The 144,179-nt window shown below is 42.0% G+C and overlaps 1 protein-coding gene across 4 annotated transcripts; it reads left to right on the top strand.

Moving 5' to 3' along the window:
* The first annotated feature begins 39,179 nt into the window (after window positions 1–39,179).
* On the top strand, window positions 39,180–107,413 carry LOC147623085 (U1 snRNP-associated protein usp106-like). 4 transcript variants are annotated; one of them, XM_086821135.1, is made up of 15 exons: window positions 39,180–39,406; window positions 40,494–40,546; window positions 40,821–40,989; window positions 72,461–72,524; window positions 72,813–72,892; window positions 73,169–73,319; window positions 89,025–89,086; window positions 89,196–89,261; window positions 90,592–90,650; window positions 105,047–105,128; window positions 105,694–105,740; window positions 105,832–106,035; window positions 106,362–106,442; window positions 106,535–106,594; window positions 106,929–107,413. In XM_086821135.1, exons 1-14 carry the CDS (start codon window positions 39,260–39,262, stop codon window positions 106,566–106,568), a joined length of 1,299 nt encoding a protein of 432 aa, XP_086677261.1. In that variant the 5' UTR covers window positions 39,180–39,259; the 3' UTR covers window positions 106,569–106,594; window positions 106,929–107,413. The 4 variants fall into 4 exon arrangements, with proteins under 4 accessions (XP_086677261.1, XP_086677263.1, XP_086677265.1 ...); XM_086821137.1 differs by having other exon boundaries at window positions 106,368–106,442; window positions 106,929–107,302; XM_086821139.1 differs by having other exon boundaries at window positions 106,368–106,442; window positions 106,535–106,570; window positions 106,929–106,975.
* The last annotated feature ends 36,766 nt before the right edge of the window (window positions 107,414–144,179 follow it).

Here is a 144,179-nt window from a genome sequence, read left to right as displayed (position 1 = left end):
CATTATTTCAACTATAAAACGACCCCCTAGCTTATTTGAAATACATAAATTTTTCTTGTGCAAGGCATGATACTTTTTTGATAGAATTTAGTGCATTACTAGCTTTGGGGTACACAAGTGCATAACCTAGACATAGAGTACTCATTTGGCATCAAAATAAGTACTATTGGGACTTGTGCTACTCCTTGGGATCTTTAAAACAACTCATAGTCTTCTTAGAGGGAGGAGGCCTTCATCTCATCTACATTGGGTTCTACATCACCTAATTCAATTAGAAAGGTACTAGAACCCTTTTTATTCAATTTTTGAAATTTTCTCATTTCTTTGTAAATTGCTAGTCATTTTTTTGGAAATTAAATTTTAGGATAAAAGAAATTGATTATACTCAATGCTAGACTAAGACAATTGACTAAAGATTGGAGGATTAAATGAATTTTAGGAAGAGAAAGAGAGAATATCCAAGAAGCAAAGACAAAGAAATTGCCCAACTTGTGCTAGGTGTGCATGAGTAAATTAAAACCAATGCTAGGCTAGAAATTTAGAATCATTTTAGAAAGCTTAAAGGCCAAAATATAATTATAGGATAGAGATGTCTTAATTGTATAGAGAGAAAGAGAGAATATCAACAATAATGAAGATAAAGAAATTGCCAACTTGTGCCAGTTGTGTATGAGTAAATGACCAATGCTAGGTTAGAAATTCAGAGTCATTTTAGAAATATTAAAAGGCCAAATTATAAAAGCTTGGATATAATTTGATGATGAAAATTACATATATTCTAGAGAGAGAAGATCCAAGACCGAGAGAGAAAGTCTAAATAGGCGTAGCAAAAATAGTTTGAATAAATTATTAATCAAGTAGCCATAGGAAATGCATAATGCCCTTTTTTTATAAGAGAGGAAGGGAATTGACCCATATAAAGGTGGGAAAACACCGTTGTAATTTTTCATGAAGAGTTTTACATTGTCTCACTAGGATAATTGCTCAAAAATGACTAAGACTTAGTTAAATGAATAGTGAAAGAAAGGAAATTACAACTGAATAAAAGAGGATATGAATCCTTAAGGAGAAATGGGATTAAAGGCTAGTAAGACTATGGTAGAATTCATTAAATATATATGGTTGTCAAGTTGTTGGAGACATAAGCGAAGAAGTCCTTAAGAATGGGAAAACTTGAATGGAAATTATGGCAAGATATTTGAAGACAAGTATGCCATTTAAAAGTTTCCGAGTAAAGAAGTCCCTTAGATTATTATACATAGTTGTGCACCAAATTAAGGTCATAATACTCTTAGAGACCAAACATGATAAATCAAGGATGAATCTAAAATAAGAGAGACTATGTAGATTGGCCTTAAAAGGACCCCCATTGTACCTAAAAACTCTAGCTTAATAAAGTAAAGATGAATGACTACATGGTTAAGGAGTTGTAATCTCCTAAGGGAATTTGGGTATGACCCCAAAAAGTTAGAAAAGAACATCTTGAGAAGACCTCACTAGGAAATATATGTGGCTAGAGGAGTTCTACTTACTCGGAGTATCAACTGGAGAATTGTGATGTCTTGTCAAGCTTGTGATTGTTCACTACATCAGATATGAGTATGATGCATGCTGCTTGAATTCATGTCTTGAAAACAACTATTTTGGACACATATATATGTGTTATTTGTTTGTGGAAGTCTGTAAATATAACACACAAGTTCATGGATTGTCATGTGGATGTCATCCCACAGGGTGCATCACACACATCGGCAATCGTCCAAGACATTGAACCCTCATAACCAAACGTGGGTGTGCTCCAGGGTACAATTGGTGTGACGGACAAGGAAACAGCTCTAAATTGATTATAGGCAAGGTGGAGCCTAGTGACCAAGTATGCGTACCGATACTAGACATACATGGCCACCATTGACATCGAGTACTAGAGTGTGCGAGCTTCTAGGGCTAGTAATAGCTGGGGTGAAGCAGTCCTTGGATAGTGGGATTCCATGACTATGGTGGATGTGAGACATATGTGGGGCTCCTCTATTCTTCATTAGGAAAAAAGGGAGCTCATTTTGGAGCCTTTTACGGTTTGGAAAAATAAGCTCTCAACCAATCAACAGAGGGCCAATGTAACGTTGGAAATTCACAAAAATAAGAGAAAATAGATAAAAGAAACAATACTTTATGTAGGTACAAGCGTGCTACATTAATGTGGAGATTGGTTTTTTATTCTCACAAGATCTTTGGACATGAAGATAGAATCTAGTCTGACATTTTCTCTGACAAGGGCCTTCCTGCTCCCACCTTCCTTTGAACTTTGAAATGTTGTGCTGCCTTTCCTTCGAAAGGTCTACCATTCTAAACCACTGCCTCATTGTGCAGCAGCCTCTTCTTTTCCAAAACTGCTCCCTTGATCCTGTTTGGCTTAGAGTAAGATGTTTCTTGTCAACTGTCTGTCTGCCCACTTTCTCTTTCTTGAAACTTCACTTTATTATCTCGTTTACATTACTTTGCTGTTGTTACAGATTCACAAGGTCTCCATGGTGAATAAAAACTATGGCCGTTCTTGTGGAAGACGCTATGTGGGATGATAATGCTATGAAGGCAGAATTATACCACACATCCTTACCCTATCGACCTGCTTCTTCTATTTCTTCGGTAGAGAATTCAAGTACAGTCAAAACGGAAGGAACTTGGGAAAGGTTTAGTGTTTCAAAAGGAGCATGGGTGCTCATGCAACCTAGCAAAAGAAAGAGACCCCAGACAAAAAACATTTTCTTGGCGTCATGGAAGGGAAGAGTACGAGATTTTAAAATCACCAGAGGGAAGATATCAGTGAAAGAAGTTTTGATTCAGCATGTGTACATGCATAAAGAACTTGTCTTGCAAGACTATCCAAATGATCTTCCGCAACACAGGCCTAATTGTATATTTTTCTATTGTGGTTTTGTTCTTTATGAGGTGTATGGATTTTTAAGATGAAGCTTTCTTTCTTTGCTTATTGTCATTCTTGTGTTATTTTATTTCAGATTTATACCCTTCATCGTATGAGACATGGCAAAACATCGATTATATTCTGGGATTTATAGATGTTTTGCATGGATCGATAGGAGAACAACAATACCAAGGTCGATGTGCAACAGAGCTAGCTCAATCGGGTATATTTTTTACTGATCATTTTTATCAGTTGTTGCTAGACAATGCTAACACACATGGTGTGTTAAGAAAACAAGACCTTCCGGCATGGAATTCAGTGGATTGGCCTCTCCCACATTTTAGTGTTACAGAGGCATATAGGGCCAAGCTTTTCAAAGAAGTACAGAAAGCTCTGAGGCCCAATATTGCCACAAGGATAATAAAAATTTCTTTATGCATGCCTCTCACAGTTTTTGTAGACTTGTTTAATACCTTTCCAGTGAAGGTTTCAAAAACAATGTTCACAGTTAAAGCAACAAGTCTGGCATGCATGCCACAATTTTTGGATAAAGGTTGGGATAAGAAGATATGTAGTTCAGTGTTTTGTGAGGTTGTCCAACCTTCTATGCAACTGAAGTACCTGGTTGCATCACAAAATTTTATTTTTTCTTTTTATTATAAGCGCAGTCGAATGCTAGGCACAAAACTGGTCCCAATGGATCAAGATGAAGATTCTTTTGGTGCAGAAAATAAACTTCTTGATATTGATGTTGTTGAGAATGGTGATGTGCTAGTCAATATCTCATTAAGACAATGTTGCTCCCTAGCTCAATTGCGCAATGACATTCTGTTTGAGACAGAAGGTTCTATTTCAAAGGACTTTTTATTTATCTACAACAATAAGAAGGTACACCATCTGACTTATCCTAGTCTTATTAAGCACTGCTATTAGTTTACTTTACCCTATTATTTCATATTGCTTTTTTGCAGGTGCTCAAAAGAAGAGAGAGTTCAATAAAATGCAAAGACAGTGAAAATTTAAAAATTGAGATAACACAGACTCCATAAACAAAGGTATTATATTCAATAAAGTAAAATTTTGTACAGAAGTGTTTAATTGTATATGTAGAACATATTCTTGACAACCATTTTCTATTTATCTACAACCTGATCCAGAGGCTGCTCTACATGGTCCAAGCTCACCGTATCATCTTTTTTTGGAGAATCTGTTTTTTGCTGCTCCATCCAGTCCTGTACAATCTCTTGGTGCTGCTCCATTGTCTCCTCTACTGCCCCTAGAGCATCTGTTTGCTGCTGCTGCTCCATCTTCTCCTCAATAACATCAGCAGTAGTAGCAGGTCCTTGTTCCTATGGCTTCTCCTCATCAGCACTAGGTCCTTGTTCCTATGGCACCACATCAGCATCATCTGTGTCATCAAGGTGTATGACACCTTCTCGAACTTTAGAGCTCTCACCCAACTCGACAGTAGCTGGTACAATAGGTTTGGGGGAGGCATACTTCAAAAACTTCCAAATTGTATCAGCTCTGAAACTATATACATAGTTCGAGCTGAAGCTATCTTCTCTCATCTGCAATGGCATATGATGATTTAGAACACTTTGTACCAATATCAATTATTTTGAAGCTAAATGAAAATTATTTTTTCTTACAAGGTCTGGCTATCCTATCTCAAAATAGCTTGAAAGTATATATTTGGCACTGATCAGCACTCTCCAGCCGCAGCTACTTGAATCATCTTGTTGTGGTGTCTGTACAGTTGGAAAGATATGTTAGAAACTATTAACATCTGAACAAAACAAAATTATTCAATAGGTTCAAAGGCATAGCATGAAATAGACATCAGTAGAGGGAACGACTTTCTACCTCTAAATTTATTAGCTCTATTGAATCCAAAAGATTGACATTAGGAGGACAGTGATCCAATGCATCTAGAAGCCTTCTAATACAACTGCAATACATATAATTCAATTAGTGTGCATTAAATCAAAATAATGAAGTTTAAAGTTAAAAATAGCACACACACCACTTACAATTTCAGCTCTCTGTGTGTGTTTTTAAGAGAGTTGAATATAAAGCATTGCTTCTGCTGGATGTCAATAGAAGCAAAGCTCCAGTGGTCACTGCGTAAGGAAAAAAGCATTAAGAAATCAAAGGCTACAAGAGTTCTCAATCTTAAAGAAGAATCCCAAAAGAAGTAATCACCCACATACTTGTTATGGTATGGAAGTAGCAAAACATCGATAACATCAAAATCACAGTGTTTGAACCAATTGGAAATATCCATGGGAGATTCCTTTGCATCTCTTAACTTGAAGGAAATGGCAGGATCAATAATATGAACTGTATGCTGTACAGCGTGGTTAAGCCAGCTTCTCATCATGCTGCATTGGACCAAACAATTAGGGTAGGGTGTAAAGGAGGTACAAGAAGGATTGTTTTGCAAACAAATGTAAAATAAAAGACACTTACTAGAGCATTGCAAGAATGATAGTATCTGAGCAATACTCATTCTTATGAGCCAATACTGCCAGCATGGTTTTGTCAAGTCAAAATTATTCACTGAAGTTTCATCCTCAATATGGACAACTATGTTAGGGCCCAGCTCCTGCAACCTTCTCTGTATCTGCAGCTCCCTCTGTACAGTCTCCACATCTATAACAGATTTGGATTCTTTTATTTGCTGCTTCAGTGACTCCTCATAAGCAGCTTTTCCTCTGGTGTTCTTTGAGTGGGTTACTTCAACAACCTTAACCTCATCTACCTTCAACTTTCTTGTAGGTGGAATTAATAATATGTCTCTCATCTTGATGTCCTGCCATTCCACAGGATGGACCAGCTTGTCATACCTCCATCTCACTCTGGACAAAGTGTTGAAGTCTTTGGCCATCAGAGTTACCCTGTGAGCATGGGCTGCTACCAGCATTGCATCTTCAAAATATTTCTCCAAGTAATCCTCTGCCATTTCCTGCAAGGAAAGAATGGCAGTCCTGATCCACCTGAAATCAAGGTGCCAACTATCACATATGTCTTTCACTAGTCTCTGAAAAGGTGCCTTGGGGATTGCAAAGCCTATAGCTTTCTGTTGCTTCCTGATCTCCTTTAGCACACCTGCACCATGTTTTAATCTCTTGGCCTTTTGCTGGAGCATGCTCATTGGCTTCCCCTTCCTGCCATGTGCAACTCTTCCCTTTGGAGGCACACTAAATTCCTTGATACCTGCCCCAGCTGCTGCTGCTGCTGCAAGCCCTGGCCCCTTGCCAGCACTCCTTGCAGTTGACTTGGCCCCTTGCCATCACTCCTTGCAGTTGACTTGGTTCTTGCCATCACTCTGACAAGCTGCATACAAAGCAATGGAAAGAGATTACAGCCATGGAGAACATGGAATGACACAAGAAGGCAATGACAGGGGTGGATGAAGCAACATTTATAAATTTGCAACAAAATGCGATTTCGACAGTTTGAAATTCCTAACAACTCACTCTCGCGTTTTCCTACAAATACCTAAAGTAACATGCTGGTATATTCCTACAGTGATTTCTCTGTCTTTACAACTAAATACAATATGGATTGAGTTTATGCAAGGAGTGTACAGCCATGGATAACTTGGAAAGACACAAAGCCACAATGACAGGGGTGGATGAAGCAACAGTTTTATATTTGCAACAAAACGCGATTTTGGCTGTTTGAAATTCCTAAAGCCTTCTCCTCGCGTTTTCCTGCAAATTCATGAGGCAGCATGCTGGAACATGCCTTCAGTCATTTCACTCTGTTTGCAACTTGATGCAGGATGGATTGAGTCTATGGAAGGCAAGAAGTGATCAATCTCTCACTCAACCAGCCTAATTCAAAAGTCTTCCTGCTTGTGGTTGCAGTGGAAAAAGCTAAGGAATGCATATAATATTTATCCTAATATCTAAGCTACATCACATCCCAAAAGTATGTGTGTTATACTATTAAACAAGAAGATAAGGATATAGAGAGTCTTATTGACCTGGAAGCTATCTGTGGGTGTGCTGTGCTGGTGATGAGTACCCTGTGCTGGGGGGATGAACCTATGCTGGTCAGGATGCTGATGGTGCAGAGTAGGGAGGTAGGGAGGCAAGAGAGCTGAGAGGGGAGGGCCAAGATAGGAGAGATTAAAGAGGAGGGAAAAGATTAGTGCAAAATACAAACAAAGCAGCTACTAAATACCACACGTGTGGAATGGAGTCATTTTTTCACACGTGTGGATGGGACCCAGATCTCTTGGAGTTTGAAACTTGGCACATGTGAATGGGACACTTTTTGCCTTGGAACTTGTGCCAATCATGATTTCATAATCAGTTCCATAACCACTCTTCCCTCCCCGTCTTTCCTCCCTGCCCAGCACCCTCCCATCATCCTTTTCCTTCCCTCTCTGATCCCTTCCTACCCAACACACTCCATCCAGACTGCAACCTGCCTGAAGACTACTACCACTGCCACATCTCCAGGTTACCTAGGCTGCAGCTCAAGTTTGCGAGAGAGCAAAAGATTCACCCCCCACAGCATGGAAAAGGAAAAGAAAGGTCAGAGTTCTATATTCTTTTCAATGTTTTATGATATATATTTCTTCCATCCATAGAATTCTTGATGTCCAGATATATGGGCAATTCCCATACACCACATCCCATATCCCAAATTTCCACTAAGCTCCAGCATTTCTTGTCACATGTCCCAGTCCTGCTGTCAAAGAATCTTACTACCCAGGAATCTGGTACATCACCCTAGGATTTGATTGGAGATGGATATCCATAGAACCTAGAAGTTTGCAACAAAATGCGAGGATAGTGCTTAACATTTTCCAAATGGCCCTATATCGCGTTTTCTTGCAAATTCCTATATTTCTTTTAGTTTTCATTTCTTCCTCATTGTTTTGCTTTCTTTGGCCCTGGGGAATTCTTCCTAGTATCATCTACTGTCCAGGAATCTGTGAGATGATCCTAGCATTTGATTGGAGATGGATATCAATAGAAATGGAAAATTTGTAACAAAATGCGAGGAGAGAACTTGACATTTTCCAAATGTCCCTACATCGCGTTTTCTTGCAAATTCCTGTGTTCCTTTTAGTTTTCACTTCTTCCTCATTGTTTTGCTTTCTTTGGCCCTGGGGATTTCTTTCTTGATGATGAGAAAAGTTTTTGCTTTGGAACAGTTGATTCTCAGGCCCCTCCTTTCAAGAGGAAGCTGGACTTTTCTGCTACTATACTTAGACCACAGCAATCACCAAGTGAGTCATGTGTGCTCATGAAGGGAGTTGTTTGGTGATATCCTATACATTCCCTAATTGCATATGTCAGCATATAGAATTCATGATATATAAATTTTGGTTCAGACAAAAGGAAGAGACTTGAGCAGAAAGTTGAGTCTTCCCTCTTAAAACAAAAGGAACCAGAAGAGGACAAATCTCCATATTTGCCCCTATTTGACTTTCTTCACAAATGCAAGGCTCAGAGGAACTTCCACATCCTTAGGTAGACCAAATTGCTGGGCATCCATACTTTTTGACAAAATAGGGAAGGTGGTTGTAGATGATATGTTGTTTTCACAGAGACATAAGAATGCATAGTAAGTTATAAAAAAAAAGAGGATCACACTTAAGTAAAAGAAGAAGACAGAACTTTACCATGTAGTGAGTTATATTGCAGGCTGTCCACGCGTCTTTCATTGACTTCCCAAAATGTTTAATTGCCTCTTCAAAGTTCTTGTAATCACTCTTTGTCCATGTTACATTGTCACAGAACATGAAGAGTTGATCAAGAGACCTCCACGCCTCTGCCTTCACATTTCGTGCTTCCCCATCTGCCTCATGATCTTTCACGATATTATGGACTTGCTTCCACAATCCATAATTAATCCTTGAAACTGTTCTACCTTGCCTTACTTGCTTACTACTGTGTTTGGGTCGAGACAAGAATCTTCTTGCCTTAACACCACCAATAGAGGGCTTGATTGGTACCTCCTTGCCATTGGTAGACTTTTTAAAATCCTTTGTGATATGAACATCACCTCCATGCAGACCTATATCGGATAACACTTTTTCCAATGCTTGAAGAGCATCCTTTCTATTTTTTTCAGGACGGAGTTTCCAAGCAAATCCAATATACAAAAATATCAATTTCTCAATAATTTGACATAGACCATGCAATGTGCATATGTGAACATTACATAGTGGAATGTCAAGAATGGCCTTGAAGTCAGGGTCAACTTTATCTCTATTAGGTGCTCTCTTCCACCATTTGGAATCCATTACTTGAGCTGATTCTTTGCAGTAAAGACAAGGAGACTTTGAGTTGCCTCCTTTACTAACGTTATACATGCACTTAAGTGTTTTAAGATCCCCCGCCATGTGCCACTCTACTTGAAAATCACCTTTTCCTGCAACATGGAGATTCTCTCCTTGCACTTGTCTTTTAATTATTCTTGGTATTTTCGTGTGGTGAAACACCCAATCTAGTGTTTCATGGTCTTCTGTCTTCACCTGTGATTATAGAAAACAAAAGTCTTACTATAAAAGATTTGAAAACAATGACTAAAATCAAGTACGAAACAAAAAATGATCATACCTGGAACGAGTCTAACCACATGTGTTTCTCCAACTGCACACTAAAATACTTCGAACTCGCTTCAGTCAATGATGTATCAAGTGCTCCATTCATCAATGTAATAGTAATCCTTTCCATTTTCTTTTCCTTTACAACCTCACACTCATCCAGTTTGATAACAAATTTCAAAATGCCTTTGCACTCCTCAAATGTTATTCCATAAAACTCGACCATTCTTCTTTGAAGTTATTGTAGATCTACAAATATATTGTTCCAAGGGTCATACACAGTGGTTCCTTTACCACCATGAAATATTTCTTCAATATGGATATATTGCCCAATAAACTCATCTATACTTTCATTCAAATGACCTCTTATCCTCCACACGGTTGCTGGATTTGGCAGTAAATCTCGTTTAATCCTTTGATCTCTCAAAGTTGAGGATATCGCATGGACAATCGAACTATATCCCTTCTTGCTAACTCCACTAACATCAAGAGCCTCTTGGATTGTAGTGCCATCAACTTGATTATTGGATATAAAGTCCTCTACAACATTGCGTTTGATTGTTTTGTATTTTTTTTCTTCAATCAAACCTTTCGCTACACTACAAGAAAGCAATCCTTTCATTTGTTTAATAGGAAGAAGGTTGGGATCCATATTTTCTTTTGCAGGCTCCAATAGTTTCCTATAGTAACAACAAAATATGCCTATATCATTCAACACCTCCATTCTTGTTTAGCGTTAATGGACAAAATAGATATAGTCGTTTGAGAGCCTTTTTGAGTATACAAAATGAAAAATTTTAAACTAGCCTTGCTTCCTGAATTCTTCGCTTGCATCCACCAGTCCGAGCCTTCAAATTTGCAATGTTTTTAATCTTCCTGCTTCGTAGTCTGTCTCCAAGCACGGTTCTCTTCCTTCTTGCTCTTATCAACTCTTTTTTACTCTTTGAATGCTCCTCAATTTCATTCTGCTGCTCCAATTTTGCACGAATGGCTATCTCTTGCATACTGGCCCCCTTTTCTTGTAGGTACATCATTTTATATGTTTCTGCAAATGCAGACTGTGCTGAAATATAACCAAGAAGTTCATTTTGTCCATCGCCCGCAAACCTCAGTAGTGTGGTTGGATTGACAAATGGAGGTGTAGAGTTTTTTACTAGACATTTTGGATATATGCTTCCATTGCACCATAAGTCAATATGTTGAAGCCCTTCTCTTCTCATATTTTCCCGTTGTTTGTTGAGCATTCAGCACCATATCCTTTCGTCTTTTTTGTGCTGGAGCATATTGTTCTTCTAAGTCGATGTGAAGATGGTGTAATCGCTTCTTCTGAGATTGTGACTCAATAGTATCGGCCATTTTTTGTGCTTCTCACGTTGCAAAGTTTGCTTGTCAATCTCATAGTCTTTTTGTAACATGAATCGTGGAAGTGTGGCGGTACCCATGGATTCTTTATGAGAGGCCTGCACACGTCATCAAAAGAGATGCGGAATCTTCGGGAAACCAAAAAAAAAAAGATATTTAATGCAAAATCGTGTTAGTTAGACAAAAGATTATCTTATTTCTTTCTGAACTGACAATTTTATAGTCCTTACTAACAGTTCAAAGCCACGTTTTTGTATTTTACTATTTTTGAGGTCTTTTAGGAGAGAAATAAATCAAAAAATAGTGAATTTCTTACAAGGCCCCAAAATGAGCTCCCTTTTTCCCTAATGTGGTTTTTATGACTATGGTGGATGTGAGACATATGTGGGGCTCCTCTATTCTTTGGTTCCACCAAGATTCAGGAGTGGTCGGGCTCGACAATGTGTGTCGTCTTGTTGAGGATCATGGTTTTGATGCAAGGAGACATGTGACATTGATGTGTTACTTTGTATTATGTGATTAGATATATGGAACTTATGGATGTTATGTGAAAGATTCGTATGCTGTCATATTTTTATGAAAAGAATTATTTTCAATGGAGTATGTGTGCAAACTCTGTTAAGCAGTGAAGTGTGAGATAATGACAATTTAAATTATAGGTATATAAGTTTACACCATCTCCATAGGCCCAATTGGTGAACAGAAGAATTGACCCATGAGATTACATAAGGCTAGTCTAGGAAACTGGTCTAAAAGGATCAAACACTAGAAAGTGGGTGTGGCATGGTGGACTTATTTAGGAAAGGGAATCTAGAATCCCTAGGAGGATCGAGGATCCAATGAGTAAACGAAAGTTTAGAATTAGTTCTCATTAATGAAGCTTAAGGAATGAAAATATAATATGTAAATGAATGAGACGTGATGTGATGTAAATGGATGTGGATGTGAATGTGATAAGATGTGAATGTGATGAGATGTGAGCGGATGTGATGAGATGTGATGTGATGTAAATGAATGTGGATGTGAATGTGATAAGATGTGAATGTGATGTGAGGAGATGTGAGTGGATGTGGATGAGATGTGATATGATGTAAATGGATGTGGATGTGAATGTGATGAGTGTGATGATATGTGAATGGACGTGATGTGATGTAAATGGACGAGAATGAGATGTGAAGTGATAGATATGCATGTGAATAAATGGATGGATGTGGACATATGTGAATGTGAATGAATGGATGGATGTGAATAAATGGATGGATGTGGACATATGTGAATGTGAATGAATGGATGGATGGATGTGGATAGATGTGCATGTGAATGAATGGATGGATGTGGATAGATGTGAATGTGAATGAATGAGACGTGATGTTGATAGATGTGGGATGTGATGTAATGTGGATGGAATGAATGTGATGTGATAATGATAGATGTGGATGGAATGTATGTGATGTGATGAGGATGCAATGAATGTCATGGATGTGAATGGGTGTGATGGATGTGAATGGGTGTGAGGAGATGTGAATGGATGTGATGAGATATGAATAGATGTGATGAGATGTGAGTGGATGTGATGAGATGTGAATGGATGCAATGAGATGTGAATGTGATGTGATGATATCTGAATGGATGCGATGAGATGTGAATGTGATGTGATGATATCTGAATGGATGCGATGAGATGTGAATGGATGTGAATGTGATGTGATGATATCTAAATGGATGTGATGTGATATGAATATGATATGATGAGATATAAATGGATGTGAATATGATGTTATGCGACGTAAATGGATGAGATGTGATGTGGATGGATGTGATGTGATGAGATGTGGATCTGAATGAATATAAATGAATGTAATGTAATGTGAATGGATGGTTGAGATGTAAGGTGGATGAATGTGATGTAATGTGGATCTAGGTAGATGTGAATGGATGAGATGTGCATGAATGGATGTGATGTGATGTGGATCGGGGTAGATGTGAATGGATGGGATGTGATGTGAATGGATGATGAGATGTGGATCTGGGAAGATATGAATGGATGAGATGTGATGATGAGGATAGATGTGATGAGATGTAATATGATGAGGATAGATGTGGATAGATGTGATGAGATTTAATATGATGAGGATAGATGTGGATAGATGTGATGAGATGTAATATGATGTGATTGGATGAGAATGGATGAAGACGATGCGAATACATATGACTGGATGTGGAATAAGCAATGTGAATTGATGTAGAAGAATGTGGAATAACGAGAAATGATGTGGAACAATGTGGAAAAATGAGAGTTCGTTAGAAACTGTATTTATGAAACCTGTTTTTAAATTATTATTTTATGTCAAGAATGCTGGGGAAGCATTTTGACCATCTTGTGAATGAGGTCATGGAGACCTAAGTGATAAAGTTGCAATAGCTGACGGAGAGTCAATGGAGGACGTCTCACGTAGCAAGGTCCGACGGGCCGAGGTCTTGACCAGCCTCGGTTCGATTTAAATGGTGAGCTTCCGGTACGATGGATGAGAGACCAAGGAAGCGGCCTATGAGTGAAGCGCTAGGTGACCTGCGAAGGAGCCTAGAGGTTGCTGACCATACGGTGCTCAGGCTCTGGGTCATCAAAGATACCCACGCGTGCATCAAGGAAGAAAAACTAAAACAAGGAGTTAGGGTTGTTTTTTGAACTCGGGCATGGATCTGGTTGATTGGCCTTGTTGGTCCTTAACGGATGAGTCCATGGCTCTTTTATATGGATCTATTGGTTGATCTTGTTGATCTTCAACGAAGAGTCCATCTGGATTTTTCTTAAGTGATTATAATTCCAAGTACTATGAGCTAGGAACCATTGAAAAGGCCCCTGAGTGAGCAAGCCGTGAGCGTTCTGGTTGCCAATGATGCTATAGGTATGCTGAGGAAGAAATGAATGGAATACTTGATTATATTTTCGAGTACTATGAGCTAGGAACTATTGAAAAGACCCCTGAGTGAACAGGTGGTGAGCGTTCTAGTTGCCAATGATGCCATAGGTACACCGATGAAGAAATGATTGGAAATTAGAATTCAAGCTGGATATTTTGGAGGATTATGATCAGTGATACTAAGGTTTCATTAAAAGATTGTTTTAAAGATAGCTGAATCTGTGAAACAAGCAATTTCATATTGGGTGTGTAAGTGGTGTGACTATCTTGAAGTTTGCTTGAAGCGCCGGCTAGGGGGCCTGGGAACTCTTTTCCGTGTGGTACCCGGGGTAAAACATAACCAAATTTCTAAATGGATCCTATCACTAGAGTGGTTGGGCGGTTGGGCTGACCCATGGGATTGGATGGGGTTAGGCTGAATTGATGGATCCCTAAAATGAGACTCAATTCTGTTATGTTACGAGCGATAGATGAAGTAATAGTCTTTGTTCTATGGAAAAGAATCAACGGCTATGTCTCTTGATGAGGAAAAAAGCATTGGTCTTTATGATCCAAGTGCAAGTCTCTTCCTTGATCTAACCATGTGACTTACGGGTTCAGTCAGATCAATTTGGTTAGTTAAGGCTCTTGACTACGTTAGAATAAAAATATCCTAGAGGAATTGCCTGTCTGCTGGATGAGGGAAGTTTTTCCGAGTTTGGTTTTGGAAGAACCGAGGGATTAGTCTTTTGTCCGGATATCCGTGGTGGGCGAGGCCCCGAGTGAGAGGTTCTGCCCTGCGCAAGAAGTGCTACTTCCGCTACTAGCACCCCAGAATTCGTGGTGCTCTTGACTACGTTAGAATAAAAATATCCTAGAGGAATTGCCTATGTCTACTGGATGAGGGAAGTTTTTCCGAGTTTGGTTTTGGAAGAACCGAGGGATTAGTCTTTTCTCCGGATATCCGTGGTGGGCGAGGCCCCGAGTGAGAGGTTCTGCCCTACGCAAGAAGTGCTACTTCCACTACTAGCACCCCTGAGGGATTAGTCTTTTGGAAGAACCGAGGGATTAGTCTTTTGTCCGGATATCCGTGGTGGGCAAGGCCCCGAGTGAGAGGTTCTGCCCTGCGCAAGAAGTGCTACTTCCGCTACTAGCACCCCAAAATTCGTTGCGCGTGGAGGAGGCAAGGATCTTTCAACAGAGCGAATTGGCTGCAGCAGTGGATCAACGAAGAAGCAAGAAATGTCAAAAATTTATGAATAACCAATAAAAGATTGTAATTGTGTGATGAAAATTCATACAAATTGATATTCACCATAAAGATTCATAAATTGTAAATTTATTCTTCAGATGGAAGTATCGCAATTGTATGGAATCCCTGACTTGCTTGAGGCCTAGATATGATGGTATTTACCTTATAGCTCCAAGGACCATGACTACCTGTATATACCGTGGGTATATCTGCAGCTCTTTACTCACAATATATACGAGTAAGTCTAAGACCTTGAAGTTATAAGCAAAAATGCTATCCAGAGGATGAATTTAAATGCTAGTTGATATGATTTTAGAATTCTGGTTGAGAATCGATGAGTTGATTTGGATTTTGATTGAAAGATGATGATTTCTGAATTTTGGTTGAAAGAAGATAAGTTGAACAAAGCCACAATGAGGATGAATGGGACGAATATTAGTGATGATGTTAGTAATTGGAATGACGATTATGACTTCAGCAAATCACTATGAGATTAGTGGATTGTGCTCTGATGTTAACCTTTGACCCAATGGATCTAATTAAGGAATGACAAATTGAGAACTTGCATAACTGAAATTCTCGTGGAGGAATGTTCAGATGAAATTTTCGGTCTAAAGGATCATTATTGTGTTAAGGATATGAATGATATATTCTGAATGAATTGTTCTCTGATAATGAGTTATGTATGTTCTTCTTGTAGAAGGGATCTTTATCCCAAGATTCTGTGTGGGTTGACCAGACTATAAGGAACCCCATAATCAGTTGGATCTTAAGGTGAAAGAGTTTATCCTCCAGCTGCAAGACGAGGACATCTCGCATTTTTTAAGTGGAGTAGGATGTAAGATTCCTCCCTCCAGCTTTTGAGGAGAAAAGGTATAAGAACCTCCCCTTCTATTCTTGAAATTATTCCCCTCTCTGAATTAGAAGAAAGATCTTGTTTTACCCTGTTTTAGCCTAGAGAGAGAAAATATCTAGAGAGATAATCCAAAACATTGAGATATCTTTGAATATAAAAATCCTCCTAGTGTCTAAAATGGATTCCCATAAAATAGAATTCAAAATGAACTTTCCAAGGTGCATTAGGAATTAATCAAAAATGTGTATAAGCGACCTCAGCCTAAGGGTCTACATTTTTAGAAATTTTTGGATTATGGTCCAATGAAGGTTCCAATGGGCCAATTGGATTAATCCAAGTGTTGGGATGAGATAAATCCAAAAGAATAAAAGAAAATGCCCAAAAATAAGTAAATGCTCACATAAGATGAAGAGTTGGCTGAGTACAAGGTTTATTAGTTAAAAATTATGAGATATTATTTAAAAAAATGAGATATTTAGAATAATGATGCATTTTTGACACCTTAGTAAGGAGAGAGGGACTCTTGAGGTAGGTGCCTTTTTCACATGTGTGGAAGGGTTTTTAATTCAAAAAAATTGTGATATTTTTATCTCTCCTCTCTCCTGGATCTAACCAAATCAAAAAGGGAGCCAAACTAGTCCAAATCTTGTCCAAATTGAGTCAAACTGAACCTGGAAAATTCTAGAACCCAGTTGGACTTGGTTAGTGGCCTCCCTCACCTATAAATAGATCCTCAATAATTTGTAAAAAAATATTGGAGCTATAATATGCCAGTATTATATTAAAATAATCATATTTTCTATTATCTCTTAAAATTTCCTCTCTCTTGGGAGCTTGGAGCTCTCTCTCTCTACAAAACAACTCTTGGAGTTGCTCTTCTCCTCTTGGTGGACCAATTGATTGGTCAGGGGCTTCACTCTGCTGCTAATAGAGAATTAAGCCAAACTTGGAGGTAAAATCAAATTTTATGGTTTTTTCCAATTTATCTCAATGACTTTCTTCTTCTCAACCCCTCTCAAGCTTGAGAAGCTTTCTAAATAATTATTTTAATTCAAATCAAGCTTTCCCTTAAAGTATTAATGCTTAATTAAGAGAAAGTTAATCTTTAAGCTTATTTGTAATGCTTTCTTTAAGTAAATCTCTCTCTCTAAAAGAATAGCCATCTTTATGGCTAAATCCCTTGAAAAAGGATGCTTCTCAATGATAGTCTCTTAATTCAAAGCTAAACTCTAGGCTTGATAAGCTAGAGATTAAGAAAATGGTATTTTTATGATTTTGTGTTAACAAAATAATGGTTATTTCTTTTAGATTATTTATAAGTATTTAAAAACTACTTTGATTGATTCTAAATGAGAAATAGATTATCCTATCAATTTGGAAAAAGAGAAATAATATAATTAGCTTAATCTAGTGGGATAATCATAATTAAGTTTATGATTATGGTTAAAATTATGATTTAAATTCATAGTTTGATTTTAAGCATAAAAGAGGAACTACTATCATATTTTCATTACAAGCTTTTATTCTTTAGAAAAAAATTGAGAATTATCAGTAATACCAGCGAAGCTATGCTAAAATTTTCAGAAAATAATACATATCTTATTTTTATGCATAATGCTAAAAGAGGACTTCCTACCATATTCTAGGATTGGACATCATATGCAAAAAGAATGATTTTCATCATATTCATGAGAAATAAATTTTTTATAATTATGCATAATTAATTGATTATGAGAAAAGGGTAATTTTTGGTAAATTTATTTTATGCAAAAAGAGGAATTCCCATGATATTTGAGATCCAAGTAATTAAATGGTAAAAGATAAATTTTTGGTAAATTTATTTTTATGCAAAAAGAGGAATTCCCATGATAATTGAGATCCAAGAAATTAAATGGTAAAAGAGGAATTTTTGGCATAATTCAAATTATGAGTATTTATCAAAAGTGAAATTTTGAGTATTATTAATTTTATTGGAAAGATGGGTAGAGTTGATTTTTGTAAATCTCATGAATCTTTTACTGGAAAAGAAGAATATTGAATATATTTTAATTAAGAAATTTAAGAAAGAATATGAAAATATCCATCGAGAAAACTTGGATAATTCTTATTTAGGAAAGGGAATCTAGAATCCCTAGGAGGATCGAGGATCCAATGAGTAAATGAAAGTTTAGAATTAGTTCTCATTAATGAAGCTTAAGGAATGAAAATACAATATGTAAATGAATGAGATGTAAATGGATGTGGATGTGGATGTGGATGTGAATGTGATAAGATGTGAATGTGATGAGATGTGAGTGGATGTGATGAGATGTGAGTGAATGTGATGAGATGTGATGTGATGTAAATGGATGTGGATGTGGATGTGAATGTGATAAGATGTGAATGTGATGTGAGGAGATGTGAGTGGATGTGATGAGATGTGGATGAGATGTGATGTGATGTAAATGGATGTGGATGTGAATGTAATGAGATGTGAATGAGATGTGATGATATGTGAATGGACGTGATGTGATGTAAATGGATGAGAATGAGATCTGAAGTGATAGATGTGCATGTGAATGAATGGATGGATGTGGAGAGATGTCAATGTGAATGAATGGATGGATGTGGATAGATGTGCATGTGAATGAATGGATGGATGTGGATAGATGTGCATGTGAATGAATGGATGGATGTGGGTAGATGTGAATGTGAATGAATGAGATGTGATGTGGATAGATGTGGACGTAATGTAATGTGGATGGAATGAATGTGATGTGATAAGAATAGATGTGGATGGAATGTATGTGATGTGATGAGGATGCAATGAATGTGATGGATGTGAATGGGTGTGATGGATGTGAATGGGTGTGAGGAGATGTGAATGGGTGTGATGAGATGTGAGTGGATGTGATGAGATGTGAGTGGATGTGATGAGATGTGAATGGATGCAATGAGATGTGAATGTGATGTGATGATATCTGAATGGATGCGATGAGATGTGAATGGATGTGAATGTGATGTGATGATATCTGAATGGATGTGATGTGATGTGAATATGATATGATGAGATGTAAATGGATGTGAATATGATGTGATGAGACGTGAATGGATGAGATGTGATGTGGATGGATGTGATGTGATGAGATATGGATCTGAATGAATATAAATGAATGTGATGTAATGTGAATGGATGGATGAGATGTAAGGTGGATGAATGTGATGTGATGTGGATCTAGGTAGATGTGAATGGATGAGATGTGATGTGAATGGATGTGGTGTAATGAGATGTGGATATAGGTAGATGTGAATGGATGAGATGTGATGAGGATAGATGTGGATAGATGTGATGAGGATAGATGTGGATAGATGTGGATAGATGTGATGAGATGTAATATGATGTGATTGGATGAGAATGGATGAAGACGATGGGAATACATATGACTCGATATGGAATAAGGAATGTGAATTGATGTAGAAGAATGTGGAATAACGAGAAATGATGTGGAACAATGTGGAAAAATGAGAGTTCGTTTTTAGAAACTGTATTTATGAAACCAATTTTTAAATGACTGTTTTATGTCAAGAATGCTGGGGAAGCATTTTGACCATCTTGTGAATGAGGTCGTGGAGACCTAAGTGATAAAGTTGCCAACAGCTGACGAAGAGTCAATGGAGGACGTCTCGTGTAGCAAGGTCGGCCGAGGTCTTGACTAGCCTCGGTTCGATTTAAATGGTGAGCTTCCGATACAGTGGATGAGGGACCAAGGAAGCGGCCTATGAGTGAAGCGTTAGGTGACCTGCAAAGGAGCCTAGAGGGTGCTGACCATATGGTGCTCGGGCTCTGGGTCACCGAAGATACCCAGCATGCGTCGAGGAAGAAAAACTGAAACAAGGAGTTAGAGTTGTTTTCTGAACTCGGGCATGGATCTGGTTGATTGGCCTTGCTGGTCCTCAACGGATGAGTCCATGGCTCTTTTATATGGATCTGTTGGTTGATCTTGCTGATCTTCAACAGAGAGTCCATCTGGATTTTTCTTAAGTGATTATAATTCCATGTACTATGAGCTAGGAACTATTGAAAAGGCCCCTGAGTGAGCAGGCGGTGAGCGTTCTGGTTGCCAATGATGCCATAGGTATGATGAGGAAGAAATGAATGGAATACTTGATTATATTTTCGAGTACTATGAGCTAGGAACTATTGAAAAGGCCCCTTAGTGAACAGGTGGTGAGCGTTCTGGTTACCAATGATGCCATAGGTACACCGATGAAGAAATGATTGTAGATTAGAATTCAAGCTGGATATTTTGGAGGATTATGATCAGTAATACTAAGGTTTCATTAAAATATTATTTTAAAGACAGCTGAATCTGTGAAACAAGCAATTTCATACTGGGTGTGTAAGTGGTGTGACTATCTTGAAGTTTGCTTGAAGCGCCGGCTAGGGGGCCTGGAAACTCTTTTTCCGTGGTACCCGGGGCAAAACATAACCAAATTTCTAAATGGATCCTATCACTACAGTGGTTGGGCGATTGGCTAACCCATGGGATTGTATGGGGTTAGGGTGGACTGATGGATCCCTAAAATGAGACTCAATTCTATTATGTTACGATAGATGAAGTGAATCCTAAATAGTCTTTGTTCTATGGAAAAGAATCAACGGCTGTGCCTCTTGATAAGGAAAGAAGCGTTGGTCTCTAGGATACAAGTGCAAGTCTCTTCCTTGATCTGACCATGTGAGTTACGAGTTTGGTCAGATCAGTTTGGTTAGTTAAGGTTCTTGACTACGTTAGAATAAAAATATCCTGGAGGAATCGCCTATGTCTGCTAGGAAAGGGAAGTTTTTTCGGGTTCGATTTTGGAAGAATCGAGGGATTAGTCTCTTGTCCGAATATCCGTTGCGTTGCGCGGAGAGGGCAGGGATCTTTCACATATAGTTCTCTATAGTAGATTTTCCATTTATTACCATGGTTGTTAGATGTTGGTGTACTCTGTTATAAAGTAAGACAATACCCACACATGAGGATATAGAGTGCTTTGCACACTAGTGAGATATGCACCAGTGTCATTTACTTTTTGCCACACTGACATAATAAGCCATACCATGGTGTTAGAGATAATGGTCGATAATTAGCAACAATGAGGAAATTCAACCCTTCAATTCCATTTCTATAAAGACTTCTTCACATGAGAAGTTTTGTGAATGTTAGAGTAGTGTTGTACACCATCCCAAGAGGTGGTGAGAAATTCGGCTTGAAGGGCAACAACCTACTAATCCTTGTCATAAGAATCTTTTCATTGTTTCTGTAAGATGAAGAAATGTGAGCAAGTAATTTGATCTAATTCTCACATGCTTCATAGGTATTTAGTGTGTGGCAGCAAGGTTTTGAATGGATTTGTCTTGCGAGGGTTATTGCCGTTGGGTAAAGAATGCATTGTTTTTCCTTTGTCTTATTTGAGGTTATAGATTTGTGTGATGGGGTTCCATTTGGCTCCATTGGGTGAGAATTCTATAATAATTATTATCTCAAGATCTCGTAGAGCTGGGCTTTTCACATGGGTTTAGAAACCTAAACCACTAGAGTTTGCCTTCAAGGTAAAGTCCAGGCAAAGTCCAAATGAACAGATCTTGGTGGAATCATCGATCCTTCCCATCACAAATTCAATTGAACTTCCGTAGATACTAAATGGGATCTCCAATTTCATCAATTTTTGTCATCATCCTAACTCTGAACCTCTAAAGTATTATGTTTTGCCCAACACTAAGCTTCTAGGTATTATGTTTTGCTCAACTCTAAGCCTCTAGGTATCATGTTTGTGGAAATTGAAATACAGAGCGTTTGGACCATTTAGAGTGTCTAAAATCACCCCTTAAGGGTCAGTTCGAATTGAAACCATCGATGGGGTAGAAATGGAGGGATATATCAACGGACGTAAGCTAAAAAAATATTATGGACCTTTGACCCAAGAAATGCTTAAATAAGAGCATATTCCAAAACAAAAAAAAGAGCTAGTCAAGGAAAACATCAGACAAGCTCAAGAGGAAGCCAAGGTAAGGGAAGCAAAAGCAAAACAGAGACTCCAAGGGAGAAGGCTACTTGTGAACATGTCTTCACTCACCTTGCTTGAAGAGGATAACCTAGATATTGAGCTAGCATACCTCAGTGTAAATGTCTCTACAAAGGGTAGACATACAAAGAGCATTGCATTGATTGATACGGGATTAAGTCATAACTTGATTTCCTATGAAACATGGGTAGCTCTAAACAAACCCCACCTAGAAGTAACTAGTGCATAGGTTCGCACTGTGCATTTATCAGTTATGCAAACAATGGGATTTTTTAATGTTAACATCTCCATCAAAGATAATCCCTTGGTTGGAAGGTATTTGTTATGCCTGCAGGAACCATGAAAGAGGAGATGATTCTTAGATGATCCTAGATTTGTGCAAGCAACAACTATCACATCCAATGGGAAAGACGGGTAGTACAACTCAACAATGACAATGACACGATCACCATCCCATTATGGAGTCTCTTGAATAAGGGAAAGCGGAGTTACATGCAACAAGGAGCCACTGAATTGATGGGGCAAGCAAAATAGAAGAATCAACAAATCAGGCATCCACCTCAACCCAACATCACCATTCAAGAGAACCACAGAAAAGGCAACGATTGTATCCAGTCATACAATAGTGGGTTCCCCAACCCTAGCGTCAAGCCCCTAAGGATACTATGATAGTGACAAAACCTTGTGGGGCAATGACACAAAGCTAATACAAGAGCCAAGGGGATCAAACTAGGGAGAGAAAGCCGCAACCCAAGCATACCCAAACACCAATTGGCATTCAAAAGAGGTGGGTAAGAAAAGACATACTAACAGCACAAGGCTACTATCAAGGAAATGTAGACGTATGGATACCAAAGCCCAACAAAAGAGGTGGGTAAGAAAAGACATACTAACAGCACAAGGCTACTATCAAGGAAATGTAGACGTATGGATACCAAAAACCAACACAAGATCCAATGCGGCATTTACCTCCAAAGGAATAGAGGAGAGCCATATGCATAAACAAAATCAAGGCCTAGATAGATCAAGTGTCAAGGCAGCACCAAAATTGGTCTGGAAGAAGAAAACCAATCAACCAAGTAAACAAAGGAGTGTGACACCTCCAATGTCACCCACCAAAGAGATCAAGCTGAGCCAAATTGTGGACCAAGGTAATGCAGATGTGCACCCGCATGCACATGTGTGCACACACATGAAACAAAACAAGTTCACCGGGATATTCAGTAGACGTACTCCTCCACTGAATGGAAGGAAAAATTAGAAGTTCTCACTCAGAACTACAACGACTACAACAACACATACCCACAAGCTCCCAAGTACAAACTTGGTTCCCATAGCAATAAAAGGAAGGAGGGTGACAATAGTACCTAGCTCCAAGCAGTAACTTCAATTGGGTATAAGGTAAAGGGGTATGAATTTCACGTCGTGATACATGTTCATACGTTTCACATATACAATTCTACTCCTCTAAATGCATATCATGTGGCCTTGGAATGTTTGAGCATATAGGACTCCATAAGGTATCAACATTTGCATGCATAAGGGAACACGGTTGTTTCATGCCGTGAAACACTTCGGGCTATTTCACGTCGTGAACCGCCTCATGTCAGGACACACCATGAAATGGTCAAAAAGCTTTCGCGAATTGTTTACAAACATGTGGCATGCCCAATAAAGATGGCTACCACCAGTGCCGGCGGGCTAAAACATAAATAAGTCATCTTTCCTCTTTCATGCATTGTCTTTGTCATTCTTTGAGAAGGTCTTCTTCTCCACCCACTGCTCATTTGTGATCATCGTCTGCACTCTGTCCTCCCAACATTTTGCCACATTTGTTTCTCAGGTTAGCACTCTATGCTTTACTCTATGATTGATTCAATCATCAGGTATCATGAGTTTCTACTTGGAAATGCCTATTTCTCAAAGAACATGATGCTTGCATCTGCTTTCGTTCTTTCCCTTTTTTATACTTTTATCTTCCCATTTGCTTTGTTTCCATCAATACTTCCCCTTGCACTCACAAACAGATGAGGAATTGTAACACGTGAAATAGCAGTCTGCTATTTCACGGGCAAAACGAAACCCCATCTACACTTTCACAGAAAATAAACCGATGTCCTACATCCACCTACTAATGATAAATCGCTCACGCAATAGTGCAAATCACTTACATACGTCAAAAACTTTCAACCATGAAATATACCCTGCTAGTTCACGAAACTATTATTTCACAAAATAGATGTTTCACGGAATAGTTGTTTCACGAAATAACTGTTTCACAAAGCTGATATTTCATGGGTTAACCTCTGACGAGTTAACTTTTCATGGGACAACCTCTCATGAATTAACCTTTCACACGGGTTAACCTCTCACAAGTTAACCTCTCATGAGTTAACCTTTCATGGGTCAACCTCTCATGAATTAACATTTAATGGGTTAACCTCTCACAAGGTAACCTTTCACGGGTTAACCTCTCACAAGGTAACCTTTCACGGGTTAACCTCTCACGAATTAACATTTCACGAGTTAACCTCTCATGAATTAACATTTCATGAGTTAACCTCTTAAGAGTTAACCTTTCACAATTTAACCTCTCACGAATAAACATTTCATGGGTTAACCTCTCGCAAGTTAACCTTTCATGGGTTAACCTCTCATGAATTAACATTTCATGAACTAACCATTTCACGAGTTACCAATTCACGAATTAACCATTCCATGCCTACTACCACTTTCACGTCGTGACACATCACTTCATTATTGTTGTTGCTCACCTTACTAACTCTTCCCATTATACGTCACCAATTAACGCACCACTCACACACGAGCTCCTACCAGCAGGCAACAATGATTGATGCTCTATTGATAATGTTATAGATGGCATCCTCGAAAAACTCTGACCCAAAGTTTGAAGGGAACCTGGCCGTGACTCAAGCCAGCGCCACAAGATCACTGGCTATGAAAAAGAAGTGAGCACCATGAGGCACCAAGCTGACATATCTTGGTCCTTATGCATAGGATTTAAAGGCGACAATGCTCCAAAAGGCAAACATCCAAACGGATCAAGGAAATATCCTCTTCCAATACCATAGCCCCAAGTGCGTCAAGATTCTCAAGGACACAGATGTGCTATATAAGCTGGAAAATGTGGGGCTGGGCAAGATGGCAGAATTCCTCAAATCATACGACATGAATACAAAAAGAGGAACAATAACAAAGCCGGATAGATCTATAGTATAGGTACACATCCCCAAGGGGATGATACGAGAGGCACTGCAATTTCCCCCCCATCCCATCACATGTTCATCCCTTAGATCAAATGCCAATGGAAGACATGCTAAAGAAGATTTCATATAATTCAAATGGGGCTAAATATGAAAACGTCAGGGAAGAACTAGATGAACGAGCCTACCAAGCCATGTCGATGATCCTATAAGTAAAAATAGTGGGCAGGTACAACAAAGTCCCTCTTCACAAAATCGCCAAGGTGCATGAGGAGAAAACAAAGGATTGGGCATGGTTTACAAGGAGATGGAAAACTACCTTAGGTCTCACAAGTCAAAGGTGTGCAACCCCTACCTCTCACGAAGGTCCTTAACCATGCCGGCAACTTCCCAATACCCCCAAGGCCCTCAGGAAGAATATTTATCACATGCCCAGCAAGGGGTCATAGAGATTCTTGCAAACCTAATAGAAAAACTACAACAAGGACAAGTTGTCCTTAAGGATACAAAGAAGCTTGTACAAGAAATTGCCAAGGAAGGTAAGAAGCCACGGAAATCCAAAAAGATGAGAGGTAGCCTCCAATGAGTGGAAGTAGAGACCAAACACTTGGAAGAGGAGGTGGCCAAGGATATTACTTCATATCAGGCAGCGCTGGCAAAACACCAAGCACCATTGAACCACCCTTGACCCCCAATTGGGAATGGAAAGCATAAGCTTCACATAAAAATTGTCCTCGGATTTCGTAGTTCCAGATTCAGTACTCCCAACACCACCTGCCAGCCCCGCCCCCTTGGTTTTCAAAAATCTTTCCCTTCTACATGATCCAGTACTCTCAGATCTACCAACCTCAGGAAATAGGTGCACCCTAAGAACAGGAAGAACAACAATTGCCACAAGGGATTGTAACACATGAGAACAAAGAAGCCTCATCACAACATCCAGAAGCTGCTCGGGAAGAACAAGAACCAGAGACTGGCAAGTGCAAAAGGATCGAAGAAGGTCCCAGCCGAAGTAAGAGAAGGAAGCTGGACTCAAAAACATCCAAGGTGCAAGATCCTTCTTCGACTATATGGAGATGACTTCGAATGCAGATACTTTGCTTGAAGAGAACATGGAAGGATTGGATAAGCTGCTAGAACGCCAATTTCATGAATCAGACGGCTCAGCCTCAACAAGTTTAAATATATGGTCACAGGAACAAAGGGTATGGCATTGTCACCTGTTGACCACTCATATGCTACATGATAGGAACACAAAGTTATGGAAGTAGATCCAAGACACAACTGACAAGCTACAAGCTCTCAAAGATCAATTAGCAACCGACGCCACACACAAAGAGGTCATCACATTAAAAGCTTAAAGGTAGCCAAAGAATAGGAAGCAAGGTTGCAAACCATTGAAGGGCACAATCAGCTATTAAGCAAGATCATAGTCAGAACAACCAAGGAAAATGAAGAGCTCAAAGCACAAGTTGATGAAGCAAAGGAACATCTCCAGAAGGAAGTGGTGCACACCAAAGAGAAGGAGGTACAACACACACAACAGCTAACGGATGCACACGCCACATTCCAAGCTAAAGAAGAAGGGTATACACAGCAAATCAAAGAACTCAAGGAAGCAGTTGCTGCCTCGGAACATAAAGTGGTATTAAGAGGTGATGTCATTCTTACTACCCAGCTGACATATTCTTTTTCAAGTTACACCCCATAGTGCTCAACCTCCATAGTTGGTGTCAAGTGTTATGACATTCTGTCATTCTCAATGATAGTGTCGACAAACTTGACCTGTTCATGCCAGATGACATGCCATCCACACCAGCCAACTACAAGGTTGTTGCTAGATGGATTATTAGCCATGGGTGGGTTGAGGTTTATGACACACATCAATATCTAAATCTTTCTTAATCAACCTTGTATCATCCCTTGGGTATCATAAAACTTTATAAAAAGATACAACATAAACATCTGGAGGCCATGCTTATACTAATGTTAATTATCATTTTGACCATGAACATATTGTATATCCTACTATAGCCCAAGAAGAAATCCCCGACCTTCATGAATTTCTGAAGACTGTGAAACCCCCTCAGCCTCCACCCAGTTCAGGGGAAGGTCAGATGATACCCCATGACCCTCAACCTCCGTAACTTACCCTGTGTTTACTTCTCTTTTAAGTAAACTACTAATCCCTTTCCTAGTGTCTCTCCTACTAACAAAACTGAGGCAGATTTTATATTCTCTCATTACTCTTCTGCCCCTGTTGAATTTCCCACTAACCCTCTCAACCCCGAGGAGTTGTCGACAACAACACGACAGCTCGATGAGGTACGTAATCTACCTCCTCTTGATAATTTACAAGCTTTTATTGATGCAAATGTCATTAAGTCTTTATCAGTTGTAGAATACGAGGGCCTCATTCGAGCAAGGAATCCCCTCCTAAAGCCCAAATTGATGTTCGAAGTGTTGATGCAGATTACACCCTTTGAGCAAACAAGAAGAATCTTGCTAGAGGCCTACTCGACCATGGAATCCAAGCAGCAACCATATGTGCCATATCCTCTACGAGCCCCAATGCCTGACTTTGCAGAGCTGCTACCAATGGGAGGTGAAGGCACTTTGTCGAAAAATGTGGCAAGGCACACCAAATTGGCAAACCCACATGTGGTTGACCTGTTGGAAATATGCATCATCACATTTATGATCAGCTATTATTTTCATAAGTGGCGCAAGCAGCACATGTACATACATGGGGTGGATACAAAGCAATAGTTACAGATGATACCAACCCCCGCCTAGTGGACTTTGGAATACAGCTTGACTAGCGAAAGGAGTATCTCATAGTGTCATAGTACAACTTTCAGTACCAGTGCTCCCTGCCCCAACACAAAGAGTAGACCCACTATATATGCCAATCAAAAGGCGGCTCACTCCTTTACAGTTCCACAAGGCAAAGCAACAGGATTCCCACATTTTGCTATAACTTCCCTCAGTTGTCACCCCATCAACATTTTAGGATATTACCAGTCAACGAAATCAGATGCTGACGTGGTGGATACGAGCATAGCGCAAAATACTAGATCCCGACATAGTGGCTACCATTAGATTTTTGAAGTTGATCATAGTTCTTATTGATCAACCAAAAGAAAGGTATAATGGATATGAGGCAGAGTAGTAATGCTTTGACATGAACAGAGGCGCGGATGAATGAGAAATGATGCTTTACCATCGTCTCAAGTGTCTACCAAAATACATGCATGTCACATTCGAAGACATGGTAGACACCGGGTTTTGGACATCACACTCAGCATTCTAGAGAACCCTCAAAAAGCTTCAATCACCCTATAGCTTCTACCAACATGAGTTCGGCGACCAGGACTTTCGACCTAGGTAAAGGTTATGAGGACAAAACCTACATCAAGTATAGGAGGGGATGTTAATCCCATTTTGGATTAACAAAGATGCTCCTCCATTTGAGAACATTAATAAGTGTTATGTAAAGGCACTATAAAGGTTGTACATTACTGGCCAGCCAAGGTTTTAGTTAGTAAGTTTTGGGCGCCCGAGTATGAATAAGGGCCAATTGTATATAAGGCAATTTCTCATAATGGAAAGACACAATCCCCCTTTGTTCTATGAGAGCTCTTGCTTGTCGAGAGAGAGAGAGAGAGAGAGAGAGAGAGAGAGAGAGAGAGAGAGAGAGAGAGAGAGAGAGAGAGTGTACTCTAGTGCATGTTCCTCTTCTATGCATGCATGTGGGAGAGTGAGAGGAAGATTTCCTTGCTTTGTGGTGTGAACGACTCCACGGTGACAGCATGGAGGTGCAGATTGGAGGAGTGAAGCTTCCAAAAGCGAGCTTAGAGAGTCTCAAGGGACATGAGCTTGAAGCATTGGTAAGTACCCAATGATAGTTATTGTCTATTGCTTCTTCCGACTGTGGATGTGTGGAGTTCCTCTTGGGAGGTGCGGTAGCCCATAACACACAATGATAGGTAGTACCATGGATTTGAAAATTAAATACACCTCCCCCCTATAGTGAGCTGATTATCCAAGTAAGCACCCAATGAAACAAATGCCAAGGCATTGTTATAAGAGCGTATATTCTTCCTATATTCCTTACTTGCATTATCATTACCAAGTAACATATGAACTAATGTAGGAGGAGGATTTTCCAAAGGCAGTAAAGAGATGTTTCCACTTGCACAACAGTATTTGCCCACATATTGTCGAAGCTTTCTTGAGGCCTCACATTTCCAAATTAGTGCACCACAAAAATGGCACTTATAAGCAAGGTTCCCTAAAGAGTGAAGAGTACGATCTCTGGAACATAACACCATGGTTGTTGGGTGCTTAACATTATAAGCAATTAAAAACACATGCCTTATAGAATGACATTGGGATTTAATACCTTTCACATTGCCATTGCCAACAGCATAGGAAATAGGTTGAAAATTATCAATACGACTAGTCTCATATATAGGTAGCTCATTTAAATCAAAATAAATAGGGCCTCCTGCCATGTCTCTATGTCCCTGAACATTATGATGTTTATTGATGATAGGTTCTTGGAGGACCATAGCAGTAGGAGCTGCTCTGTTACCTGAATCTAGGTGGCTTCTAGCATAGAATTCTCTATGCTCCTCCTCATCTTCAACCCTTATAAATGTTTCAATTTTAGTTACATTAAAGTACTTCGTTAAATTGGCATCGATTTGTTTTTGAATGCAAGCCCTTGTTTGCGAACAATTACGTGAGATACGCGTGTTGCATCCAAAATTCAAAGCTGACAAACTTGGTTCAAACTTAGGTATATATAGTTCCTGACCATCTTCAACCTCCTTCAAAAAACAAGAAAGCAAATACTAATTTGCTTTTTATAAACATTCTTATCTTATGACATTTATTATACTTCAAGTGTCATTATCCTAACGTATGATTTTAGACCCATATATCACACATGTGACCACATTCTCAAGGAGAGACTCTACACATGCGCAAACATGATGTAATTATTAGAGAAATTTATAATTAAAAAGTGTGCCTACTATCAAATACAATCCATTTACATCTCTAATTTCAGTGTATGACACTAATAAGTGATAACCTCTCCTATCAAATACAATCCATTTACATCTCTAATTTCCATGTATGACACTAATAAGTGATAACCTCTCCTATCAAATACAATCCATTTACATCTCTAAACTCCATGTATGACACTAATAAGTGATAACCCCTCTCCATCTCTCATCTTTCTTTGCTAACAATGTATTACTTCAAAGAGAGAGAGAGAGAGAGAGAGAGAGAGAGAGAGCAAAAAAAGCCCCTAGAAATATAAAATGTGTTGAGAGACAGAAAAAGAAAGAGCAAGAGAATAAAATAGAAAGAGAGATACAAAGACTTTGAGAAAATAGAGAATTCATAAATATCGCCACAAAGAGCCAAAGCTAGAAAGTTGCAATACAATTTTTCCCTTGTACAAAAACATCAATACTCTCACAAAATCTCTAGGCAACTATCCTAGTATCTAGCATACAGCTCATCTTTTTCATAATAGCATTGAGTCGATTTAATGGATATCTTTAGACTCAAAACCTCCAAGCCTAATGTACGTACTTGCTCTTTTAGAGAATCGGCTTGTTCTTTACATTCCCTAGTACATCCGCCTAGACATTCCCCATGCAAATTTACTGTAAAGGAAATCATGTCTAGTTGGTTGCCTCCATATGCGACCACTACTATCAAGAATGTGATGAAGATTATGTGTCAACTCATCTCTTCGCATATCTCCTCTTTGGGTGCCACTTCCATGAATCTCATCCCAAAGGGCAATGAGGTACTCCTTGCAACCACCTTGATTTTTCTCAGTGCGCTCGCATATGTCCGTGATAGTTTGTAGACGTTTAGAACTTGGCTGTCCAAATGGATACATTGACTAAGCAAGGTGTTTCATAGCTCGATATTCATAAACTCATGTGGGGTAGATAAGCTACTTCATAATTGGAAGCTCCATACGCTGCCACTACGGCATTTGAGCCGTTATTATCATTTTGGATCTCCATTTGCTGAAATCCAAAATGAACATCTTGAGGCTCTCCAGACATCTCTTTATATCTTAGTCAACATATAACATAACCCTAATAACCCAACTATATACCAACCCTATATACATGTAGATACCTCGTAGTTGCAAAGAAGAAACAATGTATACTCTAGCGAGCCATATAATTGTCTCTCCAAAAGTCTAAAGTTAGCAACCATAAAGAAAGTTCTTTACTTTTCAAGCAAATTTCTTTATTGTTTTAAGGCTAATATAGCTTAAATAAAAGTACTAAAATAATTTAGTGTATGCATATTCTTGTAGGCCTATATATTCTCTCACTAGAACTCTCTCTACAATCAAAGGCAATGGTCTAATAAATAAAAAGTTTCTAGATAAGCCAGCCTTGCATATCAATATAATAAACATTCAATGAGACAGAAAGAGATATAGAAAGTATTAGAGTATCATTCTCACATTAGCATCCGCTTCAACTCCCTTTGAAGTTTGACCCATGGATTCAGAGACATTATTTTGAGTTCTCCCCCAACCATTTTCTCGTCAATCTCTTCCATTGTGTCCATAGTGCCATGTTTCATCAAATCCTCCCCTTCCATATCCTCCATTGCCCGCATGTAATTGTTAACCCATTTCTAGGGTTAACAAGAGCTACTACCATTATTTTACATCAATGAGTCAAGGTAGATACACCAAAAGGTCATACATTCAAGATATGAAGCAATGGTGTCCATATCTATAACTTGGACGAGCGCCCATAATGGTCGGATGGAATACTTATGGCGATTTCCACTTCAAGAGCATGTGGTAGCAAGTTAGGATGAAGTCTCAAGTGATGTAATTCATGGATATATTCTGAAAGTAGTCATTGTAATAGCATTAGGCCTCTTATGAGCCTAAAGTACCCGATTGGCCATGGTTTAAGTAAGCACTTATGGCCATGTATATAAGTGAATATCTCTCATAATACAAAGAACTCTCCCATTGTGCAATAGAGTCTTGCTCTTGCTAATATCTCTCTAATCCATGCTAGTACACGTGTGAGTGAAGTGAGGTGAGAGGAGGGACGAGTACACATAGTGTAACATTTGTATTTTATATGCACATACATACATACACGTATATATGCACATACATACATACACGTATGTAACATTTGTATTTTATATGCACATACATACATACATACATACACGTATATATGCACATACATACATACATACATACACGTATATATGCATGTGGGGTGTATGCACAATAATTCTCGTGGATAATGGGGGTGGAAATAGTCTCATCTTGATGGCCTAGTTTAAGACTTACTCTCTATTTAGGTAAGACATCACTCCCATCGGCGTCCGAGGGGGGTGAAACTTTGCGAGAAAGTCAGCCATCAACATGAGACTATTTTCATCCCCATTATCTGCATGAATTATGGAATTTCAAAGGAACATACGTAGAAGAGGAACACGCAAATCTACATTTTACTTTTGTATGTGCAATAACTATCAAAGGTGGAATATGGTGACTCACACACACACACACACACACACACACACATTTAGATACATGTATTCTTGTAGATACATGTATCACATAGATCACAGATGGATGTACATGGACAATCACATGCTAATTTGTAAAAAAAGGAGAAAATGTTACTGTGTAACAATTTGTGGCATGATTCTATTCCTTAATTATAAGCCCATGAGTAGCAACATGCTAGCATGTCAAGAGAAGGAGGGTGTTTGATTCTTTGAGTGAAGTTACTATTAATGTTTGTATATTTGTTTTCTTAGAATGAGTGTGGAGCAAATTTGCAAGAGTTTGAAGAGAGTATATTGTAAAGTATGTGTTATAAGGTTATGTGGTATACACACACACACACACACACACATATTCAAACATGCATGCATGCATACACCCCACATGCATATATATGTGTATGTATGTATTTACATGCATATATACCCACCTACCTATGTACATATATACATCCTCATGTTAAATGTTTTTTAAATAGAGAGCAAGTCTTAGATGAGATAATTTCCATCCCCATTATCTGCAAGGATTATGGTTCATACACCCCACATGCATATATGTATGTATGTATGTATGTACATACATATATACCCACCTACGTATGTACATATATACGTGCATATTTGTTTTCTTTAAATAAGTGTGGAGCAAATTTGCAAGAGTTTGAAGAGACTATATTGTAAAGTATGTGTTATAAGGTTATGTGGTGCACACACACACACACACACACACACATTCAAACATGCATGCATGCATACACCCCACATGAATATATATGTGTATGCATGTATGTACATACATATATACCACCCTCATATGTATATATATACATACTCATACTTATTATAAAAGTTATATGGCGGTGGCGAGAGAGAGAGAGAGAGAGAGAGAGAGATGATGGAGGCGAATCGAATTTGAATCCTCCTTAGTATGTAGCAAGCCTGGATGACAGGCGGCGGCAGTGAAAGCCGGCCTACAACCTAGGTGTGGTGGCGAGATGAAAGCCTGCAAGCTTGCATGGGGTGGGCGGTAGTGGCAGGTCGACATGGGGCACGTTTGCAATGCATGAGAGAGAGAGAGAGAGAGAGAGAGAGAGCTCACCAGACAGCAATGATGGAGGCAAATCGAATTTGAATCCTCCTTAGTATGCAGCGAGCTTGGATGGAGGGCGAGGTAGTGAAAGTCTAGGCGATGGTGATGAAAGCCCACAAGCCTGCATGGGGAAGGTGGCGGTGGCAGGTCGACATGGGGCACGTCTGCAGTGCATACGGGCGGCATCAGATAGGCTAGCAAAAACTTAAGAGACGTGGCATCCGGTCGGGCTTCTCCGGTTATATTATAGTAGATACTAGATAGTATATTATAGTAGATAGTACATATTTGTATGCCTTGTTTGGGTAGAAGTGATAGGGCTTCCTCCTTGGCTTAGACCTATGCTCCGTGATATAGCCCAATCCCTAGGTTCTGTGTTATACGTTCTTGGTGATGAGATAGGAGGGAGGTAGGACAATAGTGTGTGCTTCACTTGGAATCCAGCTAATGAAATTCCAAAATCTATGGAGGTGGATTTAGGTCAATTGGGTAAGCTTGATTTAGGCCTAAATTTTGGAACTTTCCCCGGTACTTGCTTTAGATGTGGGGCCTTTGGACATATTGCCAAAGACTGCCTTGATTTAGAAACTATGAGGGACGAGGTAAAAGAGGTTAATCGGGGGGAAGTGACAAAGAGCTTTCTGGAATCTCAAAAGAAGGAGATTAAAGGGAAGGAAATATTATTGGAATCTAGGGAAAACACGATGGAAGAGGGTTGGGCTAAGGTTAAAAGCAAATCCAATGTCAGACAGACTAAGGCTGAGGCTAGGAAGGCCCAACTTAATCGGAGCTCCGAGAGTAAAAAGAATGGGAACGATGAGAATCTAAGCTCTTTCATTTTTTCTAACCCTTTCAACCCACTGCTTGAAAGAGATAACCCTATGATGGTAGAACAAAATACTAGGCTGATATCGAGTGAAACGAGGAAAGGTTCGTGTGTTGTTCAAAATAGCCAGAGGGATGATGAGGAAGTAGAGATGGTCCCAGAAACTGCCTTAGCATGAAGAATACTATAGAGTTTATGGGGTGCACGTGGAACGTGAAAGGGATTAAAGATAAGAGGAAAAGTGCTTTTTTGGGAATTAGTGAAATCGTGGGGACTGTCAGTCTTGGCTGTACAAGAGCATAATCTTTTTGGAAAAATTTCTAGAATAAATGTAGCTTCAACGATTGGGAAATCTTTTATGGTGTTGTTAGTTTAGGATATAGTGGGGTCATGACTCTAGTTAGGAGAGATCTTAGTCCCAATGTTATAGCTAATCATCCTGAGGGAATAATTTTGGTGGTTGAGATTGTAGTAATGGTGAAAGAATATGGATTATCAATGTGTATAGGGCTCATAATCATAAGGTTAGGAGAAATATGTGGAATTGGGTTGCTAATTTAAATGCTCAAGTACCTTGTATTGTGCTCGGGGATTTTAATATGGTGGAAAAAGTAGTTGATAGATGTGGTGGTAGTTCTGTTCTTATAGGGAAGGAAAAAGGGAAATGGGAAGAGCGTAGAATGGGGATGGGGCTCAAGGATAGTTGGTATCTGTGTGACTGGAGAGACAAACACTTACTTTAGCCTTCAATATTTATCTTCCTCCTCAAGAATTGCTAGAGTTTTCTTTAGTCAGCAGGCTTCATGGGGGTACCCCATACTTTGAGAGTTCTAGTGAACCGTAGTTCTACACTCTCTGATCATCTTCCTTTGGAGTGGGGTCCTATTCTGATGGGGCTGACATGGATTTGTCTCATTTCCCAACAAGGAAATTGAGAGTGAATAACCTACTCTTGAAGGATCCTCTCTTTGTGGAGTATACAGAAGAAGCAATTAAAAAACTCAAAAGGAGAAAGGGGCTTGATGGCTCCTGGAAGCAATTTGGTAATGAGATGCAAGGGATCATTAGAGCTGTGGGTAAATTGAGGGCTGATGAAAGGAGAGGAGAGAGAAGAAAGTGGACTGCTTTGTTTGAAGATCTTCTGCTAAAGAGGCAAACTATAGGGCTGGATGCTGCTGACAGTGAGTTGTATTTTAAGTGTCAGGCCAATATTAAAGCTGAGGAGGATAGATGCTATAGAGAACATGACTATTGGACTAGAAGGAATCTTTTCAGCAACAGTAGAAAACCAGACAATAGGCTTTTTAAACTCCCAAGGAAAAAGTGTGATAATGAGATTGTGGGTAATATTCTGGATGAGGATGGTACTCCTATGAATGATACTAAGTCACTGGCCTTGAAATGGGTAATTTTTTTGGGTTCAACCCTTAGTTTGAGAGGAGGACTGCTCTTTGAGGAGATTTCAAGCTGAAGATAGATTGCTAGGTCTTCTAAGACAAATGGTGGACCCTAACAAAGCTAATTGGCTAGAAAGAGATATTGAGGTTGATGAGTGCTGGTATGCCTTGCTAAAGCTGGGGAGGGACAAAGCACCAGGTTGGGATGGTCTTTCAACTGAGTTCTTTATAGCCTTCTTGCCTTCTTTAAAAGAGGTGGTGGGTGACATCTGTAAGAAAGCCTTCAATTCAGGTTTATGGGACAAGGTTTTTAAAGAAGGGCTTGTAAAGCTCATCCCTAAACAAATTGCTTGTAGTAGCAGGTTTGGGAATCGGAGGCCTATTGTATAATAATTAACAGTGATGTACAAAATTATGGCTAAAGTGATTGCCCTCAGAATCACTCCTGTGCTGCAAAATGTTATTTCAAAAAAATAGCATGGCTTTATCAAAGGCAGGTCCATTTATGATAATATTTTTGCAGCACTACTGGGAAGGGATGTGGCCATTAAAACCCAACAGAAATGCATTATGATGCAATTGGACTTAGAGAAAGCTTATGATAGGATTCAGTGGTCATTCATTGCTAGGGTGATGGAAAAATTGGGATTTGGAATTAAAATGGCTACATGCATTTAATCTTTCCTTGGGTGGATATTCTAAAGTGTTGCTAATGGTAGAGTTGTAGGGGGATTTGAGATTAATAGATCAGTTAGACAAGGTTGCCCAGTAGCCCCTTGCTTTTTGCTATTGCTTCCCACCCTTTAATAATGTCATTAGAACTAGCATGCATTGAAGGGAAGATTACTGGTTTAAAACTCAAGCACAGTGAACAACTAGTAATACAATGTTTTGTTGATGACTCTTTATTATTTTTAAGGGATGAGAACAATAATAAGAGATGGGCCCTAGAACTAGTGCAGGAGTACACCAATGCCTTTGGTTCTAAATGTAACATTCTGAAATCTAGAATTATAAGTCTGACTAAAGACAATGGCTTTGATCTTCAAAGCTGGGGTTGTGAGGTGGTGCAAAAGGGCCATATTGTCAGACTGCTTGGTGTTGGACTTACTAATAAATAGTTGGTAATGTGGGCCATTAATAGATTTTTGGATAAATTAAAGAAGTGGGAAGGCTTTGAAAGTTTATTTCCATAACAGGGTTGATACTTGCAATTCAGTTTTGAATGCTTATGTCATGTTTTTAAATCCTGTGCTAAAATTTGGAAAGTGTCATTGTAAGAAAATCATTGGCCCTATTAGAGATTTTATGTGGAGAAATGGCAATGGTAAGAAAAGAGTCCCTGCTTGGCTTGCTTGGGATAAAGTGTCAGTTTCTAAAAAGGAAGGGGGCATTGGTATTATTCATTTGTCCACTCATTGTGTTGTCAGAAGGACTCTGATGCTCCCTAGGTTTTTATCTCAAAATGCCACTTGGGCTTTAATGATGAGGGAATTGGTGGAGATGACTGATGTTATGGCTAAGGGCAGATGGGGGAACTTAAACTAGAAGGATAAACTTTTCTCATGTGCCTCTCTCAAGATCACATGTTTATATTTTTGCAAACTGCTATTATGCAATTGCTGGAAGGATAACTTGGGTTTCTTGGTTTGGGATGGTGGTGGAAGGGTAACATGCAATTTCATGCTGTCTTTGGGTTTATGGTGGACGCATAAGGTTAGTCCCCCTCTAGCTTCACTTGATACATCTGTGGCAAAGAATCTTAACAATAAAGGCATTTGATATTTGGCTGACTGCTGGGACAGGGATCTGGCTGGGTGGAAAGAGGTGAACCTGTTATCTTTGGAATTTCAGCTAACTAGGCGGGAGAGAGACTTGATGGCTCAGGTGTTGGAGGTGCTGCATAGTGAATTATGTTCCACAACAACTGATACTTCAGTCTGGATCAAGGATTGGACTTGGATCAATGGTGTTAAACTAAAGGAGGGTAAAACTAGGGACATTTATGCACTAATGAGAAAGGGGGATGCCAATGTGTTGTATTGCAATAAAATATGGAATGTAAAATGGAGTTCCTCTAGTTGGAAAAAGAGATGGAACTTGATCTAGGATTGTCGGGTTTCTAAGAAATTCCAAGTTTTTATGTGGAATGTATGCATGTGGGCATTACCTATTGGTTATAAACTGCAAAAGAGAAACATGGCTAGTGGCATCTGCCCTAGGTGCAGGTCTTCAATTGAAGATGGCAAAACATGTGTTTTGGGAATGCCCAGCTATAAGGAGCACTTGGTGCAAAATGATGACTAAATGGATAGAGAAGGGAATGGACATGCAAACTTATTGGGGGGACTGGATACTTGGTAAGTGGTCAGTCAGTGTGATGAACTCAGTGGGCTGGTGTTTAATATTATTAGAACTTGCATCTTATGGGAAATCTGGACTAGCAGGAATGCAATTGTATTCTTGAGGGCTACATGTACAGGATTGCAAGAGTTAGAGCTGATGCATAAATGTGTGTGCATGTGTTGGTCTGTATGTAATGTGAATAAAATTAGGTCTCCTGGATTTGTTGATTCAGAATCTGCAAAGGAATATGCTTTGAATGTTGCCCTGATTCTTGATAAGCTTCAAACATACTAGGGTTCTTCCCCTAATGATGGATTGTTGGCTGCAGGTGAGATGTTGGGTTGAGAAGAAAAGGCCTCCTAAATTTGGACCTAAAACTCAGAGGTGGTACCGCAAGGAAAAACAAACTGATCACACATTTGTTGCCTTTATTGAGAACAACCCGGTTGGCACAGACCCACAGTCAAAGTTTGGTCAAAGCGAGAGGGAATGCTAGAAAAACAGTCCCCCTGTGGTTGCACTACAGATGCCATGATGGAGGCTGGGGTATAAGATCTCTTGGGAACAATCTTGTTTCTTGTGTGAGGATGAAAGATGAGAGTTTTTATGTAAAATGGTGAATGAGGTGAAAAAAGAGTAGTTAGTGGTATTCTGGTTCTGGTTGAATGACTGCTTTGGAACAGTTAATATAAATAAATATTATTGGTCCCCAAAAAAATATATTACAATGACAAATAGAAATGATGTTTTTTGCACATATTTATTTATAAATTTGTTTGCGGAAAATATCATGTATCATAACGCTGAGAACTAAAATGTAATGTTATTAAGCTCAGTCGCTGTGGTAGCAGTGCCCTAGTCGGCACATCATGGATGCGTTTAGGAAGCAGCTCGACAGCCTGATGGGTGCCGATCGTAACGGGGATGTGCAGGTGGTGAAGCGCAAGTACTATGACAGGGATGTGTGCCGCCTCTACACAGCTGGCCTCTGTCCCCACGAGCTCTTCCAACTAACGGTCAGGCGCAAACACACACACAACCCTCCCCCCCACACATCTTTCTCCCCGCGGTCTGTTTCTACAATATAACACCACACAGCTTTTTTTAATTTTGTTTTGCTGGGTGGGGTGGGGCACGCGCGGAGTTTGGGATTTTGTCTTTTCTTTTCTTTTTTTCTGGTGGGCATTCTATGCATATGTGAGATGTTGCTTTATTTGCCATTTGTCGCCAGATATTAGTGAAAGTAGCTAATGAAAGGGTCATGCGTGCATTTGAGCTCTAATTTGCATATTTAACATTTTGAAAGGGGTTGGGTTATGATTTTGATAACCTGGTCTTCATTACACACTTAGTTAACGAGCCATGCCACATGCAAAGAGGGAAAGAAAGGGGTTTTTGTTAATGTGAGTCGTTTAAGCCTCCTGAAGAAGGCACACTAACTGTTGTAAGTACACCACACTAACTGTTGTAAGTACCCAAGAGCAAAGTTGCCTTTAAAAGGAAACTGAGACGTTTGAAAGACAACAAGATATGAAATTCAAAGAAGCTTGTACTTTTGCTCCCAAACATGGCCAAACGGGCTAGGTCAAGATTCAAAAGTTATGCTATAGGGGTCATAGATTGTGTCTAATAAGGGCATGCACAGTCTTCAAGCCATTATCTTCTCTATCCCAGATGACCACCTTCTGGTTAGATCACTCAATTAGGGATGCCATCGCACACAGTCTATGATGCATTATGGAGTTAATGTGCTGAAGCTTTGTAAGAGTTTTCTGATGGAGGTGTGCAAGCCTCAAGGTTTGGAATCCTACTCTGGTGAATACCAAGCACAGAAACTAGCCTTCCTTCGCAGATTCATGGGCCACCATAGACCATGTAATGCTTGGTTTACTAGTGTTATCTACTCAGAATGATTTTCAGCCTTGAATGTTTGTCCAAATCATGGTTGGAGTTGCATCAATGCAAAACAGGTCTTTAGGCATGCTGGCGTTTATCAGCACTTAGGGAAGGGTTTTTATAGATGTCCATCTGATTGGGAAAGAGTATCAGACAATTCTTATTATGAAACTGATTAAGATACAATTGAAATTGTTTTTTTTGCAGAAAATGGATTTGGGTCCTTGCTCAAAAATCCACTCCTTGCAGCTTCGAAAAGAGTAAGCCAAATTTAGCTTTTATCTTTACTTTGACCTCTTGAAGGGGTTTTGGATTTGATTCTTAGTGTTATGCGAAGGGCTTTGTGTGCATCAAGCGTTTCTAAGGCTCGTTATACAATGTCTCCCTGCCTGTTAGCTGGAGCCATCTAGAGATCGCCTGTCAGACATGGACATGCAATTTTGCTGGTCCAACTCCTAGCCAGTCACATGGGCAGGGGGTTTTGTAACCTTCCATTTGACTTTTTTAATTAACAGCTGCCTTTACTCCATGCAGATACGAGGAAGCTAAGGCGAAAGGAAAAGATAATTATGATAGAGATCTAGAGGATGCTCTGGAAAGGCATGTTATGGAGTGCGATCGGAAGATCATTCGGGCATTGAGGCGCCTTGATGACGAGGATGCCAAAGCTGCTACTGCAATTGCGGTTTCGGTAGTGACTAAGGTATTTCATTTTCCTTATAGGTTATTTGCTATTCTTAAAAAAGAAGAAGAAAAAGAGACTTCAAATACAAAACTATTTAACCATAGAAATGTAACATAATTTTACTACACAATCTAATATATAATCGTTCGAATTCTATTCATGATAGGTGTAGCAAAGGTATTGATATAACATAATTATTATACGATTTATGTATTATATTCTTCATATGCTATCAAATGATTACTCCATTTATGATAGACTTGTCAAAGGTATTAGCTACTATTTATGTATTATATTCATTATATTACTGTTGATAATAGGTTTGACAAAATATATTCTAGAGTGTGTATCAATATATTGTATAGTATATGTATAATTACTACCACGTGCAGACACTTGTGGAATTTTTTTACTTGGTTAGTAGAGAATAATTGTTATTTCTCACCTAATTGTTGAAATTTTCTACAATTTCTCACTTTCTCCCAATTTAGGAACCGTAATTTCTTCCTTTCAACCTCAATCGCTCTAATTGTTGAAATCTCCTAGCCTTTTTTGAAGTTTTGACTTTTTTTGCAATTTGATTTGGTTTGTCACTTAGAAACCTCTCCATTTCATACATAGACACGAAACCAAAAAAAAAAACATGTTGAAACGACGAAACGTTTTTGAGTACTGCAGCAGACAGTTGTGTACACCATATACGTGTGCAAGTAGGTTGAGATGCCCTCTATGGGTTTATGTGCATGCTTTATGTAGGTGTATTATGTTGGTCAATTGGGCCTGTAGGAAAGGTCGACTTGCATAGGTCTGGTCGTGGGCTGGAAAACACGTGAAAAGGTGTGCATAAGATGGGCACCTTCACATGGGGCTCTTGCCCTAGGGCGTAGGCACCTTTCCCACCCATGGCCCCCTTTTTGGATGGCCAAATGGTTTGACCAAAGGCTTCTTTGACTCTGTATATATGTCCCCTAAAGCAATGATGTTGTTAGTGCCTTTTGTTGCAAGGGTTCACATGGGCCAGATGGTGTCAAATGGCTTTGACAAGACAACAGGCACTTGACCAAGCGGTCTAATAAGTGCCTCGGGTGACATGACATGTTTACACCATACATGAGGATTACAATTATGTGGATGATGGGCATCACATTGCAATGTGTTGGATGCACATGATGTTGCCTATCCCTAGGTGATACACCAGCGACTTGTCCCTAGACTAAGGCTGACAATGAATATGCTTGGTGGCCGGCCTCAAGGTCTTGCACTTGCTGGCAAAGTATGTCCATGTGGCGTCCAAGTGTGGTGATGCATGTGACTAACATACTATAAATAATAGTATATGTATAATAACATACTATTAATATAACATTCAAGCGGTCTAATAAGTGCCTCGGGTGACATGACATGTTTACACCATACATGAGGATTACAATTATGTGGATGATGGGCATCACATTGCAATGTGTTGGTGTTGACTATCCCTAGTTGATACACTAGCGACTTGTCCCTAGACTAAGGCTCACAATGAATATGCTTGGTGGCCGGCCTCAAGGTCTTGCACTTGGTGGCAAAGTATGTCCATGTGGCGTCCAAGTGTAGTGATGCATGTGACTAACATACTATAAATAATAGTATATGTATAATAACATACTATTAATATAACACTCAATATTGACAGTAGTATGGTATTCATTACATAATATTATTGTAATATTGCACGATGCTGACTATCCGTTAGGCGGTACAACGGTGACTCGTCCTTGGACTAGGGCTCGCCGCTCACAATGAATATGCTTGGTGTCCAGACTCAAGGCCTATGCACTTGTTGGCAAAGTATGCCCATGTGGCATCCAAGTGTGGTGTGTGACTAACATACTAAAAGTTATAGTATATGTGTAATGACATACTGCCTTCGTGAATACATTTGCCAGGTTGTCCTAAGATGGACAAAAGATAAGGTTGATGTCACTTGCATGTAGCCGCTCTCACATAATGATAGTGAACCTCAATGTGCTTTGTCCGTGCATGAAACACAGGATTCCTGGCAATAGCCAACAACCTTTTCAAGCATACACACTCGACTGTGGTTGTGAAGATTGCTCTGTACTTAGCTTCACAAGATGATGTTGCCACATGTAGGTTGCTTCTTGTAAGCCATGAAATGGAAGAATTGCCTAACAAAAAGCTATTACTACTTGTGCGTTGTCTAGTGTCAAAGTTGTGAGCCTAATCTGAATCACTGTAAGCTCAGTGGAAAATCACCCCTCCTAGCATAGAACAATCCAAGTGATTGTGTGCCCTGGAGATATCTCAATATGTGCTTTACAGCTTGCAAATGCGTTGTACCTGTGTTGTGCATGAACTTACTCAAATGATATATCTGGCTTTGTGTGGCACAAATAGATAAGGCATCCAACAGCTTGGCTATAAAGAGTAACAGCAAATGGTTGCTACTAAGCCTCAAACGCCTCTCAACCGGAGTGGCAATAAATAGGCTTGCTATCCTCCATGCAAAACCTTTTCAAAAGACCCAAGTTGGAAGAAGGCGCAGATTCAGGCTCTGGAAGAACGTACCCGTTCTCCAGCATTGCGTTTTCCATCTCCTCGGCCTTAAGCAGCGGTTTCTACCGCCCCACTACCTTGAGTGACTCGAAGACGAGTTCAGGGGAGCGCATCAAAACGCGCAACCAGTCCTTCAGTTTGCTAATAGAATTTCGACTTTATGTTTGCAATTAGGCTTATCTGATTCGGACAAGAAAGGGCAGTTTTTGTATGGCCTTGACACGCACATCCAATGGGAGGTGCGTATGTTTAGGCCAGCCACCTTCGAAGACGCACTCTCGCTTGCGCAGAGTGCATAAATGAAGCATAATGGTGGCAAGCCCAAGACTTCCCAGCCTGCTTCTCCCAAGGCTACCGCCTCGGGGGGCAAAGGCCAGAACCAGACGGGGTCTTCCCCATGACAGAGCTTGGGAGCCTTTGGCTCCAAGAACTCGAACAATGCGTCTAAGGGCTTGGGAGCCTTTGGCTCCAAGAACTCCAACAATGCGTCTAAGGTTACTCCAGACCAAAAAGTAGAGGCAGGCAAGACAGGTGGTAAGTTGAGTGCCGAGGAGATTTCTCAGTACAAGGAGGGGGTAGATGTTTCTTTTGTCATACAAAAGGACATACTTCTCAGGAGTGTCCTAAGAAGCCTCCAAAGCCCGCCGCCGTTGCCTCCACAGCTTCCGTGGTGAGCTCAGCTCCCACACAGACCCCAGTTCTTCAAATCCCGGTGCTTCAGTCGGAGCAATTATTAGCTGGGAGCTCGAAGATAAGCAAAAGGGCGCCCATGACCAGGAGTATGAGCGCAACGAATTGCTCAAGTCCTTTGGCTACATAGGTGGCCAGAGAGTTGTTGTCTTGTTTGACAACGGCAGCATGGAGGATGTGGTCACGGAACAGGCCGCTAGGCGTGCCCGTTTCGTCCTGACTTTGGTGAACAAACAGGTTGAGGATTTTAGCACATGCATGACAACAAGCGTCAAGTATGAAGCTCTAGGTGCTAAGTTAGTTATTCAGGGCATAGAATTTGTGCGTGATTTTATGGTTGCTCCTCTTGTAGAAGCAGACATAATTTTGGGTGTTAAGTGGTTTCACAAGTTTCTTCCAGATGTCAAGTGGGGCAAGCACACGTTCTAGATCAATCGGAATGTGTCAAACGCCCCAATGACCATTAAGTGTGAGCCAGGAATTCCGAACTTTTTGCTCATAAGCCACTTGCAGGCTAAGCGAGCAGTCAGCAAAGGCGCATAGTGTGTGATGATATACATCCAGACAGCCCAGACGGTGGCCAGTGCTTCCGAGAAGTACTCGGCTCTCCATGAAAAGTTCCAAAAGATTTTTCTTCGGGACAATCTCCCTCCCCAACTCCTCCCGTCCAAACCGGAGGACCACAAGGAATAGGGGCCAGCCCATAGGGCTACCCCAAGTCTTAGTGTGGGCATGGGGATGGTGTGAAACCACCCCCATGAGGGCCAGGAAGGCCCTGGTTGAACCCACCAGCCATGGAGAGGCTGTAGGACAGCCCTAGGGGCATGCTAGGGGCAGCGTACATTAAGCATTTATATGGCTATAGGGCATGTATGGGGCAGCCCATACAGGCTGCCCAGCCCACAGACTGCCTGCAAAACAGTGTCCAGCCCCTATAAATTCAGGCGCATGATGCCCAGCCTACAAGGGAAAAAGGCGCAGACTTTTATGTGTGTTTTTCAGCATTTAATGCCGATTTAAAAGTCATGGACAAGGACTGAAGCTGGCCGCCTGTTTATCTACTGGCGGACTGCTGTTGGGGAGTAGTATAAATAGAAGAGCCACAATTCATTTGTGTTATCTCATAATTCACCAAGTGCTCAAGCAACCAAAGGGCCAGGACAACCAAGGGCTTGCTAACGCAAAGGGGTGAAGGACTGCAGACAAGGGCAGAGATTTCTTAGCCAAGAAAGATCAAGGTTTTCTGTATTTTCTTTTCAGATTCACATCATTCTAATAAAGCAAATACACCATCCGTGGTGGGGGCCCTACAGAGGGTATTTGGGACCCGTTACTGTGTCCTCTCCTCTCTCCCTCTCTCTCTCTCTCTCTCTCTCTCTCTCTCTCTCTCTCTCTATTTTTTGCAAATCTTCATTCAGTTTTGTGCGTTAATTCCGTCGTGAAAAGTGTGCTGATTTCTGAGCATTGAAGTTACCGATCTTCCTCGAAGCTTCCGCATGTTACACATCATTCTGTGGAGGACTCTTATCACCCGTACTCGCCGCATGCGGAAAGAGGATAGAGACAAGGATCATGTTGGGGCTTTGGCAGATAACAATCCACCGTTGTCTGCTAGGACTGAAGATCAGCAGGATATGGATGCCTTGATGAATGAGCTTGAAGAGCTATGTGCTTTGCTAAGTGACCAAGATGTACCGAGGGTCATTGAATCAAAGTCTCATGTCAAGGCTGATGTGGTCACTTTTCATGCAATTGTCCAACAGATGGGAATTGACAAACCTCGAGAGTTGGCTGTTGCTTATTTGAAAAGTTGTGGCGATGTTGTTTCCGATGATGAGGGCAAGTGGGTCTTCACACGGCAACCTCTCAGGCTACCGTGTGAAGGGAATTCCGATGATGTTGTGAGAGGGCATGTAGCCCGCACCAGTGATGTGAGAGGGTATGCAGCCCGAGCAAGTGATGTAAGTGGGCATGGAGCCTGAGCAAGTGTTATGAGGGGGCTTGGAGCCCATGCAACAGATATGAGGGGGTATGCAACCCGAGGTCGACACGTAGCTGGAGGGGATGATGAGGGGTTTTCAGCCCATTTGAGAGATGCAGAAGATCTTCATGCATTGTCGGTGGTATCTCCACCTTCTAGGTACATTCCTGCTCTCAGAGTTCCATCCAAAGTGGAGGATGTTGGACGGGAAATCAGCCCTAGACCTGGGCACCGTCGCCATCGTAGACACGAAGAGGAGGATGATGTTTTAGAGCGTCGGGATGCTCGTCACAGCAAGAAGGCCAAAGAGTTCAAGTCAGGGGACAAGGACATCAAATTCGAGAGCTATAATGGAAAGCTGGATACCACCAAGGCACTTGCTTTCATAAGGCAGTTTGAAATAGCCTTTTGCACTGAGGACTTCACCGAGAAATCTATGCTCGGGCATGTGGGTATGCATCTTAAAGTGACTGCACAAACGCAGCAAGAAGAAGGCTGCAAATCTGTGAAAAACGCAGAGGATAAGGGGCTGTAAATAGGGCTAAATCAGCAGATGAAATCGCTGAACCGGGAGCGATGATACCATGAAAGAGTGCACAGAGTGGAAGCAATAGAGCACTAGAGTGTGCTGAATAGAGAGTGCAAGAGAGAGAGAGATATGGAGCAACTATGCTGAATATACTGAAGCAATATAGTCCCAAGCAAGAGACACAAGCAGTCTCATAAGTGAGGGAGCAAAAGATATACAAGACAAGATGAAAAAGTGAGAGGCCAACCCACCTATTTATAGGTGGGGAGAGCTGGCCGGCTGGAGCTACATATGCTGGCAGACTGGACATCAATAGCTGGCCGACTGGGAAAAAACCTTAGAGGCTGTGAAAAATCCCAAGTTTATTCTGGAGAGGTTTGTTTGACAACATGGGTACAACTCTCAAGTTTTCATCTTCATTTCATCCACAAACAGATGGTCAATCGGAAGAGGCTAACTCTACAGTGTTAGATCTTCTTAAGTGTTATGTGTCAGAGCACAAGCAACAATGGAAAAAGTATCTTCCTTTGGTGGAGTTTGCATATAACAACACTGTCCATACCTCAACGGGCAAGGCGCCTTTTGAGATTGTGGAAGGAGGGAAGAAGGTACCATCCATTTTGCACACAAAGGATAAGATCTTTGTGATGGGGAGAAAACAGCAATTACATACACAGAGAAGCAAGGGAGAGAGAGAGAGAGAGTTGTGGGGATAAGTCAACTCATGAGGCATGAGTGTGTGACTCCCCTATCACACATGTATATTGCACTAGTACACACAGTGCACTTAGTACATTAAAAGTACTAAGTGTACTATGTACTATAACTTATGGGCTTGTACACACTATAAGGGTGGGCATGACGCCTTTACCCCAACAACCTCCCACTTAAAGGCAAAGTGCCCTTAAGTAAAGGAAAAGAAAAAATCAGCATGTACATGATAATATACAAGGCCATATCAAGGCTGAAACTGGCCTCATCCAATGCCCATCAAGTGTCTGCAATGAGCAAACCGCTCCGGAGGCAAACTCTTCGTCAACAGATCAGCCGGGTTGTCATCCGTATGAATCTTAACAAGCTGAATTTGCTTGTTCTCTATCACCTCTCTGATGAAGTGATACTTCACATCCACATGCTTCGTCTTTGCATGAAAGACAGGGTTCTTTGCCAACTGAATGGCACTCTGACTGTCACAATGCAACAATGGAATATCCCCTGTATAACCCAAATCAACCACTAACCGAGATAGCCATAATGCCTCCTTGCAAGCCTCTGTGGCTGCAATATACTCGGCCTCTGTAGTAGATAAGGCAGTGCACTTCTGCATCCTGGATATCCATGACACAGCACCTCCTGTGAATGTAAATACATAACCGGTAGTAGACTTCCGGTTATCTGGATGACCGGCATAATCCGAATCCGTGTAACCATGCACCAATGCATCCTGTTTGCCAAAACATATGCACATATCCTGTGTGCCCTTCAGGTATCTCATGACACCTTTCACTGCTTCCCAATGCTTCTTGCCAGGGTTGGCCATGTATCTAGAAACCACTCCCACTGCAAATGCAATGTCCGGCCTAGTAGCAACCATGGCATACATGAGACTGCCACAAGCTGAAGCATACGGAATCTTGGCCATATCAGCCCTGTCTCTATCCGACTGTGGGCTGTCCATAGCACTGAGTTTCACATATGGAGGCAAAGGAGTACTAGCTTTCTTCCCCCCGTCCATATTGAACCTCTGCAAGACTTTGCCAATGTATTCCTTCTGAGACAAATACAACACATGCTGATTTCTGTCCCGAAGTATCCGCATACCCAAGATGTGATTTGCATCACCCAAATCCTTCATATCAAAGGTTTCATGCAGCCTCTTCTTCAATGCATCCATCTCTTTACGAGATTTCCCGGCAATCAACATATCATCAACATACAAAATGAGAATCAATAGACTGCCATCCAAAGCTTTCTTGGTGTACAAGCAGTGATCTATGTCACTTCTCCTGAATTTCTGAGATTTCATGAATGTATCAAATTTATGATACCATTCCCTTGGTGCTTGTTTGAGCCCATAAAGACTCTTTTTCAGCTTGCATACAAGCTTCTCCTTTCCACTTATTGCATAACCCTCTGGTTGCTGCATATATATCTCCTCATGGAGATCACCGTGAAGAAAAGCAGTCTTCACATCCATCTGAATCAAGTCCAGATCATCATGAGCAACCAAAGCCAACACAGCTCTAAGTCAGGTCAATTTGACCACTGGAGAGAAGATCTCATCAAAGTCCACACCATATTCCTGCTTGAAGCCCTTAGCCACTAACCTGGCTTTGTATCTTGGCTTTGCATCTGGTGCAACTTTGAGCCTGTAAACCCATTTGCATGGCAAAACCTTCTTGCCTGCAGGCAAATGCACCAACTTCCATGTTTCATTTTTATGCAGAGAATCCATCTCTGACTTCATGGCACGCTCCCATAGAGCTTTGTCTGCCCTCTGTAAAGCCTCCTTATAACATGAGGGCTCCCCACAGTCAGTGAGCATCAAGTAGTCAACCCCTGGAACAAACCTGTCAGGGGCTCTGGAGGGTCTAGTGGACCTCCGTACCCAATGACCATCATTTGCAGGTTGCTGTCCAGCCTGCATATCACCCATTGGTGGCTCCTGTTCCATGCCATAAGGCTGAAAAATCATGCCCGGTATCTCCTCTAACTGTGGTATATCCATAGGGATATCTTCTGCCATCTCTGGCTGTCCATTTGGACCATTTTCAGCACCATTTAAGGGCTGGTTTTCCTGCTGTAATGGCTGATTTACAGCCCTTTGTTGTTGTCCATGATGTCCATCATCATCAAAGATGACTCTGCCAGGCTCCTGTTGCCTTGCAGGCTCCTTATACATGCATGTTTCATCAAAAATGACATCATTGCTGCGTATGATCTTTCTATTTATGGGATCCCAAAGTCTATACCCCATTTCACCTCTGTCATCATATCCTAGGAATATGCATTTGTGAGACTTAGGATCAAGTTTGGTGCGCATTTCCCTGCGTATGTGCACGTACGCAACGCAACCAAACACTCTCAAGTGCTTGTATGACGGAGGCTTCCCTGTCCATACTTCTTCTGGCACTTTCCCACCAAGCCTCGTGTTAGGTGACCTGTTTATAAGGTGAACGGCTGTCATAACAGCTTCAGCCCAAAAACCATGAGGTAATGCAGCATGTGACAACATAGAACGGACCTTCTCCTGTATGGTCCTGTTCATCCTCTCTGCTGTCCCGTTTTGTGGAGGATCATAAGGAGTAGAGAGCTCCCTCTTGATGCCTTTAGCATCACAAAAGTCCTGAAACTGTTTGGACGTATACTCTCCACCATTGTCGGAACGCAAAGCCTTCAGTGTTTTGCCAGTTTGATTCTCAACATGAGCAACAAACTTCTGAAACACTGAGAATGTATCACTCTTCAAACGAAGAGGATAAACCCACACCTTGCGTGTGGCATCATCTATAAAAGACACAAAGTATTTTGCCCCTCCCAAAGAAAGCTGAGGCATCTCACATACATCTGTATGCACAAGCTCTAACTGAGCATCTTTCTGTCCAAGAGCTTTCTTGTGGGGGCACTGTAGTTGCCTACCATATATACAATGCTCACAAAACTGAAAACTTGAAAACTTTAGAGAAGGCAAGTAACCCAAACGAGACAATTGCTCCATTCCCTTGACACTCATGTGTCCCAACCGGCTATGCCACATAGAGATTTCCGGCAGCTCGGTTGCATTTACATTAGCATGGTGACAAACACCTGCATGCATAAAGTAAAGAGTGTCCACCTTAGAGCCTCTGGCAACAACCAGTGAGCCCTTACTAATTTTCCACTTTCCACTACCAAATGTGGTAACATAATCAGCATCATCAAGCTGTCCAGTAGAAAGCAGATTCTTCTTGATCTCAGGCACATGCCTGACATCATGGAGCATAAGCTGTGAGCCATCTGAAAATACAAGCCTCACATCACCTCTGCCAAGAATTTTGCATGCATGGTTATCACCCAAATAAACCACTCCTTCATTGCCAGCAGTATACTTGACAAACAAGTCTGTGCAACCTGTGACATGAAAGGAGGCACCTGAATCAATGATCCATGAGTGCATACCATGACCACCTGTAAGAAGTGAATGGGCATCAAGTGAAGACGTAAATAGGACCTCATCCTCACTGCCACCTGCATGTGACACATTGATTTCTTCGATCTTGACTCCACTTTTGCCCTTTGGCTTTACATCTTTGGCTTCATCCTTCTCTTTGTCTTTGCCTTTTCCCTTTTCCTTTTGATCATTTTTCCATTTGTAGCATTGCTTTTTAATGTGTCCCTTCTTGCCACAATAATGGCATTCCAAATCCTTTTTGGAGCGAGACTTGCTCCTTCCCCTTTCTTGGCTTTTCCCCCTTTGCTGGGATCTCCCACGTGCATTCATTGCATTGGACTTTCCAACAGAGTTGTTTTTCCTGTTCATCTCTTCTTGAAGAAGAGCACCCTCAACATTTGCATATGACAGCATAGCATGCGAATTGCTAGTGGCTGTCCTGAATGTGTCCCAACTCTCTGGCAAAGTGCATAACAAAAAAGTGGCTTTGAACTCATCGTCCATTGCCAACTTTTGATTAATGACTTGGCTGACAATACCATTAAACTCATTGAGATGGGCTGTCATAGAAGCCCCTTCCTTCATCTGAAGGCCTATGAGTTTCTTCAACCAATACACTTTGCTTGAGGCACTTTGTTGGGCATACAAGTCCTGCAATCTCTGCCACATTCCCCAAGCTGTCTTCTCTTCACGAATGCTGAAAAGTAATGAGTCTGACACAGACAACATGATAGTAGATCTTGCCAGCTCATCCATATCTTCCCACTCTTCAGCAGTAAGAGAAGCGGGCATCACACCCCTTTCTTTGATAGGCTTGTGCTGCTTTTTCTGGAGCAACACATTGTAGCATTGGGTTTGCCAAATATCATAGTTATGCGAGCCTTCAAGCTTCTTGATGTGAAGCAATGAAGAGCTTTCACCTTTGGTTGCCATAGCAATATGCAACCTGTAAATGCCTGACTCCCTGCAAATGTGCAAACACTGCACCAAAAGATGTGCAAATACTGCACCCTAAGCACACAAAGTGCTCACAAATGTTCTCCCAAGCTTTATCTCCCACTGCGGAAGCAAGAATGCAACTTTTCTCCCACTTTATGTGATGAAAACACCAAAATCTGGTTGCTGCAGATTTTGGACAGCACCTTAAATGTGCTCTTTTGCCCTTCCAAAGTACTGTACAGCAGTACCAAGTGCTCACCTGTAATGTACCAAACCTGTCCCGGCAAGTACAGCAGCTGAAATTGAACCTTTTGGTCACTCAAAACAGTGTACAGCCATGCCAAAACATGCACAAAGGTGTGCCAAATCTGTACCAGCAGGTACAATAGCAATAAATGCTCTCCTGGCTGTCCAAATGAGTGAAAATCAGACTTTTACAGTCCTGTATACTGCATACAACAGTCCCGAACAGAAATTGGGCAAAAGCCCCTTGACTGCAAGCTGATTTTTGAGGATTCAAGGCATAAATGTCTTGCCTGCTGCTTTGCCAAGCTCAACAAGCATACAAACTTGAAAAGCCCCTTGATTTGAGATCAATTGCTGATCATACATGGTACATTGACGCACATGAAGGCATCCAGAGTGTTCACGATGCTTCCTCCTGGCCACATATACATCAAATACATGAAGGCCCCTTGATTTACAGGCACATTGAGTGCTTGTAAGGCATCAACACATTATCCACAGCATCAAACGCGATTGCCTGCATGCAAATCAACCAAATCGGCACAAAAGCCCCTTGATTTGCACTGCAATTTGCTGCAATTTTTCCCAAATGTGCGATTTTTCACATCATACAGCATGTATGAGTGCTTAATTGCACAATTACATCAAAAGCCCCAAATTTCGACATCCAATTTCCTGCAAATTGATCCTGATTTGACCAATTTCCTGCAAATTGATCCTGATTTGACCAATTTCCTGCAAATTTATCCTGATTGTGACCAATGTCACCCAATTTTGCCAATTTTGCTCAAAAATTGAACAATTCGGCGCTTGTATCTGCTCAATTAATGATTGCACCTGCTCAATTGCAAATCCCAAGAAAAAAAATTGAGGCAAATACCTTGATTTCTGATTTTTCTCAATTTGCAGGCTGAATTTTGATTGTAGATGCTGTTGCAGGAGAGGGGGGCAATTCTTGTTGATGTTGCTGCAGAAAGAGTGCTGCTATTGATGCTGATGCTGATGCGTTGATGGAGAAGCGCCTGCTGTGCTGCAGCTGATACGCGTATGCTGGGCAGCCCTTGTCCACGTCACCTTCTCTCGAGCCCCCCTTACGCCGGCGCCTGGTAGCCGGCTTGTACTGCCGCGAAGAGTGGCCAGCTTAAGCTGGCGGTGGCGCTCAAGCGAAACGCGTGTGTATGTTATGGCGAAAAGTCAAGAGTCTCGACGGGTGCAGCCAAAACAAGAACCACGGCGGCCTTGTGTGTTCACCTGTTTCGCCTAGCGCCAAGCTGACGACTTGCAGTCGACTGCTCTATCCGCCTTGTGGCCAGCGTTACACGGCGCTACAGGGAAGCGATGCACGTGTCCTTCTTAGGCTCCGGAACAAGCTGCAGCTACCGACTGAAACGGAGCCTGTCACGCACGGCACTTGACTCTTTTTGCTGCCCACGAAAAGCTCCACGTAACCAGTGTTGCACAAGGGCGACCAGCAGTTGATCTCTCACAGTCGATGATCAGAGAGACTCTCTTGCATCAACTGGCTGCTGAGCGCCAACGCCTGCTATCAAGGAGAAGAGGGAAGAGGGAGGGATAACTAAGCTCTGATACCAGTTAGGGTTAGAGTTAGAGTTCATTCATGGGAGACATACACAGAGAAGCAAGGGAGAGAGAGAGAGAGAGAGTTGTGGGGATAAGTCAACTCATGAGGCATGAGTGTGTGACTCCCCTATCACACATGTATATTGCACTAGTACACATAGTGCACTTAGTACATTAAAAGTACTAAGTGTACTATGTACTATAACTTATGGGCTTGTACACACTATAAGGGTGGGCATGACGCCTTTACCCCAACACTTTGAGGCTGATCAGTATGTGGAAAATATGGATGAAGCTCATCGGAGAGTTAAGTTGGCACTCTAGAAAACTCAGCAGAAGCAAAAGAAAGCCGCAGACCGTCACAGACGTGCATTAGAGTTTGCATTGGGTGATTGGGTTCTTTTGCGCTTTGAAAAGGCTAGACTCAAGAAGATGAAGGGTAAAGAGCGCTTATTCCCTAAGTTGAGCATGCGTTATTATGGGCCTTTTCAGGTATTGGAAAAGATTGGTGAGGTGGTCTATCGCTTGAAGCTACCAGATCACTGGAGGATTCACAATGCTTTTCACGTGAGTCTCCTGATGTATCAGATGAGGCTTAGCCGGAAGTTGAAGAACTTGATGAGGTTCTTATTCCAGAGCAGATACTGGCACATAAGGAAAGAAAGGTATGAGGTAAAGTTTCCCGTCGCTATCTTGTGAAGTTCAAGAACTATTCACCGATGGATGCGAAGTGGATGGAGAAAGGTGACTTAACAGATTCACCTCAGGTTTTGCAGCTTTATCTCAATGCCTTTGAGTTGGAGCCGACTCTTGTTGTGGCTCATTCAGGTTCAGCAGAGCATGGGTCTGGAGCATTACCTGATGCTCAAGAGGGGGGTAGCACCTCCACTCCCTTGATACAGAGAGGCTCAGATGACATCTAGAGGTCACTTGGTGCAGTTTTTGTCTCACCCGAAGGTACTGATGGCTGACAGTACATCTGTTTATGGGACTTCTATGATATATGTGTACTAGTCACATTGGATGTTGTGGTTGTGTATGGTTCACAGTGGTATACAACTTGGACTACTACTACGCCATTGGTTTGCAGTGAATGATGTTACATGTGCATGGCTTAGAGAGATTGGGACGCTGATCTTGCCATATTGTATATTTCACTTTGGATGTTTTGTTGTATCACTAGAATGCAATCGAGGACGCTTGCCATTTTTCAAGAGGGGGGTATGTCGTGACCCTGTGAAAAGGAACAGCACAAGTGTGGGCATGGTGGTTGCTGAGCAAAAATATTAAATGATTCACATTTGGGGTGCCCGGACAGAGAGAATGATGTGTGGACATCTCCAGGTGTGAAGGGGGGAACAAGAACATTAATATTTTAATGTTTTATTCATGGGTTGTCCCTAGGCCTAAGTGGCCTCTAGGGAACTTTAATATTTATTAAAGTTGGGTCCTAGGACAATTTTGGAGAGAGGCCACTCCACTTTTGGAGTTACACGTCTCTCTCATCTCTCTCTCTCTTGCTTTTTGGGAGGCGTGCAACCTACGTGCAAGTTCTCAAGCGTGGAAAAGAGAAGAAGACTGTCGACTGTTTGGTTGCTGTTTTTGCTGGAGTTTTTGAAGACCAGGCCGTACAACCAGGCCGTACAGCTCTGTACGGACAGCAGGTATTGTGTACGGTTGCAGCAGGTCAGGCAGCTGTTACTCTGTTGCTGGCTGTTGCAGGCGGCTGCAGTTGCAGTTTCTGGCAGCGCAAGCAGGTACAGCTGCAGGTACAGTCCACGTGGCAGTTGTACGGCCGCTGGTGCAGTTGTACGGCCGCAGGATAGGTGCAGGCGGCGCTGGACAGGACAGGTGCAGGCTGCGTTGACAGATACAGTCAGCAGGCGGCTGCTGTTTGGTACTGACCAGTACAGTACAGGCGCCTGTAGAAACCGTACAGGCGCCTGTAGAAATTGTACAGACAGGTACAGTAGGGTTCTACTAACCTGTACGGGCAGGTACAACTGGTTGCAGATCTGTTCAGACCTGAACAGTAGGGAGCAGTGCATCTCCAGCTGCAGGCAAAGCTTTCCCAGAGTTTATTTGGTACATCAGATAAGTGGTTGCAAGAAGGCAAGTACAGACTGGTACGATTGGCTTCTCGAGTGCAGAACCACGTGCTGATTTGGTAAGCTCTGAACTCGTCCATCTATCTTTCTTTCCATTGGCTTATGTCTGCTGCAGAGTTGTGCTATCTGGCCCCTTGTGAGAGGAGGGGTATGACAGATTGAAAGGGTGGAAACAGAGATTGGACAGTGGATGTATGTTTATGCTGAATTGTGAAACCATGTACTTGGGATATGCCAGATGTGTGCTCAAGGTTGCCTTGTTGAATAGTCTTGGCTGATCAGAGGGAAACACAGAGTGTTGCTTTTGTGGGACACAAATCTGTGTGAGAATCCTCTATGCTAAGAGGTATTGTGGGCTACCAGATTGGACATACAGGTGTAATCTCCTGGCTGGTTTTGTTGTACTCAGCTTTACATCTTTTTGAATTTGAATAAAGAAATACCGAAAGGGGCGCCAAGCTTTGGGGCCAACAGGTGTCGTTTTCATTTCAGATTTGGGGCACTCTAGCTCCAATTAAATTTGTTTTTATATCTGGACTACAAGTGGAAGGGTGACTGCTAGTCTACCGCACTTTGGTTTCTACCAGAGGCCGGTTTCAGAGATCCCGAAAGGAGCTGTCCCCTTCGTGCCTTTTTTCGATTCAGCCGAGGCCTCCCTTTGGATAGAGTTGGCCACCCTAAAAATATGGCTAAAAAAGCAAGTTAGCCAGCTAAAAATGCTTGGGGAAGTCACTTTTAGCATCTTCAAACTTCCTGCCCAAGTTTTGTATGTCAGATTTGGCCCTCAACCATAGGTGCCCTCGTTTGTCCATGACTCCATGCCCAAACAATAAAATGTGCGGCTAAATTTTAATGATGTCTGAACACATTGACTCATAAACCTTATAAGTCACATAAATGATTAAAATCCCATGATGCTCATGCTTTGAGACCATCTTTCAGGCCTCCCAAGCCTTGAATCCTTCAGCCTAACCCCTTGTGTGGAAAATCCCCGTTCTCACCTTGGTGCTTCTGGTTTTTCCCCAAAACATTGATCAAAGTTGGTGAAGGGACCAGCGACATCCCCTCCGTCTTACAAGCAGTTGTCCACGACTGTGTAAGTCTTTTACCACCACCGTATTCGTCAAATGTAGCAAATCCACTGCGGATCTGTAGTATCCAACGACAACCATAGAAAGGAGGTAATCATGTCCCAAATAAATGATATATCTCCATATAGCTTGCTTGTAGGCTTGATTTATAATCCACAATATCCATATGAAAAGAGTGTTCAACAGGGGCACATAAATCCAATTCCATATTTTGAGGATAAATTATGTGAATCCATAAATCCTTAGACCAAGCTGTCTACCGCTCATGCTCTTTATGCATGACTGCTTCAATAAAGTTGTTCTAGTCTTGAGATAGATGTCTAAGAAAAGTATAACAATATCTCGGTCCTTCCAAGATCTTAGCTCTTTCCTAGTCAACTAGAGAAGCTGAGCTCTAATACCACTGTAACCGATAAGATCCGGTCTAGAGGAGAAACACTTCAAATACAAACAGAGTTTACAGCAAGAAGCCACATAATATAAAGAGAGAGCACACTGAGTGTCACCAGCCTGGACATTTCCCAGTATGAAAGGGGTCTGGTGGACTCCAAGATATCTAAATATTTGGAAAGTACAAGCTTTGGGAATGGGGGATTATCTTGGAATACAAAGGACCAAACTCCTAAACTTTAGGAGCGTTGCTATTTTTGGCCCGGACTGCGATGGAGATTCTGTTCGCGTCATTACATCTGGAATTGAGCATATACCAAGAGTTGGCAAAGTGCCTATGACAAAATGTCTACTAGTTGGGATATTTTTAGAGGTAAAGATTATGGGAAAACCCATCTCTTAGATTGGGACATGTGGCAAGAAAGTGGATCAAAGTGAGACAAGTGGCCTCACACTTGTCACTCCAGCTATTGTGTGGCTCTCCACTTGTCATCATAGCCTTCTCTTTCCATTTTCACTCATGGGAGCCCCAAATCTATAAATTGGAGCCCTCTTTCTTTATTAATAGAGGCTCTCTTGCTGCACACTAGCCTCTACCACTGTTACAGGCTGCCCTAATGATGGCTACTCTCTTTCTCTCTCTCTTGAAGGCTGCTCATGAAGAATACCGGCTGTTGGGGACTGTTTTGGAGGCTTCCATCGTGAAGAAATACTGAAGGCAAGGGTATTTAATTATTTATTATGATTTCTAGCCATTGTACTTGTTGTACCAGTCCTTGTACCTGTTATACCAGCCACTGTACTAGCTGTATCAGTCCTTGTACTTGTACCTATTGTACTGTCATTGTTCTTGTTGTACCAGCTTTCGTACTTGTTATACCAACCACTGTACTTGCTGTACCAGCTAGTGTACCGGTTGTACCAACCATTGTACTTGTTGTACCAGCCATTGTACTTGTACCGGTTGAATGGAGAGTTGTACTTGCTGTACGAGCTCTATTGCATGAAGACCCGTGGTTTTTGGGGAAGAATCAGTACCCACACGGAGGTATATGGATTATGTTGTTGGCTCGGCATTTCTACAGCCTGTGTTCCGGCTTGGTAGCTCGTGTTGGGTTGTGTTATGGCATTTGTATATGGATAATCCGGCGTCTACCGTGGGGAGAGTAAGGCCCGCAAAGCTTGTACATGATATTATTCTCCTTGGGTAATAAAATACTCCAAGGGGGGGGGGTCGGCCCATTCCGGCCTCTATGCGGTGTCACATGTGCAAGCTCCATTTTCAGCATTTGTGGATGTTTTGTCCAGCTTTTATGTTTCATGCAAAGTGATGATGGATATGTGTTAAGGTTGTGGCCATGTTTAAATGTTTTAATATGCATTGATGGTATCAATAAGTGTGTCAAAGGCCCTAGTCCCTTGGGCACCCGTGAGTTACATTGGTATCAGAGCATAGGCTTTCTTGGAAGCGGAGGCTTCCTTCTATCAATAAGGAAGAGAAAAGATCTCAAGTAGGGACCACACTTACCATCATTGCTGTTAAGCATGGCCAGCCGCTTCATAGCTTATGAAGCAAGAGCGTGAGCAATAGACAGCTTGTTAGTCTAAGGATTTATGAATTCACAAAATTTTATCTTGGAAGTGTGGAGTTGGCTTTATGTGCACACGTTTAGCACTCTTTCCATATGGATATTGTGGATTATATTATCAAGCTTACATGCAATCTATATGGAGATATATCTCGGGATATCTTAAGGATATGGTGAGGAGATATTTCTTATGGCTTCATGATCAACTTGGCAAAGAAAAGCTAAGTCTACTTTGAGTTTGCAAAGTTGGTGCTTTTGCTATTTACTATGAAGTATTTTTGATGTTCACTAATCCTTGTATAGCCATGCAAGGAGAAAGGTATTGTTGTTTGCCTTGAGATGGTTTCAGGGAAACATTGTTTATGGCTCCCTTTATTGGGATGGATTATATCTATGGAGATTTCTTTGACGAGATTTATATAGATATTGGGCTTCCCAAGCAATTTCTATGGACGAATCTGTCCGAGTTTATAGAGAAGAAATCTTTGAATATCTCATGGATATGATGCTTTTATGGATAAACTCCACCTCTACTCTTGTGGTTAGCACGGAGTATGTGGTAAGAGTTATGGTATACAAGGATTATGGTATACAGGTCTATGGATTCCTGGACTTCTTTTCTAGGGATTTGGATCTATCCTCTGGTTTATGGATTATTCTTTTTGGCTCCCTTTATTTGGGATGTATTGGACTTATGAAACTCATGGTTCATATACCCTGTGTAGTGTTCTCTTGTCCTACGTGCTCTCTTGAAGATTGTTTCTATCATGTGGGTGGAACAATAGAGAGCAGATGGAAGGGAACATGGGCACTTCAGAGGGTAGTGTCGAGCACAACATTTTGTGTGTAGTGTTCTCTTGTCCTACATGCTCTCTTAGAGATTGTTTCTACCATATTTGGGTGGAACAATAGAGAGCAGGTGGAAGGGAACATGGGCACTTGAGAGGGTAGTGTGAGTTGGTAGCCGAAATGCCTACAAACTATTGGTGGCCGAAATGCCTATAAACTATGTGTAGCAAAAATGCTTATGTAACACCAGGCTATGTATGCCTGCGAGTGATTGTTTTATCTTGTTACTTGAGCCCACCTCTCATCCAAGGTGTGTGGTCAGAGTACCAACACGGAGTGCAAGTGGTAAAGTGGACATGACGCCTGGTTGGCACGGGACTTATGTCTATGCCAAGGGTCATGTGGACCGATGCCTTGTTGGCAGGAGACTTATTTTGTCTCGTCCATTTACTTGGGACATGGATTATGATATCTGGACTTATGGGACTGATTTGTCTCGCCCATCTACTTGGGACATGGATTATGATATCTGGACTTATGGGACTGATTTGTCTCGTCCATTTACTTGGGACATGGATTATGATATCTGGACTTATGGGACTGTTTTGTCTCGCCCATTTATTTGGGACATGGATTTATTTATTTTTTAAGCCATATTAGAATCACTTTCTTCCTATACAGAGGCCAAGAGGTTCAATGTTCATCTCACCATGCATGTGGATTCATGTTGGGATTGTGAGAGGGCAATTCAATGAACACTGCACCATACACGTGGATTCGTGTTGCGATTGTGGAGTGAGTGTTTCATTGTTTCTACACCATGCTTGTTGATCAGAGTTGGGATTGTATGGGAGAACATGGAACTGTTGGGATTGGAAGAAAGGATTGCCAGAACTATGGAGAACTAGCTTTTCTGTCACCATGGTTTGTGCTCTTGAATGGCACTAGTTTGTGTGCATAGCACATGTTTCTGTGCGAGGCACTAGTTTCTTGTGCATGACACTTATTTAAGTGTCTTAGCACCTGGTTGGTGATTTTCATTGGCATATGATTATCTCATTGATATTGGTGATTGAAACACAATTGGCTCTTGTGCCTATGTCTAGCATATCTTCCATGGAATTCTCGCCCATTTATTTTGGGACATGCTTTTGATATTGGTATTATGGAGACTTATTTAGTCTCACCCATTTCTTTGGGACATGGATTCTTCCGTTATATTGGATTTTTGAGACTATCTCGTCTCGCCCACTTGATGGGACATGATTATATCTTGGGTATATGGCTTCAAGCTTAAAGTTGCGGATAACTTTTAAGAAGCTGGGAAGGATGTCACCAGCCTGGACATTTCCTAGTATGAAAGGGGTCTGGTGGACTCCAAAATATTTGGAAAGTACAAGCTTTGGGAATGGGGGATTATCTTGGAATACAAAGGACCAAACTCCTAAACTTTAGGAGCGTTGCTATTTTTGGCCCGACTCCGATGGAGATTCTGTTCGTGTCATTACATCTGGAATTGAGCAGATACCAAGAGTTGGCAAAGTGCCTATGACAAAATGTCTACTAGTTGGGATATTTCTAGTTAAATATTATGGGAGAACCCATCTCTTAGATTGGGATATGTGGCAAAAAAGTGGATCAAAGTGAGACAAGTGGCCTCACACTTGTCAGAAAGTGGATCAAAGTGAGACAAGTGGCCTCACACTTGTCACTTCAGCTATTCTATGGCTCTCCACTTGTCACCATAGCCTTCTCTTTCCATTTTCACTCATGGGAGCCCCAAATCTATAAATTGGATCCCTCTCTCTTCATTAATAGAGGCTCTCTTGCTGCACACTAGCCTCTACCACCGTTATAGGCTGCCCTAATGATGGCTACTCTCTCTCTCTCTCTCTCTTGAAGGCTGCCCATGAAGAATACCGACTGTTGGGGACTGTTTTGGAGGCTTCCATCGTGAAGAAATACTGAAGGCAAGGGTATTTAATCATTTATTATGATTTCTAGTCCTTGTACTTGTTGTACCAGCCATTGTATTGGTTGTACCAATCCTTGTACTTGTTGTACTTGCTGTACCAGTCATTGTTCTTGTTGTACTAGCCATTGTAACTATTGTACCAGCCATTGTACTTGTACCGGTTGAATGGAGAGTTGTACTTGCTGCACTAGCTGTCAAATCCCCACGGATCTCCTCGTGATCGGTCTTGGTTCGAAACTCGAATCCTGCAAACAAACGAACAAACAAACAAGCAAGGGGGTGCAGGCCTGATTCACCTCCCAACCATGATAGCCGTGGGCGAGCCCACAGTCTTGGCTGTCCCCACCGAGCCACGAGCTGAGCTAACTAGGTTGACGTACCGACCAATCTCCTCCTCGCGACGTCCCATACCGACAAAGCTGTCCTCGCGGGCCTCGAGACTACTGCTGCCGGCCTCGGTTGCTCAAAGCAGGTGCACGTCTGCACTAGATCCAAGACCATAGAGCTCTCGAGACATCTCTATATCCCAATAACTAACCTTGGCCACCCTTTTATAGCCTCTTGGTCGGTCATTGGGCGTCCACACTTGGGCGTCCGTCCGTATACTTGGGTGCCTGCCCGTTAGTATATCCCTAACTCAGCTCGTCAATCAGCCTGCCTAATTTCAAGCTTCCCCAAGCCTCGAAACTAGTCTTGCGTGCATGTAGCACACGGTAGATACACACTGTGCACATGACATACTCCCCTTCCTCTAAGAGCTCACTCCTAAGCTCACTAAAAAGCTAGGGTAATCTCTCTGAAGAGTAGTCAATGTCTCCCATGTAGCGTCCTCCTCAACACGATCCTTCAAGTTGATCTTGTATTTCGTGATAAGCGTATTACGCAATCTTCGTTCACGAAATCCAACAATCTTTTCAGGTTCATGCGGAACAAATGTCATGTCCTCGACATCTATAATTTCTTGAGGAGTAACTAACTGATCTGCTCCACCCAGTACTTTCTTAAGTCTACTGACATGAAATACAGGATGAACTTTCACATGAGAAGGCAAATCCAATTCATATGCAACAAAATACAATCCGTCATGTAACACGAAATGGTCCACAGTATCTAGGGGATAATTTCGGAGATCTACCTGTCCGTAAAGTCTCGAAATCTTTCGGAACTTGCAAATACACCATCGTTCCTTCAGAGAACTCTCTCGGTGAACGATGCCTATTAGCTTTCAATGTAAGTCACGAAACTTCTAGAGGTAGACCTCATAAGTGAGGTGCTGCGAGGTCATGGTCAAAGCTGAAAACGGGGCAACAACATCATAGTCATCCTCTTTCTTGAGGAATTCTTTCTTGAAGACGTCTTCAGATTGTGCCTAAGTCGTTGGCTTAGGGTTGAGTTCCTTCCACCAAAGCAAACCTTTGCCGGACAGGAAACGTGCTGCTAACTGGATCCTCTTTCCATCATCATATGGATGAAACTGAAAGTGAACTTGCCACGTGTCCACGATCTCCTTGGTTCACTGCTTTTGCTCGCCCCCGAATGATTTCGGAGTAATATTGGGGCCTAAAGCTGAAGCCAAGGTATCCATACCCGAGAAAGTAGAGAGGGTAGTGGTCAATAGAGCGACGGAGTTCTGCAAAACTTGCATCTGGGCTGCGATTTATGCCTGACGTTCCGTCGAAGAAGCTTCGAGAGCTACTTTGAACTCTTGGAAATCTGATTTTGACACAAAATCGTCAAAAAGATCGGCATCGGTACCTTCCGTAGCCGGCAAGCCTTCGCGTTCCACAAGGGGCTCCAACTTTGATTCTTGGGTCGACATCGTGAAGAGTTTACGTGGAGAGAAAATTCGATCTTTGCACAACAAAAGTGCAAGTGAACTTGAGAGCTTGAGAGCTTGAAACTTGTGAGATGTGTGGCAAGAAGCCCACTAGAGGGGGTTTATAAAGGTTGCCCAAAAGCTAAAAATCTCCAAAAGCTAGGCTTAGCTTTTGCTTTGCTTTCGTGTTTGTTTTTTTGTTTTTGTTTTTTTATGAATATATATATATATATATATGGATATATATATTCTAAGTTCTTAAAAAAAAATAAACACTTTTAAACCTTGGAGAGGGGATGTTTTATAAAAAAATTTAAACTAAAAAAAAAACGAAAGCCCAAAAATAAATGAGTGCTTTCCTTGTTTTTTTTTTTCGCTTCCCTCTTGGATTGGCCGTTGCCGGTTGGCTGTCTGCGGACGTCACCATGGCCACCTGAACCGTCGGATCTGCGAGCGTTGGCCTGTGTAAACGTGGCCTGGACGCTGGCCTGCTGTGCGTGGTCTGGGTGCCGGCCTGCTGTGCGTGGCCTGGGCATCAGCCCGCCTTGCCTGGCCTGGGCGCCGGCCTGGCGTGGGCACCAATCCGCCGTGCCTAGCCTGGGCGCCTACATGGCTTGGCTGCCTGGCCGCCCGGCTTGGTAGGCCTAAGGTGCCTTCAGCCGACTGTAGCCCAACGCCAGCAACACCCGTCAGCTCACAAACACGCCAGCCTACAGCGCCTCTTCTCACAACCGATCTCTCTCTCAAACATTCAACGAAAAGCAACGTGCTTTTTTTTCTTTTTTCTCTCTCTACAGTACATGCGACTGCACAACCGATTCAGGCCTCTTCTTCATGCAAAGCAACGACCCTTCTAAACCTACCATCTCCCATCAACATGGGTTTCTTTGATGAAGAAAAACACATACTGAAACTGAAAACTGCAGTATGCACAGAAAAAACAGCAAGCTTTTTAACACATACCTTTCTTCGACCTCTTCTTCTCTACCTACCGACTTGCTCGTTCACGAGGTATGCTCTGATACCATTGTCAAATCCCCACAGATCTCCTCGTGATCGGTCTTGGTTCAAAACTCGAATCCTGCAAACAAACGAACAAACAAACAAGCAAGGGGGTGCAGGCCTGACTCACCTCCCAACCATGACAGCCGTGGGCGAGCCCACAGTCTTGGCTGTCCCCACCGAGCCACGAGCTGAGCTAACTATGTTGATGTACCGACCAATCTCCTCCTCGCGACGTCCCATACCACCACGAAGCTGCCCTCGCGGGCCTCGAGACTGCTGCCGGCCTCGGCTGCTCAAAGCAGGTGCACGTCTACACTAGATCCAGGCTCCAAGACCATAGAGATCTCACAAACTCGCGAGACATCTCTATATCCCAATAACTAACCTTGGCCACCCTTTTATAGGCTCTTGGCCGGTCATTGGGCGTCCACACTTGGGCGCTCGCCCGTCCATACTTGGGTGCCCGCCCGTTAGTATATCCCTAACTCAGCTCGTCAATCAGCTTGCCTAATTCCAAGCTTCCCCAAGCCTCGAAACTAGTCTTGTGTGGGTGTAGCACACGGTAGATACACACTGTGCACATGACACTAGCTCTATTGCATGAAGACCCGTGGTTTTTGGGGAAGAATCAGTATCCACACGGAGGTATATGGATTATATTGTTGGCTCAGCATTTCTACAGCCTATGTTCCGGCTTGGTAGCCTTGTGTTGGGCTGTGTTATGGCATTTGTATATGGATAATCTTGCTTCTCCCGTGGGGAGAAAAAGGCCCGCAAAGAGTTTGTTGTTCACGAGATGGTGCTCAGGAATGTTCACACCTAACCAGTGGTATTACACCATGTCTTTGAGGGGGAGTCTTCACAGTTGCCGTCTGTACTAGCCTCTAGGTGGAGAGTCTTTGGCTTCAGTGGCGGTTGTTTTAGTTTCTAGTGTTGGGTAGGAGGGAAGCTAGCGCGCGCGCGCGCACACACACACACAACCTCAAGCACAGAGAAACGTGAGTGTTGGAAAAGATTTACTCAATAATGATACGAAATGAAAGTACAAGTGAGTACTAAAAGGCCTAGGGCAAAGTGCCCAACACACATAAGTGTGTTCACACGGGGAAAAAACCTGTGTCCAGTCACAGGGAAAAAGTGCCCGTGAGTAAGCTGGGTTCACACCTGAACTAGCCGGGAGTGGACATGACCAACAAGGCATGTATGGCAAGTGTAAAGATGCATAATCCCACAATGAATAATATACATGTGACATGTCAAAACCATGAGAGCAAGTCAACACTGGCCAAGTGTGTAGAAGGCACTCCCAATAAACATCACATGTGAGAAAATGACAATGTCAACATTGTAGAAGCAATCCTGCTGCATTTCACTCTCAATACGCTTCCTGCATTCCTCTATGGTGTGCCCTGTTTTCCTACAATAGTTACGGCGCTTTTTCTTTTCAGGCTTGTCCTGTGTCTTGGGAGGATTCGATGGGCTAGGTTTAAACCCAGATCTATTCCCACGAAAAGGAGTAGCCATTGTTGACTCAACAGACATCATGTTGTTCCTGTTGGAACGAGATTGCTCTTCACCGAGCAAGAGAGTCACAAGGTTGTCAAAAGTGACCGCATTAGGTGCATTGCGAGCCAACAACCGCAAAGTGGTGCCAAATGTCTGATAAGAGTCAGGCAAGCGCAAAACTGTCTGAACAAGATAGCTATCTGTCAAAACCTCATTAATGTTAACGAGCTGCTCTCGTAGGTCCTTCACATGCGTAAGGTACTGATCGATAGAGTCACCTTCAAGCATGCAGTGAGTCTCAAGCTTGCCCCCGAAGGTAAGCTACACGAGCCTCATTGCGACGCCAAGGTATCCCAAGCACCCTTTGCAGTGCTGCAAGATCGAATGTGTGGAATGATATGCCTGCGGCACGAGAGAGCAATCAATGCATGGGCCTGAGCATCCCTAGCATCCCAAGTACGTTGCTGCTGAGTAGGAGGAAGACGAGGAGGTGGACCTGCAGGAGGATGAGCGGGAATCAATTCACCTTCCGCTGGAGCAGGTGCAAGAGGACGCTCCTTAATGCCATCCACATACAACCATACATTTTTGGCAACCAAAACATGATGCATCATATAAGCCCACATAGGGTAGTTGTCCCCATTGAGCTTGTCCTCTTGAGATAGCATTCCAAAGAGGTCATTATTACTGTTGGCCATGATAGGACAACAAATCTGTCTCAAGTCACCACGAGTATGCAATGTCCAGCAAAACTGTAAGAATGCGGGAGATAAATAGCAGGATAACCAATGGACTGAAAGGGAACTCCCACTAGGAGAAATACATATGCATGTCCCAAAACTGCAAGTGTACTGCACGATGATGCAAATTTGTCAAAGTGTCCACAATGGCATACATATACTGCAGCAAACCACACATGTATACATGTGCTGTGAAAAACACAATCAGCTGACACCTGTAAGAGCTGCAAGTGCTCAAATCCTGGCAGATCAAATGTAAATTGGTCGAATGCTCCAAAAATGGGCTCAATGTAGAAAAGCCCTAATTTCTAGGCAACCAATAAGACCACATCTGAACCGGATCTGCACCTGTAAATCTGCTAATGCGATTGTCACCTGTACCAAGTGCTGCAATGTCCCAAAATTGGGGGAAATGTCCCAATGCCAACCAAATGTGCCTGCAATACCCAAAAATTGGGGGAAATGCTCCAATGCCAACCAAATGTGCTTGCAATACCCAAAGTTGCCTGCAAGTAGTGCCAATTTCTGCAAAATAGTGTCAATTTTTGCAAAATCGAGTCAATTTCTGCAAAATCCCCAAATTTCTAGTGCAATTATGCACCAAATCTGCTGAAATCAATGCCAATGTGTGCCAATGTTGCAATTGCAGGCTCAATGGTGAAAAGCCCCAAAAATAATGCAACAAATTTGCTAATTTTAGCAATTTCTGAATTTTTTAAAAAATTACAGAAAAAATCAGTAAGAAAGTTACTGAGCTTGCAGCGGCTTCAACAAGGCAGGCCTCAATACGGGCATGAGGTATAGTCGGCACACAGTAGTACGGGCATGAGGCGGCGCAGATCTGGGAGCTTCGAGACGGGCAGCACGACGGTGGCGCAAGCACAGGTCAGCTTCGTAGATCTGACAGGTGGCGAACAACGGCGACGGCGGCGCACACAGAGGGCGGCGCAGATCTGTGTAGGCGGCGTAGATCTGAGCGACGGCGGTGTAGATCTGAGGCAGGGCGGCGTAGCGTCGTATGGCGGCGCAGGCGAAGGCGGCGATGGCGTTGACGGCACGCAGGCGCAGATCTGTCGTCAGATCTGGCGCGCAGGCGGCTGCTGTTGCAAGCAGTGTTGGGCGTTGTTGTTGCAGGCGATGCAGGGCGGCTACGGCGGCGTAGGTACAGGGCGGCGCATAGCACAACGTACGGACAGCGCACAGCAATGTATGGGACGGTGCACATCAACAGTCGGGCGGTACAGGTCGGGAACAGCAAGGGAGAGAAGCACACGATTGTTTTTTTAAAAAATAATAATAAGAGAGAGTGTGGTGTGTAAAGTGAGCAATAGGCTGCAGCAAGGGGCAAGCTCCTAACCCTAATGTTTGGGAGCAAAAGGGTGTAACCCTAAAGGCTAACCCTGTCAGAATATGCAGCGGAGATGATGACCAAGCCTGGGAACACAAGAGCAAAAGCAAAAAACGCAGGCAGAAAAACAGCACAAGAGAGAGACAGATGTAGGCGTGTAACTCTGCTCTATATACACAAGAAGATCCCGAATAATGATACAAATAAGGCATGGGGGCTGAGGACCTATATATACTCCCCTAGAGGGCAGTCGGCCAGCATTAGGAAAGCCCACGACTGAGGAATATGTCCACGACTGCTGAAAATAGCAATCGGCCAGCTACAGATGCCTCCGCCTAGACAGAACAAGTCGGCCAGCACTCTGATAGCCCACGACTGATGTAAATCCAGTCGGCCAGCTTCAGAGTGCTCCTGGCATCACCTGCCTCCCAAAGAGACATCTGCAACCAAGAGCTCAATTGCCTCATCAGGAAGCTCCCGTCCAATCCGGTGTCCATTAACCAGATCAATGAACCATACAGCTTCTGAGTCACAGAGACATCACACTGCTCACAAGGATCAACACCTGTTACGGTGCACAAACAAGTCCTGGAAACCTGATGAAACCTGTCAACAACCCCCTCTGAATCCGGAACCACAAAGCCTGGAGAAACCACCTCCTTCTGCACGTAAGCACCTGCCACCTGCCTGGCTTTCCGAAAGGTCCCCGTGGAAAGAACATCCTTAACTACTGGAAGTTCTATGTCCCGAACACGACGAGACATCAGAGCATAAGTGACCTGTTCAGCTTCCTCTGACTCACGAACACAAGAACTACCAACCTCAGTACTGGAAAGTTCCTGCCAACTGCTGCCATCTACTGGCAAGCTATCCACCACCTGGTCTCGGAAAGCCCGCTCCTGCAGCGTATCCACACCTGAGTAGCCATTACCACACTGCCACTCATCACAATCCTGAGGACCTGGGAGAGAGAGTGCTGAAAGCCTGTAGACTCCATTCTCCACTCCACCTTCCCAAACCACTTGGCCTGTTGCTTTGTCCCGGAGAGCAACAAAATGCTCATCAAACTCCACCCGTACGCCAGTCTTGCAAACCTGATGCACTGACAACAGATGAAAACCAAGTGCCGGAACATACAACACCTGGGAGGAATGCTTCCCCCCTCTGCCATCGGGAACTATCTCCATCCTGCCCTCACTGTGAACTGGGATAGTGGACGTATCCCCAGTAAGAATATGACCAGAAAGCCTGCAGAGATCCTGTAAACCGGAACGGGAAGGAGTCATGTGCCTGGAAGCACCACTATCGAGAATCCACTCCCGAGTATCCGTTGCGGAGAATCCTCCAATCTCCTCCCTGCCTGAAGAAAATGAAACATCGGTGTCCATCACCTCCAGGTGCACAAAAGCCGGAGTCTTCATGATTGCTGCTGAGGAGTCTTCACCCTTCTTGGTCTTCCGCTTGGGACATTGCCTCCAGTAGTGGCCTTTCTCGCCACAATCATTACAGGTCCTCTCTGCCTTCAATTTCTCGCGGTCAGCGTCGGACTTCTTCTCAGAAGACTTCTCCGATGAAGCCTTCCCTTTGCCCGAGTTACGGCCTTTCGACCGTTGGCCAGTAAAGGCCTCCGAACCTCCACCCTGAGGAGGGTTCGTGAATCGTTCCTCCTAGTCCAGGACCATGGGCACAAGCTCCTCCCACGTGATGGTGCTGAGCCTGCCACTGGTAATCAACGACGAGTAAAATGCTGAGTACGAAGAGGGCAAATGTGACAGCAACGTTATGGCCATGTCCTCTGACGATATCTCCTTCCCAGCATGGAGAACTTCCTGCTGAAGAGCCTGCAGCTTGTTAATATGCTCCCGCATCGTCGACGACTTTGCAGAGCTCATAACCCGCATCTGTACTTCCAAGGAAATCCTCTTCATGGGCGATACCCTGTTGTAAAGTGAGGCCAAATGCTGCCATATACCTCTGGCCAGCGTCATGTGCTTGACATGATTGATTACCTGCGGTGTGCAGTTGAGGAAAATAAACGAACGGACCCTGGCGTTGACGCGATCCCACATCTGCGTCTGGGCCTCCCGGTCCTTTCGGGTTGACGGTAACTCCCCTTCCTCTACTTCCGGCCGTGGAACACCAACAACGACGAAATCGGCGAGATCGTAGGACTCCAAAACGGATTCCATCATCACCTTCCATATGCCGTAGTTGCTCCCGTCCAACTGACGGTCCATCGGAAACGTGGGGAGTGTCGGGATCTTCACATGTCTCTCGGCCATCTCAAACAGATCTGCCATAGCGGGGATGTACTCTGAAAAGGGTGGGTGGGTGGGAACAAAGAAGAACTGATACCTGCAAGTGGCTGTCCAGCAAATCAGCCCGCCTTCCTCTTGCTTCTCCTCTTCCCGAACAGTCCAGAACAGTCCACCAATCAGCCACAAAACAGCCCCCCTCTTGCTCACACAAATCCCAAGACCTATCTAGAACCTAGGCTCTGATACCATGCCAGAATATGCAGCGGAGATGATGACCAAGCCTGGGAACACAAGAGCAAAAGCAAAAAACGCAGGCAGAAAAACAGCACAAGAGAGAGACAGATGTAGGCGTGTAACTCTGCTCTATATACACAAGAAGATCCCGAATAATGATACAAATAAGGCATGGGGGCTGAGGACCTATATATACTCCCCTAGAGGGCAGTCGGCCAGCATCAAGAAAGCCCACGACTGAGGAATATGTCCACGACTGCTGAAAATAGCAGTCGGCCAGCTACAGATGCCTCCGCCTAGACAGAACAAGTCGGCCAGCACTCTGATAGCCCACGACTGATGTAAATCCAGTCGGCCAGCTTCAGAGTGCTCCTGGCATCACCTGGCAGCCCTCCCAAGCCTCAGAAAAATGGGAAAAAATAGGGGAAAAATACGGAGAGTGGGGAAAAATGATAAAACACCTCATAAGGGCGGGCACACCCACAACAAAGGCCCTGGTGTATATATCTAGACAGGAGATGACTTCTAACAAACCCTAACCAGGCTCTGATACCAATGTTGGTTAGGAGGGAAGCTAGCCTGTACACACACACACACACACACACACACACACACACACACACACACACAACCTCAAGCCCAGAGAAACGTGAGAGTGCTGGAAAAGATGTACTCAATAATGATATGAAATGAAAGTACAAGTGAGTACTAAAAGGTCTAGGGCAAAGTGCCCAACACACATAAGTGTGTTCACACAGGGAAAAAACCTGTGTCCAGTCACAGGGAAAAAGTGCCCGTGAGTAGGCTGGGTTCACACCTGAACTAGCCAGGAGTGGTCATGACCAACATCTAGGCTAGTACATAAAGACTCTTCTCACCTTTTGTTTGCATTGGGTGGAGTATCATTAACGTCTGATGTCATGGAGGAGATATCGCCAATCTGTCTTCACCTTGGGAGGATATACGAGTGGGTGCGTCTTTTTAGTGTACAAATGTCTTGGAGATTGTACCAACAACAGACGGAGTTTTTGCTTCGGTGTATCAAAGGAGGCATTACTTGGGGTATGTTCCACACAGAGATGGTGGTCTAGACATACAGGTGCCAGGGAGTACTGATGGATGCAGATATGGTTCAGCTCTTCGAGGGCTTTGTTCTTGGTCTTGCGGGTGCATTGGAGTTGGTACACGCACGTATTGTGATCCATCTGGGTCGATGCATTAGTGTCCGCAGTGTGGATAGCAGAGTTTTGCTAGGACATTCTCTCAAATATTCATCCTGTAGGCTACCAGAGGATACTGAGGATACTTAATGGCCTGGAGTGTTTCTTCATGGATGGTGACAACCAGAAAGTGTTGGATCATGCGAAGTTGGTAATCTGCAGGTTTCTTTACCGGTCTTTGTGCTGATGCAGCGAGGTCGGAATATGAGCGTTCGCACTGAATTCGAAGTGGTCTCCTAGTGTTCGGGATCTTGGGTACCTTGGGATGAGTTTTTCTTGGATCTTTTCTTTTTGTGAAAGAGCACTTAATGTGGACACCATGCAGACGAAGACAGCTGCAATGCAAATGGTGGAGAATGTGATACATCTCATGTGTAGGTACATGTGGACAGCAGCCAGGCCATATTGTGCATTGTGGTGGATAACAGCTGTGCTGATGCGCAGGCAGGTGGGCAGGTCTTTGATAGCCGTGTCTGCCATGTGGTAGTTGGCCATTGCCGTACTGGTTGTGGGCTGTCCTCTGACCTGGCCAACATCATATATGCAGACCAACAATACTTTCTTCTTGTACATAATATAGAACAATAATTTTAGGACTTGGTGCGTGCTGTGTTTGACTCTGCTGGTCTCTCTCTCTCTCTCTCCACTTAAACCATAGCACATAGGCATGAGTGTTCGACCAATACTATTTTGTGAAAAAATGGTTTGTGCATTTTGTTTTGACGTAAAGGGCATTTTGTTGCAGTCTCCGGAGGCAGCAGAATACAGCAGGCAAATCAGGGAGAAACTGAAAGAAGCAGAGTACCTAGGTGTGCATTCTTTTGATGGTCCATGTGAAGTTATTGCATGAAACTATATGGTCTTGAGCTATTTCTCACTATTGTTTTTTTTAAAGAGAGAGTAATGTACATATAAGTATAGTTCACTCATGGTGGCGGCCTAGGGAGGGTTGTGGCCTGGGTTCTTTCCTTGGAACTTATAGCCTTCAGTGCTAGCCTACGTGCCTGTGGGCTCATTACTGGCTTATTTCATCAAATGACTTGTTAACTATGATTAGGTTCACTAAGCATCTTGTTTTTTTTGTTGGCTTTTTGTAGATTTGGAAGGAAGGACTGATGATAAGATTAGAATAATGGAGCAAGTCGAGGAGCTTAGAGCCAAACGGGCAGATCGCCAGGTATATTTTGGCTTGGGGTGGGATAAACTTACTCTAGTGAGCAAGGTTTGATTATTCTTAGGGTTATCGAACCTATAGTTTAACCCCGAAGCAGGGGTTGGATAAACTTATCCTTTTAACAAGGTTCAAGTGTGCTTAAGGTTATCAAAACTATAGTTTATCGTGGAAGTCAGTGTTTTGCCGTGGGGTTGATAAGCTTAGTCTATTAAACAAGTTTTAATTACCCTTATGGTTCTGGGACCTCTAGTTGAACCCTCAAACTGGTGTTTTGGATAGGCAATGTCTCTGCTAGATGCTTTTAACAAAGATCGAGCTTTGATGCCCCAACCTCTTCCACCAATGCCATCTTTAGCACCCTTGCCATTACCACCTGATGCACGCACACAAGAGATGATCCAGGAAAAGTTGAAGAAGGCTGAAGAACTTGGTAAGCTCCATTCTTAGTACTCTTGCAATGGCATGGAAGTGCACTTTGCTAACCAAACTTGGGTATGTATTTTGGATGTATCAAGAGACCTGTAGATTCCTTTGATATTCTTTGTTCGTGATGAGGCAGGCTGGTTTATGCTTATTGGTTTTGTGTGGAGTGGTGCATTTGCGTAATTGAATTAACTTTAGTTGTTTGAGCAATTTAGACTTGACTCTTGTGCTGAAATGATTTTGAGAAAAAACTGACCACTCTTGAAAATGCTCGCTTTGTCGTGGCTGAATTTGTTGAGTTTAACCCAAAACTGACGGTACTTGAAATGTTGATAATACATCACAATGCGAATACCCTTGGAAGTTGGGAATGCCTTAATAAATTTCTCTGAGTCTATTAACACAGGATGCCATGACGTGCCGTCTATGCTATGGGATAAGAGAATTGGTGGTAAAATTTTGTGAGCAATGCAGCAGGCTTCTGAAAGTTTCACCCTTGTATACACACAATTATGAATAAAGTGGCCATGAAGGCCCGTTGGGCAGTTTTATAGAGTGGATTATCCTGGATTTGGGCAGCCATTAGAAGAGACAGCAGGAGTTGTTGATTCTACAAAGTAAGTTGCATCTGCTGTGCATCAAGCAGTTTGCTTTGAGAGCTCAAGAATCTATCCTGCTCAGGACAGTGATCGCAGGTAAATGTGATGCATCTAACTTCATATCCTAGGGTTTAGCTTTTCAAGCTGTTGCAAGCATAGCCAGACTGGGGGGGACCATGTGGCCTACTGGAAGGTTGCAATAGTTAGGTGCCCCTGGCTACTTGATGTTAACCTACAAATAGGGAGTTTTGGGTCTTATTTTATTATCTCACATATTTTTAGCAAAGAAGCGTTTGACTCAAGGCAAGGAGGAGGTGGAATCAGTTATGTAGACATCATTGGGCTGAGCACAGGCATTTAACAGCAGTGTTAGGGCTGAGATCTAGAGAGATCATCTTTTGGTTGACTTTGGTACAGCAAGAACATTCAGCTTTATTTCTTTTTATTGTACATTAATACTAGTAATCGAGTAGGATTCTTGTGAATGCTTGTGTGTTGGACTCTGCTAGTTGTCATTTCTGTTCCCACTTGTATTGCACTAGTAGTCTTACATTTGTGTTCATTGCCTGTTAGGGTAGAGCCCTTAGAACGAAGAGTGCACAAGTCAGGTTTGAGGAGAGTTAGATTGTAGGTAATTGGCCACTTTTTATCAAAAAGATTTCCCACTATCCCGTGCATGTTGTCTATGTGATTAGGTAGCAACCCTTAGACATCAGGGAAGCATAGCAGGGTCTGGGGAAGAGTCAGTTTGGCTATCTGCTGATCACCAGTTGCTGCAATTCCTTTTCCTCGTGGCTTCAGAGAAGCAGATTTTGGCTGCTGTGGTTTGTTTATTCGACCAAATAGTAGTGTGTTTCGGTTTGCGGGACTGGCTGGAGCACCACACCAAAAGTTTGACATTAGTGTCGACACGACAACCAACATGAGGGAAGATTCTTGTCATGAGGATTCTTTTGATTTTTGTCATGGGAGCTGTTCTCACCATGATTACAGTCTGGATTGGTGCTGGCATCGTTATGATTATAGTTTGGAGAGGTGTCATGAGAGCAGATGACTATAGCTGGCTGGGGCGTCGTGAGAGTAGCCATAAGCTGCCTCGAGAGAGCTTCAATAGCAGCATTCGAGTGCAGGTTGTCATTAACCAAGAATTGTTCAGATTACCACGGGTAAGACCAATTTTAGTGAGGAGTGACATTGGCCTTGTCATGGGCACAACAGATGACTGTTTTAGAATGTGAGTGTTGATTGCAGGAGGTCTAGGCTAATTATATGGACAGCATACAAGAAGCCTTGCAAATGCTGATTGCTAAGACACAGGCATTACCAGGTCTCGCTTTTGGCAAAGCTACTTGGGGAGGATTATTCACAGCTGTCAGCGGAGTTGGCTTGTGAGTCTTCAGCAGAGGTCATTTCTTTAGCAGGGATGGCACCACAGGTGACAATGCTAGTGGATGTGGCTTTACCACAGGAAACCTATTGGTGGATGATGCTTCACCGGATACAGACATGTCAATAGCTGATCACACTATGGCCGGAGTTTATTATTTGTTGTTTTGCAAGGTGTACCATTTAGAGTATGTTCATAGGGAGAGGTCCATAGGGAGGACCAAGCATTGGTGGCTAACAGGCAGGGAGATGTTGGTCTGAGAATGTAGGTGCCTAGAGGTGCTGGTGGATATGGGGTTGATGCAACAGTTTTGAGGAGTCTTGTGTTTTCGTTTAATTCATTGATTGGCAGGCAGGTGTGAGGTATGGTAAACTCGGGTTGGTGGTCCATGTGCGGAGATTCACAAGCAGCTAGTGGTTTTTTTGGGAGTGCTCTTAGCAGGAGGCAGTTCTACCCAAACTTGTACAGGAGGATGCTCTTAGGAGTCACACTTAATTAGGAAGTGTTGGTTAAGGGGATGCTTGATCAAGAGATTCATTGGTGATGGTTCAAAGGAACCTAGTGTTAGGGTTTGTGGGGCAATGGAAGCTCGCTCACACACACAAGAAGCAAATCGAATGAGAGAGAGAGAGAGAGGTACTTACACGTATATTCACGCAATAAATATGATAAGTGACAAGTACAAGTGATTATAATAAACCTAGTCTAGGTGTCCTTTCACACCAAATGTCCAAGGGGAAAAACCTGTAGGACAAAAGTACTCCTAGAGTTAGTGCCTGTTCACATGCAGAACTACATATAAGCATATGCCCTCAAATCCCCCCTATAGTGGTAATGTGAACCTGGACAAGAATGCTGATCATTCTCTGTAGGAGAGTAAGCCTAAATAAAGCTTTGTGGAAAGCTTCAAACTTTTCTTGAGGCAATGCCTTGGTTAACAGATCCTGTCATAGTGATAAATGTATCTCAATGTGCTTTGTACGTGCATGGAAAACTAGATTGTGTGCCATGGCCATAGCATTTTGGCTGTCAGTGAGTATGGTAGTGGGTGTTTTCTAACAAGTTTGCTTTTATTACTCAAGCTTGCCAACTTATCAATTTGCTTGTGTAAAAGGATTATTGCTTTAAGAAGGTTTAAAGCAAAGTTCGTTGTTTTTTGAATCAAAGGAGATATATCTTTGATGTTTTTGCTTTTGGAATGTTTAAGATTATAAGTAATAAGTTTCACAAAGATGGGGAGCTTAAAAGCCATTTTTTGTCTAGATCATTTTAGCTTTAGTTATTATTTATCATTGCTTCTAGTCTTGCTTAATCATTGCTTTACTAGGGAAGCGATTGTTTTGCTAGTCTAGTTCATCATGGTTGAGTCTTCCCTTCACTTCTGGAGAAGTGATAGAAACTTAGCTCGTTGGTCTCTGTATAAAAATTGTGTCCCCTTGGTTAGGACAAATTTTTTATAGGTAAACCTGCACCTACTCTTGGGCATTGATGACGTGAGTAGGGATCTTGTAGCACCTAGTCCATGCTATGCATGATGGAGTTGACGATCTTATGCTTCATGATTGGACAATCTTTGAGGTAAAGTTCGCACTTTTTGTATTCATGTCTTTGCTTGTTTTGTTTTAGTGAATTAGTCATTTAAAGTTTGTTTTGTCGTTACTAATTAGTCATTCAAAATTTGTTTAGCTTGTTTGTTAGAAATTCTTTTGTTGTGGTTCAATAAAGAATTTGTGTGTGTGTGATTTAGTTATGTATTTGTCGAGTTTTGCAGGTTATTAGTATTATTATTATTATTATTTCTTCTCGGGTGTTCTGTAGTAAGCTTTCCTATTTTTGATTTGTTTGAGTGATTCTCTTCTTTCTTTTAAAATGTTTCATAAGTTCAGATTCATCTGGCCTTATGATGATATATAGGTGTTTTCTAACACTCACGAAGATTTGAAGTAACTTTGTAGCCATACACAATCTACCGTAGCCGCCGTGAAGGCTGCCCTGTACTCAGCCTCATAGGTGGATGTGGCAATAGTGGGTTGTTTCTTACTCAACCAAGATATGCATGAGTAGCCAAGAAAAAATTAGTTTCCACTAGTGGATTGCCAGGTGTCATAGTCTCCATCCCAGTATGAACAACTATAAGCATATAATTGCAAGCTGCTCCCCGGGATAAAACAAGCCAAGGTCTAGGGTGCCCTGAAGATAGCGGAAGATAAGCTTAACTTATTGCGAATGCTTAATACTTGGACTTTGCATAAATTTGTTGGCCTGGGAAACACCAAAGTGAATATTTGGTCTCGTGTTGCACAAATATATGAGAGAGCTAACTGCGTGGCTATACATGTTAGTCTAGGGTTAGCTACAGATTAGGCAAGGTGCTTGGCTATACATGTTAGTCTAGGGTTAGCTACAACTCAGGCAAGGCTAAGGGGGATTGAAGGTGTCCATTTCTACAAAGGAGTAAGAACGAGAGAGAAATAAAAGCTCTTAGTTAGAGATGATTTGCAGGAATCAATGATTTTGATTGATTGATATGTTTATCACCAAGTTCAATGCCTTTTAGAACCTTATCTTTTGACCTAGAAAAATCATACTCACAAATTGACACATGACACATGTCACACTTACCTTTTCCATAATAAGGGGGTGCTCACACCTAAGTGGGTTTTCACACACACATACATATGAATAAGTTTACACATACACACACAACCTTTTTAGGGGCTGTTCACACACAGGTTCAAGCGGGATGGACACACATATGAAGACTCCGAATACCCAACAATCCCCCCTTCGAAGCAAAGGAGGTTAGACCCAACACTAAAGAAAGGCACTACCTTCTAACCCCATCACATGTTGCGTAGGAGCCGATTCATCATGCACACACAAGCATAGTACCCTTGACTCAAAACCAAAATAGAAACTAAAAATTGAGGAAGAATCCCCCTCTCAACGTCGATGAAGATCCTTTTGCGGTTCATTTCCAAGATGCTGACACTTGATGGTCAAGTGTGGGATGCTTACTTAACATTTGCTTTGTGATGGTGCTTACAGTACTGATTATTGAAATTCTTTTTGGCATGATGGTGGCCAGGGCAGAGGAACTGAGGGAATGGATGAGGTCATCCATGATATCTGGGGCCAAACGGCGGGCACGACAAAGCCAAACAACGCAAACAAAAAAAACCGGCGGTGGGAAGTTGACAAGCAGCAAGGTCCAGCTGGCTGGTGGAGGCAGAGCCCTCCCCACTCGAACCGGCAGACGGAGTGGAGGAGAGGGAGGTGCCGGCTCTGGTGCTTTGTGGCTACTAGCTCTGCCTCTAGGTGGCGACGAGTTTGGCAGAAGGGGGCAAATAGGGTGGCGTCGTCAGCGGAGGTTCACTGTGGAGCGGAGCCAAGGCAAAACACTTAGATTTCTTCTAAGCGGAAAACATAAGGTTTGTAAAAATGCAGCATCACAACTTGGCCTCTCTTGGCAGAAGGAAAAAACGCAAGGCTCAATGCCTGAAATCTCAGAGATGAAAACGGAGCATGATGGTGGATGACCATGGTTTTGATACCATTTGTTAGTCTAGGATTAGCTGCATCTCAGGCAAGGCTAAGGGGGTCCAAAGTTGTCCATTGTTGCAAAGGAGTAAGAGAGAGAGGAGAGAGAGAGAGAGCTAGAGAGAAACAAAAGCTTTTAGTTAGAGATGATTTATACGACTCAATGATTTTGATTGATTGATATCTTAATCACCAAGTACAATGCCTTTTTGTAGGTTTAGAACCTTATCTTTTGACCCGAACAAATCACACTCACAAACACACACATGACACATGTCACACGTCACACTTATCTTATCTAGATATAAGGGGGAGGCTCAAGAGGATGATTACTGGCAACAAGCCAGGCAACAGGATATCAATGACATCTAGAAAAATAGCACTAGTGGACTTGCCTCATGGCAAGAAGCCAATTGGTACAAAGTGTGTTTATAAAGTCAAGAGAAAGTCTAATGATAGCATTGACAGGAACAAGCCTAGACGTGTTGCCAAAGGCTATGCCCAATAGAAGGGCATAGATTACAATGCGACTTTTGCACCTAATTCACGGTTGTTCGCTATCACATGTGTTGTTGCTTTGGCTACCCATCATGGACGGAAGATGCATTGGACATAACCCATTGGTTTTATGGTGCCTGGCCAAGAAGGCCAAGCTCTTTATGGTCTCAAACAAGCTTCCAGAGCTTGGTATGAGAAGATACACTAAAAATTTGGCCAGCCAGGGCTTCAGAAACAATTGAATTGAGAGCATCCTCTATGGCAAAAGAGGTTCATGGGGTTTTACTTGTGCTCATACTTCACGTGGATGACATGCTACTGACTGGGAACAGTGAGAATGCAATTTCAGCTTTCAAAGCTGAATTAAAGACCTCAATTGAGATGTCACATGTAGGTCTCTTGCACGACCATTGGGGCATATTGTTTGTGCAAACAAATGATAGCATTATGATGCTTCAATCCAAGTACTTACAGAAGCTCCTGCATAAGTTGGCTCTCAGGATTGTAAGCCTATTCTACCCCCGTAGAGCCAAGGCTTAAATTGAGCATGTATGATGCAAGAGAGCCTCATGACATGAGTATGTATTGTTGGGTATTTGGAGTCTTCATATGTGTGTCCATCCTGTCTGTATCTATGTGTGAACAGGACCTAACAGGAGTGAAGGCTCATCTGTGTCATGAAGACTACTCATGCAGGCCACATCTGCACGTTCTCTAGCTTTTCTGGAACCAGTTTGTGTCTTGCTATGAAGAGGAGTTGAGAGTCTTCTCTCTTGCAAAGTACACCAGCCAACAAAGCACTGTTCTAGCCTCTTCCAAAGGTGTCCAGTCTTCATGAACTGCTTCCTCTATGTAATGATCTGCAATGGGTTGATTTTCAGTACCTACAAGCTGTCCATTAGGCATTTCTAGTGGCTGGTCTGCTCTAACATCTATGCCCAATGAGAGTAGGCCCTTAAACAGATCCTGTGAGCAATTTTGGAAATGTCTACTAAATTCAGCCAGTGGTTGTGCTGAATTTTCAGCAAATACAACATCTCTACTTTCAAAGATCCTTTGATTGCATGGATTGTAGAGATGGTTTCTTTTGCTACCAATACTGTAGCCCATTTAATTGCCTTGTCATCCAATTTGCCTCTTAGGTGTGCAGGCACATGAGCATACGCAAGGCAACCAAAAGTCATGAGGTAGTCAGCCTTAGGCTTTCTGTTATACCAGGCCTCAAATGCAGTAATGGTCATCAAAGGTTTGGTAAGGCACATGTCCAAAACATCTGCTGCACACAAAATAGCCTCCATCAAAAACTTGTGAGGTAGGCCCTTACCTTTGACCATACATCTAGCCATCTCCATTAATGATTCTTCTTTCTTTCTTTCTGCCACACCATTCTGCTGTGGTATGTATGTTGTGTGTAGTATTGATGTTTGATGCCTTTCTTTGCCAAATGCTTTGAATCATAGTAACATGAAGCGCTGTCCCAATGGTTTGGAACGGCAAAAGGGCGTTTCCTATGCACAAGGAACGCCGGAACGGTATGGAACGGCTGTTGACGTGGTGTTGTAGTCGGAACGGGCGTTGCCGTTGCGAGAAGGGATCTGCCGTTTCTAGAACGGCCGTTTCGTGTGACGGCTAGAAATGCAACGGCCATGTAAAGGTACCTAAGGTACCTAATAGATTAGGTAAGGTACTAAAGTACCTTCAAACGGCACTTTCTCCAACATAACAAAAGAAATGGCCTACTGTAGGAATGCTCTCGCCACTGCCGTCCCCTCCTTGTGATTTTGGACTGAGCGTTCTAACTTGTCACTCGACCTCCTTCAAGCTTGAGGGCCCAGGCTTGGAAATTTACAATGTGTTCCTCCTCCCCCTACTTTCATCTTCTCTTCCTTCAATAATCATTCAATGGCACCTAAAGCTTTAGGCAGCAAGCGGCAAGTTTACTTGGTCATGGTGGGAAGAGGTGGATTGTGATGAGACATATGCAAGTGGAGGTGCCAGGAAATGCAAGTGCAGATATTGCAAGCAAGCAAAGATAGGAGGTGCCAATTGTGTGCGAGCTCATTTGATGCATGAACATGGCCATGATGTGGCTTTTTGTCACTTGGTTCCAACAGAGGAGGAGGAGGAGTTACAGGAAAGGTTCAATGCACAGGTGTTTCGAGCTCCACCTCTAAGGGGTGTGGCTGTAAGTCCCTCTTTTTTTGCTTCTAGTGCATCTAGTGGTGCTGGGAGTACTGGCTCTACTCCGGGTAATCCTCTTGGGCCTTTTTTGTTGTTCCCATGGCACCACCATCATGAGGTGGCCAAAGAACTATTTGTGGTTAATGGGATCCTTGGAAGCGAGAAGCTGTGGATGCTGCAGTGGCCAGGTTTTTCTTTTGTGATCACATTGTATTCAATGTGGCAAGATCACCTTATTTCCAAGAGATGGTCCGTGCATTTGTTGGATTTGGACCCACATATACTCCTCCATCATCAGAGACTTTGAGGCCCACTTTGCTGAAGAAGGAGAAAGAGGCCATTGATGCAGCATCAGAGAATATTCGTGTTGAGTGGAAGAGGAATGGGGTGTCTCTTATCAATAATGGTTGGAGTGACTCTCGCTCGCACCATCCATGGTATTGTGGCTTATTCACAAGGTCATGTGCATTTCTTATCCTCACATGATCCACATCTGAAACAAGGAAGAGCCGCGATGTGCTTGTGGAGGAGTGGGCAAATGCTGTTGACACCATTGGTCCAGAAGATGGGATTCAGGTCATAGGAAATGGAGAAGCATGAAATAGAGCGGTAGGGGCAAAGTTGGAGTTGAGGTATCCCCATATGACATTCACTCCTTGTATCGCACATGGGCTGAATAATTTGCTGAAGGACATTGGGGATTCACCATGGGTGGCACCTGTTCTTGAGAAAGGGGGAGAGATTGTCAGTTTTATCACTCGTCACCACTATATTCTCTCAGAGTTTAGAAAGAGGTATTCCGAAAAGGATATCTTAAAATACTGTGAAACCCGCTTTGCCTACAATTTCATTATGTTGGAGAGGCTTCAAAAGGTGGAAAATGTTTTGAAACGGCTTTTGGTGAGTGATCAGTGGATTAATTGGCCCACCTCTTGTTCAGTTACAGGTAGAGCATGCTACAGTAATGTAATTCATGATGCATTTTGGGATGATGTGGGCCATCTTAATGTTGTTGTGAAGCCCATCATTCACATGTTAAGGATTGCGGACAGCAAGCAACCTTGCATTGGCAAGGTTTACGAGGGCATGGACAAGATGACAGAGCACATTAGAGAGGTGGAGCCTAATGAGGGAAGACAAGAGGAGTTGACTTGCATGTAGCTGGTTTTGTGCTAGATCCAGAGTTCCAGGGGTGCGGCCAAGAGACTGATGAGAAGGTCTTGGATGTTTGGGAGAAAGTATCGGGAAAATTGGTGCCAGATCCTTCCCAAGTGTGGGTGCTGCTTTATGGTGGGAGGATTATGGAGCAAGGACTCGTGAGCTTCAATGTCTTGCCATTCGTATTTTGAGCCAAGGAGCTAGTTCCTCTCATATTGCGCAATTGGGGAATGTATTTAGCCACATTGCCTCAAAGAAGCGGAACCGATTTGCTACACAAAGAACTAGTGATTTGGTTTGTGTCCGCAAATCTGCGACTACTTAGTCAGCTCTACAGTCCGGGGGCAGAGGGTTTCATTGATGCCCACCATTCTTCAGATTGAGATGATGATGCAGTGCATATAGTCATGGACCATGATGATGAGATTGGGAGCTCTTCTAGAGCAGTTGATGATTATTTAGTTGCTGAACTTGACATTCGATATGTTGTACTCCCATCTTTTAGTTTTTTGTCATGTGACATTTGGGATTTGCTCATGCGTATTTTATCTATCTTTGTAGCTTCTGCGCATTGCGCCTCTCTTTGTATTGTTTGAAGTTTCACTAGTTGATTGTGGAATCAGGATTCTTTATCTATTTTTCTTGAGTATTCAAGAGTCAAGTATCTTGTTTAACCCTAGGTTTTATAACCTTGGGGTGTTCAAACTTTATTAAAAGTCTGGACCGCCCACTAGGTTGTGCTCGGGGCCCAAGAGCCATGTGTGGGCACTTAATGGAGGTGCCCACCATTAATCGTAGTGGGCTACGTCACATGGCATAAGGGGTTGGACCCCACTCCCACCTCATCTCCACCAACTTTCCCACGACTCACTCCTGCTCTTCACAAACGTATGGGCAAAGGCCACCATCTCGCTTTCTTGCTAGGCAAGTCGACATTCACAGAAGAGCTCCACAAGCTGCCGTACTGTACTGGCTGTACCGGGCTGCACCTTGCTGCCATCTTATACTTGCTGTACCGCCCTGTACCTACTGGCATACCTGCACCTGCTGAGTACCTGATTGAACCTGCTGTGTATTTGCTGCACCCAGCCGTATCTGCTGTAACCGACTGTGTACCTGCAGCCGCCTGTGTACTTGCAGCCATACACCTGTTCTTGCTGTACCTGTTGCTGCACTTACAGAACTTGCCGCTGAACTTGCTGTACCCACCATACTTGTACCTACGGTACTTGTATGTGTACCTGCTGTTCTTGCAGTACTTGTATTGGCTGAACCTGCTGTATCCACTACAGTACCTACTCCTACCTGCAACACCTGATACTTGCTTGAGTATCTGCTCTTCTACAAGTACGTGTTGCATACTTGTCACAGTATGTCTGTTGATGTACTAGTGCTGCTAGGATGTACACCGCAACCTTTGTGAGTGAGTGAGCCAGGCTCTAGTACGAGTGTGCGTGTTCGTGCGTGGTCTCAAAATGACAGTTTCACATTCACTCCATTTCAGGTGTATGAGGTTGGTGGTCTGGTCACTTTGACTCTTTCGAACGACTCCTGCTTTGACATTCTACTCTGACACACTTTTGTTTGGGTAACATGTATTCGTTGTTTGCGTTGCATGAAATATCTCGCTGGAAAGCCCTTGGAACTTTGTACACAGATTAAATACTCCAATAATATACAACAACATTGAGGGGGGTGGGGGAGGGGGGGGGTTTCAGCCTGTTCGTGGTCCCCATGGTGGTGTACTGTGCAGTCTCTATCTATGTAGTGTTATCTTGTGCAGTGTTGTGTACTTTGAGTTATCTGTTGCATTGTTTGCTGGTTCATATGTAAGTGTTGATGAGCTTGTTGTTCACGAGATGGTGCCCAAGAACATTCCCACCTAACTAGTGTTGTTACAAGTGGGTAAAATTAGAGCATTAGACACTATTTTGGGCATATTTAAACATTTCAATGATACTTACATGCATGTTCAAGCGAGAAAGGAATTGTTTCAATGTGAATTAGAAGGATTTATCGAGTACTCTATTGGGAGCTCTAAATATATGCAAGTTGCTTTATTGTACAAAGAGGTTTGGAGATGAAGACTATTTCCTTGTAAGTTCTTTGAAAATTGATGTTCTTCTGATGCTCTTTTGAGCTACTATTATGATAGAAATATGATAATGGATTTGATCCATTATGTGAACAAGTAGCAATATGTCAAGCAAATTTTGTAGAATTAACATGCATAAAGGAATTATAATATGTCTTACTTGGTGATTTAAAATTCTAGACTATATATTTTTATTACATGTGCACTATGATCCCATGATTTTATATGACATTAAAGCTTCATACAAAAATATTGGCACATCAAGTGGACTTTTTTTCTTGTGTGTAGGACACAAAATTGCAAGTTTTGATGCTGCCATGCCCGTAATACTGGACATTCCTCCATTTGGGATGACCTCACCATCATGAATGTTGTTGTTTACTCACTTTTAGATTTTCTTATTGATCATGTGAATCCATCGTAGAAAAGGAATTTATGAGTGCAATTCTTTTCTAGGAGATGATTTAAAAAAAAACCTATGAAAGGACACTTATGTCCTGAAGTGTGACCAAACTAGTGCTAACCCACTGCGTCACTCGTGACATCTGAGTCTGCCCTTCATTATCAAAGAAGTAATAAAAACTCACTTTGATGATTTATTTGTGAATATTCGTCTACTGAAGTGACACATTTATGCATGAACCTGCACCTCCTCTTGGGGTGCTGATGAGGTGAGTGGGGATCCCATAAGGCGTAGTCTAGGATGCATGATGGAGTTGATTTGAAGCTTGGTGAGTGACTCTCATGGAATCAAGATCACACTTCTGATTTAGTTAAGTTTGGGAAATGACCTAACTTTCCATTTTTATATATAAAATTTTAGTGCTTATTAGCGATGGCCCTCCAGGCAGCCTATTGATTGACTGTGTCACCAATTGGTCGACCATTTGGTCCATCTCCAGATTTGTATCTCGTTCACTTGAGGCCAGACCAGTGTCTCATGTGTAGGGGCGAGTATTTTTGCATAACATGGACGGGAGCCAGACTGGTGCCACCCGTGTGTTAGCATGATGGTGTCGTATGGACGGGAGTCAGACTGGTGCCACCCGTATATGACCTGGACTGTGTTCTATCCATGGGATTGTCACGCCATGGAAGAGCCAGTATTTGTGCCGTGTCTTGCCTATGGGACTGTCACTCCATAGGGAGGCTTGTGCCTGGATCTGTGTCTTACCTATGGGACTGTCACTCCATAGGAAGACCGGGATTTATGTTTTCTGTCGTACCATTTTTGTGTCTGACAGATGTTTTGTACTTGTTCCATGAACGGGAGATATGTGCATGATACTGTTTGCACATGCATTCATGTTTTGCATGTTTGGAACTGTTTTCGCATGACTTGTATTCTTGTGTTTGCCTGTTTGACGTGCCACTTACTGAGCAGGGACGCTTGCCAGTGAGTTGTGAAGTTTGCTCTATCTCCTGACGAGTTTTGTTGCGTGTGAACAGGTGGTAAGTGTATTGCACTTGTTTGTTTAATAGCTTTCTTTCTAACCTTTATTTTTATAAGGTTGTAAGTTCACATTCATTTAAGAGTGGGCACCCATTATGGGCACCCACGTATGGGCCAAGGTGGGGAGGGAAACCCCACTCTTAACCCTTTATGTGTGGGGGTGGGTGCATGGCCACCTACCCACACCCCACCTTGAAACTGGCCGCCCCCATGCAAGCTAGGGGAGCCAACCAGCTGTGGTTGTGTGCTCTCTCTCCAACACCTACAAAAGAGCGACCACCTCACCCGCTTGGAGAACACAGCAGGCGATCATCTCTTCTCCGTTTGCTCTCAGGTGGCTGCACCTCCACTCTGCAGGGTGCTGCGCCTCTCCTCTCCAGACGGCTGCACTCTCTACACACACAGGCGGCTGCGTGGGGCTGCACTGCCCTTCCACAGGCTGTACGGGTGGCTGCGCTTCCTCTCCATCAGGCAGCTGTGCTTTCCACAGCAGGCTGCGCTCCTCCCCTCCATAGGCGGCTGCACTCCTCTCCATAGGCGGCTGCTCCCTCTACCCTGCAGGCGGCTGCAGCCAGGCTTCTGCTGCTCTCCTCAGGCGCCTGCGCCTCCTCCTCCTCCTCAGCAGGTGGCTGCGCCTCTCATCCACATGCGGCTGCGCCTGTCTTCTGCAGGCGGCTGTGCCTCCTCTCCACACGGGCGACTACAAGTGGCTGCACCTCCACTCTGCAGGGTGCTGCGCCTCTCCTCTCCAGATGGCTGCACTCTCGACACACAGGCGGCTGCGTGGGGCTGCACTGCCCTTCCACAGGCTGTACGGGTGGCTACGCTTCCTCTCCATTAGGCGGCTGTGCTTTCCACAGCTGGCTGCGCTCCTCCCCTCCGTAGGCGGCTGCACTCCTCCCCTCCATAGGCGGCTGCTCCCTCTACCCTGCAGGCGGTTGCGCCACCCCACAGGCGGCTGCAGCCAGGCTTCTTCTGCTCTCCTCAGGCGGCTGCGCCTCCTTTAGGCGACTGCGCCTCCTTTAGGCGACTGCGCACGCCTTCCACAGGCAGCTATAGGTGGCTGCGCTCCCTTTGCAGGCAGCTACTGGTGGCTGCGTTCCTCCCCTTGAAGGCGGCAGTGCCCTCTTCCTCAGACGGTTGCGCTCTCCTCTACAAGTGGCTCTACAGGCGGCTGCGCCCTCTTCCAGAGGCGACTGCGCCCCCAGACTTCCACAGGTGGCTACGCCCAGGCCTCCTCCCCATTCAACAGGCGGCTGCGCTCAGATCTCCAAACGGCGGCACTTAGACGCCTCGGGTATTTGTCTTACACTAGCGAGCTACAAGTAAGTGGATTTGAGATTTAAGTAACGGATTTTGTTGTAAATCTGATAAAGGATTCTATCTACTGCTAACACCCGTTCGGTGCCGGGTAGTCCAAGCTTCTGGAGAACCACGGTCCATGGGTGCCGAGATCGGGAGAGCCAGGCGTTAGTACGGGAGCACCTGTTTGTGCGTGGTCCTGGAACACCAGTGGGGCGCTCTCCGCGGACTCCAGTGAAGGCACAGGACCGTAGAGATTAGATTACTCAAGTGGACTGCTCTCCTTCGAACGTCTACTTTGAGTCTCTTGTTTGGTATTGTATTCATCCCAGTTGTACATGGACATCATCTGGCTCTTTGAACCCATGGAGCATTGTATCATATATTGAGGGGGGGGTCGGCCCGTTCCGGCCCCAGTGCAGGTGTCCATTGATCAACATTTCATTTCATTTCGATTTTCAGTTGTTATTAAGTTGTCCATTCAATTTGTGATATTTAAGTTGTGCTATTACGCGTGTGGTTGTCCCCCATTTGACGGGATTGGTTTCAGACTATGTGAAGCTGGTGTAGTTGTTGTAGAGCAGTAGCTTGCAAGTCTGTGGCTTTTCTTGGCAGCTTGTTCTTATTTTCTCCTATCACCCTTTCCAATTGGGGCTCAAAAGTAAAGGGAGGAGAAGCCATGCTATTATAAAGAGCCTCAATGTGAGTCCATGACTAAGGCTCATATTAACCTGCAAAAAGCAAAAAATTTAAAAAGCCATATGTTTTCTTTCGGTCGTAAAATAGCTTAAACGTTTCTTTTACTTTTTTTATAGACCCTTACCACGTATAAAATTCTCGAATTGTACCTGCCAAATTTGCATGTATACGGGTATTCTGAGGCAATGCCCATGCCCGAAACCAAGTCACATGCACATGTCATTTCCAATCATCCAAGCATCTGTACTAGATGGCCGGACCGAACTGGAGTTCTTCTACTAAATGATGCAACAACCATTTCTAGTAACATTGTTCAATACATATGGACATTAGATAACCATGCCACACATAAGTGTCTCATGTTGGAAGTGCGTGCAGAAGTTACAAGCAGGATTTGGATGGATTGGAGTGGAGGTGTTGTAGTTGCAATATTGTGTATGTGTCTCCTTACTTGACAGGATGGACGATCTTGTTCTTTGTGAGCGATGTACTGAAAAACTAACATTCCAATAAATGCCATCAGATAGCTGCCCGTTTCTGGGCTGAAAGCTCTCATGCCACTGCAGCTTGTGTTAGAAATCATAATCGACGAAGTGCTGCGATTGAGATTTCATCCAACCGTAACCTATGGTATTGAAATTTTTGATGGGGGATATCGAATGGCTCAATAATATTGTTTGAATTTGTAGAGGAAGCTTGGCTTTTAAAGGTTCGAATGCTTTGCGGAACATACTCAAGAACTGCTTGTATAGGCTTTGTAGTTATGTCTCATGTTCTTGTTATGCACACGACATATGTAGGTGAGCTTGGGATGGTGAATGAAGCACAGACAGCAATGGAAGAGGCAGAGGCTCTGAAGAAGGTAGTGTTTCTACTTTGCTGCTGTACCATATCATGGAATGGCAACGAGCTGAGCTTGGTCTGAGATGTGATAGTGAGTTTGGTGACATGCAAACATGTTTGTTCGACAGTTAACTGTTGCAAGACCTGAGGCAGTGACAGATCTAGCAAAGTTAGCAGCGGCTGATGTGCGCATTGTGAGTAATTTTACCTTGTTCTAATCCTTATCTTTTTGATCCAATAGCTAGGATCTGTATGTATGCTTATCATGCTGGAAGGTCCATGGGATTGTACACCTGTGCCTAATGCCTCTAGATGCTTGATTAGGGTGTGTGCACTGCAAGTGTCTTCTCATGGAACACTAGAGGAGGTGGATTGTTTATCTTGCTCATGTGACAGTGGCATAGTTGCATGTCCATGACCCTCGTGGCATGGGATTAGTACTGAATGTTTGGTATACTGTACACGGAGCACCAAAGCTTCTACAAGAAATTGAGGCCCATTTTGTCCTAGACCTTGTTGGGCAGCTGGTACGTTTCATCCATGCAGCCTGTATGCTTCTCCATGGAGACCATAGTTAACCTCCTCCATGCACTGGTTTTATATTGATACTTCAAAAGGTACCATACCTAATGTACCTCATCTTGATCAATATCTTCCGTACGCATTGTACCATGCATGTACTGTACCTAACGTTTCTAACCACCTTGGATATCGGGGTATTGCTGAAGTAAGATACTTATGCAAACATATGCCTTTTTTTGCCTCATCTCTCTTTGCCCATTGTAATATGTGTCATGCGATATTGGCTATAGTGCTTTGTGCACAACACTTCGTTTTGCCACCGTGTGTGTAACTTCATGTGTTTTGCTTAGGAGTGGCAGTGCTGTGCCGCTATGTAAAGGTATAGTCTGAAAGCTTTTATATATGATGTTGCAGCTTTTTGTCTCTATCCTACCCCAAAGAGCCCTGGTTGGAGGAACAAGTGTTTCACATTTCTTGTAAGTCTTAGCTTGTTGCCATGTTTTTGGATGCTCTAAAGGAAGCGTTTGTATACATCCTTTGCTTTTGTGGGCCTTTGGTATGGTATCAGAATGCCTAGTGATCGTTTGTGTATGGATAACGAGACAGGTTCTAATGCCTTAAGGCATAAGAGAGTCATTCCATGTACCTTAATGGAGAGCTTTTTGAGACTGTGGATGAGGTGAGTGCTTTGGGTGTCATCATCACACTGCTCAGTTCAGCACAAATTTTTTTGTGGCTACATTAAGGCCTTGCTATAGTTGACCCTGGCCACGTGGGGTTGACGAGGGTGCCACGTTTTACCCACTTCCTATTTAAAGCTTCTGATTCATGTTTTGCTCTAAATGTGCATAGCCAGCATGAGTAGGTTTGACTGAAGGGTTTCTAATGACAATTGCTAACTGGATTGTAGTGTCTGTGTGATGCTTTTTTTGATCTGATGTCGCTGGACAAGCTGATGCATTTTATACCGTCTAATAAATGTATGCTTATGACAAGCTGCAGACGGATCAAAAGCTCCGGGTTTGTGACATTTGTGGTGCGTTTCTGAGTATATATGACAGGTATTATTATTTTTGTGTTGCTGCCACATCTAGGGAAACACATACATGGAAAATTGTAAATGCATGCACACATACATCTAGTCACAGTGTAACCATGCAACTACTCAAGTAATGATAACAACAGGTGACTCAGCCATTAATGTCATGATAATCTCAATTTCTGATAAAGCTTGTGGCAATTGCTACATAATGTTGTTGGAAGCTTTGCCTTAGGGCTGTGCAATGCAACTTCTTGGGTTGGGGGCGTGCTAGTCCGTCGCTTGCATTCTCACCTCATTATCACACTAGAGAGCTCCATAGCAATGAGGTGTGGAGGAAGAGCTTCAACCCTCTCAATGGAGGCAAGAAGACGGTTTTCTTCATGGTGGTTCTCTCACAAGAGACATTATGAGGGGAAACTCATGCAAGGGAGAGCCTGTAATCAATCCTACCTAAGCATGCATCCATCAAGCAATGCAAAGACCCAAGAGAGTTCATGCAGGGAGAAGAGGGAAGAGGGTTCACACACACACACACACACATATTATAATGTATACATATTTGTTATATATATAAAGGTAGTCACTACACTATCATCCCAATATATACAATTACATCAGAAGCTATTTGAGTTCTTTATGTATGTATATGTATGTGCATACATATATACATATATACATAAGGTAGTCACTACACTATCATCCCAATATATACAATTACATAAAAAATTATTTGAGTTCTTTATGTATGTGCACACACACACACACACACACACACACACACACACACACACATGCACATGTATATATATGTGTGTGTGTATATATATATATATGTGTGTGTGTGTGTGTGTATGTATGCATGTATGCATGTATACACATATATACACCTATATATAATATAATATAATATAATACGCACACACACACACACACACACATATAGTCTATAATCATGTCTTATAGAAATCATTAGGGTAGATCTCCTCCTGCGGTAGCATAGTCCTGGTTTGTGATTCTACGGAGGGTCCACAGAAACACTTGGAAGCATTATTGCAGAGGTTTTGTATTGAAAAAAACCTCACGGTTAGTCTCCGCAAAACCAGGACCATGGTCTTTAATAATTCATAACAAGCCAAAGCTACTTCGACAGATGAACCCCCATGTGTCACATACTCATACAGAATGGGCCAACTGCCTAGCCCCATCTGTTAACTTGTGCTCCTCAAATATGTCCACAAACAATGATGAGAGAGAGAGGGGGAGAGAGAGATCCATTTTGAAGCAAATAAATTGTTGTTCGAAAACAGTTTATGTGCAGAAAGAGAATGATTACTTAGGCCTTTCACAAAGGCATGCAAAAAAATGTAAGACAGGGAGACACACACATACCAGGTTGGGACATGCTCTCACAAGTATGTTACTTGGCCAATTGAAATGAACACCTTGCATAGCTGCGACTAGGAACTTGTACTTCAAAGCCAAGTACAGAATGTAGAGCTTCACAGCTTGAAGCACCGACTTGTGTAGAATGCCACCGGGAGATTTGTTAGGGATGAGGTGGGTGTAACTTGGTTGAACACAATGCTAATCAATACACTTAAATACACCAAGATTTAATGGACAACATGCTCAATACAAGAAGTAATTCGCTGAATTGACAAGAGACGCACAATGAGCTGGAATGACCGACCCCTCCCTCAAATAAAGTTGCGGCCAGTTGATATTGTGCTTATTCTTTCTATCTTTAGCGGTGCATTTGCCCTATCAACTACTTATTTGCTGTACTAATTCTTTCTATTTGTAACTTCCCTTAGTGCTAGGCTTCATTATGGTTGAGTCTGCCTTGCATCCTCGGAGGTTTGACAAAAACTCAGTACGAAGGCCTGTGTGTGAATATATGCTCTTACGTGTGTGTGTGTGTGTGTGTGGAGTGCGTGTGTGAGCGTATCTTGATACAAAATTCTACATCCACTATTGGACACTGGTGACCTTAGTGGGGATGTCGTAGTATCTAGTCCATACTATGCATAGTGGCGCTGATAGTTATATAGTCTTGTGGGTTGCCTGCCATGAGTATATAACATGCACGTTCCTAAAAGGTGAATTTGGGCATGTTCCTGGATTCATCTAGGTATATATTGATCTCGGGAGAATCAAGTACATAGTGTCTTGCGCATTTCTGACCAGATTTCTATACCAATGCATATGAATATAGTATTGCAAACAAGGTGGTTGTCGGCGTAGACTTGCAACTCACACTACCCTCTCATGTGTCCATGTTCTCTACCATCAACTCTCTATTGTTCCACCAACACATGGTACCAACAATCTGCAAGAGAGCACGTAGTATAACCGGTCTATGGACACATAAAGCGGTAATTCATTCACAAATAACCTGGACTTACTGAGACACACATTCACAGAATCCTCGCTCCCTCGCTCAACAACACATTGGCCCCGAAGTCCGGCGCCCCTTGCGGTATTTCTTTATTGTTAAAAGGTTGGAAATTACAAAGCACAAGTGCAACAAAGCACTCTACTTGCATCAGCTGAATTTTACAAATTCTAGGAGAAATTTGCCAGCATAACTGCAGTAAAACTGTTCCATAACATCTCAGAATGAATCCCAACTGACAGGCACACTTCCATAGGCATCAAGCTACCCAATGGAGTCCAAAACATCACAATTCAGCTTGCTGTAATTTTCTGCACAGGCCTGTTTTCAGCTCTGTTTTCAGCCCAAAATAACCCTTGTACTGTCCTGAAGGACTAAAGCAAAGTCCTACTGCATTTTGGCATCAACCGGGCAACATAACAGCCCAAAAACAGCACCTAAACAGTGCTGAAACAGCATTGTTTTGAAGAGGTTATTACCCTCTTCTGTCCCTGCTTTGGTGTAGGAACCAACTACACCTGTTCCTGTTCAAGGAGGCAACTAGCCTTTGCATATAAGCATGAAATTCACACAATTGTACCTGATTTTATCTGATGAAAGCATTTCCATAGTCTGCAAGAGAGAGAAAGAGAGAAAGAGGCGGTGGGGAGCAAGCTCAACCCTCAATTCCTGAGTTGTAGGGCAAGGGAGTGCACCACCATAGCTGTTTTTCTTGCCACAAAACACCACGATGGCTGCAAAATGAGCCTCCTTCCCCAAATTCCCACGCTTCCCTCTTCTCTATGAGGAAAATGCACCAAAATTTGACACTTGGCACATTTTTAAGCCTTTTCCACATGCAATCTTCCAGGCTAAAAATCTCCTGACTGGTTCACATTCTCACAACAGTCCTTTGTCAGCTTTTGGTCCCCTTGACATTCCGCACAAACTGACGCGAACACTTTTCAATTCCGACACTGCCAAAAATAGCAGTTCCCTAAATTTTAGGGATGATGTCATCTGCATTCCTTTTGGTCTCCTGACCATCTTTGACCACTATGGTCACTTCAGAATTTGCTTAGAATTCAAGATACATTCACATTTCGGTGGCGGCCACTTACTAGTGTAAACTGGCCTATACCCTCATTCAGTGGCCATGTCCTGGACACTGTCCTTCATCTTTCAGTGCCCACGTCCTGGACACTGTCATTCATCTTTCAGTGCCCACGTCTTGGACACTGTCATTCATCTTTCAGTGCAGTTCTCAGGCTTAGCCAACCATTGGTCCAAAGTCCCACTGGCTGACCCATTCTGACATTGCAATGGCCCAAGCCCTTCCAAGAGATCCCGGGGGAAAGCAACAGCAACCAAAGAGAAAGAAAAGAAAAATATATATTTATAAAGAAATGTAAATAAGGAAAACAACTGCAAAAAGTTTCACCTCCTGGTGACACGTAGGACAAGAGAACACTACACAAGGTATGTGATCTTGGAGTCCGGTTCCTCCCTCCTGCTACTTGCTGTCATATGTAAGCATAAAAGCTTACCAATTGCGAGTAGAGTCGATAACAGCGGAAGTCTTCGCAATGGAAGTGCTTGTAGTGTTGAAATCTTTGTTATGTCGCAATCCTTTGCGACAAAAGTCTTCAAGAGGATGAAGGGAACCCTGGGAAAGCTTCCCCTATGGTTCAACTTGAGAAAGGAAGGCTGAAAGTAGGGTTTTCAGCAAAAGACCAAATATTACTATAAAAATAAGAGATTTTTTTACAGAATTTCAGTCATTGGGAGTGTGTAGGAGAGTGTATAGCACCTAGAAACACTCTTGGAAGTTGGAAAAACACCCTAGTAAGCTTGGATATGGAGTTGGGAAGGAGAAAGTGTAGAAAATACAGCCAAAGAGGCTTCATGAATGAGGCACTACTTCTAGAGAGAGAGAGGGAAGAGTGAGGTGGTGAGTTGTCCACTCTAGATATCAGGTAGGTGCTTTGTGGTGCAAGCTAGAACAGACACATGGTTGGTTACTCCCTTTGTACAAAGGGGATAAGGTCTGGGTGGTGGGCATTGGGTTTTGTCCACCTCGGGACCATAGGCGTGCCTCTAACAGTTCGAGGCGTACGACTGCCTGATCGAGGCGTCCATAATTTTTTTAATTTTTTTTTTGGTTGGTTTGAGTCTTTAGATAGGATCTTTAAGGACCCAAGGAAGCCCTTCTCACACACTCTCTCTCCCTCATTCTCTCCCTCCCTCCCTTAAGCCTTTCTTAAGACCCAAAGTTCAAAGTTCAAAGTTCAAACACACTAGGATGATGATGTTTTTATACCCACTTTTGGAGCTATCTCTATACTCTACCGGTTCATTTCATTTTACTTTGTACCCTTGAATCTTGATGATGTATCCAGATGATGGGGATGGACTATTTTGGTCTCATAGGTCATTTTGCTCTTTTGCAGATGTTTAATATAGCTTTCTTTCTTTCACACACACTCTCTCTCTCCCTCTCTCATACACACCTTGTCTCTCCCTTCCTCAAGGCTCATACACACACACTCTAGTCTCTCTCTCTCTCTCTCTCTCTCTCTCTCTCTCTCTCTCTCTTTTAACTTTTACTATATATCTATCTATCACTATATATATATATATAACAGATGCCTCTAACACGTCTCTAACGTCTCTAAAAAATACGAGTCTTTCGAGGCGCGTACCATACCCACCTCGTACCAAACGCCTCTGACGCCTCTAACAACCATGCTCAGGACATCAGTGTGTGTGAACACAGGGTTGGTCATAATTTATAAGTGAGTTTTGGTTGCCTAAAACTTAATTAAGTGTGTATACACTCACTTATAAATTAGTGCTAATTCCTAAGTCTAGGTTTATGACCAATACTTACTACCTGTCACATGCCACATAACCATGTCAGCAGACAGTTTCACATGCATGGTTCACGGGCGGGCATTCCCTTACCCGGAACTACACATTGGTCAAGCAAGCATGAAAGCAGCATGCAATTTCAATTGCAAGCAAGCACATAAAGATGCTATGCAATGCAACATTGGTATGGACAATCCCTGTTCATGAGACTATACCAAAATAGACGTGCCCCAGGCAAGTACACGAAATACCAGACCCAATGGAATACCAATCTACCAGGCATTTCCGGGCATGTACACAAAGGCACAAGTTCCATCAGAAAGCCAATTCCATAGTATCACATGAGTGGCATCAATCCCCGGCATATACAACTGCCATGGACACCAGTCCAATGTACATACATGATGAGAAAGCACGGGTGGATCAATTAGGTGGCCAAATGGTGACATCTCTCCCGACTTGTAAACAATCCAAATATGTCTGAAGCAAATGTGGGCAATCTCTGAAGAACTCTTCATCTACTCATTTAGCATCAATGAGAAGATAGTTCTTAAACTTCACAAGGTAACACTTGACAACTTTGCTTGTAGCAAGCTTACGTTTCTTGTGATACACAATCTGCTTTGGCTGCAAGATCTCGTCAAGCTCATCCACTGGTGGATCCTCAATGACCGTTTCACTGGGCTTCGGCCCTACATACTTGCGAAGGAGACTCACATGAAATGCATTGTGTATGTGCCAATGACTAGGCAATGCCAATCTGAAAGCCACTTCATTGATCTTCTCGATCACTCGAAAAGGCCCATAGTACTTGGTTGCAAGTTTAGGATATGCACCCTCTTTGCTAGGCCTCTTTGCAAGTTTTGCTTTCTCAAATTTCAGCAATACCCAATCATTCTCTTTAACATTCACCTTCTCTGCTTGTCGGCAACCTTTTTATGCTTGTCTTGTGACCTTGCAATGGCTGTCCGTACCTGAGCAAAAGCAATATCCAAGTCTCTTACATACTCATCAAGTGCAAATATCTCATCCTTTGTGCAAAAGATGGGTGGCAAAACCACCTTACCATAAACAAACTCAAACAGAGCCTTTCCCGTAGATGCATGCACCGTGTTGTTGTATGCAAATTCCACAAGCAGTAAGTACTTCTCCCAAGAAGACTTTTGATCCGCCATATAATATTTCAAGAGATCCAACATGGCTGAATTTGTAGCCTCACTTTGCTCATCCTTTTGAGAGTGATAAGTTAATGAGAAGTTCAATTTGGTGTCATGTTATCAAATAAGGCTTGCTAAAAGAGACTTGTAGTCTTGGGATCTCTATCCTCTAGAATGGACTTCTGCATGCCATGATGCTTGAACACTTGTGCAAGATATATTTTAACCATATGCTTAGCTTTGATGGTCTTTTTGACCGGCAAGAAGTGAGCTTGCTTGCTAAACCTGTCCACAATTGTCCAAATAGCATCATTACCCACTCTTGAGATCAATTCGGCTAAAGCATGCCGATTCATCCAACTTGTCAAGGATGTCGTCTATGCGTGGAATCGGAAACCGATTCTTGATGGTGAGCTTAGTCAAAGCTCTATAATCTACACACATACGAAAAGATCCATCCTTCTGTTGAACCAAGAGGATGGGCGAATAATATGGAGAAGAGCTTGGCTGAACCAAACCCTTGTCAAGAAGCTCATTTACTTGCATCATGATCTCCTCTTTTTGGGATGCACTTACACGATAGGCTGGCCTATTAGGTGGTGAGCTACCCGGCACAAGACCAATACGATGATCTTCCGATCGTATGTGTGGCAACTCATTTGGTAACTCATCACCAAAACAATCATTGTAGTCTTTCAAGAATTTCAGCCTATTATTACTAAGAGTGTTTACATGCACATTATTTTTCTCAAAATGATCCCGTACAAAAATCAAGTACGCAAAAACATTCTTTTTTATTACTTTTTTAATTTGTTCATGAGATACAAGGGGAATGGTATCACCCTCTTTACCAGCATTAATTACATGCTCTCGGCCATTATGCATGAAGGTGATCTTGTTGGTCTTGTAAGCCTTGCAGGGATCAATGCGTGTGTACCAAGGCTTTTCAAGCAATACATCACAGCTATTCAAAGGCGTCACAAGAAAATCCTCATGATCCACATAGCCTTGAATGTGTATGCGCAACTTGCCAATAATAGGCATAAGCTGCACTTCTCTACCAACAAAGGTAGTCCCTGCTTCAATTTGAGGATCCATGTCCTCCACTTTAACACCCAAATTAGCGGCCATCTGTGTAGATATAAAGTTCTTAGTTGCATAATCATCAAATATGAACAAAGTGGGCTGATCCTTAGGCTGTCATCAAGCTTTACATACAACCCTGTCTTTGCTATCATGTGAAGTGTTGCCTTGCACATCCGGAACCATATGCACGTTGGGCTTTGATGCATTTGCATTATTACGCTGCTTCTTGTTTGGGCATGCATTTGCAATATGCTTAGTGCTACCACAAGTAAAGCATTTTTCCTTGCTGGTATATTGCTTTTTCTGCTTCGGAGTGAGACCATTGTCTCTCACTTTGAAGGGACGCTTCTTGGTAGAGTTATTTTCAGCCTTTGGACCATTTTTATCTTGGTTTTGGTCCTTTTTAGGTGGTTGTCCATTATTTTGTAGGTTTTGGACAGTCCTCTCTTTGCCTTGAAATGAGGGTTTAGCCTTATTGGATCGACTCAATTTGAGTTCCAATAGTGGCGGTTGTGATTAGTTGGTGTAAGGTGTGACCGGGATACATTTGTAGTCCCGCTTTGTACACGGGTTGCAATCCCGATTGAAACCTTCTCTTCCTTTCTGCGTCGGTGACATGCATAAATGGAGACACCTCTAAAAGCACTTCCAAAAACTTTTACACATATGCATTCACTGTTTCTCTCTCATTTTGCTTCACCCAATCCTTCATTGTTATCTTATTCAATGCATTGGGAGGCAAGAATTGGACATAGAACCTCTCCTTGAACTCTTTCCATGATCTAACAGGATTTGGTGAGAGCTGCTCCATGAGCCACCAATGGGCAGCAATGCCTTTCATGAACATGCTTACTTGCCGGATCATGGATTTCTGAGTGACATCCTCATCACTCAAAGCAATATCAAACTGGGCAATAAAAGTAAGTGCCTTTGATGCATCATATTCCCCATGATATGTGTCAAACTTCACAGATTTGTCTCCGGCTTTGGAGTCACGGGACTTTGATGCATGAACCTGCATCTCAACATGTTTTCTCGCTTGTTTGTCCATTGGGACAGCCCCTGTGGTGACTGGCATCATTTTAGGAGCAAAAGGTGATGCATTAGGTATAGATCCATGTGCCTTGTAAGCATGAGGCATGGCTGGCTCCTCAACATGCATTGGTGCCTTTTCACACATAGCTTCTCCCTCATAAGCACACTCGAAGGCATGAGTGGCATGAGAGATACGCGGAATACCTGCACCAACAGAAAATTGCAGCCCATGTTGGATGTGTCGTGCATGCACATTTTCAACCGGCAAGTGCATTTGACATACATTTTGACCATTGCCATAAACATTGCATCCTTCACGGACTACATAAGGCACACCTGCATGGAGTGAATTCTCCGATGGTTCCTCTCCCATAGCATGGAGATTCATCCTCTTAGACATAAGTACTTGTTCGGGCACCTGTGGGGATTCCAAGACACGTGGGATGGTTGCCTTTTTTGCATAGGCATCCTCAGTACGAGCCAAGTATGCACATGTTGCATCCCTTCGTTGCATGTGCAACTCTTGAGCAATCATTGCCATTGCATGATCCATATAAGATTCAGCTTTCTTGGCTTTCAAACGGTCATGTACCAATGGATCCTCGCGGCGGTAGAGCTTCAATTCTTCTTGTTGTGCATGGAGAAGAGCCTGCATACGAGTAAGTTCAGTCCTTAAGACTATGGACTCTTCTTCTTGCATTTTCTCTTTGCCATTCATGTTCCCTAGTGTGCACCACATGAGTCTGCTCATCCAATCATGAATAATTCAAATTTCATACACATGGGTTGTCATCAAAAAGCCCCATGAAAATACCAAGAATATGTATATTGGCCAACATAGCTTATCCAATAGCTCACATAGCTGTCCATAAGTCATATGGCTGAATCATAAGACCATAAAGCTTTTCATAAGTCCATATGGTCGAATCATAGCCCATAAAGCTGTCTATAAGCCAATATGGCTGAGATACAATACCCCATGGCAATAGCAAGTGCCCAATTGCTCAATTTCATGCCCAATGGCAATAGCAAGTGTCCAATGGGTGTCCATAAATAACCAATTAAGAAGACAAATGCCCAATGGATGAAAATCATAATACAATGAATAAATATCCTTGCCTTCAATATTTCTTCGTTATGGAAGCCTTCAAAACCGTCCCAACAAGTGGTATTCTTCATGGGCAGCCCTTGAGAGAGAGAGAAAGAGAGCAACCATCATTAGGGCAGCCTGTAGGGGTAGACCTTGGAGTAGAGAACCACCAAGAATAGAGAAGAGTTGCCAACATGATGGAGGCTAGTTTGCAGCAATAGAGCTTGCTCAAATAAAGAAAGAGGACTACGATTTATAGATTTGGGGCTCTCATGAACTAGAATGGCAAGTAAGAGCTATAATGACAAATGTAGAGCTAAGGTGACAAGTGTGAGGCCACTTGTCACACTTTGATCCACAATCCTGCCACATGTCCCAATTTAAGAGATGGTTCCTCCCATAAACTATCCCAACTCGTAGACCTTCTGTGAAAGGTTATTTAGCAAGTCCCACCATTTGCCTAGCTTAAGGACATAATGACGCAAATTGAATTTCCATTGGGAGTTTTAACCCTCCTAGATTTTAGCATTTTAGGAGTGTGATCCTTTGTATTTCACCTTATTATAAATGTTTGGAGCACCATGCTTCAATACTAGATTTCTCCCAAATCTTCGAGAGCTCACCATAAATGCTTTCTCCTTGACAATGCCCATTTCTGTCTCCAAGAAACCATCTCAAGTGCTTGGATAATTCCCCATTCCCAAAACTTGTACTTTCCATTTAAATATTTAGACATCTTGGAGTCCACCAAACCCCTTTCATATTGGGAAATGTTTGAGTTGGTGACATCATCCTTAGCTTCTTAAAATTTATCCAAAATTTTAAGCTTTAGGCCATATATCCAAGATATAATCATATTCTATTAAGTGGGCGAGATGAGACAGTCTCATAAATCCAATATAATTGAAAGATCCATGTCCCAAATAAATGGGTGAGACCATAATACCAAATTCCAATATCAAAATCATGACCCAAATAAATGGGCAAGGCAAATCAGTCCCATAAGTCGAGATATCATAACCATGGTCCAAATAAATGGGTGAGACCAATCCGTCCCATAAGTCCATATATCATAACCATGGTCCAAATAAATGGATGACACAATTCAGTTCCATGAGTCCAGATATCATAATCATGTTTCAAACATAGTAGTTAGGAAACGTGTTTCCTACAGGGAAGGAAACGTTTCCATGTTTCCTAGTAGGAAATGCATTTTTTTTCACACAAATTTTATAACATTTTCCACCCCCCTCCCCCCCTCCCCCCCCCCGCCCCCCCCCCCAAAAAAAAAAAAAATCATGTCAACATCGGGCAACTCTTTTGATCAACATTTCTTTGGTTTCCGTGTGCTGCTTTTCCCATCATCAACATCGAATTCAGCGCTGCCCGGCCTGTCCCAAACTCGCACGTTTCCTCCCTCAAGTCGCGTGTTTACAGCCAGGTGTGTTTTTTATCAAACCTGCTTGCTAATTTGGGGCAAGATGGAGATGCTGAAAATTGGGGGTTTTCCTTCACAGAGATCCCATTAAGCTTCCAAGATTTACTTAGACTTTGCCCAAGGGTCTTAAGCAAGTATGTAATCCATTACATGGCTGATTTTTGTCAATTGAAGTGGTTTGAAAATTGGGCGTTTCTCTGCAGGCACACTCCTTCAACAAAATGCCTCGCACAATAGATCCCATGTGATTGAATCGGCCTCCTAAAAGGGTGGAGGTGCTTCCAAATGGAAGTGCAAGTCCGGTGGCAGCATAGACCGGGTGAAGGCTCATTCCACAGGTTTTATATAGCATATATTTGAAATTTTGTACATGCAAAAACCTGTAGGTAGGAAACTTTGGGCTGATTTTACGAAACCCATTTGAAACGCCTTTTAAAATTTTTGGAAACCTGTCTCAAACAACCCCCTAACTACTATGGTTCCAAATAAATGGGTGAGACTAATGAGTCTCCATAATACAAATATCCAAATGATATCTGTGCGTCCATACTCCAAGTTGGATCCACCAACTCGAAGGAGCAGTTGCTTGTTCCCCAATTCCCAGTGTCACGTCCGTCAAACGCATGCTACTCTCCACTGGCTTCCATTCTTATGCATGCGAATACCAGGCTGAGAAATAGCACGTGGATGTAGAACATCCATTGGATCTGAGCACATAACATCAAATCCCTAGTATACCATATTCTAGTCTACTGACCCTTGGTATAGACATAGTCTCTTGTCAACAAGGTGTCAGTCCACATGACACTTAGCATAGACATAAGTTCCTTGCCAAATAGGCTTCAATCCACATGAGCCTTGGCGTAGACATTAGTCCTTTGCCAAAGATGTGTCATGTCCACATGACCTTGGTGTAGACATAAGTCCCTTGCCAACCAGGTGTCATGTCGACTTTACCACTTGCACTCCTTGTTGGTACTCTGACCACACACCTTGGAGGAGAGGTGGGCTCAAGTGTGTTATACAAGATAAGAATCACTCACATGTATAGATATCGTGGTGCACCATAAACATTTCTGCTACGCAGTTTATAGGCATTTCGGCTACCAATATTTTTTAAGGCATTTTGGCTACCACCAATAGAAATCCATAGAGAAATTCTCAATCCATGAGTTGTCATGTGCTCCATGAATCCAATACATTCTAGTGAAGGGAGCCATAAATCAAGATGATAAAACAAAACAAACAACAGTGGAAAGTACTTAACAAACAACAGTGGAAAAGTACTTATCTCTTGTTTGTCGAGTTCGTCATGAGTCTGAAAGAGATTGCTATGGACTTTGATAGAATAATCCAAATACCAATAAACTGGTCCAGGCACACAAGCGAAGTCAGTGCTTCCAAAATAGATTACACGAACTCATATATCTATAAGCCATACGAATAATCCAAATACCAATAAATTGGTCCAGGCACACAAGTGAAGTCAGTGCTTCCAAAATAGATTACACGAACTCATATATCTATAAGCCATACAATCTTCTGCTTATGCTCATGATGCATATCTGCTTCTATCAGTGGATAGGCTCACAATATTTAACTACACTAATATTCCGTGTTTATACCCCGATAGGATTGTCTTCGCACAAGAGTGAAGAGCCAAAGCTTTGATACGAATGTAACTCCAAGTGGGCAGAAGGGGTTTCGCAAAACACCATCTCCTTCACACTCATTCTCTAATTCTGAAGAAGCCTTGTTCTCAAAGTGCTCCTCCGATTTTGAAGAAGCTGCCGCCTCGGATTGCTCGTCCAAGATCTTCGGACAATCCTTCGCGATGTGCTCGGTGGAGTCACATTAAAAGCACTTTTCAGCGGCCATCCCGGTGTGATGCTCTTCGAGGGTGAGGCAAGTCACTGAGGCTCCTCCACTTGCCTTGTTCTTACCATCCTTGGCCTTGGATTGGCTACCCTTGTCCATGCCTTTCTATTGCCCTGTTGTTGAGTTCGAGACTTGGAACTCTGGTGCGTCTCGAGGATTGTAGCAAGATGAACCACATTTGAAAGATCATGGGACATACGTGCACGAACGTATGCGTGCAAAGACTAGTTCAAACCATCCACAAATCTCTGAACCTGTTCTGATTGGAGGAATGTCCTTGGGAGCATGAGCAAAAGCTTCCAAAACGAGCGAGATGGTTGGTTATCAATTTGCCATGTTTCAAACGCTCGGATTGTTTCTTCAATTCATGTTGGTAATCTACGGGAATAAACTGCTTCAAGAGCGCCTTGTGGCAGCCATCCTAGCAAGTCACGGAGTGGTGCATAAGGTGATCTTCCCACCACAAGAGAGCGGTAACCCGTAAAAGCCAGACGTAGCAAATGGAGCTGAAAAATATATGAATCACCTATTGCTGCCAACGTGGCGGCCATTTTGTGGGTCCAATTGGTGATGACTTCTTTGTCCATCTTCCCATTGAACTTGGGAGGTTGAGAAGCTTCATTAATTGAGCTTGTTCCTCACGAAGCATGGAGGAAGAACTCGGCAAACCGGTAGTCCCTCGATGTCAAGCCAATGAAGACGAGCGGGAACTGCCTGGAGAATCTAGTGGAGAGGGACTTTGTAGAGTTGACCGTTGGTGATGTGAACGGCGTCGCTCTTGTGGACTACAGGCAGGTGTAGAATGAGACTGTTGGATTGTGAGAGGGAAGCTCATCCGGTACATCCTTAGGCTCCCTAGGCTCTGATACCAACTATAGAACACTTGCGCCTATGTGCTAGGGTTTTCTAGAGATAGAAAGAAGAGTGTGGCAGAATCATACATATAGCACACACAAGAGTCCTAAACTACTGCTTTGTATTATGTACAAGAAAGAAAGTAATACAACTGAAATTCAAGTACAAGATGTGGTTGAGAATATGAAGACATTAAATCACAGCCTTGTGACCTACTGTACACTCTTGGCTAGCAGTTTGCCTACATAGAAATGCTTTGTGAAGTACAACACTGAGGAAAGAAGATGAATATGACGATTTGGCTACCCATGTATATATATGCACCAATGCTCCTAGTTGGCCCAGTAGTATTGCTTCTGGCCGGCTGTACGTGACTTCCATGTTGTTAGTGCCATGTAACCATTCCCATGTCATTGCTGCCACGTGCGCTGTCCAACCCCACCCGTTGGCTGCTACCTGATGTTTGGCTTTCCCTTGCATACTCGTAGGTGTGTCACATGTCTCTCCCCACATTTGTAGTGATCTTCTATTTTTTACATGTGTAAATGGAAAAAGGATGGGGCCTTGTCAACCAGGCACAATTTTGCTATTGGTAATTTTCAAATTTCTGATTTTGTTATTTTTTGGGTAGTGATCGACGGCTAGCGGATCACTTTGGGGGGAAGCTTCACTTGGGCTACATTCAAATCCGTGAAAGATTGGAAGAACTTCGGGTATGCTTTTCTTGCTTCAACTACTCATCTCTAGAAGGCCTCTGTGTTTCTCATCTAAACTGTCTTAATTTGGGTTTCAATTTGCTAGTTTAGGGTGGTCTATTTTTGCCTCTATGATCGTCTTCATTATCATTCACCCCGAAACTCCAGGTTTTTAGGCCATTTCAGCCATTTCAAGTGATTGCCATTTCAACCGTTTCGATTTCTGAAACAGCATATTACATCTGTTTCCCTTGTTTTCCCCCTGCCATTTCGGCTGTTTCCTGACAGCACCTGCCGTTTCTTTTGCAAAATTCCAATTTCAAGGTAATATTTGCTCTTTTATTCTTTCTTCTCACTTTTTCCCTAGTTTCCAAGTCATATACTCTGCTGTTTTCTTGCATCTCCATGTATTTCTCCTCCCTCTTCTTCTTTCTCCTCCCTCTTTGTATCCTCCTTGCTGATGTGGCGTTTCCCAGTTTCAGCCCCCTCAATATTGTCATTTCCGTTTCTGTTTCCGTTTCCGTTTGTGTTTCCTTTTGTGTTTTCCCGTTTCCTGTAAGTAACAAGTAGTTGCATAATGCAGGAAGAGCGAATGAAGGCTCACAAAGCTGAGCAGGGTGATGATGATAGGTAGGTTGTGATTTGAAATCACTTGCATGGATATCCAAGTCGGTTTTCTTCTCTCGTGTGGTTTTTGAGTTTACATGCGTTTTGGGCACAGCTTATCTAAAAGTAGGCAGCGCGGCACCAGCAGAGAGAGAGATCGAGGGGACAGAGATCTGGATGGAAGGCATGATCAGGAACGTGACAGAGAGAGGAGCCGCCACCGAGAGAGAGTTCAAGATCATCAGAGTAGAGAGAGAGATCGGGGATCTGATAGAGGGCGTGATCGAGCACGAGAACACGAGTCGCGGAGTCATCTGGTGTAAGTACCTTGGGGGTGAAGCCGGGAGAACGCTGTATTCTGTCGAGGTTTTTTTTTTTTTTTGAGAGTGGTTACACATGGATGGGTAATCTCACCCGTTGTAGTCCCTGGCTGCATGTTGTAGGCAGGGGGATTTGTCTGGACTCAGCCTCCACCCATGGGGACTGATCTGGAATCCCTGTGAGGCTTGGACAGGCAATCTTGCTGGCCTGTGATGGTGTTGGGCAGGGATGCTTTGGTTTTCAGCCTGATAGTTAGGATTCAGAAGTCCAGTTAGACGGCTCTGAAATTGCTTGTCTCACATTAGTTGACTTTCACCAATGTAGGAACAGGTCACGGTCACGATCACGATCAAGAGAGCGCTCAAGTGGGCGGTCTAGGAACCGGGATCGAGTGGACTACAATCGGTGTGTATATATATTTTTTCCAAAGCCCATTCTCTCCTTTGACACTTATTTTTTTTAAAAAAATGGATAATGAACGTTGTGTTGTTTTACAGGCATTTGGACAGCAGATATAATAACCGCTATTAATGGTAATCGGAGTGTGCCACTTCTTTGTGAGTGATAAGTTTTTTCCTATGTATTGCGCCCCCCTGCCCCCCCTCCCCCCCGGCGCCTGCACGTGTGCTACAACACACACACACACACACACACACGGATGATGGGTAGCCTGCCTGCTCACCTAGGGGTCACATTTTATAATTTATTGTACCTGTATAGACGAATCGAAAAGTTCTCTTCAAAAACATATGGGATGTGCTTGTTATTAGTTTGCAGTCTTTGCCCATCCACCATTTCTTATGTGATGGGTTTCTCTGATCATTCCATAGTACTTGTATACTCTCGAGCTAATGTGGACATGCTACATTTGCAATGTTTGTGGCAATGCAGTTTGTGGTGTGCCAGTTGGAGACTGAGACTATCCACATTACCTTCAAGGTAGCTCTTTTAGTAGTCTGGATGTTGTGGTGCGTCGAAGTGTTTTAGGGAGTTTTAACACTAGTTTGGTACTAGAGCATAAAAGTGTCTTGGGATAATTTCGTTTTGTCAAGTGGCTATTATTGATTTTATTATTATTTTCATTAAAAAAATGCATCACTTAGGTAGGGAATCATGAAAGCTATTAATGTACATTCTTGGTAACAAAAACATGTCTTTAAGAGACAAAAGGAGGAGAACATCACTCAAATTTTTGACCCTTGTATCAAAGCTAACCTTACATGATTTAAGGGCTCTCATATGCCCTAGAATTTGGGGGATTTGGTGATGAGTTGCATCTAATCTCAACTTTCTCTGTACGTGATGTGATGAGTTGCATAATCTCCAACTTTCTCTGTGCACTACTACTCGATGACAAAATATTGACCTTCACTCCATGACTTTTTTGCTACCAGTACCCGTAATTCGTAGTTTTATGTTTATAAATGAACGTTTTGAGGGTGGAAGTAGTTTAAGAGCTGGAGTGAGCCAAAATGTAGAGGTTTCAATAGCCTTTTTTGGATGTATGGCATTTGGGAAGAAAAGGAGTCTGGAAGTTCTTGAGAAAGAATCTAGTGTTTATGGATTTTCATCTCCATGCTTTATGAAGTTCTTGAAGTTGATATGAAGTTGTACAAGCTTTGTTGGATAGACATGTAGCCATATCTATTCTTTTTGCTGAAAGAATCTAGTATTTATGGATTTTCATCTCCCATGCTTTATGAAGATATGAAGTTGTACAAGCTCTGTTTGATAGGCATGTAGCCATATCTACCCTTTCCTGCCTTTGAGTGAAGGTGATAAAATTACAATTCTCATTCCAATGGACATGGTTCTTAGAGTGCTACGAATCTTTGGGCTTGCTATGAGACCTTTTGGAAGCTTTTAGTAGTTTTAAAATGTGTGTTAATGTCATCTATATATGATTAAAGACTTTGAAGTGTCCTCATGGGTATGAAAGAAAACATAGGTTTAGAAGGTCGATGACTAGGCTTATTGCACAAGTTGACGTATACATGTTCATTGATTTTTTTTTGGGGGATTTCAATGACTTTTGGTACCTTCAATTCCACACTCTTGTTCTCTATGATATGATGATTTGAAAAAAAATTATTAGTTTAAATGTCAAGTTCTTTTTTTTTGGGGGAAAATAATGGGTATTTGATTTTTTTAGTATACATGGTATTTGTTGAGAGGACTGATGACCTTATTTTTCTGGTGTGCAATCTAGTCTGTCTGTTACTACATATCTTGAAAGAATTTTACATTGCAGTATATCTCTTAACAATTTGCAATTCTTGAAAAGTGGTTGTGCTTTATTGAACTTTGGGAACTTTTGGTTTTTTCAGGTTTTAACTTGTCTTGTTTTCTCTCCTTTCCCTCACACCACGCACAAAGAAAAGGAAAGAGAAAACATTTGCTCTTTTAGACTTTGAAAGAAAATATTCTACCACAAGGTACACGAGGGAAAAATTTCAAGGCTATATTATCTTAGAAAAGGTTGTTTAAATTTTGTGTGTTTAGTATTTCTTTGTTCTTAACCTTTCTTAAATTATTCATATCAGAGACTTCTAATCTCCCAATGAAGTGCCATTTTTGTAGATTTCTTTGAAGAACAAATTAAAACACGTAAAGTAATGCCATTATGTTCAAACAAATTATTGTGAATTATTGAATTAATCGAGTGCGACTTGCTAATATAATAGTTAAAGTATACCAAAGAAGGTACATTTGAACTATTTGTTCGCTAGGTCATCAACAAATTCTAGCTATGCGTTTGTGACGTACTAAATCACTAGAGCTATTTCAAGTGCATGGCTATAACTTGATTTAGGATATATCTTGATGTGTATTTTACATCAATATGGTGAAAATAGATGATATAGAATGTAAAGTATAATCTAGTAGCTTGATAAAAATTGAGAATAGAACAGGCCCATTGGGATTTTTGTGGGTGGGAAAAAAATCTCTCTAGTGATTACTCGGATGTTTAAAGACTCTTGGGTATAAGGTAGATCATGGGACCACCCTCGAGTAATACTAGTGTTGAGTGAAGATTTTTCATATTTAAGAGTTGGAAGTTGTGCGCACCAAAAATTAGTTGTATGTTGTGTCCTGTTACACACAAACAATGGATAATAATTTAATCTTCAGCTTTACATTGATCCACTTCAAAGCGGCTAAATATTTATTCATGGATTATCTTGACATTTAGAGGGAACTTCTTTTGTATTTTGCAAACACTAGGCACATAGACATTACATTTTGGAAATAATACATGTTTCAAAACATCTCAAAATTTATTTGGGGCTTACTTGACTTACACTAGTAGGTCAAAACACTTTAAAAAGGCATCATGTTAGCCAAGTGCATAGCTATAGCTGCCACATGTTGCTAAGCCCTTGCGTTGATGTGTTGATTGAGAAGTTGATGTCTTGTAGTAACTTTGACTATTATGCATTTTAAAACACATTTTTATGACATCCATTAAATGTAACATGTTAACCCTCTCACTTGGCACCACTAATTGTTCAATTTGGCTTCACGTTAGTTGTTGATAGAACTTTGAGACCTTTTTGACTATCTCTACTTTTGGAACCCTGTCGACTCTCATCACTCAATCTCTAGTTCCCCTATTGTGAGGAATTACAACATTGCTTGTGGTTCTTGTCAAAATTATAGTCTCATACCACTCGGGCCCATGATCAAAGTGTTGGCTATGGCTTTGCTTAGCTTAATGCAAATCCTTTTTTTTTGGACTACCTTTTTTGGAAGTTTTTTTATAAACCATTCACATCCTATTATAAGCTTTGCGATATTCGAAAAGGTTAAATATTTATAAGCCTTGAATTCCTGACCTTCTCTAATTACAGAACACATTCATCCATGGTGGCTGATTTCGGAGAGGTTGAGATTTGGGAAAAACCACTTTCCAAGAGGAGTGGTTTTGGCAACATGCAAATCCACCTTCCGTCTAGCCTTTGGGTAATAACCAATAGAGTTCAATGGATAAAGAACCTTGGCCTTTGTTATTCCTTAGACTTTAGCCTTTTCATTGTTCTTGAGGTAGATGTAATTCACTTTTTGTAGAACCTACAAGCTTTTTCCTCACCAAAACAAAATTTTAATTTGTTGAAGCTCCATGCCTCTTGTGAGCGCCACCACAACTTGAATTTTTGCATTTTCTTTATAAACCCCCATGCTCAACTTCTCCCTTGAATTCGACCGTGCTCTGATACCAATGTCAAAGGATCTTGTGTATGGAGATTTGTCTTTCCGATATAAATGAATAAAATAGTAGAATCCAAATACTATGATAATAATATTTAACCGTGCACCAAGGATAAGCAAAAAACATAAGATAAAAATAAAAAAGACAATATTGGGTGCAATCTTCCTCTGACATATGTGGCTCCTTTTCTCGACATATGTGGCTCCTTCTCTTATACACAATATTTAGATCCTATTAACAAAAATAGCCCTTAGAGAGTGTTTTTTCAAAATTGGGCTTTTCTTTTACAAAAGTGACATTTTTTCAATGTCTAATGTATTGAAAATAATTTAACTTTTGCCAACAACTATTTACAATGGGCCTAACCATTATAAATCCAAAACGGTGCATACATGTGCACTTAGCCAAAAATAATCTAGACACCTAGACATGTGTTCACGTCTAGTGTCCATCATCGTCATCATCATACTTATAGCCTATTCTCATATAATCCACAATGTTAGGTCACAATTAAGTTGGAATCCCTCTCAGCAAAATAATACCAACATGTGGTAGAAATTAATTGGATTCACTCATCACATCCAATTACTATCATGTGAATATGGAATTATTTAGACCCACTCAACAAATCAACTCTCACACATATAGTACAAGTAGAAACACAGTAACCTAAATGCACACAATCATATATTTAGCATCAAGTACTAAATAAAATCACCCATTATATTGAGCTAAATACAATGATGCTTTAGAAAATTGTGAAAGGCAAAATGTTGGAGCCCAATCAACACAAAGCAAAGAACCAATCTTGAAAATTGCACTCTTTCAATGTGGCGATTGACATAAGCTTCATTATGAGATTAATATAGAAGCAAGTTGTGTTTTGAGATGGAGAAGGTGGTAGAAGTGTAAACACCAGGGTCATCTTCTCCTGGTAGAAGCAGGAGGAAGCCGAACCAGAAACGGGTTTGAGAAGGTTAGAAGCTAGAATGGTAAAAGCATGTGTGAAGATAAAGCAGTGTAGTCTACTATTTATAGCATGTCAGGGCCGAGCAGTGAGACCATGGCGGTGAGGGTTGAGTGCCCATCTGGCGAATCACAATAGGTCAGAACCTGTAGGTGAGTTTGGCAATGAAGGTCGTCCTTGGTTAGGAGGCGAAGGTGGTGGTGGATGGGCACATAAGAGTAGAATTGTATAGCAAGCACTATCTTTCAAAATATGTTGATTTATCAAAGAATCCAAGGATGGATATGTTTAATAAAAAATAAAGCTCTAGCCCAAAAAGATAAATCAATTGCCGGCACTCATAATACCAAGAAAAAAGCTTCATATCATAATAATCACTCAAAATCTCATCCTTAATCACTCACGTCTTTTATTTATTTTATTTATTTTTGATTCTTACTTGTGTTGGTCTATCAATGTTGGTGGGGTGAGGGGCATGCACAAGAGACTGTCAGAATACGCAGCAGAGATGATGACCAGATCTGGGAACACAGGAGCAAAACGCAGTGCGGAAAAACACAGCACAAGAGAGAGAGAGATAGAGGCGTGTAACTCTGCTCTATATACATGAAGATCCTGGGGATGATACAAAATGGAATGGGGGCCATGGGGCCATTTTATATGGCCCAAAATACCCAGTCGGCCTGTGCTAAAGGCAGCCGACTGGCCCTGAACCTCCACGACCAGCAAATATAGCCAGTCGGCCAGCTATCTCAGCAGTCGGCCATCATAGGTATGGAGTCGTGGACCAATACCATCAGTCGGCCAGCTCATGGGCCCTCCTGCCAATCCTGGGAAGCCACCCAAGCCATGGAAAAAATAGGGAAAAATACGGAGAGTGGAAAAAATGAGAAAACACCTCATAAGGGCGGGCACACCCACAACAAAGGCCCTGGTGTATAAAAATAGACAGGAGATGACTTCTAACACCCCCTCTCAGCTCCTGGCTAGGAAACCAACCACACACAGGGAGCTGGGGTGCCGCGTGAGCAAATTTTGAGATAGCGACTTCGTGAAGAGGTCCACCGTACTGTCCTCTGTCGAACAGAACTCTAGCAAGATGTCATCAGCAACAACGAACAAAGTGCCTCTGGATGACCATGGGTTCCTCCAGTGGAAGCCCAATCTTGCATTGCTTAAAAGGGCTTAGAAAGACGCGCATCCTCACCACCTCACAAGCAGCATCACAAGCAGCCCGGTACTCTGCCTCTGTCCTCGAGGCAAAAGATGACTGCCTCGTACTGCTCCGTAAAACTGCCTCGTACTGCTCCGTAAAACTGCTCCTAGGCCTGAAGTAGATCTCCTCGTGTCCGGATCTCCTCCCCAAACTAAGTCACTCCAACCGTGGAGTTGGACTCCATCAATCAATCCCCCTCCTATGTAAAAGAGTCCATGATCCTTCGCATGCCGCAAAAACCACAGGAAACACAAATCCTACCTCCCAAAGAGTCATCCGCAACGATGAGCTCAGCTGCCTCATCAGGAAGCTTCCGTCCAATGTGGTGTCCATCAACCAGATTAATGAACCATTCTTCTTCTGAGTTAAGGAGGCATCACACTGCTCACAAGGATCAACACCTATTACGGTGCAAAAACAAGTCCTGGAAACCTGACGAAGACCACGCAAGGCCTTCTAAAACCTGTCAACCACCCTCTCTGAATCCAGAACCACAAAGCCTGGAGTATGTACCTCCTTCTGCAAGTAATCAACTACCACCTGCCTAACTTTCCGAAAGGTCCTCGTGGAAAGAACATCCTCATCTACAGGAGGTTCTTTGTCCCAAATACTACGAGACATCAGAGCATAAATTACCTGTTCAGTTTCCTCTGACTGACGAACACAAGAACTACCAACATCAGTACTGGAGAGTTCCTACCAACTACTGCCATCTACTGGCAAGCTATCCACCATCTGGTCCCGGAAAGCCTGCACCTGCAGCGTATCCACACTTAAGTGGCCATTACCAGACTGCCACTCATCACAAACCTGAGGACCTGGGAGAGAGAGTGCTGAAAGCTTGTAAACTCCATTCTCCACTCCGCCTTCCCAAACTACCTGGCTTGTTGCTTTGTCCCGGAGAGCAACAAAGTGCTCATCAAACTCCACCCGTACGCCAATCTTGCAAACCTGATGCACTGACCATTCTGACCAGAAAACCTGCAAAGATCCTGTAAATTGGAATGGGAAGGAGTCATGTGCCTGGAAGCACCACTATCTAGAATCCACTCCCGAGTATCCGTTTTACGGAGAGTCCTCCAATCTCCTCCCTACCTGAAGAAAATGAAACATCGGTGTCCACCACCTCCAGGTGCACAAAAGCCGGAGTCTTCATGATTGCTACTGAGGAATCGTCACCCTTCTTGGTCTTCCGCTTCGGGACACTGCCTCCAATAGTGGCCTTTCTCGCCACAATCATTACAGGTTCTCTATGCCTTTAGTTTCTTGCGGTCAGTTATGGACTTCTTCTCAGAAGACTTCTCCGACGAAGCCTTCCCTTTGCCCGTGTTACGGCCTTTCGACCGTTGGCCATTTACGGCCTCCGAACCTCCAACCTGAGGAGGGTTCGTGAATCATTCCTCCTGGTCCATGACCATGGGCACAAGCTCCTCCCACGTGATGGTGCTGAGCCTGCCACCCACTGGTAATCAAAGACGAGTAAAATGCTGAGTACTGATGAGAGGGCAAGTGTGACAGCAACGTTATGGCCATGTCCTTTGACGATATCTCCTTCCTAGCCTAAAGAACTTCCTGCTGAAGAGCATGCAGCTTATTAATTTGCTCCCGCATCGTCGATGACTTTGCAGGGCTCATAACCCGCATCTGTACTTCCAAGGAAATCCTCTTCATGGGCGATACCCTGTTGTAAAGAGAGGCCAAATGCTGCCATATAGCTTTGGCCAGTGTCATATGCTTTACATGATTGATTACCTGCGGTGTGCAGTTGAGAAAGATAAACGAACGGACCTTGGCGTTGACACGATGACACATCTGTGTCTGAGCCTCCCGGTCCTTTCGGATCGACAGTAACTCCCCTTCCTCTACTTCCGGCCGTGGAACCCCAACAACGACGAAATCAGCGAGGTCGTAAGACTCCAGAATAGATTTCATCATAACCTTCCATATGCCGTAGTTGTTTCCGTCTAATTGACGGTCCATAGGGAGCGTGGGGAGTGTCGGGATCTTCACATGCCTCTCGGCCATCTCAAATAGATCTGCCATTGCGGGGATGTACTTTGAAAAGGGTGGGTGCGTGGGAACAAAGAAGAACTAATACTTGCAAGTGGCTGTCCAGCAAATCAGCCTGCCGTCCTCTTGCTTCTCCTCTTCCCGAACAGTCCACCAATCAGCAACACAATAGTCCCCCTCTTGCTCACACAAATCCCAAGAACTATCTAGCCTAGGCTCTGATACCATGTCAGAATACGCAGTGGAGATGATGAAGTGGAGATGATGACCAGATCTGGGAACACATAAGCAAAATGCAGTGCAGAAAAACACAGCACAAGAGAGAGAGAGATAGAGGCGTGTAACTCTGCTCTATATACACAAGAAGATCCCGGGGATGATACAAAATGGAATGGGGGCCATGGGGCCATTTTATATGGCCCCAAATACCCAGTTGGCCTATGCTAAAGGCAGCCGACTGGCCCTGAACCTCCACGACCAACAAATACAGCTAGTCGGCCAGCTGTTAGCAGTCGGCCATCACAGGTATGGAGTCATGGACCCGTACCATCAGTCGGCGAGCTCATGGGTCCTCCTGCCAACCCTGGGAAGGCACCCAAGCCATAGAAAAAATAGGGAAAAATGGGAGAAAAATACGGAGAGTGGGGAAAAATGAGAAAACACCTCATAAGGGCAGGCACACCCACAACAAGGGCCCTGGTGTATAAAAATAGACAGGAGATTCCTTCTAACAGAGACAAGTTCACATTGATGGGTTACTATCAATTGAGACACTCATACAAGGGTTTGGGTTAAATTCATCAACCAATAACAAAAAAAGTGTGCTAATGTGGGGTGCCCAATGAAAACATGTGTCCTCTTGTTCTTTAATAGCTGAGAATATCGAGTGCCCACCAACAAAAGCTTTTCTCTCCTCTCTCATTGTTCAAGCTGTTATACGAAACCTTATGAGTTACCAACCAAGCAAACTAGGGCTTCATCTTTTGCTTCCCATTCCTAGATGCTTGCACATACCTAGTCTATATGCCCATATGCTTTACATATGTGTGTAGGTTCATATGCATACCAAGTCTTAAGGTTCATGAATATGGAAGCATGACCAGACCGAAGTCTTCCTGTCACCAGAACCAAATGTGTGTGCATGTGTGCGTGCGTGCATGTTTGTGCGTGTGTGCACGCGTGTGTGAGTTTTTGCATTATTTCCTTTGCTTTTTAATTCCCTCTGTTTCACCTTTACTTTCGCATCTATCTCCTCTATTTTTCTTTGCTTCCTTTGTTCTCTATCTCATGTGTATGCTTCACTTTTATTTTCTCATTTGTGTGTAACACCTCTACTTTTTTCTCCTCTCCTTCCTTTACTATCTCTCTCATTCATGTATATCACCTTGATTCTCGACCTTATTTCTTTCATTATTTCCTATATCTCCTTAAAGCTCACTTATATTCTTGCCTTCAATTGTTACATATGATGATGTATGTGTACTCTCTCCCTATGGTGGTGACTAGGGATGCTTAGTGTGTCATTATATTTAGTTTAGTATCGTGGGTGATTCTATTTAATACTTGATGCTGAATATATGCTTGAGAGGATTTAGGTGGTTGTGTTTGTGCTTGTATCATATGCGTGAGAGTTGATTTATTGAGCGAATCCAAACAATTCCATATTCATATGATATGATTGAGTCCAATTAATTGGCATCACATGTCAGTATTATTTTGTTAAGTGATTCCAATTTAAGTGATTCCAATTTAATTGTAGCCTAACATTTTGGGTTGTATATGTATAGGCTATGAGCATGAGGATGACGATGATGGGCATTGACGTGAACACTTGCCTAGGTGTTTAGATTATTTTTGTCTAAGTGCATATGTGCACCATTTTGGATTTACTATGATTATGCCCATTGTACATAGTTGTTGGGAAAAGGTTATATTATTTTGATACCTTAGAGATTGGACAAAGGTTACTTTTGTAAAAGAAAAGCCCAATTTTAGAAAAAAGCACTTTATTTAATGGCTCAAAGGGCTATTTTGATAATATGATTAAAAGACCACACGTGGGAGAAGGAGACCACACGTGGGAGAAGGAGACACACACATCGAGTGAGACATTACACCCAATCTTGTGTTTTTGATTATTAGCTTATGCGTTTGTTTATGCTTGGTGCAAGGGTAATGCTCCGTTCATAGTATTTGAATTCTTCTATTGGGGTTTGTGAAGAAAAAGAAAAAAATCATTTTCTGGTGAAAGCACAAGAGGTTTTGAGCAATTTGTGAAGCTTCAACAAACTAAAATTTTTTAATACATGAAGGGGAAAAAGCACCAGGAAATTACATCATCACAGTCAAGTACAAGGCTAACCTCTAAGGGCAAGCAAAGGTAAATGTTTTTTATCCATTGGGAAAAAGAATCTCTAGTGGTTTTTTTATCCATTGGGAAAAAGAACCTCTAGAGAAAGGTGGATTTGAATGAGCCCAAAACCACCCTCTTCTCCTCCCAAAACCTCAGCCTCTCTAAGATCACCCACCATGGATGTGTTCAGTAAGTAGAGAAGGTTAAGATTACATCCTCAGAAGGGAGAGTTGCTACAAATTCATTCTCCCACTTCATGAACAATGGGCAGTGATTCTTCTACTCTCACAACATGCATGCAACGGTTTTCGTTGATGATTTGGCCTTAAATACGAAAGCTTAAAGCCTTAAATACTAAAGTCTTAGTCACAAGGATTACAAAGCCTTAAACAAATGCTATAAACACTTTATTCAAAAGCTATAAAGCATTAATAAAATCCCAAAAATAAATTTAATTTTTCTTGAAAAATATGTACAAAAGGCTTTAAAATTATAGAGAAAATTAGTCATTTATGAAAATTTCAGAAAAGGGAAAGAATTGCATTTTTTTTTCAAATCATGGTGATTTAATAGCTAAATCTTATGTGCCACTCGAATCCTTGCAGAAAGATTTGTGGGTCTGTTTTTCCATGAAATATAGTCCAAATTCATCCATTTATCTTCTACAAGTTATGAGTGATAGATAGGAAAATTTATTGCTTATTTTAATTCTATTTTTATATCTACAAAATCTTTTCTCCCTTTATTTCTTTAAAAATCTTATCGTGGAGAATCACCCGCAAGCACCCACTAGCCAAGAGTAACTAGATACACATCGGGCTCAATTATTGAGTGAGAGGAGACATAGGGAAGCTCTTCATGCAAGATACTATTTAGGCAACTAAAGAAGGATAATATATCTACTTATGTAGATAGATTTTGGCAAACCTTGTTGCACCTTCAAGCTTTAGAGAAAGTGAGGGAAAAAGAGCAAAGAGGAAGGTTTGTTGCAGGTTTAAATCCAACCATTAGAGCCAAAGTGAATATGTTTGGACCCTATTCTCTTAGCACTCGCATATCTTTAGATATGAATTGTGAGAAGAAAAATGGTATTCCCAAGGAGTTTAAAGCACTAGTTCCAACTTCATCAAGAAACCCTAGATATCGACCCTTTTATAGACCACTTGAAAGATCTAAATTTGGTAGTGGCAGCACCAACCAACAACATAGGCAAACATCAATAATCCAGAAACATCTACAAAAGGGAATAAATGAGATAAATCTACAAAGCCTAACAACAATGAGCTCAATAAGCCTCATTTTGTGAAGTGTTACAGGTGCAACAAAGAGGGTCATTATGCTTAAAAATGTCAAGAGAAGAGTAAAAATCGAGTGGTGGAGAATAAAATTCGAGTGGTATCCATGCACATGATTGAAGACAAAGACCATGCTGGTCATGCCAGAGGCAAGAGGGTAAATCCGATAACAAACAAATTGAATTTGAAGGAAAATTAAAAACTCAAGTTCATTCTCTTTTGAAAGTAGAAGGAACCATAAAAGGAAAGGAAATTGTTATTTTACATGATGATGGGAGTTCGCGTGATTTTATATCTTAAAGAGTTGTTAAAATGTTTGGTCTTGAATCCACCTCATCATAGTTTAAGGTCAAAACTGCATCACGAGCATAAAGTACATTTGCATAAAAGAGGTTAAAGACCTAGGTATCAATATTCAATCCTATGAGGATAACCGATTTCCGTGTAGCACGTTTACAGGGAGTAGATGTGATCTTAGGTATATTCCTTGATGTTGCCAATATAATCGACAAATAGATTATGATACTCATGAGATGTGGATGCAGAAATATGGTAAGTCCATTCATCGAAAAAGCCAAAAGTAAAGAGAACTATTTCTTTTGCTTAGCCACATGTAAGAAAAGAGAGCTTTGAGAAAGCAAGAGAAGATCTATTTGGTGGTAGTTAATACAGTCCCACTTCCTCAGAGAGAGAACTAACTAACCCTTCTCACCATCCATTCCTTTCCAAGTTTTCAGACTATTTCTCAAATGAACTACCTCCTAGAATACCTAGCTCTAGATTGGAGGAAGGATCATAAGGTTGAGATATGGCCAGTCAATTCTCCTCCTTGCAAAGCACCCTATAGAGTGAATATGCTTGAGAAAAAGGAAATCCAAAAGCAAGTAGAAGAGCTTTTAGCAAGAGGATTGATACGACCTAGTTCCATCTTATGGAGCACTTGTGCTTTTAGTGAAAAAGAAGAATGGTACGTACTGTATGTGGATTACTTACCATGCATTGAATAAAATTATGGTGAAAAAAAAATATCCTAGTTGATGATTTACTAGAAAAACTGAGGGGAGCTAGGATATTAGTAAAATTAAGGGGGGCTATTTAGTAAAATTGGATATTATCAAGTTAGAATGGTTGAGGAAGATGTGTATAAGATTTCCTTTAGGACGCAAACTGGTCATATGAGTTCTTGGTTATGCCCTTTGGATTGATCGCGCTGACGCTCCTGTGACTTTTAGTCGTATGATGAATCATATCTTTCTCAAGCATGAAAAGTTTATGGTTGTTTTCTTTGATGATATCTATCAAAAAGCATGAAAAACATATGGAGTTAGTATTCTCTCTTCTAAAAGAAAACCAACTCTTCCTCAATCGTGAGAAGAGTATTTGGGCCACATTATCTCTGCAGAAGGAATCCAAGTTGATCCTAAGAAAGTTGAGAATGTTACTTGGCCTTAACCTCGTAACATACACGATGTTTGATTATTCTTGCGTTTGTGTAGTTATTAGTAGGAAGTATATATATATATATATATATATATATATATATATATATATATGCATATGTTGTATATCCACTTACTAAACTCCTAAAGGAAACTAAAATCTTCCATAAGTCTGAGCAACAAGAGAATTATTTTTGAGCTTTGAAAGAATCTCTCACAAATACACTCTCAAAATGCACACGTGTTACGACTACCTGACTTTAATAAACCTTTTTTTGTAGTTGTAATTGATGCTAGTAGTCATGGCCTTGGGGTACTTCTTATCTAGGACATATATCATATAGCCTATGAGAGCAACAAGTTAAGATAGAGAACAATTATAGTACTTATGATAAAGAGTTGATTTCTTTGTATTGCATGCACTAAAGATTTGGAAACATAGTTTGATGGGATTAGATTTTTCTAATCAAGATAGATCAGTAGAGTATCAAAGAACTTGCTCTCTAAGCCCCAAACCTTAGATAGAATTATCAAATGGGAATCATTTATTTAAAGTGTTTAGCCTATGATACAGGCACAATCTGGCAAAGAAAATGTAGTGGTGGGGCTGATGCTCTTACCACCACCACTATGATCCGAGCGTCTACTACGGTTGGAGAAACGGCCCGAGGGTGGAGTGTGAGTAGGGAAATACAAAAATTGTAACACATAAATTCCCCAAAACTCAACAGAACACAAAAATGTTAACCACAAGTTTTGCAACTCGGAGCCAACAAATAGAATATAGAATGTGCAATAATACAAAACCAAAAGCACGATTCTATTACCCATGGATGATGCTAAAATTTTTTATGCTTGTTGATGCAAGGGTCTAGTCCCAATCACTCAACCTCCTATTGATGGAAGTTATGCTCACTTGCACTCCACTCCATCGCCATGCCAAGTGGTCTTCATTCCATCAGGTATGGAATAATGCTTGGATGGAGAGCTATGGGGGCATCTCTAATTTAAAACACACCATCCTCACACACTCACGTGATAGGGAAGAGATAGAGAAGAAATCTATGGAAATAACATGCAATCATTCCTTCTCTCACATATATACAACCACACTTAGCATATAACTCTCTCATATATACAACCACACTTAGCATATAACTCTCTCATATATACAACCACACTTAGCATATAACTCTCTCATATGTATACATCCACACTTAGCATATAACTCTCTCATATGTATACATCCACAGTTAGAGAATACACTCTAGAAGGAATATATGGCAATAACATGCAAGCAATTCTTCTCTCTCATATACACAACCACACTTAGCATATATGGTTATAAGAACAATTCTTCCTTATGCAATAGTTACAAGACTTGACAATTTTAGATAAATTTAGGACAATGATAGAGAACAAAACTGGGATACTAATCAAAATCCCTAAAACTAGATGGAGGTGAAGAATTCACACCTGAAAAATTAAATAAGTAATATTGGGAGGATAACATTGAATGATAATATAATACACTCATTTACATTCGTTTAATACAGTGGATTGGCATAGAGCATGAATAGAAACTTAATTTAAAAAACTTACATGGTAAATGTTAAAATGCTTTGGGAAATTTTTTAAGAAAGATTTGTGTATCTTAAAAAAAACATAACTAAATCCATTCATAATTTAATATCCAAATGTATTTTCACAAAAAAGCCTGATATCTTTGATCTATGAGTGTTTACATAGCCTATGCTCATATTCTAGATGTTAAGAGGAATAACATGTCAAACAAAGTTGCAAAATATTGACACTAAATATACCTTCTTCTTGTCGATTGATCCTATATTCAATAAAGATTTAAATAAAATACTCAGTGATAATAATCAATATATTTCTCCTATGGTATAATATATAGGTGCAAGATATCCCATGCACATCTGATTCTCTATATTATTCAAAACTAAAGAAAGTCCTCAAGATCAAGAAGACTAAATTCACCCATGAGATAGGCTGACTATAATGACAAATATCATGAACATAACCCAACCAAAAAGTGTGAAGAAATCAAAGGACATATGCATTAGGAAAAATCTATGAATGAAGAATACAAGAGTGTTCAAGCTAATAGATTTATAAGTTCAATGTCTTACATTAGGAAAAATCTATGAACGAAGAATACAAGAGTGTTCAAGCTAATAGATTTAAAAGTTCAATGTCTTACATTTGAGTAAATCCATTACTAGAACAAGTGTGTTTGTAAGGTAAAAACTCAAAAGTAATGGAAGCATAAAAAGTACTAGATTGATAGAAAAAGTGTGTACCCAAAATAAGTTTAATGTTTTACATTAGGAAAAATTTATGAATAAAGAATACAAGAGTGTTCAAGCTAATAGATTTATAATTTCAATTTCTTACATTTGAGTAAATCCATTATTGGAACAAGTGTGTTTGTAAGGTAAAAGCTTAAAAGTCATGGAAACATCAAAAAGTACTAGATTGATAGAAAAAGTTGTACTCAAAATCAAGCACACTTTGAATCGATTGCGAAGATTAACACTATTAGAGTAACTTCTCTATTGAATTTAAAAATGCCTTGTTTTATGGAGATGTGTACATGGATTAATCCAAAACAAGTTTCAAAATTTTGTTTTAGTAAGATTGATATACACTTAAAATCTTAAACATTCAAGAAAAGACAATCAACATCAATTTGCATCCAATTGAATAAAAAGAAGTCTTTAAATGTTTACTTATGTTGATGGAATCATCATCATCATCATCATCATCATCATCATCATGGGACACAATGTCATTAGAAAGCCAATGTGGATGTTAACCACTTTGGTTAACATCATTTTTCAAGCATGGTTACGCTTCTTGTAATCTACCATTTTGTAACCGCACTAAGCGCTTATTAAAAAAAGATATATGGGATGATTGAGCTTATGGATTTTGTAAAGCTAGATGTACATAGAGCTAGAAAGCAAATTTTGGGCCCCCAATTATAAATGGGCGGCCGGCCTTTGTAAAAAGTGAGCTTAGGTATATAAATGATTTTATGGAATATGAAAAGGGACAATCCTTTTTGTCACAATGGAGTCTTGCTATCTCTCTCTCTCTCTCTCTCTCTCTTGTGCTTATCGTTGCATGCTTGTGTTTGTGAATGCTTGCTTGCTTGATTGTTGTGTATGTATATGGAGGGGATAGTGTTAGTTTAGTTTCTCTTCTCCCTTCTCTTGTCTTCCTCCCAAGATCCCTCTTGCATGCACATTGGCATTGAGCGGAGGTAGAGCTTTCCATAGCTCCCTTCTTCTTTGCTCATTACCTAGCTTGTGGATCTCCACTTGGGTGACACAAGTGGTGGTGGAGTGAGCCCCTAGCGGCCTCACATAGGGGAGTTAACCCACATTAGGGTTGGCTAAATGCAAGTCTCCAGATCACCCTTACATGACATCATTCTCTTCTTCTCTCCCTCGCTTGTGCAAGGTAGTATGTTTTGGTTAACATATTTGGCACCCTTGCCGGGGATCAGCATTTAGTTTAGGGTCCTCCATACATTTCACTTGCTAGAGCCATCACATTGCCCGGTTGGAGTGCAAATCCACCTTGTTGGTTGTGTTTGTTTGCTTGTTGTTTGATTTTTTTAACTCTTACCATGGAGCAATGGAGATTAATGGAGCATGCGGAGTGTCAAAGTCTTCATCGGATGCGGTAGACACAAGTAGGTACTTGAACTTTTCTCTTGAGATTCATGCAATTTTTGGTTTTATGTAACATTTGTTAAGTTTTTCATAGTTAGATTAATCCTCTAATTAATCTCAAATAATTAGGTTTTCTTAGGCATTCTAGGCATAGCTACATATAGGTTCTAGCCTCCTGCAAAAAGAAAAACTCAAAAAAACATATGGGAAGTACCAGAATCATCAGAAATTTGAGGAGGAGAAGAGGTAAAATTTTGACTCTGGTCTAGTTTTTGAGAAGCATACAGCTGTACCCTTCTCAATGCCACGACCGTGGCAACTATGCCATGCCCGTTCCATCCCCGAGAGCATATTTTCCAGTATCTCCAGCATTAAATTGAGCAAAGGGCATTTAAAAAGGAATAAACTACATTGATTAAGCATAAAGAGCATTAAACAAGGCGTACAACTGTGCTGTCAGGGAATTTTAGTGGGTGGTTGTCAGCACCTACACCATTAAAGAGCTCTCTAAACTAAAAGCATAAGGTTGTACATTTAAAGCGTATGCTCATTCCTTCCCTGAAGCCACGCTTGTTCCATTCCCTTGCCGGGTGCCATGCCTGTTCCTTCTTCTTTGCCACGGTCGCGTCTTTCACTTTCGCAACAAAGCATATGCTCACATCATTTGGAGCGTATGCCCACCATTCCTTCATTTTCCACAAGTGCACGCCCGTACCATTCCTGTAGCCACACCCCTATCTTCCTGGAAGCGTATGCTTCTATCATCTTTGCCATGCCCGTTCCATTCCCTGGTTGGGAAGCGTATGCCTGTACCTTCTTGAAAGCGTATGACCATACCATTCCTAAAAAAATAAATAGAAAAAGAGATTGTCCACAGGGGGTCCAGCACTGCCATTCCACACATTCATGCACCTACGCTCGAGAAAATTGGTGCAAAACAACCCTCTTCAATGATATAAACTCTCTTGATGCTCCCTCACTCATAAGATTAAACCCATTAGTCAACACAACTTGGAGCCAAACGGTGTTAATCTTTGATATTACCAGTGAGAGTGAGGATCATCCCAGCACACGATGAGTTACTCTTGACATAGAGACAGGAGGACTAGAGGCTTAGTGCATGGAAAGACCACTTATCCTGGAGCAAGACCCAACATTCCCTACCCATTCACAAAGAAGCCTTACTTCCAGACTCTGGAGTTTTATCCTAGGAAAGGCACAGCCAAACGAGCCACATCCCAGGGATAGGGGTATGGAAAACCAACCTGAAAGAGAGCCCACGCCGCCTCTAGATCTTAGAATGGAGATAGGGAAAAGTGAAAGTAACCAAACCTAGGCTTATCCCACCAGTCTGGAGGGGGCCACATCTGCCTTAGGAATGGCTGATTCATACCAAGCCTAGAGACCAGTGCTAAGCCCAAGACAAGAATTAGCTCTCCAAGGGCCCGAGACGTTCTACCAGAGAGAGAGAGAGGGCCCACCCAGCCCCGTCATATCACCTTGGGGCACCAATGTAAAAGCAATACCGACCTTGGGGAGCATAGCGAGGATACCATATGGGGTCATATGAAGCACATCCCAATCCTCCCATGAGACAAGGACCCCCAACGGTCTATTATCCACTCGGCCCAACTCCTCCACCTATTATTCCCCAACAAGCACCCACTCCAACCATGGCAGGGATAACCCTTGAAATGTTAAGGATAGTCATGGAAAAGGGAGGGGGGTAGTTGTGGCATCGCACCCCCAACACCAGCCTACACAAGGGCCCAGACAAGAGAGGAGTAAACCCGCTAACATATCTAAACTAATCACCAAGTTTGATGGGACCGGAGACCCTATACCCCATTTAGATATGTTCAATCAGATTTGTAAAGCCTTCGACCATGTGGCTGACCAAGTCAAGGTGAGTGCCTTTGGCCTCACCCTAGATGGTAAAGCTGGCCAATGGTTTAGATCCTTGAAGACAGAAGATAAGGCCACCTTCAAAACCTTGAAAGAGGCCTTCAAGGTTGGATCCTCCCGTCAAGGAACCCGATGGAGTCCCGTTGGAGCAGTTACACAATGTCAAACAAAAGGATGGTGAAACCATCTAGGACTACATCAATAGGGTAAGGTATCTTCACTCCTGTTGTAGTGCCAAAGATAAGTTCTGATGAAAGGCTAATTTGGAAATTTTTGAAAGGCCTAGATGACATACCCTTACATAATTTTTTGTATGCCCTGTCCCATACCTCCTTCGAGCAATGCTTTAGGAATGCTATGGAATTTGAGGATAACTTCAAGGGAATGCATTCCTAAGAACTTCACAAGTGTACATCGGAGGCCTCATTCAAAAAAACTAGCACCAGATCTGAGGGAAAAAGCAAGGAGTCCACCTCGGGATAATAGGTTGAACAGTTGGCCAGTGCATTAATGCAAAAAATGACCCAACACTGGAGAACTGGCCAAGGCCAGGATCGAGTAGGTCAACCCTACCTCTACCCTAAGAGGGAGCTAGTGTGGTGCTCGATTTGTCAAGCTAACCTAAGCACGGAGTGTCCACATATGCGACCCCGTCCCACCCTCCACTGCACATACTACCAAAGATGGGGCAGTCATGAAATTACAAATTGCTATCAGCAAAGTGTTGCTCAAGCCCGAGCCCCTGCCAACAAACCCTAGGCAACCGTTGGCTTTGCTAGCACTTGCACTTCATAACACACCTCAACGAGGCTAGGAAGTGGCCCAAAGAGGAATCCTTAGGGTACCACAGATGCCCTTACCGCCCTGTACTCCCACCTCAACCCTCATTACCACGAGTCACACCAGTTTGTTAGATAACCTTGACGAAAATTTTTGAAGAAGGGGATGAGGGGGAAGTCGTTGAAGGACCCACTTATGAACCTCTTGAACCAAACATTTCGCCCTTCCAGATTTGGAGGGTGACCATATGCTCCCTGTATACTTAGCCACCCCAACTCCATGGGGACGGGACATGAATACTCTAGCTAAACGACCACCCATGTAATGTTACCATTGTGTAGGACCTCCCTAAGTAGTTGAGTGTGCAATCAAAAAAGGGATGACAAGTACCTTCATGGGTGCTTCCACACTAACCCCTTTATGTGTTGGGTGTGGAATAGACCACATGTATAAGGACTGTAGGCACAAAAGGAAAAGCTTGTGAAGGTAATACCAACACCAGCATTAACTTGATGAGTGTAAGAGATGGATTTATTCATATGGTCTCTCTCAAGTACCAGATTACAAAATAGACAAAGGGTCACATCTCATGCTGTACTAGAGGTATTGACCTTGAAAAAACAGGGACACGCAAAGGTTTTATCTCCAAAGAATGCCCTGGAACAAGCACGCGCAACTAGACGCTTGCGAAAGAAAACTACGAAAATTGGCAAAGGGGATAGCAGGGTAGTTATTAAAAGCGGTTCGAAAGATGGTACAACCACCCATGCATCCATCTCTTCATCAGAAGAGGAACAACTACTACCTTCAGCCACCTGTGCTAGGGAGCTAATTGACCCTAACTAGCTCCCTAGAAAGCTAGCCGAATAGCCTAATCCCATCGAGGAAAAGGAAAGGCTAATGGCAGCCCAAGAATTGGTATGGAAACTACCAAGATCAACTTGAGGATGGGCCTCCAATAGCTAACCTAGAGCCATGCCCCTCAGTTTCCAACATGCAGCCTACCGAAGAGGCTCATATAATGTATATAACAAAGAGCTCCTAGAACAAGCACCCCCTAATAGGCCAGCAGAAAGCAACACCCACCGCGATAGCTACCCCCCACCAAGGAAACCGGGTAGATGAATATCTCAAAAACCTAGGGGATGATCACCTCAAAAGGACATACACAAAGGTCCACATACCAATACCCTATACGAACAAGACCTTGAGGACAAGCCAAGGTGACCTTCCTCAAGGAACATCATCTGCTCCTAGAGACATCGCAGGTCTCTCTTCCTTCCTCTCTTCTCTAATCCTTATCCCCATTGGCACCTTGCTTCAAGGTAGCCCAAGCTTATGGAAGGATATAAAAGATTAGATGGAGGGATTCCTCAGAGCGAGGATGCAAGAATCCATGAAGCTAGATAGCTCTCATGAGACTGAGGAGGATGAACTCATTGAACCCCATGAGATCACTGGCACCTCGACGGTTTATGCACAAGTATTTTTGAGGATTCATTTGAGAGCTTGAACACCATGCATAATACAAATTTCTACAACTGAGTTGTTGCAACATGTGGAGTTTTTGATGATACATTAGCTTGTTCCTTTCATCTTGAAACTTTATAACCCCTAGTTATTCTTTGATTCCACTACATGTTGCACACTTCAAAAACACACTTGTCTAGCAAGGCTCACATGCTTAAACTATGTATTTCAAATTCTATGTGAAAGTAGACATGGATATCACTTTTTGGTTTAGCTGCTTCAAAGTATATTCATCTCATTTAAAATGTCAACTTGTTTATATGCATTCAGGATCACCAATTGGGCCTATCTTGCTCCATCAGCCAATAGTCCTACTTTTATGGGGGCCATGCACTTAGATATGTTCTGCACAAAATCTTAAATTATTACTCTAACCATTTCTATAAGATCCCATCCCTTTCTAACAACTCTCTTGTTGCTTTCTAACAACTCTCTTGTTGCCATGTATAGCTCTTTGCATACCATTCTAAAATTGTCCCCTATATCAATAGAAAGATGTCCTTGTTGGAATACCATGCATCTCATGTAATGCTTTGTAAAACATCTCCTCACCATCCATTGTGAATCTATATTGCCTTGTTCCTATAGCATCAGTATGACATTCCATGCTAAGAGAGCCATACACAGTTTATTCGAGCTTGCAAGCACTATCCTCCAAAAATCCTTACGTAAATTCAAGCTTGCAAGCACTATCCTCCAAAAATCCTTACATAAATTCAAGCTTGCAAGCACTATCCTACAAAAATCCTACGTAAATTCAACACTACTCCACAATCAGCAAATTGACAAGATTGTTTTTCATAACAATTCAATGGTGGTTCAACACTACTCCATGATCAGCAAATTGACAAGATTGTTTTTCATAACAATTCAATGGTGGTTCAACACTACTCCATGATCAGCAAATTGACAAGATTGTTTTTCATAACAATTCAATGGTGGTTCAACACTACTCCATGATCAGCAAATTGACAACATTTTTTTTCCACAATAGTTTAAATGGCGGGGTGGGAGACTAGGGATGTTGTGTCCATTGATAGCCTATAAGAAGAACCTACTATTGACACCCCTTAGCCTTTCTTTTTATCATATAATACCTTCTCTTTTTGACAAGAAAGTAACCAAAAATTTCATTGTATCCATTGTTATGTTCTACTTGCATATTTGTCCAATAATTTGAAGATCCATTAATGGAGGTGAGTCTTTTGATAGGTCACCTCACTAGGTTAACATTGTCCACTCTAGGTAATGTTGACAAGCTTGTGTTACATGCTTGTTCAATAACCACACCTACATCTTCTTCTCTCCAAGCACTTCAAAGTTCACTACCTCATACAGATTAACCAAGATAATAACTCCAGTGTCAATGTAAATAGTTTTGTCCTCGGACCATAGCAAAACACTTTTCTCCTCCAGTTATCTTGGATATTAATATTGTCACATGATGGGAGCAAGCTCCTTTCATCGTCACATTCCATGGTTATCTCAAAATGTTTTGGTGCTTTTTGTTTCATGCGTATCCTTTGTAAGCATTGTTTATGCTACTTGATAATACTCCCAATTACTTCACATATTGTGATTACATCCATTGTTGTAGGAAATGGTAGGGCCACATTCGTATTAAATCACTTTTCTATGAAAATTGACATATTGGCATCACCAAGAAGCTCTCCATGATAATAATCCTTTGCTTTCATTACATAGACCTAACCATTAGCCACTATCTCTCTATTGATGGGCATGTTAGCACATTCTTCACATTGAAATTGAAGGGCGATTTCACATGTTATAAGATTGTAAATGATGTGAAGAAATAAATGTTATATAGACCTCAATAAAAAACCACAATCTATGGTACGAGAGAGTCTCAAATTGAACTTTTGTCAAACTCTTTGAGAAATTAGTCTGTTCTTTTAGACTCAAGCTCAATTTTAATCCAATATTTATAAATTTCACATGCTTCAAGGTTAGCACTCAAGTCCAAATTTCACATGCTTCTTCAAGGTTAGCACTCAAGTCCAAATCTACATCAATGCATAGAGATTTGGACTTGAGTCCAAGACTCTAGACATTATAGAGAGATTTGGACTTGAGTCCAAAACTCTAGACATTATTGAGAGATTTAGACTTGACTCCCAAAACTCTAGGCATTGTAGAGAGATTTTGACTTGAGTCCAAAACCGTAGACATTATAGAGAGGTTTGGACTTGAGTCCAAAACTTTGGGCATTGTAGAGGGTTTTGACTTGAGTGCAAAACTCTGTCCAAAACTCTAGACATTATAGAGAGATTTGGACTTGAGTCCCAAAACTCTAGGCATTGTAGAGAGATTTTGACTTGAGTCTGAATCCATAGGCATTTAGGAGAGATTTAGATTTGAGTCCAAACCTTAACTCCATTCCTATTGATTTGGACTCAAGTCTAAATCTCAGCTCAATGCCTAGAGATTTGCACTCAAGTCCAAATCCTAGCTTAATTCCTAAAGATTTAGATTTAGGTCCAAACTCTAAGAATTGATGGATATTTTTTGAATGAAAATCTACCCTCCAGGTTTATAGATTTGTTCTTGAGTTCAAATCTCCCATTAATACCAAATATGATCAATATTTGAAAATATCACCACTGAATGCTTATAGATTTGAACTTGAGTCAAAGTTTCCCATGTACTGTAATGAAGTGATGGACACATAAGCGTGGACACAAATTGTACATATGAGGCCAAGGGCCAAGCATAAGTTGTATTGGGCCAAAGGGCCAAGTGTAAGTGAGGGACATAGGCTTATGGGCCAAGGCAAAGTAGGGTGGACATTAATAAGTATGTGTGAAAAGGGGCCGCCCATGGTATATAGGCCAATGTGAACTACTAATCATAATTAACTCATACTAATCCAAATTACAAGCTAACAAGCTTTCATGGCAATCTTGTCCTTCTTCTTGCTCATGGATGGTGCTCCTACACCCATGTTATCACTCCATGCCTTGAGTGATCAATACTAGTTCATTGTAGTGGTATCATAGCTTCTCATTGATCGTATTTTCCCCAAATTTTACCATGGTTTGCTGCTATAGAATTTCCAACCATTATATGCTTCAAGAAAACCCTAATTTTATCATATTTTTTGCTCTAATCACTTCATCCTTCTTAATCATCATTTAGGCAACATTATGGGGGGATTATTAAGCATCTTAGATACTTGAAATGAGCTTTGGAGAGGAGGCACTGGGCGGTGAAATCCAAGACAACAAGGCTTCAAAATCGTGGTTTAACACTTCATATGAGCTCATTACAAGTCCTAAATGCTCAGTAAGAGAGTCTTCCACTATTTTCTACCCTTTTGGAGCCCTATTTCTTGAGGAATGATGTCCATGGACTCTCCAAAAGCTACAAACAGAGGCCCACGCTTTTTCATCAAGGCAGGGGTATTTGTCAACCAACACTCAAGACTATGGCTTCTTGGTAATCCTTGAACATTTGCTAAGAATTCCCTTGTATTTCTTGGTTTTCTTGAATCTCCACTTGAGATTTGGGGCTTTCTTTCATGAAACCCTAATTTCTTGACATTGGCCATTTTAGCTTGCCATTAGCCTTATCTAATCATCATCAGGTACAATAATGGTGCCATTAAACAAGCTAATGCTTCAAATAGACCAATTATCAAGCCATACTTCTCAATTTTGGGAGTTCTTGATCAATTCCATATACAATTGGATGCCATTGGAATCATTTGATGCTTCTTCAATCATTGGTGTGACATTCAAGCCATCTTTATGGTTGGGAATGTCAAGATACATGCCAATCCAGATGCTATTTACTTCACCTTAATTGTTGCATTGTTGTTGATATTGTTTGGATAATGGATCTTGGGAAGTGAAAGTATAGCATGAGTACATGCTAATGAAATGATGGATTGTGCATGAGTTTATGCAATGCATTATAAGTTATGCTACCTACATCTTTGAAGTTTAAATCACACCTATCACGTCACTCTGTACCCCACATTTCATCCAATTGAATCTAGAATGTGTGAGGGTTCCTTGGAAATTGGTGGAGAGGTCAAGGTAAGCATGTCTTGAATCTGGTGTGCCATCAGTGCCTTGGGAAAGTGGTACACATCGGAGGATTAGGTACATGGAGTGAAGACATGGCCTCAACTCTTGCCATTGGATTTTAAACTTTGGTAAGAGGGTGGGAAGGTTGGCTAGGAGATTAGAAAACAAAGCTCTCCATCAAACAACAAGAAAAGCTCTCCATGAACACTCAATCTTCATTAGCACCACAAAGGTTACATGCAGTATGCCATTGGGCAATGTATGAGAGGATATGCCTTTGATACTATGCCAAATGCCAAGAGAGCATTGATTGTGGATTGAGTACATTGGAAATTTGAGATTTGGTACTAATATAAAGGAGACCATGCCAAAAAAATTTTAAAATTACATGCATGGATTGGATTGAGTACATTGGAAATTTGAGATTTGGTCACTAATATAAAGGAGACCATGCTAAAAAAAATGTAAAATTACATGCATGGATTGGATTTACGGCATTTGTGGACACACATAAGGTGCTTTTGGATGCCAAAGTTACTTGCAACAAGCAAGGGTGGGACATGTGAAAGGCAAATGGTACTAAAAGAGCACTTGAGCAAAATCTGTAGATTCACAAAACCCTAATTCAGTAAAATCACATTAGTGCTAGAGTTTTGGTTATTATATAGGCTCTTAGTACTTACTTAAACCTTCCTAACAAGCCTTCAACCTCTCCGTTCCGACATCATTTGGATCTCCAACTTAACATTTTTCATTTGATGTCAAACTTAGGCCCAGTTAGAAACATAAAGCAATTTGGGACAAATGACATCATAAGATGGATGCACATCATTAGGGCTTTCCAAAAATCCATAGTACACCTGAATCCGATGTCGTTTGGAGGGTCAAACCTATATGGTTGCCTTTGACCAAAAAGTCAAAACAGAGTATATCTGCACTTTGACTTTGGTACTCTCTTAGGTATTGTTAGTACTAGTCATCACAAGCTCACACACCAAATTTCATCTAAACTCGATGACTTTGGAGTACTTTATAGCCTAATTCCTATTTTCAATAGTATCGCACAAACTCTAAAACAAAGAATATTAGGGCTATCCAAAAATCTTCTGCTCTTGCATATTTGGATACTAAGCCACAAGATCTATCCATAGAGCCCTATATCATCAAATTTCAACACCATTTAAGCCTTCTACTAGCCATTTTCCATTTTCAGCCATTATGCCAAGGAGGGGGCGTTCATCTAAGCAAGCAATGGAACTTCAAGAGATAATGGAAGACACTGAAATGGTGAATGAGGATCATGTAAAGGAGATTGGTGAAGAGGATATGAATTTACAAGGCAACAACAACATTGCAAATGTGGTACATAGGACAAATCATGTTCAAATTGGGCCAAGTTTTGCAAATGTGGCCGATATATCAAATCAATTGGGAGGAGCAAATGCACAAGCAATCCCCACTATGATAAATGATATGTTACAAGTGATGATGATGATGAGAAGCATGACGCAAACACTTGTGCAAGAGATTAGGGGCATTCGTCATGACATGAAGACCAAGGATGAAGACAAGAGTAGATTATCTCTCACAAGGTTCGACAAGCTCATGTTGAAGACAAAGAGAATCATCATCCAAGTTTTCATTCTACTCATGGTGCTATGCGCAACCCAATGTTTCCATGCACACCCAATGGAGCCAAAGGCAAGGGTCATGCATCTCCAAATGAAGGCGAGAGTCCAAAGGAGTGATGGTTATGTTCCATTCAAGGGGAATACTCATCAAGGTGGTGCTTCAAGACCTCATGCTGAGGAAGATTTCTTTGGTGAGTTTGAGGATTACAATCATTATACGGATGAGCCTATGCGTAGGCGTGGGGACCGTCATGGGAATGGAGATGAATTCAAGGGTGTGAAAGATAAGATTGTCCTTTTAAAGTTTAGTGGTGAAGTCACTAACAATGACATCTTTGAGGAGTGGGTGAACAAATTGGATCTCTATTTTGAGATGAACCCTCGAAGTGAAAAATCTATGGTTTACTTTGCCACCTTACACTTGGAAGGGTACGCTCTGCATGGTGGAGGCATCTCCAATCACAAGGTTATGAGGCCACAAGTTGGGATGCATTCAAAGAAGATATGAGAGATGCATTAAGTTACAAGATGCATTGGTTTGTGAATGGGATAATCTACAACAAAGATACTTGAGTGTGAAGGACTATACACGTAAGTTTCTCAAACTTATGCTTCATGTTGAAGGGTTTAGTGAAGAGTTTAAAATAGTGAAGTATATCAAGGGCTTAAAGAATGCAATTGGAACGGATGTGAAGGCACAAAGACCAACAACCCTCAAGGATGCAATGATCTTGGCCGAGGTATATGAAGAAAAGTTTGCAAATACATGGGTGAATCGTCGGCCAAATTATGGGTCAAATGCTTTCACAAAGCCACCTCTTACCACTCCCAATGTACCCAAATTTCCTATCGTCTATGATGGTAGTGGTGGTAAACCATACAATGTGGGTGGTTTCAAAAGTGAAAATAATTCTCAAAAGCCTTCACAAGCGGGTGCAAAGCCAACTAATGATAGGGTTACCAAGATCAAATTTGTGAGGGAAGACCGCATCAATGAGATGAGGGACAAAAACCTATGCTACAAATGTGGTGGGAAGTATAGCAAGGACCATTGGAAGGAGTGAAAAGCCCACAATGTCAAAATTAATATGGTTTATTCGGAACTGGTGGATGATACTAATGACAAAGAAATGGAGCCACTTGATTAGCCATATGAGTTTTTGGATGCCGACTATTCTTTAAAACCAGAAGGGGAGTTTTCTTTTGACCCCAGTGGTTCTCTTGGTGATCTTTATGATTACGATGATGGATTACCTCATACTTTGGGTGCTACAAATGCATATGAACACAATGCTATTCTTTGTTCCATATCCAATGAATCTTATGCTAGTTGCAAAGGGGCACATACATTGAGATTCAAGGCTAAGGTCAAGGGAAGAGATGCATTTGTGTTGGTGGACAACAATAGCATACATAGCTTTGTGAACTACAAATCATTGGGAAATCTGAAGTTGTACCCGGAGGCATTAGCAATGAAGAGAAAAGTTGAAGTAGCAAACGGGGATAGCATGAATTGCATAATGATTTGCAGAAATGTGGAATTAGTTCTCTCAAAGGAGTACACTTGTAAAGCTGAATTGTTGGTGCTAGATATGGGTCTGATTGATATGGTTTTGGGGTGTGATTGGCTATCACCCCTTGGAACCTTCTCTATGAATTTGCAACAAGGATTTTTGAGGTTTATGCATAGGAAGGAGACCATTACATTGCATGGTTTTGGCACCTCAAAGTTAACCTTGATCAATAACACACAACTCAAGAGAGAATTGAAAAAGAATGGCCATATGTATGTTTTTCAGCTTTGTAAGAATGAGGACAATGAAAAAGAGAGCAAAGTTATACATGTGGGCATGGAGAAGCTACTTAAGGAGTATGAAGATGTGTTCCATATGCCCAAGTTCTTGCCACCGATGAGAGAGGTAGATCATGCCATTGAGTTAGATCCAAATGCAAGGCTGGTCAACAAACCTCTATATGGATTATCAAACGTGGAGAAAGATGAAGTGGTAAAGCAAGTTAAAGAGCTCATTGATATAGGTTGGCTAGAACCGACGAGCCAATCACCATTTGCATCGCCCATTTTATTGAAGAAGAAGGATGGGACTTTTAGAATGTGCATAGATTATTGGGATGTTAACAAAATCACCATCAAGAATAGGTACCCAATCCCAAGAATTGATGATCTCTTAGATAAATTTAAGGGTGTCAAGTTCTTCACCAAGATTGACTTGCGGTCCGGTTACCACCAAATAAGAATGAAAAGTGGGGATGAGCATAAGATGGCATTTCATACCAAAAGAGGTCTTTATCATTTCATGGTGATGACGTTTGGGCTATGTAATACACCGGCCACTTTTCAAGCATTGATGAACAAAGTGCTACTGCCATTCCTCTTCAAGTTTGTATTGATGTTTTTAGATGACATATTGGTGTATAGCAAGATGAGCACTCGGTTCATGTGAAGGAGGTATTTGATGCATTGAGAGCTAACCAAGTGTATGCTAAAGAAACCAAGTGTACATTCATGGAAAAAGAGGTGGAATACCTTGGTTGTATTGTGAGCATCGATGGCATAAAGGTGGACTCCAAGAAGGTGGAATGTGTGAAGAATTGGCCTACTCCCACCAATCTCACTCAACTGAGGGGATTCTTAGGTCTCTCATTATTTTATCTCACGGGTTCATTAAGAAGTATGCACATATAGCGGCTCCTTTGATGGATAAGTTGAAGAAGGAGACATTATTTTGGGATGTAATGCCACAAAAGAGTTTTGATGAGCTAAAAAGAATGCTTACTTTGGAACCTATCTTGGTATGCTCGTATTTCTCCAAGCCTTTCACTATTAGAGCGGATGCATGTGGAAGAGACATTGGTGCGGTGTTGTATCAAGACCATGGGGTCATTGCTTATGAAAGCTGCAAACTTGATGACAACGAGATGGAGATGCATGTGTATAACTAAGAGATGATTGCTATTTTGCATGCAATCAAGAAATGGCATCACTATCTTTATGGAAGCAACTTTTATGTAAGAATTGACCATAGGGTTCTTCAATTCTTCCTATCACAATCAAATCTCTCACCTAAGCAAAGAAGGTGGTTGGTTACCCTTCAATAATATAATTTTGAGATCATATATATGAAGGGAAAGGAAAATGTGGTGGTGGATTCACTCTCTAGAATGTGGGCATGTTCATTATCGGCCATCACGAAAGTGCATAATGATTGGATTGAGGAGATTCAAGATGAGTATATGCTTGATGATGAGGCTTCACAAATAGTGCAGAAATTATAGCATAGTGTTTATGATGATTTACCTCATTTTTGGTTACAAAATGGTCTCCTCTATCACAAGGAAAGGGTGTATCTTGTACCCACTCATCCTCTATCACAAGGAAAGGGTGTATCTTGTACCCACTTATCCTTCAAGAAAAAGGTCATGGATAAGATGCATTCTACTCCCATGGTGGAACATTTGGGTTTGTTCAAAACCTATGATGCCATAAGGAAGAGCTTTCATTGGGAAAGGACAATGGAGGGAAGTCAAAGAGTATGTTGCTAAGTGTATGTCTTGTCAACTCAACAAGGATTCCACACACAAGCCTGGTGGTTTGTTTCAGCCTTTACCTATTCTAGAGGGTAAATGGATGCATATTGCTACGGATTTCATTACCAGCTTGCCTTCTACAAAGAGGGGATGGGATAGCATTTACGTGGTGGGGTTGATCGATTGACAAAATCTACCCATTTTGTATCAACAAAAGTGAGATACTCGGCATCTATGGTGGCACACCAATTCATGGAAAATGTGTTCAAGTTGCATGGTAGGCCGCTATAAATAGTGAGTGATTGAGATGTGAAGTTTAGGGGCACATTTTGGCGTACATTGTTTGATAGCATGGGCACCAAATTGACTCCTAGTATGGCCTATCATTTAGACACCGATGGTCAAACCGAGAGAATCAATAAGTGTCTTGAGACTTACTTGAGGTATTATTGCTATGAAACACAATAGGCATGGGACGATTGACTGCATTTGGTAAAATTTTCCTACAATAGCACCACGCACAATCTCTAGCTCACACCGCAGGCATATTTCTCCACCCACGAGGGAGAGTCCCCTAACAGAAAGAAATACATTTTAAACATTGACAATTACCTAACAATATTTTTCACAAGTACCTAACAATCCTATTTACATATTTCTGACTGAAAGAATCACCTGAAATGGAGGCAAGACAAACAACCCATCCTGAGTCCACCAAACAAGCTGTTGCCACTCCAAGTCCATGCCGAATATGATCCTCTGACATCTTGTTCCACAATGGAACACCGTCTCATCCATGCGTAGAGTCCATGGGAAGATCCAAGAGCACAAAGTCAGCAGCCCATGTCACCGTCTTTTTCTTTTTCTTATACTCCACCCCCAATTTATTGTTTTCAGAAAAAAATGTATGGATCTTTGCATAATCCTCATTCCTAATAGAGGATGCAAAAATCCTTACCCATAGAAATATAATCTCCACATCCAAATGAAAAGATAGAGCGATCCAAAGAAGCCCCCCCTTGTATGGACAAGAGTGGCACATATTCTTTTTGGGATGGTGGTCTGGGACGTGAGGATGGACCTAAATAGAGGATGCAAAATCCTTACCCCCATAGAAATATAATCTCCACATCCAAATGAAAAGATAGAGCGATCGAAAGAAGCCCCCCCTTGTATGGACAAGAGTGGCACATATTCTTTTTGGGATGGTGGTCTAGGACGTGAGGATGGACCTAAATAATCACGACAAGTATAATGAATGAACAACAAGCATAACATACAAAACAATCGACTTGCGTATATCTATAAAAAGAAGTATACCACTATGGAAGTTTTGCCGTTCCTCAAACTTAGCTTTCTCACTTGGGAATACATGGGACGAGGGCATGTCAATCCACCAAGGGCATGTCTCAATCTCAAAAGGTGAGAGAGCAATCATATTCTCCCCATACATAGTGGACTCTTTGTTAGTGATATCCACCCATGTTTTACAAGCCTTGGGCAAATCAACAAGCAGCTTGAGGTCTCTCAAGTGCAAAAAATACCTGGAATATTCAAAGATAATTTATCCAAGCCAACACAACTACACACTGCAATGTCAAACAAAAGGCATTAAAATAGAAAACCAACCGATAGAGCAACTGATAAGCGGCTGCATCAAGATGGGACTGAATAGGTTGACCCTCTTTTTTTTGGACTTTTCTTTAGCACCAGTTTTATTAATGTTGCCAAAAATATATTTTCTACCCTCATATCATATGGATGCAAAGTAAACATGAAGAGATGGCTCATCGGGCAAATTAATTGGATGCTCTGTGGTAGTTGCTATTCTTATCTCTTGCTCCAAAGAACGAAGTGCATTCTTTTCTATCATGTCCAGCAACAGTTCCCTAGACAACCACCTACAATGATAGAAATAATGAAAGGCACGAAAACATGCAAAGCGAAGATAATTTTTTTATATGAAGCATAGAGATAAAGCAAGAAAAGTGAAAAACTCTTACGCTCTGAACTCTGTGTTTGTTGATGGCATACCATGGGTATTGCGAACAGATCTTGAACTCTCAAGCAATCTCAACCAAGTTATCTTTTTCTCCGCACTGACGGAAGAGATTGCTATCAAATTCAACTTTTCAATACCCACAATGGTGTCCGTTCCATCAAATTGAAGAGAAAACAAAGTTTCTCTCCATTCCTTGCCAAGGGATGGATTAATAATATTCAAAACCTAATAAATATACCAAAACCATTTCATATTAGTAGGAGACAAACACAACAATAATAATTTTAAACAAATCAAACATTGTAATACTTTTTGCATACGATCAGTGTACTTTCGTCGCAACTCAGTGGAGATCTCCTTTCCTCTCCTCCGCACTTAGACCTTTTGTCACTTCAACTACTTTGGTCCTTACTTCCTTTTGAAACTCAACCTACAAAATTTTGGGAAAATCATTGCATACCATACTTTCTAATCCTCTCATAACAAGAAAGAGCCCAAATATATATCTACCTGGTAAACAAGCTGGGCCAAATCCTCTCTAGCCGATACCATGGGGGTGAAGTCTTTGATTCAAGCTTCTTTTTGGCTTCCAAGGTTTTAGCCACATTAGCAGGTTTCTCTCGCAAATAGGATTTAATGTCACACTCACAAATATTTGCAGCATTGACCAATGTATCCTTTAGATTTGTGACTATGACTGCATGCTCATTCAAGCTTCCAAAAAAATAAAAATTTAATACAGATGCATTTAATGAGAAGGATCACATGCGCATTGTGTTTTGAGAGGAACTTACTCATTCATGCGAAGAAAGCCAGCAAAGCAAGGAGACTTCACTGAGTCTAGTTGGATCAACAACAGTGCTAAAGATCCTCAAATGCCATTCTTTATCATCTTTATATTTCTTTGTAAAATGAGCTCCATCCAAGCCACTGTGCGATGGTTCCCCTCCCACACATAGAACATTTTATTTGGAAAGAAAAGACAACCCCTTCTTGGTTCCCCTCCCACACATAGAACATTTTATTTGGAAAGAAAAGACAACCCCTTCTTGGTTCTCAACTCATTCTCAAACTCTTTATCTATAGCCTGCTAGTGGGCATCCCATGAAGCCCTCATCTCACTTGTCACCGGAATTGCAACACCCAAAGGGGAGACAACAGAGACAATGAAAATACCCTTCTCTGGACAGTAAGTTTCACCCTCTAAGGCTATTTTGAGTAGCGAAGTGTCGCTTCTCAAACCTCGAACCCTAGGGTATGGAAACATCCTACAAAGGGGAATGGGTGGGCACCTTGAAACATCTAAAACCCTACATTTAGCCAATACATCTCCACCTTTCATAATTTCCACCACCTCATTTTCCCCTTGCTCTTCTTTCTCACTACACATGGACTGCATAGTGCTGCTAGCGGGTTGAGACAATACTTGTTCTTTATGTCTTCTTTTAGAAACCTAGGAAGACATTAATCAAACACAAAACAAACAACATTTGAACCATAGAACTTAGAAACTGGCAAACTCAATATAAGCAACATAAAATATGTTGGAAGAGAATGACTCAAACACAAGAGCTTGCAGCCAAGGAAGTGCAGAGGAGATAGAGAAGAGTGAGAGAGAGAGAGAGAACTCACACAATGCTCAAGAATATCTTGATTGTCTTGTTGAGGCTCAAGGGAGACCTCGTATTTATAGTGATACAAGGGTATGGGCGGGCGCCCAACTTATGGGGCGCCCGGCGGACCAAATACAAAGAATGCCGTTACAAGGCCCAAATGGGGGCCAAATGTACAAGTAAATATATGGCCGCGAAGCTCTCGAAAAGAGCTACGCGATGTTCTTCTGTGTCCCCTTCAAGTACCTCAAAATAGACTTTATAGCATCCCAATGTGCTTTTCCCGGGTTGGACATAAAACGACTGACTACTCCCACTGAATGAGCAATGTCTGGCCGTGTAGCAACCATAGCATACATAAGAGATCCACAAGCAGAAGCATAAGGGATCCCACACATAGTACTGGCTGCATCATCATCTTTTGGGCAATCATCCTTGGATAGTTTAACATAGGGCTGCAATGGAGCACCCAAAGGCTTAGAATCAGCCATGTTAAATCTATCAAGGACTTTCTGGATATACTTCTCCTGCGTGAGGAAAAGCAACTTCTGTGCTCTGTCCCGTCTAATCCGAAGACCCAAAATATGTTCAGCTGAACCCAAGTCCTTCATAGCAAAAGCTGACTTCAGCTGGTCCTTAAGAGCTTTCAAAACGCTCTTATTCTTCCCGGTAAGAAGCATGTCATCAACATACAGCACAAGTATCACTGGGCTGCCATCTGCATCAGTTTTAGTATACAAGCAATGATCTGCATGGCTATGATTAAACTTCTGGTTAAGCATGAAAGCATCAAACTTTTTGTACCACTGCCTCGGGGCTTGTTTCAGCCCATAGAGACTACGCTTCAGCTTACAAACCAGATGTTCTTTGCCAGGAATGACAAAGCCTTCAGGCTGCTTCATATACAGCTCTTCATCTAAATCACCATGTAAGAAAGCTGTCTTTACATCCATCTGATACAGTTCTAAATCCAAAACAGCAGTGAGAGCAAACAAAACACGAAGGGTGGTCATTTTGACCACAGGGGAGAAGACCTCCTGAAAATCAATCCCTTCCTTCTGAGCATAGCCCTTAGCAACAAGGCGGGCTTTATACTTAGGCTGGCCATCAACTGTCTTGACTTTGTACACCCACTTGTTAGGAATAGCCTTCCTTCCTTTGGGCAACTCAACCAAGTCCCAAGTGTCATTTGCATGTAGAGACTTAATCTCCTCCTGCATAGCATGCTCCCACTTGTTTCGGAGTTCACAAGACTTAGCCTCTTTGAAAGTAAGAGGCTCACCCTCATCTGTAAGCAAAACATGTTGCAAAGAGGGATCAAAACGCTGAGGTTCCCTCCGAAAACGAGTAGACCTCCGTACCCAATGATCATTGGCTGGTTGGGGGTCAATATCGGGAGGAATCATAATTTCAGCATCAAAAGGCTGCGGGTTTTCACGAACAGCCTGATTTTCAGCATATAGGGGTTGCTGCCCTACACCTCCAGGAGCATGAAGCGGCTGTTCAACCTCTTCTGGCTCAAATATCACGGACTCATTATGTTCAGCCCTTTGTGAAGCATCCTGGGGCTCATTTTCAGCATCAATGGGTGGCTGCCCTTGCTGAAATTTGACCTTTTTCTGATCACCATGAGAGGCACAAAGATTACGGAGCAGCTTTGCCTCATAAAATACAACATCCCGGCTGCGAACCACTTTGTTGGTTGATGGCAACCACACACGGTAGCCCATCTCACCTTCATCACCGTAGCCAACGAAGGTGCCCTTCTCGGACTTAGCATCAAGCTTGTTCCGGTCTTCCTTGCGGATATGCACATATGCATCACAACCAAAGATGCGTAAGTGGTCATATGAGGACGGTTTGCCAGACCAAACCTCCTCAGGGATTCCACCTTTCAAAGCTGTGTGTGGAGATCGATTGCAAACATGAACTGCAGTTTTCAAGGCTTCTCCCCAAAAATCCTGAGAGAGATTAGCTGTGGACAGCATGCATCGAATTCTTTCACACAGTGTACGATTATACCTTTCAGCCACACCATTTGAAGAGGGGCTATAAGGGGGTGTAAGTTCCCTCTTAATGCCATTATCATCACAAAATTTCTGAAATTTAGTACTAACAAACTCACCCCCATTGTCAGTGCATAAGCATTTAATCTTCACTCCAGTTTGAGTATGAACAAATGCATAAAACTTTTGAAAAGCAGCAAAAGCATCATCCTTAGATTTCAACAAAGTGATCCATACTTTTCGTGAGTGATCATCCACAAAAGACACAAAGTACTTTGAACCACCTTTAGATTTAATGGGCATGCTGCATACGTCAGAGTGGACCAAGTCCAACTTTTCAGCCTTGCGAGAGGCACGAGAGGAGTAAGAACTCCTATTTTGTTTCCCATACAAGCAATCATTACAAAAATCAAGCTTGCTTCCTTTTGCATCAAACTTGTTCAAGGAGGACAAAATGGAGAGACCCTTTTGGCTCATGTGGCCAAGTCTCTTATGCCAAAGCTCCATGTGGGAGCGTACCTCTGCAAAAGCAATAAACTTACCAGACAAAGCCTGACCATGAAGGCTATATAATGTTCCTTTCTTGCATCCTTTTGAAATCAGCCTTGTGCCTTTGGTCAATTTCCATGTGCCATTTCCAAATATGGCCGTGTATCCCAAGGCATCAAGCTGGCCCACAGACAGGAGACTGGTTTTCAAACCAGGCACATACCTCACATTTGGCAGCACAAACTCACTACCATCCTGCAAAGTCAAATTCACGGTGCCCATACCTTCAATATTGCAAGCATGATCATTCCCCAAGAACACCTTTCCTCGGGAGCCTGCAGTGAAAGTTGCAAAACACTCCTTGATAGGAGTTACATGAAAAGAGGCACCCGTGTCAATAATCCAAGTCTGTGAAAGCACATCAGATTCATACATCAAGGCATGAATAACATCTGGTTCTGTGACATGCAAGTTATGAACATCAAGTGCAGAAAAAACACATAGCACATCATCTGAGTCAGACAGTTCCTCTATGACAACACCAGAGGCCACATTGGCCTTGCTCTTGTCCTTTTCGAACTCTTCTGCTTTGCTAGAATTACTCTCTTTTTCCTTCTTTTTGTCATTTGAATGACTGGATTTCTTCTTTCGGTCTTGCTCCATCTTGTAAAACTTGCAATCTGGCTTCTTGTGGCCTTTACGACCACACTGGTAGCATGTAACATCAGACTGCTGGCCCTTGCTCTTGCTTCTACCCTTTGAATTTGTAGTAGTATTTCCCCGTTTGGTCGTCCTCCCTCGTGAGACATTTGCAGAACCGCTAGTCTCTGAGGTCTTCCTCCGGATATCTTCATTGAGAATAGCACCCCTGACTCCATCAAAAGGTAGGTTGGGATTTGTCCCAAGTGACACCACAAGTGTTTCCCAAGAGTCAGGCAAAGTAGTGAGCAAAAAGATAGCTTTCAACTTATCATCAAAAGCAGGCAATCCAGAATCCTGCATCTGATTAAGCACCCCTGTGAAAGTAGTAATATGCTCTACTGCATTCTTAGAATCATCAAGTTGCATATTCATGAGTTTCCTGATGAGATGTACCTGGTTCACTGGCGTGGTGATCTCATAGGTGCTTCTCAGCTTCTCCCAGACGGCATAGGCTGTTGTCAGCCCTTTGAGGTCTACAAGAACCTCATCAGCAACAGCCATCTGGAGATAGGCAACGGCCTTTCTGTTCAAGATTACCCATTCATCATCTGTCATAGCAGCGGGTTTGAACTGCTCAAGTGCAGTATCACATTCTCGCAGATAGAGGATATTCTGAATCCTCACCTTCCAAAGATCAAACCCAGTGCCTGCGAACTTCTTAATCTCTAGTAGACCCTTAAGATCACTTGTAGACG

The sequence above is a fragment of the Cibotium barometz genome, chromosome 27, assembly GCF_041138505.1.
Source record: "Cibotium barometz isolate CiBa-2024 chromosome 27, ASM4113850v1, whole genome shotgun sequence".
NCBI classification, from domain to species: domain Eukaryota; kingdom Viridiplantae; phylum Streptophyta; class Polypodiopsida; order Cyatheales; family Cibotiaceae; genus Cibotium; species Cibotium barometz.
The sequence above is the reverse complement of the archived record's forward strand: the minus strand, read 5'-3'. Positions and strand labels throughout refer to the sequence as shown.

Coding starts and splice junctions, on each gene's coding strand:
- LOC147623085 (XM_086821135.1), top strand. CDS start 39,260: ATGGATGCGTTTAGGAAGCAGCTCGACAGCCTGATGGGTGCCGATCGT. Junction 39,407..40,493: donor ACGAGCTCTTCCAACTAACG/GTCAGGCGCAAA, acceptor TTTTTTTTGCAG/AAAATGGATTTGGGTCCTTG. Junction 106,443..106,534: donor GATCGAGTGGACTACAATCG/GTGTGTATATAT, acceptor GTTGTTTTACAG/GCATTTGGACAGCAGATATA.